Source organism: Hyla sarda, chromosome 4 (assembly GCF_029499605.1).
Source record: "Hyla sarda isolate aHylSar1 chromosome 4, aHylSar1.hap1, whole genome shotgun sequence".
Lineage (NCBI taxonomy): Eukaryota > Metazoa > Chordata > Amphibia > Anura > Hylidae > Hyla > Hyla sarda.
Window position 1 is genome coordinate 401,487,853 of NC_079192.1, and position 126,177 is coordinate 401,614,029.

Here is a 126,177-nt window from a genome sequence, read left to right on the forward strand (position 1 = left end):
ACCAGCTGTGCACAGGATTGTATACCATATAAATGATTATCTACAGGACCATATAGAGGTAGATACCAGCTGTACCTCAGATCTGCCGCTGCAAGCAGGTCAGGAGGCGGGAAGGTGGCAACAGGTGGAGGCACACTATGGGTCGGGTCACCGGCGGATCTGTAGCGTAAAATACGATATATAGTTATGGTCAATGCATCAGGCATTACCACAAGTGTATGGGATATCCTCAAATCATGACCTGTTGGTGGTACTTGAGAACAGTAGTTGACCTAGATCCGTGTCAGTGCTATTGAATGGGTCTATACACATGAAACACCATCAGAAAAAATCTGTTGTGTGATCAATCATATCCCAAATCTTCATCCGGGCCCCAGACAGATGACTACTCATTCCACTATCTTCATGATCTGCAAAAATAAGTCAAAGACCTCAGATCACCCTGTCCGCCCCTGCTTCTTGTCTTCTTCTTCCGCTGCAGTTTTTCCCTTATCACTTCAAAGTGCTTGACCATACAATGAGACATTGCTCCAGATCATCATCTGACTGCTCCCCCACCTTCCTCCAGGCTGAGAACTTACTACTCAGCTGCTTTATCTCTGAAGACATGTCGACGCAGTTTTTTGTAATTATAAATCAGTGTGAAGGAAACCTTTCTACTACAGTGTGAGTCACTAAAGTCGGCCATAGACAGTCTAATATCTGGTGTCTGGACTGGGGATGATGTCTCGCTGACAATACGTGAGAGACATCTGGGCATCTGTTCTATTGCGAAATGTAGAAAGCCCTATGACTAGCTGTCTAATGTGGTGTGAACATGGATGTATACCCAACAGGTATAAGGGGAGTACTAATAAGACTAACTTTTATTAGTCATATATTAAAATCATATATAAAAAATTACACCAAAATTTAAACCCAATATAAAATAATGACCAATTCTACGTGACTATAGTGCCAGTTAGTCAGCTGTAGATAAAGATATAGTACAATATTACCAAAACAGTTATGGATATATGGAAGTCTTATCCCAACGCGTTTCTATTGCGTCTAGCAATGTCCTCAGGGGCTAAACAAAGCAAGCACAACTATAGTAGGACCAGGAAAAGTCCAACATGTCTCACACCACAGGTTGGACTTTCCTGGTCCAGCTATAGTTGTGCTTGCTTTGTTAATCCCCTTGGGACGTTGCCACACGCAACACAAATACATTGGGTTAATATTTCCATATATGCATAACTGTTTGTACTATCTCTTTATCTACGGCTGACTAACTGGCACTATAGTCACGTAGAAGTGGTTATTGTTTTATATCGGGTTCAAATTTTGGTGAGATTTTAATATATGAGTAATAAAAGTTATGTCTTATAAGCACTCGCCTTTATACCTGCTGGGTATACATCCTTGTTTCACTTTGCTGGGGTATCCCTGTATGCGAAACGCAGCCTCCTGTGGGGCATCTATACAGTACCACAGTGAATTTTAATGTGGTGTGAACCCCATTTTGATGGTAGTGCACAGTTTACGGAAGGGTTTCCCAAGCAGGGTGACTCCAGCTATTGCAAAACTACAACTTCCAGCATGCCCTAAAGGGTCGTTCACATGGGCGGATTTTATTTGAATGGGAGCGGGCTCTCTGCGGCAAATTTTCTGCAGCGGAATTTCCACTGCGAAAAATCCTCCCCAGACCCCACTGGCTTCAGCAGGGTCTAAGGGCGGATTTTCTGCAGCGGAAATTCTGAGTATGTTCACACGTGCCATATATTGCTGTGTATTTTCTCCAGTTGATTTTCCTATGGGAAGCAAAATCAGCATCAAAAGCAGCATAGGCATTAAAGGGGTACTCCGGCTCTTAGACATCTTATACGGCCCCGTGATCGACAGTAATCAGACCCGGAGCGAACACGCTCCGGGGACTGATTATAAACGGGGTGCGGCGTGCAAGATCACGGGGGATAAGATGTCTAAGCGCCGGAGTACCCCTTTAATAAACAGCAAAATATGCATGAGATAATGTATGTGTGAACATATCCTAAAGCACTTGTGAGGGATATTAAAGGCTTAAAATAGAGATCTATATGAAAGTATTCCAGCCTCATTATGTTAGACACAACCATTATGATATGGGATATTGTACGATTCAAATGTACCTCAGACATGAACAAACCACTTAGGGCACTTACCGTAATATGTGCAAAAAATGCTCTAAAAACAGCACCTCAAAATCAGCTTGGCATTTGCAGTGTGCTTTTAGCATGGCTTTTCAGGCATTTTACAGCCTCAATTGATAGCTAGCCCTGTCCTTAAAGGGGAACTCCGGTGGAAAACTTTTTATTTTAAATCAACTGGTGCCAGAAAGTTAAACAGATTTGTAAATTACTTCTATTAAAAAATCTTAATCCTTCCAGTACTTTTTAGGGGCTGTATACTAAAGAGGAAATGCTTTTTCTTTTGGGATTATTTTTCTGTCACGAGCACAGTGCTCTCTGCTGACCTCTGCTGTCCATTTTAGGAACTGTCCAGAGCAGCATATGTTTGCTATGGGGATTTTCTACTGCTCTGGGCAGTTCCTAAAATGGTCACCAGAGGTCAGCAGAGAGCACTGTGGTCGTGACAGAAGAGAAATCCAAAAAGAAAAGCATTTCCTCTGTAGTATACAGCCGCTAATAAGTCCTGGAAGGATTAAGATTTTTTAATAGAAGTAATTTACAAATCTGTTTAACTTTCTGGCACCAGTTGATTTAAAAAATTAAAAAAAAATAAAGGTTTCCACCTGAATACACCTTTAACTTAGAGTGCACTCAAGGCTGGTGCAAGGATTCTGCCTACACAAGCGAAGCTCCATTTTGGCGCCCCCCCCCCCCCCTGCCTCAAGTCACCTGCCCGCTAGATGTTGCAATAACAACTCCCAGCATGTCCTCAGTGTAAGGGCATGCTGGGAGTTGTAGTCTTGCAACAGCTAGCTAATAATTTTTTTTTACAATAACAGGCTGGTGTAGACCCAAACTTTACCTTTACATAAAGGGTAAAAGGAAAAAAAAGCCTCCCAAAGTTTGTAACACTTTCTCCCGAGTATGGAAAAAACCCCATATGTGGCCCTAAACTGTTGCCTTGAAATATGACAGGGCTCTAAAGTGAGAGAGAGAGAGCGCCATGTGCATTTGAGGCCTAAATTAGGGATTTGCATAGGGACGGACCCAGATACAAGCATGGCGCTTGCCTCCTCCACCAAAATTACCCTAAGGCAGTGTTCCCCAAACATAGTGCTTCCAGCTGTTGCAAAACTCCCAGCATGCCTTGACAGTCAATGGCTGTCCCGCAATACTGGGAGTTGTTGTTTTTCTACAGCTGGAGGCTCCGTTTTGGAAACACTGCCGTACGCAACATTTTTTATTTTTATTAGGGGGTGGGGGGGGTGGGGTGTAACTCTGTAAGGATGTGTGTATACGTAGTGTTTTTAGGGTACATTCACATGGGCGGGTTTACAGTGACTTTCCCGCTGGGAGTTTGAGCTGCAGCAAAACATTTGCCATGCAGCTCAACTTGCAGTGGGAAACTCACTGAAAACCCCTGCCCGTGTGAATGTACCCTGTACATCACATGGGGGGCAACAGCCGAAGGCACCAGTACAACTCCCAGCATGCCATTTGGCTGTCTGTACATGCTGGGAGTTGTAGTTATGCAACAGCTGGAGGCACACTTTTTCATAGAAAAAATTTGGAATTGAAATGACACAGGGCCCCTGTGTCATTTCAACTAATCCCCCCCCCCCCCCCGATCCTCCTGCGCCATTTTAATTGACATCCCCCAACCCCCTTCTGCCATTTTAATTGTCCCCTGATCCCCCTCCTGTGCCCTGATTCAGAGGGGGAGGGGGGGTTCAATTAAATAGCACAGGGGGATCAGGGGGGTTCAATTTAAATCCCTCTGGGGAATTTTTAATTGATTTAAACCCTACCACCAGAACATCATCAACCTCACCATTAATAGACATATACAGACATTTCCTTCCCCTCGCTACCTCCCTTCATTTCCCCACTACCTCCCTTCATATCCCCGCTAGTGCCACAGAAAGCTGCCTGTATCTCCTATGGGCAGCCTGCAGGCAGCTTCTCAACAATCTGTTGGTGCCGGTGGGCTTTCTGGGGAGGGCGGCTCCTTCAGTGACGTTTGATGTCCTCCTGGACGGCTCTTTGGTGCAGGAGGACGTAACTTGTCACTGCCGCAAGCCGCAGCTCATTTAAAGTGACAGCGGTGCACGCAGGGGAATCTCGGCCGTGGCAACAAAAACACAGAGAGCAGAGCGAGCGGCGGCAGCAGTGACTTCTGTGCTGTGCGGCGGGGTCTTTAATTTTTCCACCCCCTCTGCTGCGGAGTCTGTGTGCCCTAAAGCGAATGCTTGGCCCGCATGAATAGGGGAACCCCCCCCGCATTCTCTGGTGCGGCACCCCGTAATCCGATGCACAGAGCGAACTCTGCTCCGTGCCAGATGACGGGCGACCACCGCCGTCACGCCCCCTACATTCATGTCTATGGGTGGGGGCATACTAGTAATGCCACGCCCCCTACCATAGACATGAATGGAGGGGGCGTGGTGTGACATCACAAACACAGATATGGGATAATATGTTTTGGGGCGGAGAACTCCTTTAAGTGCATTTACAACACAGCGCATGTAGTGCTGCCCCTTCTTATGAATGCAACTGCTTAGAGAGGACATTATCAGTGGTCAAACTATGTAAACACTGTTAGGCTAGGTTACAACACAGTTTTTTTTTTTTTTCCGTTTTTTCGAAAACTGCCACAGCTATTTTTGTGTCAAAGTCAGAAGTGGATCCAGCAGGAAGTATAAGTCCTTTCTTTATATTGTCATTGCTTTTGAGACCATTTCTGGCTTTGCCTAAAAAACTGCAGTGGCAGTTTTCCAAATTACGCAAGAAATATAAACCTGTGTGGAAACCTAGTGTAAGAACCCAAAGGGTTAAACATCCCTGAGAGAGTTTGTTATTTTGGTTGCTGGGCTATGCCTAGCTTTCTGGTTGGTAGCTGCCTATATCATGGTATCAGACCTCACCTGCGAAAGAGGTTACTCCAGGAGCTAGCATTTATATCCTGTATTCCCGATCTTCTGGTAGTTGCTAGCTGCCTATATAAACCTTCATGGTATCAGACCTCGCCTGCGAAAGAGGTTACTCCAGGAGCTAGCGTTTATATCTTGTATTCCCGATCTTCTGGTAGTTGCTAGCTGCCTATATAAACCTTCATGGTATCAGACCTCGCCTGCGAAAGAGGTTACTCCAGTAGTAAGCGTTTATATCTTGTATTCCCGATCTTCTGGTATTCCTGACTTTTTGGCTTGCCTTTCTGACCTTTCTCTTGTATTTGTGATTTGGCACCATTGACATATCCTGGTAAAGACTCGGCTAGCTGACTTTGACTTTTGTGTGTGTTTGTTTTATATTTCTGTTAGTTTGAGTGCCTCCTGACTGAATCCCGACCTGTGTCTGTTTTTGCAGTTTATTTTATTGACAGTGACTTTCGTCACTTATTTAGGAAGGGACCGTCACCGTGGTTGTCGATCCGCCGTTTAGGGCAGATGGGCAAGTAGGCAGAGTCAGAGGGAGTGGGTGAGATCAGGGCTGCACTCCTTCCCTTCCCATATGTGTCACCTAGCCATAGTGTGGTATTCCATCTTTAGAAAACAAGGAACACACAGACACAGGAATTTGGTAATAATAAAATACAACCCGTCACATCACAAGTTCAAATTGTTATTATAATAATAATTATCGTAACAGTAAAATTATTTATTTGATTTATTTTACTCTTATGTTTCCACTTACCCTTTTACCGGTGTGATATTTTGGCATTGTGTGTTCATCTCCCAAATAACAGTGCCAGCTTCTGGAATCCTGGGTGATGTGGTGTTAGTACCAGGCGATGCCACAGAGCTGCCCAGGGAAGATGTATTATTACATAACAACTAATATGGCCAACCATGTCATAAATGAATGGAGAAAGCCCTATATGCCTTAAATGTTCACCATCTTAATGCGATCTACACAGTATGTGATCTTATTTAGGTGAAAGAAAAAAATGTGTCCTAGGCAGGAATAGAGGTTGTTGGAAAGCAAATTGTAGAGGATATCCAAAGTAACCTGAGTACACAAGAGGGCACGGTAGAGTAGGAGGTGGTGGTATCAAGTCAGGTGGCCTATTCTGCACTATGGGATAATGTAGATCATCAGGCAGGCAAGGTGTTTCCAGAGGTTCACACAACTGTTCTGACGACTGGACGGAACTGGGGTGATATGCTTCCAGGAATTGCTTTGTATCCATTTCCATCTCTGAAGGTATGCTGGGCGGCTTTGGTGGGGTGGATGCAGTATTGCTGGCAGAAGTAGGCAATTTAACAGCTTCACCTTAAAAGATAAAAAAAAAATCATTCACATATAAGAAATGTACTAAAAAGCGGTAATAGTCCTTAAAGGGGTACTCCATCCCTAGACATCTTATCCTCTATTGAAAGGATAGGGGATAAGATGTCTGATCGTGGGGGTCCCGCCGCTGGGGACCCCATATAGAAGTAGTTTACAGATCTGTTTAAAGGGGTACTCCAGCGCTAAGACATCTTATCCCCTTATCAGGCCCCCTCCCATAGGCTTGCATTGAGGGGGCAGAGCGTGACGTCACACGGGGACAGAGCCGTGATTTCACTATGCTCCGTCCCCGTGATTGCCAGTAATCAGACCCAGAGCGAACACGCTCCGGGGACTGATTCTAACGGGGTGCTGCGTGCAAGATGACGGGGGGTCCCCAGCGATCAGGCATCTTATCCCCTATCCTTTGGATAGGGGATAAGATGTCTTAGCGCCGGAGTACCCCTTTAACTTTCTGGAGCCAGTTGATATGAAAAAAAAATTTTTTCACTGCAATATCCCTTTAATATGTAATGCCAGGGGGTGGTTAAGACTGGCATCATGCTACTCACTGCTGCCATCATCAGTCCCACAATGCCCTCTCTTCTGCCTTAAAAATAAATCAGTAGTGCTCCAAAGTGTGAATCAATCTCAATAATGGTGTCCTTTGAAAATCAATAATGCACGCTTACCAAAGCAGGTTGTACAATCCATACACAACAGTGGGTAAAGGTGTGAACAGGTGTTAAATCCCTCAGCAGCCCTCCTGCCAGAACGAACAGATCCAAATGTGAACAGCTTCAAAGAAGGAATCGGTTCCTTCCAGTGCCGCCACTCCGCCTCATCTTCTTTGAAGCTATTCACCTTTGTATGGCTAAGTTTCCACTTGGTTTTTTTCTGGCAGTTTTTGGAGATCTGTCACTGCAGTTTTTGAGCCAAAGCCAGAAGTGTATTCAAAATGAATAGAAAAGTAGGTAAAAAAGAAGAGGTGCGCTCCTAGTGAAATACTGTGGGTCAGAAGTGCAGGTGTGCAATTAGTTACACCTTACCGTGTGGTGTTCTACTTAGAGTACAACACCTTGGATGGCATGTAGACTCGCTCGTATAGCGATGCAGGAGAAGTGGCTGCCTCGGCGTCCTTGTCCGTGACCACAGGTTACGGTTGGAAATGGAAGGGATAAAACCAAAAATTAGGACGATCCGGATGGCTCATCAGGGGTACAGAAGAGAGGGGTGGTGGGGGGACACGTGGTGGTGACCGAGCTCTAGTTTCGCACACTTGGTGTGCTTCGTCCGGCCATGATGGACATATAAAGGAAGGACTTACACTTCTCCTCCCTTATGGATCCACTTCTGACTTTGGCTCAAAAGCTGAAGTGACAGATCTCCAAAAACTGCCAGAAAAAAACCCAAGTGGAAACTTAGCCTTTCTCTCTTCTGCCTTGGCTGCTGAGGTAGCCCTCACCAGTATGTTCTTCCTTCTCGACAGTCTTTTCTCCATGCCCTTTCTTCTTTTTATTTTATTTTTGATGCCATGTAGCAATAGAAAATTGATCGCTGCGGTATACGTAAACTTTAAGCTGACCAAACATATTTGACCACTTTAATTTAAAGGCAACCTGCCATCAGCTGCATGGACAGGGCACCGATATTACAATAATGCATGTTTAAAGGGGTACTCCGCTGCTAGACATCTTATCCCCAATAAAAACGATAGGGGATAAGATGTCTGATCGTGGGGGCCCCTCCACTGGGACCCCTGGGATCTCCTAGCAGTACTCAGCGTTCTGATAAAATGCCGGGTTCTGTCGGCAGTGGTCGTGACGTCATGCCATGCCCCCTTGTGATGTCACGACACACCCCTCCATTCATTTCTATGGATGGGGGCATGACGACCCGAGTAAAGGGTCTGAATACTTATATCAGTGGAAGATTTTAGTTTTTCCTTTTAAATAAATTAGTAAAGATTTGTAACATTCTGCTTTTGCATTCTCAATATGGGGTATTAAGTGCAGAATAATTGGGAACTTCTTTTTAGTTTAGCACAAGGTTGCCAACCAACAAAATGAGAATAAAATGAAAGGCCCAGATTTATCAAACTGTGTGAGAGAAAGTATAGAGTGATTTTCCCCCAGCAACCAATCACAGCTCAGGTAACTAGTTGAGGTAAAGTGAAAGCTGAGCTGTGATTGGTTCATGTGGGAAAATCTCTCTATTTTTTCTCTCACACAGCTTGATAAATCTGGGCCAAAGTGTCTAAAAACATTCCAAATGCATTGTATATTATATACTAAGGAATAAGGTTGATGATATAGTGTCATAGCATCGCTCCTGCTCCCTATGGCAGTAGACACTTTGGGGATAATTCCATTAAGCAGGTACCTGGGAACATTTCAAGTTGTTTCGCTTTCAGTTTCTGGGCCTCGTCGTAATACGGTCTCTTCTGTTCCTCAGTTAATTTTCTCCATACCCAACCTAAATAGAGGGTGATGCTGGCATTACTGGCTGTAGGGTTGGCTTTTGCCAGTGCTGAACGGTGAATTCGTGCCCATATCATGTAAGCATTCATTGGCCTTTTTGGGTTACCACTTTTGTTATATCCACATGGGTCGTAGGGTTTTCCTGCAAAGAAATAGCATGTGTCTAGCTTATTAAAACACCAAAAATTAAAGGGATCCTACACTTTACATATGCCAAGTGGGTCATGACAGACAAGACATGCAAAACGTATGGAAGCCCTTTGAGGACCACCTAAATCCAAAGTCTGAGAATACAGATAAGATTGAAGCTTTTTCCGATATTGTAGTACGACACATTAAACAAGCAGAAATATATGAAGCCATTTGATGGGCACCAAAAACTGAAAAGCTTCTTTAGTTTCTGTATCTAGAACATGGCACCCGTGAGGAGAAGGTAGGCACCCGTGATTTTCTCTTAAAATGTGAATGTGAGATACAGAAATACTCCATATCTGTTTCCATATATCCTACTTGTGAACACGGAGCCTGTATGGCAGTGCATGGAGACCCTACAGCTTTTAAGTATACAGGATATACAGTATATATCATTTATTTGCAGATATATTTTCCCTAGAATCAACGCACACATGTGGCTTTTTAACCACTACAGATCCAGGGCATGAAATGATGGGGTACTTCTTAAAGTGATCTAACCATGTGGACTGTGAACACCTGGACAAATGATATTCCAAAATCTTGAAAACTCATCTGAAATCTTGGAAGATCATCTTCATTGGTACTTCATTTGTCTTTTAAATAGGTTGTATGTAAATTTGAAACTTCTTAAAAGGGTACTCCTCCAGCATTTTGTTCAGAACGCTCGGAACCAGAGGCTGTGATCGTGATGTCATGGCCACGCCCCCTTGTGATGTGGTGCCACGCCCCTTCCATTCATGTCTATGGGAGGGGGCGCGCCCCCTCCCATAGACATTAATGGAGGGGACGTGGCTGCGACCCCACGACCACTGCTGCAGGAACCCGGCATTTGTTAAAAACAAAGATCAAGGGGGGCCCCTTTGTATAGGAAATAAGGTGTCTAGCAGCGGAGTACCCCTTTAAGACCTTCAGGACGGCTTCATGTATGCCCATTGACCAGGACTTGAGCTGGTGTCCCTACCCGACTCTGATGGAGGTAGTGTAAAGGAGACTTCTTCTGTATTGAGCTTCACAAGCGGCATCCTTCCAAAAGATGGTAAATACTGTAAGTAAGCTGGGTCCTGCTGTTCCGGAACCGGTGTGCTCCCAAAAGAAGGTAAATACTGTAAGTAAGCTGGGTCCTGCTGTTCCGGAACCGGTGTGCTCCCAAAAGAAGGTAAATACTGTAAGTAAGCTGGGTCCTGCTGTTCTGGAACCGGTGTGCTCCCAAAAGATGGTAAATACTGTAAGTAAGCTGGGTCCTGCTGTTCTGGAACCGGTGTGCTCCCAAAAGATGGTAAATACTGAAACTGAGTTGGTTCCTGCTCTATTTGAGCCGGTGTCCTCCCATAAGATGAAAGATACTGGTGAGTTTGGTCCTGTTCTATTTGAGCTGGTGTCCTCCCATAAGATGAAAAATACTGGTGAGTTTGGTCCGGTTCTATCTGAGCCGGTGTCCTCCCATAAGATGAAAAATACTGGTGAGTTTGGTCCGGTTCTATCTGAGCTGGTGTCCTTCTATAAGATGGAAAATACTGGTGAGTTTGGTCCTGTTCTATTTGAGCCGGTGTCCTCCCATAAGATGGAAAATACTGGTGAGTTTGGTCCGGTTCTATCTGAGCTGGTGTCCTCCCATAAGATGGAAAATACTGGTGAGTTTGGTCCGGCTCTATTTGAGCCGGTGTCCTCCCATAAGATGGAAAATACTGGTGAGTTTGGTCCTGTTCTATTTGAGCCGGTGTACTCCCATAAGATGGAAAATATTGGTGAGTTTGGTCCTGTTCTATTTGAGCCGGTGTCCTACCATAAGATGGAAAATACTGGTGAGTTTGGTCCGGTTCTATTTGAGCTGGTGTATAAGATGGTAAATACTGAAGGGGAATTGGTTCCTGCTTTATCGGCACCAGTGTCCTCCCATAAGATGGAAAATACTGAGGAGGCGTTTGGATCTCAGTAGGAAGAGTGAAGAACGTCTCGGGAAGCTTCAAGTCTTCAGAAAGGGCCAAGGAAAGATCAAGGGCTTGTGTTTGAGGGATCCCGCCCTCATTTTGTAGGCCACATAACTCCATTGCTTTTTGGAGGATGTCTTCACTATATCTAGGTTCCTCGTCTTCTTCCTCCATAGTAGGAAAGGGAACGTTTTTCCTTTGGGTTTGCTCTTCCTCTTTTGCCTTCAGGTTTTCACTGAATTTTTCTCTATTTTTGTTAGGATTTGGTGCAGATCCTCTGTATGTATCAGTATTATCTGCTGTAGGACTTTGGGCTCCTGAGGCCCCTTTTACAGAACAGATCATCCTTGTATTGCTTCCATCGGGACTGGACATTGGGTCATTGGTTTCCCCCAAAACTCCACTGGTACTGTCCTTATAGTCAAAAGACTTCTCCTCTACCTGAATGGAAGGGTCCTCATTTGGATGGTTAGCCCCATCTGACATCCTCACTTTAATCCTATCCCCACGCCTGTCCTTACGGCGCCTCTTCGCCATTACTGCCCGTTATACTCATCTCCTAAGTAAAGCTCACGCTTACTCACCAAACACGCGCTCCGGACACGCCCCCTCGCAACCGAGTATAGCTATTGGCTCTTGAACAAGACCATCACCGCAGCCATCCAATAGTTTCAGGGATATGTCAGATGCGCGTGCTGGCCACGCCCCCTACTCCAGTAGACGCGACCCGCTCGCAACCCAGCAGGTAAACGCTCGCGCTTCATTGGCTGCTGCACGGGAAATGGGCGGAGCTAAAGTTGCTTCAGTACGGAAGGTGCTCCGCGCTCTCTCTAACTGCGTTACCATGGAGACCCAAGTGCGGAGTCATGTTATACTATGTTATAGTTCTTTTACTATGTTATTACCTTGTTATTGAACTGTTGGTTTCTCCTTGTGTGTCCTTTATGATATAGTGGCTATTATATATCTATCTATCTATCTATATATATAGGCACTAATGTGATTCAGGCATATTGTTACAGTTTTCAATGTGAGATCAATGAACTTGTTGCATTTTGCAGCAGGCTGTAAATTAATGAAATACAGTGGTCCCTCAACATACGATGGTAATCCGTTCCAAATGGACCATCGTTTGTTGAAACCATCGTATGTTGAGGGATCCGTGCAATGGAAAGAATAGGACAGTGGTCTACAACCTGCGGACCTCCAGATGTTGCAAAACTACAACACCCAGCATGCCCGGACAGCCAACGGCTGTCCGGGCATGCTGGGAGTTGTAGTTTTGTAACATCTGGAGGTCCGCAGGTTGAAGACCACTGGTATTGGAGGTTATACTCACGTGTCCCCGCCGCTCCGGACCGTCAACGCTCGTCACCGCTGCCCTGGATGTCGCCTTCCATCGCTGTCACCGCGTCCCCGGGGTGTCCCCGACGCTCCGGCAAGGCCTCTGCTTCCCCGGCATCCTCGCTCTCCGTCGCCGCCATCACGTTGCTACGTACGCCGCTCCTATTGGATGACAGGACGGCGTGCGCAGCGACGTGATGACAACGATGGAGAGCGCCGACGATGCAGGGGATCCCGAAGAGGACGGGCCGGAGCCCCGAGGACAGGTAAGTGATCGTCAGCGGACCACACGGGGCACCGTAAGCCGCTATCCGGTGTCAGCTGAAGCAGTCTGCGCTGCCGGATAGCCGTTTATGCGATGGCCCAAACATATGTTGATGCTGCCTTCAACACGCAATGGCCTCTGAGAGACCATCGTATGTTGAAATGATCGTATGTCGGGACAATTGTAGGTCGGGGGGTCACTGTATATGTATTTATGTAAATAAGGAAAAAATAATAAAATAAAAGGAACAATAATAATTTTATATATATATATATATATATATATATATATACAGTAACCCGCCCCCCCCGACCTACGATGACCCCGACATATGATAAAATCGACATACGATACTTTTATATGTCGGGGCCATCGCATTAACTGCTATCCGACAGCGCAAAATGCTTAAGCTGCTGTCGGATAGCAGTTTAAGCATCCCGGACAGGTTCGCTTACCTATGCCCGCTGCTCTGGGTCCACTTCGCGATCATCCGGTGTCTTGCGCATCTTCTCCAGGGTCCGGGCCTCGCTTTCCGGCGTCGTTATTACGTCACTACGCATGCCGCGCCGGCGCAGCAGCGTAATAACGTCACCAGAAAGCGAGGCCCGGACCCTGCAGAAGATGCGGAAGACACCGGAGGATCACGAAGAAGACACCGGAGCAGCGGGACAGCATCGGGAGCCCCTGGAACAGCAGCGGGAGCGGTGAGGGGACAGGTGAGTACAGCTTCCTATACTTTACATTGCACGGATCCCTCAACATATGATGGATTCGACAAACGATGGGTCGTTTGGAACGAATTACCATCGTATGTTGAGGGACCACTGTATAATTATTATTATTGTTCCTTTTATTATTATTTTTCCCTTATTTACATAATTACATAAATACATATATTTCATTAATTTACAGCCTGCTGCAAAATGCAACAAGTTCATCGATCTCACATTGATATGCCTGAATCACATTAGTGCCTGTGGTAAATGTTAAAGGGGTACTCCAGTGGAAAGCTTTTATTTTTTTAAATCAACAGGTGCCAGAAAGTTAAACAGATTTGTAAATGACTTCTATTGAAAAATCTTAATCCTTCCAGTACTTATTAGCTGCTGAATACTACAGAAGAAATTATTTTCTTTTTGGAACACAGAGCTCCCTGCTGACATCACGAGCACAGTGCTCTCTGCTGACATCTCTGTCCATTTTAAGAACTGTAAAGAGTAGGAGAAAATCCCCATAGCAAACATATGCTGCTCTGGACAGTTCCTAAAATGGACAGAGATGTCAGCAGAGAGCACTGTGCTCGTGATGTCAGCAGAGCTCTGTGTTCCAAATAGAAAAGGATCTCCTCTGTAGGATTCAGCAGCTAATAAGTACTGAAAGGATTAAGATTTTTTAATAGAAGTAATTTACAAATCTGTTTAACTTTATGGCACCAGTAGATTTAAAAAAAAAAAAAAAATAATAATAATAATAATAGTTTTCCACCGGAGTACCCCTTTAAAGTACCAATAATTATGTGACTTTGTTCACACAGTATTTTAAGCAGTTTTTTGTATCGTTTGCAGCTGCAAAAAAAGACCAAGTGTTTAAAAAAAAAAAAAAAAAAGCTGCATGTGAACATAAAGACTGCTGAAAATAAGTGTAAAGCCGTATAAGGCAGTGTTTTCCAAACAGGGTGCCTCCAGCTGTTGCAAAACTAAAACTCCCAGCATGCCCGGACAGCTGAAGGATGTTGGTGAGTAAACTAGACAACAGCGCCACCTGCTGTCATGGAAGTGTTTTTTTTTTTTTTTTTTTTTTAATACATCTCAACAATACAATGCAATGCAATACATTCTGTAGTACAAATCTTTCTTAGGCTGCATGTACACCGCGCTTTTGTTATACAGTTCCCGTATACAGTTTCAAGTTAAAAACCGTATGGAACTGTTTAGAAAACTGTATGCATTGACTTAACATTGTAAACCGTATGTCAAACGCATCATCTGGTTTAGGCTGCATTCACACCACATTTTGTACATACGGGTGCCGAATCCGGCGGGGGGAGGGGCAAACCGGGCGCTCCCGTACCCCGGCCGGATCAGCCCATGATTCCATTTACTTTAATGATCCGACTGGAGTCAAATGGTGACTCCGGTCGGCTCAGTTTTGACCTGTATGCTTTTTCCTGACCGGACCTAAAACCGTAGTATACTACGGTTTTAGGTCCGGTCCAAAACCGCATACGGGTCAAAACTGAGCCGACCGGAGTCACCGTTTGACTCCGGTCGGATCATTAAAGTAAATGGAGTCATGGGCTGATCCGGCCGGGGTACGGGAGCGCCCGGCTTGCCCCTCCCCCCCGCCGGATCCGGCACCCGTATGTACAAAACGTGGTGTGAATGCAGCCTTAGTCCGTTTTGCATCTCATATGGTTTTGTCCAGTTTTTTTCCCGTACCCAAAACTGTTGTCTACCACGTTTTTGGTCCGGGTGAAAAACTGTATTAAACCGTATACGTTTTTTTTTTTTTTTTTAACATGGGAGTCAATGGGATCCGTACAGAACTGTATGTGCGTACGGTTCCATCAGGTTTGCACCATACGGTTTTTGACTTTGCACACTTTTTTTTCTTGGAATTTCAATCAAACAAGTGAAACTTTATTTAAAATGGAGTGAAAAGTTAAAAACGTATAAAGTTTTCTCTTAGAAAAAGGATGCAACCGGAAATCATTTTTCATACCGTATATGGGTTAAAATTTGTACACACGTTTTGATACAGTTTAGTCAGGTTTTGAGGAATCCGTTTTTCGTCAAAAACCTGATGCGGGAACTGTATTGCAAAAACGTGGTGTGCATGCAGCCTTAGTTGTGGCCATTAAAATATAAACTTAACCCATTAATAGCCTAGCTACTCCTCTGGTAGAGGAGAGCAATGGGCTTTGCGGCCCATAACAACTGTTTCCCGCGCAGACTTCATATTTCCAGCACAGGATAAGAAATGGAACCTAAGAGCAGATTGGTTGCTATGAGCAACGCGGAAGGGTTTTCTTATAAGTCCATTTTAACTCATAAACTACAGAAGAAAGTTTGTCAGGCTTAAGCTCTGTTCACATCTCCGTTGTGACCACTATTCATAGTGACAGCAGTGTCCAAGCATTGCCCACTTTCCTTTCACCCCCAGAGATCAAAGCTTCCATCTTTTTTCCTAAAATGACAATATTTACAGTTTATGACTCTTTGTATTCCCCATAGGGCACGCGGAGAGAAGAAGGAAATCTTCAGTTCAACATCAACTACAACATTGAGCCCGAAATGTAAGAATTTGGAGTAATGAAGTAAGAATGTGGCATATAGTATCACACATAAGTGAGACCACCCCTAAAATTATATATAGTATCTCCCATAAGTGAGTCCACCCCTCACATTATATATACAGTATCTCCCATAAGTGAGTCCACCCCTCACATTATATATACAGTATCTCCCATAAGTGAGTACACCCCTTACATTATATATACAGTATCTCCCATAAGTGACTCCACCCCTCACATTATATATACAGTATATCCCATAAGTGAGTCCACCCCTCACATTATATATACAATATATTCCATAAGTGAGTACACCCCTCACATTATATATACAGTATATACCATAAGTGACTCCACCCCTCACATTATATATACAGTATATCCCATAAGTGACTCCACCCCTCACATTATATATACAGTATCTCCCATAAGTGACTCCACCCCTCACATTATATATACAGTATATCCCATAAGTGAGTCCACCCCTCACATTATATACAGTATATACCATAAGTGAGTCCACCCCTCACATTATATACAGTATCTCCCATAAGTGAGTCCACCCCTCACATTATATACAGTATCTCCCATAAGTGAGTCCATCCCTCACATTATATATACAGTATATCCCATAAGTGAGTCCACCCCTCACATTATATATACAGTATCTCCCATAAGTGAGTCCACCCCTCACATTATATACAGGATCTTCCATAAGTGAGTCCACCCCTCACATTATATATACAGTATCTCCAATAAGTGACTCCACCCCTCACATTATATATACGGTATCTCCCATAAGTGAGTCCACCCCTCACATTATATATACAGTATATCCCATAAGTGAGTCCACCCCTCACATTATATACAGTATATCCCATAAGTGACTCCACCCCTCACATTATATATACAGTATATCCCATAAGTGAGTCCACCCCTCACATTATATATATAGTATATCCCATAAGTGAGTCCACCCCTCACATTATATATACAGTATATCCCATAAGTGACTCCACCCCTCACATTATATACAGTATCTCCCATAAGTGACTCCACCCCTCACATTATATACAGTATATCCCATAAGTGACTCCACCCCTCACATTATATATACAGTATATCCCATAAGTGAGTCCACCCCTCACATTATATATACAGTATATCCCATAAGTGAGTCCACCCTTCACATTATATATACAGTATATCCCATAAGTGACTCCACCCCTCACATTATATACAGTATCTCCCATAAGTGAGTCCACCCCTCACATTATATACAGTATCTCCCATAAGTGACTCCACCCCTCACATTATATATACAGTATCTCCCATAAGTGTGTCCACCCCTCACATTATATACAGTATATCCCATAAGAGAGTCCACCCCTCACATTATATATACAGTATATCCCATAAGTGAGTCCACCCCTCACATTATATATACAGTATCTCCCATAAGTGACTCCACCCCTCACATTATATATACAGTATCTCCCATAAGTGAGTCCACCCCTCACATTATATATACAGTATATCCCATAAGTGAGTCCACCTTTCACATTATATATACAGTATCTCCCATAAGTGAGTCCACCCCTCACATTATATATACAGTATATCCCATAAGTGAGTCCACTCCTCACATTATATACAGTATCTCCCATAAGTGAGTCCACCCCTCACATTATATATACAGTATCTCCCATAAGTGACTCCATCCCTCACATTATATACAGTATATCCCATAAGTGAGTCCACCCCTCACATTATATATACAGTATCTCCCATAAGTGAGTCCACCCCTCACATTATATATACAGTATATCCCATAAGTGAGTCCACCCCTCACATTATATACAGTATCTCCCATAAGTGAGTCCACCCCTCACATTATATACAGTATATCCCATAAGTGAGTCCACCCCTCACATTATATATACAGTATCTCCCATAAGTGAGTCCACCCCTCACATTATATATACAGTATCTCCCATAAGTGAGTACACCCCTTACATTATATATACAGTATCTCCCATAAGTGACTCCACCCCTCACATTATATACAGTATATCCCATAAGAGAGTCCACCCCTCACATTATATATACAGTATATCCCATAAGTGAGTCCACCCCTCACATTATATATACAGTATCTCCCATAAGTGAGTCCACCCCTCACATTATATATACAGTATCTCCCATAAGTGAGTCCACCCCTCACATTATATATACAGTATATCCCATAAGTGAGTCCACCTTTCACATTATATATACAGTATCTCCCATAAGTGAGTCCACCCCTCACATTATATATACAGTATATCCCATAAGTGAGTCCACTCCTCACATTATATACAGTATCTCCCATAAGTGAGTCCACCCCTCACATTATATATACAGTATCTCCCATAAGTGACTCCATCCCTCACATTATATACAGTATATCCCATAAGTGAGTCCACCCCTCACATTATATATACAGTATCTCCCATAAGTGAGTCCACCCCTCACATTATATATACAGTATATCCCATAAGTGAGTCCACCCCTCACATTATATACAGTATCTCCCATAAGTGAGTCCACCCCTCACATTATATACAGTATATCCCATAAGTGAGTCCACCCCTCACATTATATATACAGTATCTCCCATAAGTGAGTCCACCCCTCACATTATATATACAGTATCTCCCATAAGTGAGTACACCCCTTACATTATATATACAGTATCTCCCATAAGTGACTCCACCCCTCACATTATATATACAGTATATCCCATAAGTGAGTCCACCCCTCACATTATATATACAATATATTCCATAAGTGAGTACACCCCTCACATTATATATACAGTATATACCATAAGTGACTCCACCCCTCACATTATATATACAGTATATCCCATAAGTGACTCCACCCCTCACATTATATATACAGTATCTCCCATAAGTGACTCCACCCCTCACATTATATATACAGTATATCCCATAAGTGAGTCCACCCCTCACATTATATACAGTATATACCATAAGTGAGTCCACCCCTCACATTATATACAGTATCTCCCATAAGTGAGTCCACCCCTCACATTATATACAGTATCTCCCATAAGTGAGTCCATCCCTCACATTATATATACAGTATATCCCATAAGTGAGTCCACCCCTCACATTATATATACAGTATCTCCCATAAGTGAGTCCACCCCTCACATTATATACAGGATCTTCCATAAGTGAGTCCACCCCTCACATTATATATACAGTATCTCCAATAAGTGACTCCACCCCTCACATTATATATACGGTATCTCCCATAAGTGAGTCCACCCCTCACATTATATATACAGTATATCCCATAAGTGAGTCCACCCCTCACATTATATACAGTATATCCCATAAGTGACTCCACCCCTCACATTATATATACAGTATATCCCATAAGTGAGTCCACCCCTCACATTATATATATAGTATATCCCATAAGTGAGTCCACCCCTCACATTATATATACAGTATATCCCATAAGTGACTCCACCCCTCACATTATATACAGTATCTCCCATAAGTGACTCCACCCCTCACATTATATACAGTATATCCCATAAGTGACTCCACCCCTCACATTATATATACAGTATATCCCATAAGTGAGTCCACCCCTCACATTATATATACAGTATATCCCATAAGTGAGTCCACCCTTCACATTATATATACAGTATATCCCATAAGTGACTCCACCCCTCACATTATATACAGTATCTCCCATAAGTGAGTCCACCCCTCACATTATATACAGTATCTCCCATAAGTGACTCCACCCCTCACATTATATATACAGTATCTCCCATAAGTGTGTCCACCCCTCACATTATATACAGTATATCCCATAAGAGAGTCCACCCCTCACATTATATATACAGTATATCCCATAAGTGAGTCCACCCCTCACATTATATATACAGTATCTCCCATAAGTGAGTCCACCCCTCACATTATATATACAGTATCTCCCATAAGTGAGTCCACCCCTCACATTATATATACAGTATATCCCATAAGTGAGTCCACCTTTCACATTATATATACAGTATCTCCCATAAGTGAGTCCACCCCTCACATTATATATACAGTATATCCCATAAGTGAGTCCACTCCTCACATTATATACAGTATCTCCCATAAGTGAGTCCACCCCTCACATTATATATACAGTATCTCCCATAAGTGACTCCATCCCTCACATTATATACAGTATATCCCATAAGTGAGTCCACCCCTCACATTATATATACAGTATATCCCATAAGTGACTCCACCCCTCACATTATATATACAGTATCTCCCATAAGTGAGTCCACCCCTCACATTATATATACAGTATATACCATAAGTGAGTCCACCCCTCATATTATATATAAAGTATATAGCATAAGTGAGTCCACCCCTCACATTATATATACAGTATCTCCCATAAGTGAGTCCACCCCTCACATTATATATACAGTATATCCCATAAGTGAGTCCACCCCTCACATTATATATACAGTATCTCCCATAAGTGACTCCACCCCTCACATTATATATACAGTATATCCCATAAGTGAGTCCACCCCTCACATTATATATACAGTATATCCCATAAGTGAGTCCACCCCTCACATTATATATACAGTATCTCCCATAAGTGACTCCATCCCTCACATTATATACAGTATATCCCATAAGTGAGTCCACCCCTCATATTATATATAAAGTATATAGCATAAGTGAGTCCACCCCTCACATTATATATACAGTATCTCCCATAAGTGAGTCCACCCCTCACATTATATATACAGTATATACCATAAGTGAGTCCACCCCTCACATTATATATACAGGATCTCCCATAAGTGAGTCCACCCCTCACATTATATACAATATTTCCCATAAGTGAGTCCACCCCTCACATTATATATACAGTATCTCCAATAAGTGAGTCCACCCCTCACATTATATATACAGTATATACCATAAGTGAGTCCACCCCTCACATTATTTATATAGTATCTCCCATAAGTGAGTCCACCCCTCACATTATATATACAGTATCTCCCATAAGCGAGTCCACCCCTCACATTATATACAGTATATCCCATAAGTGAGTCCACCCCTCACATTATATATAGTATCTCCCATAAGTGACTCCACCCCTCACATTATATATACAGTATCTCCCATAAGTGAGTCCACCCCTCACATTATATATACAGTATATCCCATAAGTGAGTCCACCCCTCACATTATATACAGTATCTCCCATAAGTGAGTCCACCCCTCACATTATATATACAGTATCTCCCATAAGTGAGTCCACCCCTCACTTTATATATACAGTATCTCCCATAAGTGAGTCCACCCCTCACATTATATATACAGTATATCCCATAAGTGAGTCCACCCCTCACTTTATATATACAGTATCTCCCATAAGTGAGTCCACCCCTCACATTATATATACAGTATCTCCCATAAGTGACTCCACCCCTCACATTATATACAGTATCTCCCATAAGTGAGTCCACCCCTCACATTATATATACAGTATATCCCATAAGTGAGTCCACCCCTCACATTATATACAGTATCTCCCATAAGTGAGTCCACCCCTCACATTATATATACAGTATCTCCCATAAGTGAGTCCACCCCTCACTTTATATATACAGTATCTCCCATAAGTGAGTCCACCCCTCACATTATATATACAGTATCTCCCATAAGTGAGTCCACCCCTCACATTATATACAGTATATCCCATAAATGAGTCCACCCCTCACATTATATATACAGTATCTCCCATAAGTGAGTCCACCCCTCACATTATATATACAGTATCTCCCATAAGTGACTCCACCCCTCACATTATATATACAGTATCTCCCATAAGTAAGTCCACCCCTCACATTATATATACAGTATATCCCATAAGTGAGTCCACCCCTCACATTATATATACAGTATATCTCATAAGTGAGTCCACCCCTCACATTATATATAAATAGTATCTCCCATAAGTGAGCCCACCCCTCACATTATATATACAGTATCTCCCATAAGCGAGTCCACCCCTCACATTATATACAGTATCTCCCATAAGTGAGTCCACCTCTCACATTATATATACAGTATCTCCCATAAGTGACTCCACCCCTCACATTATATATACAGTATATCCCATAAGTGAGTCCACCCCTCACATTATATATAAATAGTATCTCCCATAAGTGAGCCCACCCCTCACATTATATATACAGTATCTCCCATAAGCGAGTCCACCCCTCACATTATATACAGTATCTCCCATAAGTGAGTCCACCCCTCACATTATATATATAGTATATCCCATAAGTGAGTCCACCCCTCACATTATATATAAATAGTATCTCCCATAAGTGAGCCCACCCCTCACATTATATATACAGTATCTCCCATAAGTGAGTCCACCCCTCACATTATATATAAATAGTATCTCCCATAAGTGAGTCCACCCCTCACATTATATATACAGTATATCCCATAAGTGACTCCACCCCTCACATTATATACAGTATCTCCCATAAGTGAGTCCACCCCTCACATTATATATACAGTATATCCCATAAGTGAGTCCACCCCTCACATTATATACAGTATCTCCCATAAGTGAGTCCACCCCTCACATTATATATACAGTATATCCCATAAGTGAGTCCACCCCTCACATTATATATACAGTATCTCCCATAAGTGAGTCCACCCCTCACATTATATATACAGTATATCCTATAAGTGAGTCCACCCCTCACATTATATATACAGTATATCCCATAAGTGAGTCCACCCCTCACATTATATATACAGTATATCCCATAAGTGAGTCCACCCCTCACATTATATATACAGTATCTCCCATAAGTGAGTCCACCCCTCACATTATCTATACAGTATATCCCATAAGTGAGTCCACCCCTCACATTATATATACAGTATATCCCATAAGTGAGTCCACCCCTCACATTATATATACAGTATATCCCATAAGTGAGTCCACCCCTCACATTATATACAGTATATCCCATAAGTGAGTCCACCCCTCACATTATATATACAGTATCTCCCATAAGTGAGTCCACCCCTCACATTATATATACAGTATCTCCCATAAGTGAGTCCACCCCTCACATTATATATACAGTATCTCCCATAAGTGAGTCCACCCCTCACATTATATACAGTATCTCCCATAAGTGAGTCCACCCCTCACATTATATATACAGTATCTCCCATAAGCGAGTCCACCCCTCACATTATATACAGTATCTCCCATAAGCGAGTCCACCCCTCACATTATATACAGTATCTCCCTTAAGTGAGTCCACCCCTCACATTATATACAGTATCTCCCATAAGTGACTCCACCCCTCACATTATATACAGTATATCCCATAAGTGAGTCCACCCCTCACATTATATATACAGTATCTCCCATAAGCGAGTCCACCCCTCACATTATATATACAGTATCTCCCATAAGTGAGTCCACCCCTCACATTATATACAGTATCTCCCATAAGCGAGTCCACCCCTCACATTATATACAGTATCTCCCTTAAGTGAGTCCACCCCTCACATTATATATACAGTATATTTCATAAGTGAGTCCACTCCTCACATTATATATACAGTATCTCCCATAAGTGAGTCCACCCCTCACATTATATATACAGTATCTCCCATAAGTGAGTCCACCCCTCACATTATATATACAGTATATCCCATAAGTGACTCCACCCCTCACATTATATACAGTATCTCCCATAAGTGAGTCCACCCCTCACATTATATATACAGTATCTCCCATAAGTGAGTCCACCCCTCACATTATATATACAGTATATCCCATAAGTGAGTCCACCCCTCACATTATATACAGTATATATCCCGTAAGTGAGTCCACCCCTCACATTATATATACAGTATATATCCCATAAGTGAGTCCACCCCTCACATTATATATACAGTATATCCCATAAGTGAGTCCACCCCTCACATTATATATACAGTATCTCCCATAAGTTAGTCCACCCCTCACATTATATATACAGTATCTCCCATAAGTGAGTCCACCCCTCACATTATATACAGTATCTCCCATAAGTGACTCCACCCCTCAAATTATATATACAGTATCTCCCATAAGTGACTCCACCCCTCACATTATATATACAGTATCTCCCATAAATGAGTCCACCCCTCACATTATATATACAGTATCTACCATAAGTGAGTCCACCCCTCACATTATATATACAGTATCTCCCATAAGTGAGTCCACCCCTCACATTATATATACAGTATCTCCCATAAGTGAGTCCACCCCTCACATTATATACAGTATATCCCATAAGTGATTCCACCCCTCACATTATTTATACAGTATCTCCCATAAGTGAGTCCACCCCTCACATTATATATACAGTATATCCCATAAGTGAGTCCACCCCTCACATTATATATACAGTATATCCCATAAGTGAGTCCACCCCTCACATTATATATACAGTATCTCCCATAAGTGAGTCCACCCCTCACATTATCTATACAGTATATCCCATAAGTGAGTCCACCCCTCACATTATATATACAGTATATCCCATAAGTGAGTCCACCCCTCACATTATATATACAGTATATCCCATAAGTGAGTCCACCCCTCACATTATATACAGTATATCCCATAAGTGAGTCCACCCCTCACATTATATATACAGTATCTCCCATAAGTGAGTCCACCCCTCACATTATATATACAGTATCTCCCATAAGTGAGTCCACCCCTCACATTATATATACAGTATCTCCCATAAGTGAGTCCACCCCTCACATTATATACAGTATCTCCCATAAGTGAGTCCACCCCTCACATTATATATACAGTATCTCCCATAAGCGAGTCCACCCCTCACATTATATACAGTATCTCCCATAAGCGAGTCCACCCCTCACATTATATACAGTATCTCCCTTAAGTGAGTCCACCCCTCACATTATATACAGTATCTCCCATAAGTGACTCCACCCCTCACATTATATACAGTATATCCCATAAGTGAGTCCACCCCTCACATTATATATACAGTATCTCCCATAAGCGAGTCCACCCCTCACATTATATACAGTATCTCCCATAAGCGAGTCCACCCCTCACATTATATACAGTATCTCCCTTAAGTGAGTCCACCCCTCACATTATATATACAGTATATTTCATAAGTGAGTCCACTCCTCACATTATATATACAGTATCTCCCATAAGTGAGTCCACCCCTCACATTATATATACAGTATCTCCCATAAGTGAGTCCACCCCTCACATTATATATACAGTATATCCCATAAGTGACTCCACCCCTCACATTATATACAGTATCTCCCATAAGTGAGTCCACCCCTCACATTATATATACAGTATCTCCCATAAGTGAGTCCACCCCTCACATTATATATACAGTATATCCCATAAGTGAGTCCACCCCTCACATTATATACAGTATATATCCCGTAAGTGAGTCCACCCCTCACATTATATATACAGTATATATCCCATAAGTGAGTCCACCCCTCACATTATATATACAGTATATCTCATAAGTGAGTCCACCCCTCACATTATATATACAGTATATCCCATAAGTGAGTCCACCCCTCACATTATATATACAGTATCTCCCATAAGTGAGTCCACCCCTCACATTATATATACAGTATCTCCCATAAGTGAGTCCACCCCTCACATTATATACAGTATCTCCCATAAGTGACTCCACCCCTCAAATTATATATACAGTATCTCCCATAAGTGACTCCACCCCTCACATTATATATACAGTATCTCCCATAAATGAGTCCACCCCTCACATTATATATACAGTATCTACCATAAGTGAGTCCACCCCTCACATTATATATACAGTATCTCCCATAAGTGAGTCCACCCCTCTCATTATATATACAGTATCTCCCATAAGTGAGTCCACCCCTCACATTATATACAGTATATCCCATAAGTGATTCCACCCCTCACATTATTTATACAGTATCTCCCATAAGTGAGTCCACCCCTCACATTATATATACAGTATATCCCATAAGTGAGTCCACCCCTCACATTATATACAGTATATCCCATAAGTGAGTCCACCCCTCACATTATATATACAGTATATCCCATAAGTGACTCCACCCCTCACATTATATATACAGTATATCCCATAAGTGAGTCCACCCCTCACATTATATATACAGTATCTCCCATAAGTGAGTCCACCCCTCACATTATATATACAGTATATCCCATAAGTGAGTACACCCCCTCACATTATATATACAGTATATCCCATAAGTGAGTCCACCCCTCACATTATATATACAGTATCTCCCATAAGTGACTCCACCCCTCACATTATATATACAGTATCTCCCATAAGTGAGTCCACCCCTCACATTATATACAGTATCTCCCATAAGTGAGTCCACCCCTCACATTATATATACAGTATCTCCCATAAGTGAGTCCACCCCTCACATTATATATATATATACAGTATATCCCATAAGTGAGTCCACCCCTCACATTATATATACAGTATCTCCCATAAGTGAGTCCACCCCTCACATTATCTATACAGTATATCCCATAAGTGACTCCACCCCTCACATTATATACAGTATATCCCATAAGTGACTCCACCCCTCACATTATATACAGTATCTCCCTTAAGTGAGTCCACCCCTCACATTATATATACAGTATCTCCCATAAGTGAGTACACCCCTCACATTATATATACAGTATCTCCCTTAAGTGAGTCCACTCCTCACATTATATTTACAGTATATCTCATAAGTGAGTCCACCCCTCACATTATATATACAGTATCTCCCATAAGTGAGTACACCCCTCACATTATATATACAGTATCTCCCATAAGTGAGTCCACCCCTCACATTATATATACAGTATCCCCCATAAGTGAGTCCACTCCTCACATTATATATACAGTATCTCCCATAAGTGAGTCCACTCCTCACATTATATATACAGTATCTCCCATAAGTGAGTCCACCCCTCACATTATATATACAGGATCTCCCATAAGTGAGTACACCCCTCACATTATATATACAGTATCCCCCATAAGTGAGTCCACTCCTCACAATATATATACAGTATCTCCCATAAGTGAGTCCACCCCTCACATTATATATATACAGTATCCCCCATAAGTGACTCCACCCCTCACATTATATATATACAGTATCTCCCATAAGTGAGTCCACTCCTCACATTATATATACAGTATATCCCATAAGTGAGTCCACCCCTCACATTATATACAGTATATCCCATAAGTGAGTCCACCCCTCACATTATATATACAGTATCTCCCATAAGTGAGTCCACCCCTCACATTATATACAGTATATCCCATAAGTGAGTCCACCCCTCACATTATATATACAGTATATCCCATAAGTGAGTCCACCCCTCACATTATATATACAGTATTTCCCATAAGTGAGTCCATCCCTCACATTATATACAGTATCTCCCATAAGTTAGTCCACCCCTCACATTATATACAGTATCTCCCTTAAGTGAGTCCACCCCTCACATTATATTTACAGTATATCTCATAAGTGAGTACACCCCTCACATTATATATACAGTATCTCCCATAAGTGAGTACACCCCTCACATTATATATACAGTATATCCCATAAGTGAGTCCACCCCTCACATTATATATACAGTATCTTCCATAAGTGACTCCACCCCTCACATTATATATACGGTATCTCCCATAAGTGAGTCCACCCCTCACATTATATATACAGTATCTCCCATAAGTGAGTCCACCCCTCACATTATATATATACAGTATCTCCCATAAGTGAGTCCACCCCTCACATTATATATACAGTATCTCCCATAAGTGAGTACACCCCTCACATTATATATACAGTATCCCCCATAAGTGAGTCCACCCCTCACATTATATATACAGTATATCCCATAAGTGAGTCCACCCCTCACATTATATATACAGTATCTCCCATAAGTGAGTCCACCCCTCACATTATATACAGTATCTCCCATAAGTGAGTCCACCTCTCACATTATATATACAGTATCTCCCATAAGTGAGTCCACCCCTCACATTATATACAATATATACCATAAGAGAGTCCACCCCTCACATTATATATACAGTATCTCCCATAAGTGAGTCCACCCCTCACATTATACATACAGTATCTCCCATAAGTGAGTCCACCCCTCACATTATATACAGTATATCCCATAAGTGAGTCCACCCCTCACATTATATATACAGTATATCCCATAAGTGAGTCCACCCCTCACATTATATATACAGTATATCCCATAAGTGAGTCCACCCCTCACATTATATACACAGTATCTCCCATAAGTGAGTCCACCCCTCACATTATATACAGTATCTCCCATAAGTGACTCCACCCCTCACATTATATATACAGTATATCCCATAAGTGAGTCCACCCCTCACATTATATATACAGTATATCCCATAAGTGAGTCCACCCCTCACATTATATATACAGTATCTCCCATAAGTGAGTCCACCCCTCACATTATATACACAGTATCTCCCATAAGTGAGTCCACCCCTCACATTATATACAGTATCTCCCATAAGTGACTCCAGCCCTCACATTATATATACAGTATATCCCATAAGTGAGTCCACCCCTCACATTATATATACAGTATATCCCATAAGTGAGTCCACCCCTCACATTATATATACAGTATATCCCATAAGTGAGTCCACCCCTCACATTATATATACAGTATCTCCCATAAGTGAGTCCACCCCTCACATTATATATACAGTATCTCCCATAAGTGAGTCCACCGCCTCACATTATATACACAGTATCTCACTTATGGGAGATACGTTACATTCATTCACTTTGTTAGAAATTAACTTTTTTATATGAGCCACTAGATGTCACCAGAGTATTTGATATGAAATACGATTTTATTTTATCAGAAACAGAGGGGTTATCCAGGATTGAACTTTTTATTTTTATTTATTTTTTTAATCCTGCTCAGTTGCCGGCATTTAAAAAAACAAAAACTGGACTTACCCCGGCATTACCAGTCCCTCCAGTCTTCTTCCTGGTTTTTGTGGTCAATTCATCAGACTGCAACTCAGCTAATCGACATTCTGCCTTGGCTAATGATTGGCTAAGCGGCAGTAGGACATAAGTTCTAACCTGAATAAACCCTTTAGTTGCAGGATGAATATTTAGGGGACGACCAGGCTTTGTAGACCCTACTATGTTGTAACGTCACTGTATTTTTATGACATAACAGAGGTTGTGAGGTTATTTACACTGAACATTAGCAATGTGCCTCTTTCTGTGCAAAGCCTTCTGACGGCATCCTTGGCGATGAACAGTGGTGTCGCTAGGGGAGGCTATGGGGGCTGAAGCCCCGGGTGTGGCCCCCATAACTCTTGGTCTGGCCCACACTCGCTGGCTAATGGGAATCTAGGACACTGTCCTGGATCCTCAGTTGAGTGAGCGCAGCTTTCACCTGTATATGCTCGGGCACATACTAGTGAAAGCAGCCTGTCAGTGTTAAAGGGGTACTCCGCTGTAAACATCTTATCCCCTATCCAAAGTGGTGGGACCCCCACGAACTCTGCTGCTGCACCATTTTCATTTGGTGCACGGAGCGTTCTTCGCTCTGTGCCCGATGACTGGCGATGCCGGCCGGCTGCCACGCCCCCTCCATTCACATCTATGGGAGGAGGCGTGACAGCTATGTACTTGCCTTTACGTCCCCTCCCATAGACATGCCTGGATCCTGAGAACCGACGCTGTGGGACAAGCTGGACTTAATGATAAGAACGATATGAGTGTTTTCCTCTAATTATTCTTCTAGTTATTTAATCCTATCCCCGTAGTGCATGATTATGCTTATTTATATTATCTTACTGTCTAGAATTTATGTTTATATTATCTGTCATATTTGTATCGTGTTTTTCACTTACCTGTTATGTCCTGGCGCCAGTAAGCGTTCTGCGCATGCGCCGATAGAACTACTCGGCATCTGCGCAAGTACGCATGCGCCGAAGACATTGTGTACTGGTTGCCGTGGCACCAGCGGCTGTTAGCGTGTATAAGACGCGCCGGTCCCACGTCATACCAGTGAGCCAGAAGAAGCACTTGGCGAAACGTTGCTCTGTTTATACGCACCTGTATGCACCTCATCCCGTGGAATAAAGCTGTCTATTTGCAAGTGAGTTGCCATCTCATTCCTTCTACTTGGATGTTCTATTGGATTGTTAACTATGAGGATGCAGCACCGCTCACAGCAAAACCCGGGCTTGCATATTTTTAAGCAGATACTTGCGGCAGCACGTGACCCTAAGAGACTTGCTTGAACAGGAGTAGTGTCAGCAACTCTCATTGTCTAGATGTGACCTTTGCCCTTACGCAGTACCTGCACTTTGGAGGGGAAAGGACATGGTCCTGCTGGTACCTGTTGCCTGATCACTGAGATGTATAGAAGGTATATGGTTCTGTTTTGTTTTTTACTTTTTTTTTTAACCTGGCACAATAGCGGGGAGGGGGGGGGGGGGGCTACATACTTATCTGGATACCTGGCTACCTAACTTCCTACCTACCTATCCTCATACCTGGCTACCTAACTGAATGCCTGGCTGCATCTGGCTACCTAACTTCCTACCTACATACCTGGCTACCGACCTACATACCTAGCTACCTAACTACATAGCTAGCTAGCCACATACCTGGCTACCTACCTAACTATCCAGCTAGCAACCCACCTACTTTCCTGGCTACTTAGCTATAAAACTACATAGCTACCTAACTACTTACTTGCATACCTGGAAACCAAACTATATGCCTGACTACATCTGGCTGCCTTACTACCTACCTACATATCTGGCTACCTAACTACATGCCTGGCTACATCTTGCTACCTAACTACCTACCTACATACCTAGCTACCTAACTACCTACATGGCTACCTAGCTACATACCTGGCTACCTACATACTAGCTGCCTGGCTACATTTCTGGCTACCTAGCAAACAAACTACCTGGCTATCTAAGGTAGGGGTGTGGCTTGGGCTATGGGCTCTAGCCCCTGGTCTTTTGGAGACCTATTAACACTCCTGGCAGATAATCATGTTGAAGAAACAGTTTCTTAGGCTCTTAATGTACAGTTGAAGGCCGAGGCTGTAGTCGAACAGCCAATAGTGCATTAGAATGTGAGCGGTTTAGGTGACCGCCCTAGACCTTATGTCCACCCAACGGGCCCATATTATAATCTTCTACTAAAGTTCAGAGGAGAAAGGAACCAATACATAAGGTTGGGCTAATATTGCTTTTGTTTCAGTTTAACATATACCATATACCACTCAACAGAAAAAAAGGGATATGTTAACATATACTATAGTATGCCACACAGCAGAATCCATTTCCCATTATAAAAAAAAGTGTCATGTATTTTTTTTTTTTTTTTAGCATACACTATAACAGTTTACTGGGTTTTTTCATACAGCAAAGTTAACCATACTGTAGCAGTAACAATGAGACAAAAATGCAGTGTAAACCCACTCTTATCAGCTTCAGCCATGCTCCCTCCCTTCCCCATCCTTTAAAGGGGTACTGCGGCCCTACGACATGTTATCCCCTATCCAAAGGATAGGGGATGAGCTGTCTGACCGCGGGGGTTCCACCGCTGGGGACCCCCGAAATCTTGCATTCGGCACCCACCTGTTCGAGCTGCATGCTGCGATGTCAGCTCACAAACTGCCGGGTGCCGACCACGGGGGCGGAGTCGTGACGTCACGATACTCCGGCCCCATGGTCGGCACCCGGCAGTTTGTGAGCTGGCAGTGCCTCGTGCAGCTCAAACAGGTGGGCGCCGAATGCAAGATTGAGGGGGTCCCCAGCTGCGGGACCCCCATGGTCAGACAGCTTATCCCCTATCCTTTGGAAAGGGGATAAGATGTCTTAGGGCCGGAGTACCTCTTTAATCCCTTTTCTTTTGCTTCTTGGCTCCAGCTCCATTCCTGACCCAACAAGCAGAGTGCTTTCTTCTGTCAACTGCAGAACAGTGTTGGCTCTATGACGTATGGCCTTCAACCAATACCATGGAAATCAACACTCTTCTGCCGCTCAGAAGCCTCCAACAATTCCAGTCCTGTCACGGTGAACTCTGTAGTCAGGGCCTGAATGGGAATGTCAGCAGTAATAGGGTATTCTAAAAAGCACAGAGGGAGGAGGACTAGCCATTTTTTCTCCAAGGTGTCGTGAGATTAATTAGTGTTACAAGGTCTCAAGTGTGAATGGGAAAGAGGTGCCTTAAATCTGGTGTTATCGCTCTCTCACTCTCTAATACTGATCACTGGAAGTCCAACATGGCAACTCAAGGCAAAGAACTCTGAAAAAAGAATTGTAGCTCTACATAAAGGTGGTCAAGGCTATAAAAAGATTGCCAAGACCCTGAAACTTAGCTGCAGCACAGTGGGCAAGACCATACAGTGGTTTCACAGGACAGGTTCTACTCAAAACAGGCCTCTCTAAGGTCGACCAAAGGAGTCGAGTGCATGCGCTCAGCGTCATATCCAGAGGTTGTCTTTGGGAAATAGACACATAAATGCTGCCAGTATTGCTGCTGATGTTGAAGGGGTGGAGGAGGGGGACCAGCCTGTCAGTTTTTAGACCATATGCCGCACACTGCATTAAATTGGTCTGCATGGCTGTCGTCCCAGAAGGAAACCTCTTTTAAAGATGAAACACAAGAAAACCTGCAAACAGTTTGCTGAAGACAAGTAGACTAAGGACATGGATTACTGGAACCATGACCTGTGGTCCAATGAGACCAAGATAAACTTATTTGGTTTAGATGATATCAACATGACCCTAAACGCTTCTCCAAGACCATCACAGTAACTAATAACTACACTAGAAGGGTTTAACATGTTAGACACTATTCCTTATGCTGACTTATGGTTGGTTTACATAATGCCAATATATTGTGATCAAATTGTCAGGGCATTTTAAGCCACACCCCTTTACTTACGGCCACACACCTTTTCTATATACGGTACTGCAAAAAAAAAAAAAGTGTCTAAAAACATTGGCAAAAGACACGTACAACATTTTTACGAAAATTGAGCAAGAATTTGGGGGACTTTTAGCTTGTTAAACTTTCTCCTTTGTATTAATAGGTTGTCAGAGTATAGTTATAGTGTGAAGTCTGCGTAAATGATGAAGAAAAACTTTAGGTTATAGTGAGGACACAAGAAAACATAAAATTATGCCTGAAAGTATTTCTGTCAATATACTGTATACATCAGTTCAGAAGGAAGAGTATATAACATTTATGAGACAGACTGAAGCAGCAACTGAATCGAAACAAGGATGTGGTTATAGTTTGAGGTCACATATTTCAAGTTTAACACCTTTGCTGCACTCGGAGATCTTCAGATAAGACTTCATGGGCTCCACCTCCTCTCGGTATGTCTCTTTCATACCCCCGTTCTCTCGAACATATAATTTTCTCCCAGAGCTCATGGTGTCCAGGTGTTTTTGTGCCATCCACATGTCCATTCTTGGATTTATTTGTTCATCCTCGTAAGTGGGTGTGAAGGATTATGTATATATAGACATCTCAGGGTCTCCCTGTGACTCTGGGAACAGTGGTTGATGTTCCAGATGAATAGTTCAGTCATATTACAACAGCCACTTATAAAGAGGTCTCAACAGAAAAGAAGAACGTCTCCGGCCAACTTCAAGTCTAGGGTCTTCATCCTTACTCGCACCTCACTCAACTATTATGAGCATCGCAATGGGGTAAGTTCATGGGGTAGAATAATAGTGGCGGTCTGTTAAGATATTTTTTCAACCCAAAATAAGACCAACATCCATCCCATTGTTAGTTTAAGGTCACTTGAGTTTTCCATTTTCTAGAGCTGAGTAATTTTTTGTACGAAAGTCCAAAAATGCTCAAAAAAATAATGAAAAATGTTCTAAATTTGCTGTTCTTTTGCCACATTATCTTTTATCTTTAATTTGGTAATATTACAGGTCATGAATTAGATGACTATTGTTGACGAGGTTTGTACTATGTTTTATAATGACATCTTGGAATGCAAATACAAGCTATGGGCCAATTGCCACCTCTTACATGTTGTGCTGAAATTCCTTCCTCAAAACTAAAGATCGTGTGACTAGTTTGCATGGAAACAGGGAACTCTTTTGTCCAAGAGGTTTTATATAATGAAAACAGTTTGATTTGGAAGGCAAAAATACATGGTGAACTCTATAGACACATTTCCCTATGAGTAGTCATGGAGCTATCTGTACCAACCCATACTACCCAATGTTTCTTTCTTTAGTTTTCACCAAATAAAGTGTTTTAGTGGTGCCTGGCATCCACTTATTTATCTTTTAACATGCAATTAACATGCCGGTGACCCAAGATCAATAGCAATGTATATGAGGAACTTGGAGAACTTGAACTTAGAGAACCTAAGAACTGTCTTTTCTTTGCCATCAGTTGTTTGAAGAGATCGGCCAATTTTGCTTTGTGGTCAAGACTCATTTTTCCACTCTCTTCAAATTATTTATAGTTTCCCTTGTTTAATACCTAAATGTTAGAGACACCACTGTTGTATCTGTTGGGGATTTCAGGGAAAGGAAGTAAAAAATCTGATGTAACTACTGCTGTTGGTGGAAAATGCTTAACTTGCCAAACCCAAATGAGTCTTAGGTAACGCATCTTGAGTCCTGCATTGATGTACACATAGATCAACATTCAACTACGGTACAAGGACCAAGTGTAGCTTTACATATGATACTCTTCCTTTGGTTTTATTTGTTCAATATATGGGCTTCTTAACAGCTTAACGACACAGGGGGTATATGTAGGCCTTGGTCGCGGTCCAAGTGTATAAAGTGCACTCACAAGCTGAGTAAGCTTGATACCTGGTAAGTACCAACTGCTATCAGCGGCCCGGACCTACCACTTGGGCATGTTCCCATTGCTGTTGTGCTTTGCCCGTTCTGGACCCTCAAAACAATTCAGAGTACAACTGACTCCACCAGGTCACTCCACCGTTAACTTGAATGGGGTCTGTTGAGCATCTGATAGTTTACCAGAGCTTAGTGAGAAAAAAAAGTAGTGCATGCACTTTTTTTTTTCTCCTCTAAACTCCCGTCGTTTTGACGGAATTGCAGATGGAGCTCCATAGAGGCCTAATGCTGGACATTAGCAATAATTAACCCAAACCAACAAACACTTCTACAAATTATTATCAAACAAATATGTCTTTATTGAGAAGTCGAATAAATGATTTAAAAAAAATAATTCATATATTAAAATGCCACCATAAGTAATCCCTTCAGTGGCACATACCATCGGAAGGCAGGGAAGACATAAATAAGTAACAACCGTATATCAGACACCATCTAAGGACATACATATAGAGATAGCATATGTAAAGGGCATAATGCAAATAATAATATAACTGTGCCAAAGATTTAAAAAAAAACAAATATCAAGAATCCCGATATCTATCATGTAAACAAGCCTTACCAAGGTATGTGCAGACACCAACATATGTTTCGCTCTACTGAGCTTCCTCAGGGGGCGTCATGCTCAGTAAAGCAAAACATATGTTGGGGTCCGCACATATGTTATTTGACTTCTCAATAAAGATATATTTGTTCAATAATAATTTGCAGTAGTGTTTGTTGGTTTGGGTTCATTTATTTAATTTGACACTACACAGAGGGGCATTGGTTTAACAGCGGTTTTGCTACCCTGTTTCTTTTGGATTAAAGAAGTTTTGGGTTAAAGAAGTTTATCCATCAGCAAAAGCAATGATAAGGTATGCCATCACTTTCCAATGGTGGAGATCCACACCAGCCCTGAGAATGAATGGCTGAAGAGTTTTGGAACTGTTTTAGAACAGTGTGGGTCATGGCAGTCGGACCCCCACCAATCATAAATTGGTTTCCTAACCTAGCTATATTCCATCACTTTTTAAGATGGGATAATACATTTAAATTGTCTTTTTTTTTTTGTATTTTCTTTTTTATAAAAGTACACTTGACATTAAGAGGGTCCCTTCGACAGATATCATTAAAGTCAGACTGTATTAGAAGTGACCACCATTTACTAGTAACTATGACATATATTGTCCACCATCTTGAAAAAAAAAAAAACACAATTTTTTATTTATCTTAACAAAAAAATGATATTAATACTTTTTTCTGTAGGTTATTTAATAGGTTTCTTATTATAGGATCCACCAATGCCTGAAATAAATCCAAATATTTCAAGGATTAAGGCACTTGATTTACTCGTTCAGTCTGGTTGCACAAAATTCGGCGGTTGGGAATTGCTGAATTTCCTGTTTAAAGGGGTACTCCGTTGAAAACCTTTTTTCTTTTAAATCAACTGGTGGCAGAAAGTTAAACATATTTGTAAATTACTTCTAGTAAAAAAATCTTAATCCTTCCTGTACTTATTAGCTGCTGAATACTACAGAGGAAATTCTTTTCTTTTTGGAATGCTCTCTGATGACATCACGAGCACAATTCTCTCTGCTGACGTTATTATAATAATAATGCTTTATTTATTGTTGTCCTTAGTGGGATTTGAACCCATGTCCCCAGCACTGCAAGGCAGCAGTGCTAACCACTGAGCCACCATGCTGCCCTTAGCAAACATCTGCTATACATGGTTCCTAAAATGGACAGAGATGTCAGCAGAGAGCACTGTGCTCGGGATGTCATCAGTGTTCCAAAAAGAAAGAAAATGCCTCTGTAGCATTCAGCAGCTAATAAGTACTGGAAGGATTAACATTTTTTAATAGAAGTAATTTACAAATATGTTTAACTTTCTGCCACCAGTTGATTTAAAAGAAAAAAGGTTTTCACCGGAAATCTAAACAATTTTTATAGAATATGTAGACTTGTTGTACCTGTAGGGATTTGAACCTGTCTCCAAGGAAAGAGTACTTGCCACTGAGCCACTGTGCTGCCATGGACATTTAGGAAAGAATGTTCTTAGCATATGCTCCGAATGGTCCCAGAACATCCTCAGGAAGATCAGATTCAAACTGGGTATACAGTGGTCCCTCAACATACGATGGTAATCCATTCCAAATGGACCATCGTTTGTTGAAACCATCGTATGTTGAGGGATCCGTGCAGTGTAAAGTATAGGACAGTGGTCTACAACCTGCGGACCTCCAGATGTTGCAAAACTACAACACCCAGCATGCCCGGACAGCCAACGGCTGTCCGTGCATGCTGGGTGTTGTAGTTTTGCAACATCTGGAGGTCCACAGTTTGAAGACCACTGTTAGAGGAAGTTGTACTCACCTGTCCCCGCCGCTCCGGACCGTCACCACTGCCCTGGATGTTGCCGCCCATCGCTGTCGCCGCGTCCCCGGGATGTCCCCAAAGCTCCGGCAAGGCCTCTGCTTCCCCGGCATCCTCGCTCTCCCGTCGCCGCCATCACGTCGCTATGCACGTCGCTCCTATTGGATGACGGGACGGCGTGCGCAGTGACGTGATGACGACGATGGAGAGCGCCGACCATGCAGGGGATCCCGAAGAGGATGCGCCGGAGCCCCGAGGACAGGTAAGTGACCATCACCGGACCACACGGGGCACCATAAACGGCTATCCGGGGGCAGCTGAAGCAGTCTGCGCTGCCGGATAGCCGTTTATGCGATGGCCCCGACATACAAAAGCATCGTATGTTGATGCTGCCTTCAACATGTGATGGCCTCTGAGAGTGATCGTATGTTGAAATGATCGTATGTCGGGGCCATCGTAGGTCGGGGGGGGGGGGGGGGGTCACTGTACATGACCTATGACACTGTCATAGGTCATGTATACCCAGTGTAAACAACTGTAATAGCCGATATGGACAAAAAATGTGTATGACTGTCTGCCAAATGATTGTTCTGTATGCAATCATTCAGTCATTCAAAATAAAGGACTTTTTTCAGTGTTCATTACATCTGTAATATTTTTGAGGCTATTGGTCCCTTAGCAGGTCCTAATGTTTCTCCTGATTTTACAGCTACAGATAGAGATGAGCGAACTTACAGTAAATTCGATTTGTCACGAACTTCTCGGCTCGGCAGTTGATGACTTTTCCTGCATAAATTAGTTCAGCTTTCCGGTGCTCCGGTGGGCTGGAAAAGGTGGATACAGTCCTAGGAGACTCTTTCCTAGGACTGTATCCACCTTTTCCAGCCCACCGGAGCAACGGAAAGCTGAACTAATTTATGCAGGATAAGTCATCAACTGCCGAGCCGAGAAGTTCGTGACGAATCGAATTTACTGTAAGTTCGCTCATCTCTAGCTACAGAGTAAAAGCCGTGCCTTGCAATCCTTATGATTCTTTATGGTTTTTCAATTTGTCCATAAAAAACATTGATTGCCCATGATTTTTAAATAAGTCGTCCAGAAAAATGAAAAATTTAAGTGAGAAACCCGATGGCCAGCTGAACAGCAGGGACACCAATCAATACCAATCAGATAGGAGGCCTTGATTTGTGCCATGATCAGTGTTGAGAGCATTTCTGTGTACAGAGATATGCACTGAAGTATGCTAACAGATTATTAGTTTAAAATAACAAGTTAAAGTCCTAGAAAAATGGAAATAGAAAATATATTTACTGTAAACACTTTATTTAACCCCTTAAGGACACAGCCCGTTTTGGCCTTGAGGACACAGGAAATTTTCACTTTTGCATTTTTGTTTTTTCCCTTTTAATTAAGAGCTATGACTCTTTAATTTTCCATCCACAGAGCCTTATGACCAATTGTACTTTGTAATGACACCTTTCATTTTACCATTAAATATATGGATCAACCCAAAAATATTAATTTTAGGTGAAAATCGTAAAGAAATTAACATTTTTGCAACTTTTGGAGGGTCTGCGTTTTACGCAGTGCTTTTTACGGTCAATCTGACATGTTATCTTTATTCTGTTGCTCAATACGATTACAATATTGCCCATGGTTACATGATTAATATTATTGTACTGCTTTTAACCCCTTATTGACAATGGACGTAAATGTACGTCATGGTGACGTGGTACTTAACGCACCATGACGTACATTTACGCGCCGCCATGATCGCGAGCACCAGGGACCCGCCGGTAATGGCGGACATCTGCAATCGCACGGATGTCCGCCATTAACCCCTCAGATGCCGTACTTTGAATGGATGATTGGATCGCCCGCAGCACTGCCGCGGGGATCCGATCATCCAGCATGGCGGCCGGAGGTCCCCTCACCTGGCTCCGGACGTCTCCCGGGGTCTTCTGCTCTGTTCTGAGATCTAGCAGACCAGAGCAGAAGATCACCGATAATACTGATCAGTGCTGTGTCCTATACATAGCACTGAACAGTATTAGCAATCAACTAATTGCTATGAATAGTCCCCTATGGGGACATAAAAAGTGTAAAAAAAAAAAGTAAAAAAAATGTAAAATAAAAAAGTACAAAAATGTGAAAAATCCCCTCCCCCAATAAAAAGTAAAATGTCCGTTTTCCCATTTTACCCCCAAAAAAGCGTAAAAAAATGAATACACATACTTGGCATCGCCGCGTGCGTAAAAGTCTGAACAATTAAAATATATTGCAAAAAAAATTTATAAAAAATGTATGAAAAGCAAAACCTAAGCAAAAGTGATACTGATAAAAAAACTATAGATCAAGGCGCAAAAAATGAGCCCTCATATCGCCCCATATTCGGAAAAATTAGAAAGTTATAGGTGGTCAAAATAAGGCAATTTCAAACATACTAATTTTGTTAAAATGGTTTGAGATTTTTTTTAAGCGATACAATTATAGAAAAGCATATAACATGGGGATCATTTTAATCGTATTGACCCACAGAATAAAGAAAACATGTCATTTTTACAGGGTCATTTTTTGCTCTATGATCTGTGGTCTTTTTTGGCACCACATTTGCATATATGTAAATTATTTCTCACTTTTTATTCCTTTTTGGGGGAGGGGGGATGTGATGTGACCAAAAATCAGCAACTTTGGACATTGGTATTTTTTTATTTTTTTTTACCTTTACACTTTTCATCATACGGGTTCAATACCATTATATTTTAATAGTTTGGACATTTCCACATTCAACGATACCATATTTATTTTTAAATGTGATATTTTGTTAAATGCTTTTTTATTAATTTTTTTGACATTTTTAAAGTCCCCATAGGAGACTCTTTCTAACAATTTTTTTTATTGCGAAGACTGTTCAGTGCTAGGCATAGGCATAGCACTGATCAGTGTTATCTGCGATCTACTACTATGGTCTGTCAGAAAGCAGACCATAGAAGAGGATCGCTGTAGCCAACGTGGAGCGGGTAAGTTGTGCTCCGAGTGCCATCTTAGCACATCAATTAAGAACTTAGTATTACACCTTAGAGGCCTGCCGTATAGGCCACTGCATGCTCCGCACCGACATGTGGTGTTTATGTCCATCAGAGAAGGTGGGTGGAGGTTAGTGCTTGGCAATTTATGGATATCCTTGCATTGAGGGGGCGGGTCGTGACGTCACGATACTCCGGCCCCGTGGTCGTGAGTCTTCAGACACGGAGCGATCATCGCTCCATGCAGCTGAGATAGGTGGGTGGTGCATGAGAGATTGCGGGGGGTCCCCAGCGGTGGAACCCCCGTGATCAGATATCTTATCCCCCATCCATTGGATAGGGGATAAGATGTCTTAGGGCCGGAGTACCCCTTTAAAGCATTACTGTCATTAAAATCAACTTTTAATATGTCGCACCGAAAAGATTGGTCAGGGTCTTGGTGCTAAGACCCTCCCCAACTGGTAGTTATAGCCGGATTAAAGCATGTGCTAGGGCTCAATGCAGGAGACGAAATCCATATACAGTAACATAATGAAGTCTTTCTCTTGTAATTGGCCGAATTGTGTGCCAAGCCAGGGAATGAAGCACGCTGTCAGGTGAATTTTACGAGTGGAGGGTATTGGTCCTGAGACCTCGATCAATCTTAAAGGAGTAGTCCAGTGGTGACCCAGTGGTGAACAACTTATCCCCTATCCTAAGGATAGGGGATAAGTTTGAGATCGCGGGGGGTCCGACCGCTGGGGCCCCCTGCGATCTCTCTGTACGGGGGCCAGGCTCTCCGGCCAGATAGCGGGTGTTGACCTCCGCACGAAGCGGCGGCCGACACGCCCCCTCAATACATCTCAATGGCAGAGTCGGAGATTGCCGAAGGCAGTGCTTCGGCTCCGCCATAGAGATATATTGAGGGGGCGTGTCGGCCGCCGCTTCGTGCGGGGGTCGACACCCGCTATCTGGCCGGAGAGCCGGGGCCCCGTACAGAGAGATCGCAGGGGGCCCCAGCGGTCGGACCCCCCCCCCCCCCCCGCGATCTCAAACTTATCCCCTATCCTGAGGATAGGGGATACGTTTTCCACCACTGGACTACCCCTTTAACCCCTTAGGCTGCTTTCATCCGTTTTGAAGACCCGTAAAAAAATTCCATACGGCCGTTACAAAATCCCATTATAGTCTATGGGATTTTTACATTCTCCGTTTTAACCCATCATAGCCCGTCATTAATAACGGACATTATTTTGTGACGGGAGAAAGAACGGGAGAAATTTCTTCCGTTCTTTCTCCCGTCACAAAACAAGGTTTCGTTTTCACGCTGTACAATTTTCATGCTGTGCAATTTACATTAAAAATGACGTTTTCTTTATTTTGTGGGTCAATATGATTAAAATGATACCCATGATTACATACTTTTCTATTATTCTACCGCTTTTAAAAAAATCTCAAACTTTTTAACCATATGAGTAGGTTTAAAATCCTTCTATTTTGACAACCTATAACTTTTTCATTTTTCCGTATAAGCAGCGGAATGAGGGCTCCGTGATATGTACTTTTTATTGATACCACATCTGCATATATAAAACTTTTAATACATTTTTTATACATTTTTTTTTAGAATATGATGTGACAAAAAAGGAATTTTATGATGGACTTTTTAACGTTTACGCCATTCACCATATGGATAATTAACATTATATTTTGATAGTTTGGACAATTACGCACGTGGCAATACCAAATATGTTTCTTCATTTTTTTTTTTTTTACGCTTTTTGGGGGTAAAATGGGTATAACATTTTTATTGGTGGAGGTTTTTTTTTTTCCAAACTTTCTTACTTTTTCCTTTTTCTTTTTACATTTTCTTTTTACTTTTTATTTATTTATTTTTTTTACACTTTTTATGTCCCCATAGGGGACCATTTATTTCAATCAGTTGATTGCTAATACTGTTCAGTTCTATGCATAGGGCATAGCACTGATCAGTGTTATCGGCGATCTACTCTTTCGCTGCGGATAATCCGATCATCTATTTTAAGTGCCGCACTGCCGCAGATGCTGTGATCTGTATTTGTCACTGCATCTGAGGGGTTAATGGCCGACATTGGCGAGATCACTGATGTCCGCCATTACCGGCGGGTCCCTGGCTGCTGACAGCAGCCGGGACCTGCCGTGCATGACATGAGCACCGGTCCGATGCTCGCGGTCATGTTCATGACGTAAATGTATGTCATGGTGTCTATTGTTCATTTACGTCTATTGTCGTTGAGGGGTTGAAGGGGTATTCCGGTGAAAAACTTTTTTTTTCATATCAACTGACTGAAAGTTATACAGATTTGTAAATTACTTCTATTAAAATATCTTAATCCTACCAGCTGCTGAAGTTGAGTTGTTCTTTTCTGTCTGACCACAGTGCTCTCTGCTGACACCTCTGTCTGTCTCAGGAACTGTTCCGAGTAGGAACAAATCCCCATAGCAAACCTCTCCTGCTCTGGACAGTTCTTTAAAAACAGACAGAGGCGTCAGCAGAGAGCACTGTGGTCAGACAGAAAAGAACTGAACTTCAGCAGCTGATAAGTACTGGTAGGATTAAGATTTTATAATAGAAGTAATTTACAAATCTGTTTAACTTTCTGAAGCCAGTTGATATGAAAAACATTGTTTTTCACCGGAATACCCCTTTAGCTTTTAACATATATATGTGTGACATGTCAAAAGTTAGTTTAAATAATGGTAACGCTTTGAGATGACTCCTAAAGGCTTTAGTGTTCAAATACTGGATTTTGCAAGTAGAGACACAATATAAACACTATATATATATATATATATATATATATATATATATATATATATATATATATACATATACACAGTGATCCCTCAACTTACAATGGCCTCAACATACAATAGTTTCAACATACAATGGTCTTTTCTGGACCATTGTAAGTTGAAACCAGACTCAACATACAATGCTACTGACCGTCCAGATCTGTGAAACTTATCAATGGCTGAAAGAACTGACCAATCAGAATGGGCAATTTACTGGTAAATAGTGTTGCTCGCGAATATTCGTAATGCGAATTTTATTCGCGAATTCGCGAATATTCGCGAATATAGCGCTATATATTCGTAATGACGAATATTTTTTTTTTTTTTTTTTTTTACAGTACACATCACAGTGATCATCCTTCTCTGCTTCCAGCTTGTGTGGTGTAAAGAAGGCTGTAATACTACTGTGTGAGACTGGTGAGCGAACTTTCGCATATGCAAAATGTTCGCATATGCAAATTTACGCATATGCAAATGTTCGCATACACGAAATTCTTTTGCTTGTGTAATGCCAATGTTCGTATACACAAATTTTTGTTTACGTAGGTTTTCACACACGCGAATTTTCGCGGGAGTTAATGTTCGCATATGCGCATTTTAAAGCATGTTAGTGCATGTATATTTTCGCATATGTAAATTGTCGCGTATACGAATTTCCGTTTAGTGTTAATGTTCGCATGCGCTAAATTGCGAATCAGTTAATTTTCACATACGCGAATTTTCACTTATGCCAGTGTTCGTGTATGCAGATTTTCGCATATAAGAATTTTTACTTAATGTAATCTTAATATTCGCATATGCGCTTTTTGTACCTAGCTTGGTTATCGCATACGAAATTTTCGCGTGTATTAATGTTCGCATATGCGCATTTGTTAGTATATTAATGTTCACATATGTTAATTTTCGCATCTGCGAAAGTGAGGGTGAGAATTTTACGAATATGCGAATATATGACAACTATTCGTCCATATATTCGCAAATTCGAATATGGCCTATGCCGCTCAACACTACTTGGTAAAACACCTGTATTACTGAAGCGCATACACTGACTGATGTCTGGTAATCACCCCCTACAGTACAGGGAGGTATTACATGTTCTGTACTCTTTACCTGTATTACTGAAGTGTATGCACTGACTGGTGTCTGGTAGCGCCCCCTACAGTACAGGGAGGTATTACATGTTCTGTACTCTTTACCTGTATTACTGAAGTGTATGCACTGACTGGTGTCTGGTAGCGCCCCCTACAGTACAGGGAGGTATTACATGTTCTGTACTCTTTACCTGTATTACTGAAGTGTATGCACTGACTGGTGTCTGGTAGCGCCCCCTACAGTACAGGGTGGTATTACATGTTCTGTACTCTTTACCTGTACCAGGGTTACCTGCTCCTCTGGACACCAGGTGCGGGCGGCTCCATGTTACTTTTTAGGACACTGTGTGTACTGTACAGGACCCTGAAGAAGCTCCTGTCCTCTACGTAGACCAGTGTTTCCCAAGCAGGGTGCCCCCAGCTGTTGCAAAACTGCAACTCCCAGCATGCCCGGACAGCCTTTGGCTGTCCGGGCATGCTGGGAGTTGTAGTTTTGCAACAGCTGGAGGCTCCATGCTTGGGAAACACTGACATAGACAGTGATTACAGCTCCCAGCAGCTCTTTCTTACTTTTATATATAAGGATTTGCTTTATCTATATTCGTTATCTACTTATTTTTCTTTAATCCTCACTTTTTCCTATTTTTGGATGACATTTTTGGGGCTTCAGAACCAATTAACAGGTTTCCATAGAGTTCTGGTCTCAACATACAATGGTTTCAACATACAATGGTCGTCCTGGAACCAATTAATAGTGTAACTTGAGGGACCACTGTGTATATATGTATATATATATATATATATATATTTGTTAGGTGTAGTTAAAGTTGGTAACAAATTGTGTTACATTTTTTTTAAAGGAATTATAATAAACAGAGGGCAGACAACAAGGCACTCCAACAGTATACACCGGTGGTCTTCAACCTGCGGACCTCCAGATGCTGCAAAACTACAACTCCCAGCATGCCCGGACAGCTGTTGGCTGTCAAAAAAAGTAACAGTTCCTTCATATATTCAAAGGGAAAGAAGAAGTGGGAAAAACACATGAAAACTTCGTTAGGCAGAAATGAGAGTATAGAAGAAAGGTGGATGACCCCGGAGGGGAGGATGTCACACTTCCTTATGAGGAGTACTTTAAATTTGGGAGATTCTTACTTAACTTCCCAATATCGTTTAAAGGGGTACTCCCGTGGAAAACTTTTTTTTTTTTTTTAATCACCTGGTGCCAGAAAGTTAAACAGATTTGTAAATCACTTCTATTAAAAAAATCTTAATCCTTCCAGTACTTTTTAGGGGCTGTATACTAAAGAGAAATCCAAAAAAGAAATGCATTTCCTCTGATGTCATGACCACAGTGCTCTCTGCTGACTTCTGCTGTCCCTTTAAGGAACTGTCCAGAGCAGGATAAAATCCCCAAAGCAAACATATGCTGCTCAGGACAGTTCCTAAAATGGACAGCAGAGGTCAGCAGAGAGCACTGTGGTCATGACATCAGAGGAAATGCATTTTTTTTGGGATTTCTCTTTAGTATACAGTCCCTAAAAAGTACTGGAAGGATTAAAATATTTTAATAGAAGTGATTTACAAATCTGTTTAACTTTCTGGCACCAGTTGATTTAAAAAAAAAAAAAAAAAAAAGTTTTCCATGGGAGTACCCCTTTAAGTATTGCCCCAGTCCCTAAACAAACGCTAGGTCTCCTAATGTTATTGCTGCACAGATATAGGGCTGGTACCATATGACAGCCTTTTATCTGTGATGGCCAGTTGTTAAATTATTCATACATTTCCAAGAGGAGTAATAGAGGAACGATACAATGCAGTGTTCTTAATAAAAGGGGAATACCGTAAGTATTTACAATAACAGATATGTCAGGGGAGAAGACAGGTCCTCTTTATCCAGAGTCATGTATTATTTAAAGCGGTACTCCGCCCCTAGACATTTTATCCCCTATCCAAAGGATAGGGGATAAGATGTCAGATCACCGCGGTCCCGCTGCTGGGGACCCCGGGGATCGCTGCTGCGGCACCCCGCTATCATTACTGCACAGAGTGAGTTCGCTCTGTACGTAATGACGGGCAGTACAGGGGCCGGAGCATCGTTACGTCACAGCTCCGCCCCTCGTGACGTCACGGCCCGCCCCTTTCAATACATGTCTATGGGAGGGGGCGTGGCGGTCGTCACACCCCCTCCCATAGACTTGCATTAAGGGGACACGGGCCGTGATGTCACGAGGGGCGGAGCCATGACGTCACTCTGCTCCGTCCCCCGTATCGCCCGTCATTACGCACAGAGCGAACTCGTTCTGTGCTGTAATGAGAGTGGGGTGCCGCAGCAGCGATCCCCGGGGTCCCCAGTAACGGGACCGCGGCAATCTAACATCTTATCCCCTATCCTTTGGATAGGGGATAAGATGTCTAGGGGCGGAGTACCCCTTTAAATGACTGGGCAAATTATTATGTTCTCATATAAAGTGGGTCTCAAACATTGTAGGAATATGTTCATTTACCTACAGCACCCCCACAGGAAGAATAAAGCATTACACAGTGCCCATTCAGATTAATTATTTGATAATAGTATTGATTTTTTTATCATTTAAATTAAAATCAGATATATGCTCCTGAATTGACATACTGTACAGTTATAAGTTTTTTTTGTCTGCAGTGGAGCCCGTTTTTAAAAACAAACAAACAAAAAGGATATATAAATAAATACATATTAGGGGTGTCTAAATAAAAATAAAAAAATACCGTATTTTTCGCCCTATAGGACGCACTGGCGTATAAGATGCACCCAATTTATAGGTGCAAAATCTAAAAAAATAAAGATTTTGAACCCAATAGTGGTCTTCAACCTGCGGACCTCCAGATGTTGCAAAACTACAACTCCCAGCATGCCCGGACAGCCGTTGGCTGTCCGGGCATGCTGGGAGTTGTAGTTTTGCAACATCTGGAGGTCTTCAGATTGAAGACCACAGCATAGGAGGTAATACTCACGTGTCCCCGCCGCTCCGGACCCGTCACCGCTGCCCTGGATGTCGCTCCATCGCTGTCGCCGTCGCTCCGGAACGTCTCTGCTGCCGGCCGGGTATCCTCGCTCTCCATCGCCGTCATCACGTCGTTACGCACGCCAACGCATGTACGCGACAACGTGATGACGAGGAAGGAGAGCGCCGGCCATACAGGGGATCCCTGAACGGAGAAGACACCGAGGAGGCAGGTAAGGTCCCTCCCGGTGTCCTGTAAGCACTAACCCGGCTATTCAGTCGGGCTGTTCGGGACCGCCGCCGTGAAATCGCGGCGGTCCCGAACAGCCCGACTGAACAGCCAGGTTAGTGTCACTTTACTAACAGATGCGGCGGTCAGCTTTGATCACCGCGTCTGAAGGGTTAATACAGGGCATCACCACGATCGGTGATGTCCTGTATTAGCTGCGGGTCCCGACCGTTGATGGCCGCAGGGACCGCCGCGATAGGGGTGTATTCGCCGTATAAGACGCACCGACTTTTTCCCCCAGTTTTGGGGAAGAAAAAGTGCGTCTTATACGGCGAAAAATACGGTACTTGTCCAAGGGACTAAAACGGAACACAATCTACTTGTCCCTCATGAAAATCCACTTGTCCTGGTATTATTTCGGCCAAAATAGTACGAAAATAATGGGGGATATTTCTCAAAGTTGTCTATGTCCCGCATCAATATAGACCAAACTACAGAGCGTTAGTCCGGTCTATTGTGCGCCTAATTTATCAAAAGTCACATGGCTCTTGATAAATTTTGCGCACGGGCTTCAGGATCTATGGTATTTAAACCTGCTCCAACATTTCGTCGTACTTTCAGCCAATGCGTCTTGTCGCTGAAAAGTCGCTTTTGATAAATTCAGCACCAATGCATTTCTAGTCTAACTCTTCCTCCTTTATCTCTTCTTGTTATTAAACTTAAAGGAGTAGTCCAGTGGTGACCCAGTGGTGAACAACTTATCCCCTATCCTAAGGATAGGGGATAAGTTTGAGATCGAGGGGGGTCCGACCGCTTGGGCCCCCTGCGATCTCCTGTACAGAGCCCCGACAGCCCGCGGGAAGAGGGCGTGTCGACCTCCGCACGAAGCGGCAGCCGACACGCCCCCTCAATACAACTCTATGGCAGAGCCGAAGCGCTGCCTTCGGCAATCTCCGGCTCTGCCATAGAGATGTATTGAGGGGGGCGTGTCAGCCCCCGCTTCGTGCCGAGGTCGACACCCGCTATCTGGCCGGAGAGCCTGGCCCCGTACAGAGAGATCGCAGGGGGCCCCAGCGGTCGGACCCCCCCGCGATCTCAAACTTATCCCCTATCCTTAGGATAGGGGATACGTTTTTCACCACTGGACCACCCCTTTAATAATGAATATTCGTATCTTATAAGACTATGTTATTGGTAGCTGCGTCTCCCGCTGTTTTGAGCTGTTCTTATGGAAAATAATAAAAACAAATTTGATAAAAAATAAAATAGACTAGAATGCATCATGTTCTAAAAATACTCTAGAGCAAAAGTCGCAGAAAAGTCGCACATATTTAGACTGCGACTTTCTGTGCGACAAATTTAGACAGGAAAAAACAGTCTAAATCCTTTGATAAATCTAGTAGTGACCACCCTCCAGCACCGGGGCTGACTTAGGCTAAACTGAAACCTGGACTGGCCAGAAACGGAATGAGAAGCCCCACTACCAAACCTGCATGTCCGTAAACAAACCTTCCAGGAATTCCCTTAGCAGTTTTGCCTTTATAGGGATATCAAGCTACCCCTGAACTTCTCATATCTTACTCCAGGAGGAGATATGCAGTTCCTAAAACCTGGTGGACGTGTAAAACAGAAACATTGGGAAAATGTAGCGATCACCGACCACCATTCCCGTCATTGTCTCACACGCCAAAGAAACCGCCATGATTCCCTCCCACATTTCAAATTGATCTACACAGGGTCGAGTTATCAGACAACATGAGCCTATTCGTGTACCTTTTTTTTATCTATATAGACTACATTATTCGATGTAGATGTATAAAGTAAAAAAATCATGAAAAATTTATTTTTTCAGGCTAAGTCATGTGACCCTGTGAACCATAGATAGGTCATTATCAGACAGCTGACACATTTCCTCATCTGGAAACATACACAAGCACGGTGTGAGAGCTGGCGTTCCATTTTTGACTTATTTTGGATGACTTCTTCTCGTAACGCGGGAAATCATCGTACATCCTGATTAGAGATGAGCGAACTTACAGTAAATTCGATTCGTCACGAACTTCTCGGCTCGGCAGTTGATGACTTTTCCTGCATAAATTAGTTCAGCTTTCCGGTGCTCCGGTGGGCTGGAAAAGGTGGACACAGTCCTAGGAGACTCTTTCCTAGGACTGTATCCACCTTTTCCAGCCCACCGGAGCACCTGAAGGCTGAACTAATTTACGTAGGAAAAGTCATCAACTGCCGAGCAGAGAAGTTTGTGACGAATCGAATTTACTGTAAGTTCGCTCATCTCTAATCCTGATCATGGTCATCCTAGTGAATGTATAATACACAACTATGATCAGTATCTAGACATAGAATAATAACAACTAGACACCGAGTCGCGGCCGTCTTCTCTGCGTAGGCAGGAGCTGATCATTCATAAAGATAGCCGCCGCTTGATGTCATCCCATGTTTCTCAGAACCTGCTGACTGATTCTACCAGCGTCTGTGCCAGATACATCTTCATAACAAAGGGACTATCCAGGATTAGAAAAGCCCAGCTGCTCCAGAAACAGCGCCACTCTTGTCCACAGTTAGTGTGTGGTATTGCAGCTCAGTATGCCACACACAACCTGAGGGCAGGTGTGGTGTTGTTTTTTGGAAGAAAGCAGCCATGTTTAAAAAAAAAAAAAAAAAAAAAATTTTATCCTGGATACTCTCTTTAAAGGGGTGCTCCAGTGTAAAACTTTTTTTTATTTATTTATTTATTTTATTATTATTATTTTTTTTTATCAACTAGTGCCAGAAAGTTAAACAGATTTGTAAATTACTTCTATTAAAAAAAATCTTAATCCTTCCAGTACTAATTAGCTGTTGAATACTACAGAGGAAATTATTTTCTTTTGGGAACACAGAGCTCTCTGCTGACATCACGAGCACAGTGCTCTCTGCTGACATCTCTGTCCATTTTAAGAACTGTCCAGAGTAGGAGAAAATCCCCATAGCAAACATATGCTGCTCTGGACAGTTCCTAAAATGGACAGCAGAGGTCAGCAAAGAGCACTGTGGTCATGATGTCAGCAGAGAGCTCTGTGTTCCAAAAAGAAAATCATTTCCTTTGTAGTATTCAGAAGCTGATAAGTACTGGAAGGATTAAGATTTTTTAATAGAAGTAATTTACAAATCTGTTTAAGTTTCTGGCACCAGTTGATTTAAAAAATATATATATATATATATTTATATATAAAAGTTTCTCACCGGAGTGCCCCTTTAATATTAGTGGGATACATTTGAGAAGAATATAGACAATTTGGTGAATAAAAAAAAAACAATAAAAAAAAAACAACAATTGTACTGTAAATATATACAGTGGGTGAAATAAGTATTGAACGCGTCACCATTTTTCTCACTAAATACAGTTCTGTTTTTGGAGACAACGGTACCTGATAATTCCAGATCTTTTTGAAGCTATTCACAAGTGTCCTTGGCTCTGGGACAACTCTTCTGAATATTATTTTCGAATAATTAAAGTTTATAGAAATCTCGCGAGGAGCAGCTGATCGAGGCGAGAAAAGATGTGTCTTGTGTGACACCTGGGCAATGAGACCATTTTGTAGGACATCATTTGGGGCTAGACCAGCTGATATTAGTTTGCACTGACAAGGGGCTGGATTGCTTTTTAATTACTGATAGATTTCAGCTGTTGTCTTGTCTTTCCATGCCTTTTTGCACCACCCTTTTTTTTCATGTGTTATACTTTTTCCCTGTGTCATTTTACATTATTACACAAAACTTAATTTCTGAGCTCAGTTGTTATGGTTTGTATGTATGGATGCATTACTGCATTAAAAATCGAGACATATTCAATGCTTAGTGAAACACATAGGAATCTTCTAGCACCACTCTCCCTTATAGAGGTACTCCGCTGGAAACAATTTTTTCATATCAACTGGCTCTAGAAAGTTAAAGGGGTACTCTGCTGCTCGGCATTTGGAATAAACTGTTCCGAACGCTGGAGCCGGTGCTGAGAGCTTGTGACATCATAGCCCCGCCCCCTCATGACATCCTGCCCCCTCAATGCAAGTCTATGGGAGGGGGCGTGACGGCACTTTCTCTTACCTGCCAATGAGCCCCCGGAGCTCCGGTACACTCCGGTACAGGTGTTCGGTCCCAGGGCTGTATTCTTCTTACTTCCTGTTAGCGATGCCGCAGCGATGTCCCGCCTCGTCTGGTGATAGGCTGAAGCTCCGTGTGACATGCCGGGCTAACAGGAAGTAAGAAGAATACAGCCCGGGGACCGAACACCTGTACCGGAGTGTACCGGAGCTCCGGGGGCTCGTTGGCAGGTAAGAGAAGTTTATTTTCTTTTATTTTGCAGCCCGGACCGGATAAAAATAGAAAAGTGCGCGCCGGAGTACTCCTTTAAAGGAGTAGTCCAGTGGTGACTCAGTGGTGAACAACTTATCCCCTATCCTAAGGATAGGGGATAAGTTGCAGATTGCGGGGGGTCTGACCGCTTGGGCCCCCTGCGATCTCCTGTACGGAGCCCCGATAGCCCGCGGGAAGGGGGCGTGTTGACCTCCGCACGAAGCGGCGGCCGACACGCCCCCTCAATACAACTCTATGGCAGAGCCGAAGCGCTGCCTTCGGCAATTTCCGGATCTGCCATAGAGATGTATTGAGGGGGCGTGTCGGCCGCCGCTCCGTGCGGGGGTCGACACCCGCTATCTGGCCGGAGAGCCAGGGCCCCGTACAGAGAGATCGCAGGGGGCCCCAGCGGTCAGACCCCCCGCGATCTCAAACTTATCCCCTATCCTAATGATAGGGGATAAGTTTGAGACTACCCCTTTAAAGAAGAAGAAAGCTTTATTTCATGTGTGGGGAAGCAACAACAAGTATTCTTACATGTAAGCTTTCAGTGACAGACATGAGTAGTGTAACAGCGTTCACACCGGTGCTTCTTCCAACTTCCGTACGGAAATCTGCATGAATATTAGGTACAGACATTCCACAGCAGCAGAGTCCCATTGATTTCAATGGGATTCTGCTGCACTATTCATACATGATCTCTTTTCAATGTTTTTGTGGATTCCGCAAGGAAATGCATTGCCGTCTATGACACGGCGCATTTATGAGTGATCCTAGCGCCGGCATGTTTTGCCAGCGCTCCGTGTGAACATAGTCTTAGGTTATCCTGGGGCTGGTCTGCCATCCTGTAGCATAGCAGATATTAATACTGGCTCTATTACAGCCCTATGAAACCAGACCACAGGTGATCTCTATACTATTTTAAAGGGGTACCATGGTGGAAATGTATTTTTTTTAATCAACTGGTGCTAGAACGTTAAACAGATTTGTAAATTGCTTCCATTTAAAAATCTTAATTCTTCCAGTACTTATCAGCTGCTGTATGCTCCAGAGGAAGTTCTTTTCTTTTTGAATTTCTTTTCAGTCTGACCACAGTGCTCTTTGCTGACACCTCTGTCTGTCTCAGGAACTGTCAAGAGCAGGATAGGTTTTCTATGGGGAGTTGCTCCTGCTCTTGACAGTTCCTGAGACAGACAGAGGTGTCAGCAGAGAGCACTGTGGTCAGACTGAAAAGAAATTCAAAAACAAAATGAAACATCTGATAAATACTGGAAGGATTAAGATTTTTAAATAGAGGTAATTTACAAATCTGTTTAGCGTTCTGGCACCAGTTGATTTAAAAAATATATATTTTCATCGGAGTACCCCTTTAATGACTGTTTTGTCATAAAACTTTATCGCCACATGGATGCAATTGCTACTAACATTTACTTTTGAAATATCTACTTTTTAGAAAGTGCGAAGTCTTCGAGGATTTGTGGAAGTGCCTCGTATTAAATGTGTAGAAATAGTGACCACAGATATCACAATTGCCTGCAGGAACAAATACGCCTTTCAGGTAAGACATTAAAGGGGTTCTCCACCATAAGGTGATTTTAGTACGTACCTGGCAGACAGTAATGGACATGCTTAGGAAGGATCTGTGCTTGTCTTGTGGACAAATGGCTATGTTGTGAGATTACCATAACACTGTGGCTAGCTTTTTGTGAACTTGTATTTCTTGTTTGACTTTTCTTTTTTGACTACAAATCCCACAATTCCATTTTCCTCCCTCCCACACATCAGCCACCCCACCCACTGAAACATAAATTAGCTGCATCCATTCAAATCAGTGTGGTTTTCAATCAGGGTGCCTACAGCTGTTGCATTAGTGGCAGATTCATCCCTTCACTCAGGGGACACTGCAGGGAGGCTGCCTGACAGGGCAGTAAGGGTACAGGGTAACAACTCCCGTACTGGGCCACCACAATAGGTTTCAATGTTGGAATAACCTCTTTAACGTAACCATATTGCAAAGCATATATATATATATATATATATATATATATATATATATATATATATATATATTTATTTTTCTTTTTTTTAAAGTTTGAACCCAAACTGCATGAATTGTTTGGCTTAAAGGGGTATTCCAGGCAAAACCATTTTTATATATATCAACTGGCTCTGGAAAGTTAAACAGATTTGTAAATTACTTCTATTAAAAAATCTTAATCCTTCCAATAGTTATTAGCTTCTGAAGTTTTCTGTCTGACTGCTCAATGATGATGTCACGTCCCAGGAGCTGTGCATGATGGGAGAATATCCCCGTAGGAACTGCACAGCTCCCGGGACGTAAGTCATCAGAGAGCAGTTAGGCAGAAAACAACAACTCAACTTCAGAAGCTAATAACTATTGGAAGGATTAAGATTTTTTAATAGAAGTAATTTACAAATCTGTTTAACTTTCCGGAGCCAGTTGATATATAAAAAAAAGTTTTGGCCTGGAGTACCCCTTTAAATAGTATTTTCCCATGTTAGCTTATGACAGCAGCACATGAACAATGCTGTGATATAATAGATTTTTTTTTAAATATTTTTGGACTAACCCTCTATCAGGAAGGTTGGAAGTTTTATCAAACTTAGGCTGGGTTTACATATGTCTGGCATAGCTGAACTCATCCACGATCTGGACGCAACTGATGCCCCAACTGATGAAAAGTTGTCATCAGTTGTATGGCATCCGGCGTCCATTGTTTCTGGACAAGCTGCATTCCCCTATTCGGTGCCCTCCGGCGTGTCCAACCATCCGCCATAAAAATTGAGCTGCTGGATGATGGTGAACTGTCCCATTCAAATGAATGAGATCAGTTCTAGCATCAGTTTCCCTCCGGTGTTCGCCAGAGGGAAATTGTGCCGGACAACTGATATATGTGAACCCAGCCTTAGAGAGTAACCGTTAGACTTAGAGAGCACTGCATTGGTGGCCATGGATAATAATGTTTTAATATTTTACTTAAACTGAATTCTTTCCTTCAGGTTGTCCATGATAATTATTTTCTATACATCTTCGCCCCTGACAAAGATAGCCGGCAACAGTGGGTCCAGAATCTAAAAGAAGGTATGTGAAAAGTGCAAAATGTTGGTGGGGACCAAGGAAACGGAATGCTTTGTTGTTGTTTTTTATTTTTTTTGTTAAGTTTGTTGTTTGTTTTTTATTAAAGGGGTATTCCAGGGAAAAAACTTTTTTTTATATCAACTGGCTCCAGAAAGTTAAACAAATTTGTAAATTACTCTATTAAAAAATCTTAATCCTTTCAGTACTTATGAGCTTTTGAAGTTGAGTTGTTCTTTTCTGTCTAAGGCTGGGTTCACACCACGTTTTGTACTTACGGTTCCCGTATACGGCTGGGAGAGGGGGCAGGGCTTAATCGCAGCGCCCGCACTCAGCCGTATAGGGGAACCGTATTTAATGCACGTCTATGAGCCGACCGGAGTGAACTGCAGCCTCCGGTCGGCTGTGTTTTCGGTCGACCACGTTTTTGCCTGCGGTCGGGAAACCGCATAAGGCCGAAAACGCAGCCGACCGGAGGCTGCGGTTCACTCCGGTCGGCTCATAGACATGCATTAAATACGGTTCCCCTATACGGCTGAGTGCGGGCGCTGCGATTAAGCCCCGCCCCCTCCTCCCAGCCGTAAGTACAAAACGTGGTGTGAACCCAGCCTAAGCGATCTCTGATGACACCTGTCTCGGGAACTGTCCAGAGTAGAAGCAAATCCCCATAGTAATCCTCTTCTACTCTGTGCAGTTCCCGAGACAAGCAGAGATGTCAGCAGAGAGCACTGTTGCCCGACAGAAAACAACAACTCAACTTCAGCAGCTGATCATTTTTGGAAGGATTAAGATTTTTTAATAGAAGTAATTTACAAATCTGTTTAACTTTCTGGAGCCAGTTGAAATAAAACAAAAGTTTTTTCCTGGAATACCCCTTTAACTTATGAAGGGGAAGCATCAAGCGAACCTCACGGCACGCCCCTTTAAATAAAAGTCCCTTTTACACAGGGAGATTATTGGGCAAATGAGGGTACATAGAAATGCTTGTTCCCAATAATTGGGGTTGGCCACAGGTGGGGATTTTGTGGGGTGTGCCATAGTTCCTCTTTAATTTACTGATGGATTAGTAATCTGTATTTTAAAGCCATCCTGTTCTCGCTGTAATATAAATCAGCTCTTACTTCCAGGTAAACAAGGGATGGGCTTGTGCAAATATTCCGCAGCCAGTCAGAGAAGGCAGAGCTGTATGGGGCAGGAGAGAGCAACAGCCTGAAACAATGAGAAGACAATGGGCCTCATTAACTAAGAGTTTCGGGTTTTTACTAGTGGAAAAAATTGTTTCAGACATGCAGGATTCCTCTCTATTTACTATTGGGAAAAGTCGGGAACATTTTCTGTCCAGCTTTTTCCAGGTGGATATTTCCAGCCATTTATCCACAGGATTTTCTGTGAATTCAATAGTAAATCGGTCGGGTTGTGAAACCACGCCCCTTCTCGGACCGACCACACCCCCTTTGTGACAGACCACGCCCCCCTTTTGGCTTTTCACAGTGCAGTTTCGGGTTTGTTGGATTTTTCAGGCGCACACTGTCGCAAACTGGCGCAGACTGGCGCAGACATGTCTCAGACACTCTGCGCCAAAATAACCAGACAAAAAACTGTCGGTTTCAGCTTAGTAAATGAGGCCCAGTGTTTCTCAGACCACCTTAGACCCCCTGTAGGTACCGTAGCTAAGGTGTAGTCACAGATCACAGCTCTGTAAAGAGTAGCCAACGAGCAAGATCTGAGGAAAATGAATGTAAGGGAAGCATCCCCTCAAGGTAGCTGACCAGAGGGTCACTTTAAATAAAATAAAAATTAAATTAAAAAAAAGCCCCAATTTAAAATGTTTAAAATGGCCCACTGTTGGAAAGTAAAAAAAAAGTAACAGTAGTAAGAATTGTTTAGGGCAATCTCTAAAAGTTAAAGGGCATGAAGGAATTTTGGCAGCATCTAATGGCTCCATGTCCAGTGACATGTACATTTAATAGTGCAGCTATACAGTACATGGGGGAGTCAAGAGTGATAGCTCTAATGTCTAAATCTAGCTGACCATAGCTCCTGTCCAACAGTATGTGGAGACACAAGCCATAGCACGGTTCCTAGCAAAGGTGATAAAACCATTATAACCCCAAAACTAAAGTTTTCATCTGTTTGAACGTTCTACAAAATTAGAATCTATGTGCACTAGAAACAAAAACATTTTGAGAACATTTTGTCAGATCTGCACTGCTCAAAAAAAAAATAAAGGGAACACTAAGATAACACATCCTAGATCTGAATGAACTAATCGTATGAAATACTTTCGTCTTTACATAGTTGAATGCGCTGACAACAAAATGACAAAAATTATCAATGGAAATCAAATTTATCAACCCATGGAGGTCTGGATATGGAGTCACACTCAAAATCACAGTGGAAAAACCGCACTACAGGCTGATCCAACTTTATGTAATGTCCTTAATACAAGTCACAATGAGGCTCAGTAGTGTGTGTGGCCTCCACGTGTCCGTATGACCTCCCTACAACGCCTGGGCATGCTCCTGATGAGGTGGGGGATGGTCTCCTGAGGGATGTCCTCCCAGACCTGGACTAAAGCATCCGCCAACTCCTGGACAGTCTGTGGTGGAGGGAGCGAGACATGATGTCCCAGATGTGCTCAATCGGATTCAGGTCTGGGGAATGGGCGGCCAGTCCATAGCATCAAGGCCTTCCTCTTGCAGGAACTGCTGACACACTCCAGCCACATGAGGTCTAGCATTGTCTTGAATTAGGAGGAACCCAGGCCAACCGCACTAGCATATGGTCTCACAAGGGGTCTGAGGATCTCATCTCGGGACCTAATGACATTCAGGCTACCTCTGGCAAGCACATGGAGGGCTGTGCGGTGCTCCAAAGAAATGCCACCCCACACTATTACTGATCCACCGCCAAACTGTTCATGATGGAGGATGTTGCAGGCAGCAGAACGTTCTCCACGGCGTCTCCAGACTCACGTCTGTCACATGTGCTCAGTGTGAACCTGCTTTCATCTGTGAAGAGCACAGGGCACCAGTGGCAAATTTGCCAATCTTGGTGTTCTCTGGCAAATGCCAAACGTCCTGCATGGTGTTGGGCTGTAAGCACAACCCCCCACCTGTGGACGTCGGGCCCTCATACCACCCTCCTGGAGTCTGTTTCTGACCGTTTGAGTGGAGACATGCACATTTGTGGCCTGCTGGAGGTCATTTTGCAGGGCTCTGGCAGTGCTCCTCCTGCTCCTCCTTGCACAATGGCAGAGGTAGTGGTCCTGCTGCTGGGTTGTTGCCCTCCTACGGCCTCCTCCACTTCTCCTGATGTACTGGCCTGTCTCCTGGTAGGGCCTCCATGCTCTGGACACTACGCTGACAGACACAATAAACCTTCTTGCCACAGCTCGCATTGATGTGCCATCCTGGATGAGCTGCACTACCTGAGCCACTTGTGTGGGTTGTGGACTCCATCTCATGCTACCACTAGAGTGAAAGCACCGCCAGCATTCAAAAGGGAACAAATCATCATCCAGGAAGCATAGGAACTGAGAAGTGGTCTGTGGTCACCACCTGCAGAACCACTCCTTTATTGGACTGTCTTGCTAATTGCCTATAATTTCCACCTGTTGTCTGTTCCATTTGTACAACAGCATGTGAAATTGATTGTCAGTCAGTGTTCTTCCTGAGTGGACAGTGTGATTTCACAGAAGTGTCATTGACTTGGAGTTACATTGTGTTGTTTAAGTGTTCCCTTTATTTTTTGAGCAATGTATATTACACAAATTGTATAAGATTAGAAAAAACTTGTCTTTTTTGCAGAATTAGCATACTAGTGCTGCGTCTAGTACCAAAGTTAACTCCTGTTCAGTTAAATGGGGCTGAGCTGCAATATCAGACAAAGCCAGGGGACAAGAGTGGTGCTGTTTATGTGAAAAATATATATATTTTTTCTAATTTCGGGCAACCTCTTTTTAAGAGCTTTAAATATGTTGATTTTTACATACTGTATATTATTGTTTGTTTTGAGTTTATAAAGTTGCAGTAAGTATCAGACTACAATCGTCACGCCTTCATTCACTTGTGGGCCTGTTCAGTTATTAGACTTTTATTTTATTTTATGGGAAGTCTGTGTGTCCAGTATGGTGTTGCCGTCACTACATCTCGGACAGCTGAAATACACTCATGATGAGGAAGGGTATATTACTCTTTATCTACTGTATAACCTGTGTGATCTGCTCCACCTGAAAACTTGGATGCTTCTCTTTTCTACTAAGGCTGGGTTCACACTACGTTTTGTCCCATACGGGAGCGCATACGGCAGGAGGGAGCTAAAACCTCGCGCTCCCGTATGTGACCGTATGCGCTCCCGTATGCCATTCACTTCAATGAGCCGACCGGAGTGAAACGTTCGGTCCGGTCGGCTCATTTTTGCGCCGTATGCGCTTTTACAACCGGACCTAAAACCGTGGTCAACCACGGTTTTAGGTCCGGTTGTAAAAGCGCATACGGCGCAAAAATGAGCCGACCGGACCGAACGTTTCACTCCGGTCGGCTCATTGAAGTGAATGGCATACGGGAGCGCATACGGTTACATACGGGAGCGCGAGGTTTTAGCTCCCTCCTGCCGTATGCGCTCCCGTATGGGACAAAACGTAGTGTGAACCCAGCCTAACTCTGTTTTGCCATGTACAACCTCCAGCAAAATTGTAAGAAGGTTTGAATAAAAACTATTTTTAAAACTGCTTAAAGGGGTATTCCAGGAAAAAACTTTTTTTTATATATCAACTGGCTCCAGAAAGTTATACAGATTTGTAAGTTACTTATTACTTAGTAAAAAATCTTAATCCTTTCAGTTCTTATGAGCTTCTGAAGTTAAGGTTGTTCTTTTCTGTCTAAGTGCTCTCTGATGACACCTGTCTCGGGAAACGCCTAGTTTAGAAGAGGTTTTCTATGGGGATTTCCTTCTAAACTGGGCTTTTCCCAAGCCAGGTGTCATCAGAGAGGACATAGACAGAAAAGAACAACCTTAACTTCAGAAGCTCACAAGTACTGAAAGGATTAAGATTTTTTTACTAAGTAATAAGTAATTTACAAATCTGTATAACTTTCTGGAGCCAGTTGATATATATAAAAAAAAGTTTTTTTCCTGGATAACCCCTTTAACTTTCTCCCTGAATATTAATGGTTGGTGAAGACTTTTGAACGGTGCTGCCTTCACTACATTGTGTACAGCTGATATTTACTAAGTGTGTTGCTCTCTGTTTCCACTGCAGAGTTTACTGTGGTTACTTTGTGATCTCTCCCTCCTCTACTGCAAACTACCTTAAAGGGGTACTCCGGTGGAAAACTTTTTATTTTTTTTATCAACTGGTGCCAGAAAGTTAAACAGATTTGTAAATTACTTCTATTAAAAAGTCTTAATCCTTCCAGTACTTATTAGCTGCTGAATACTACAGAGGAAATTCTTTTCTTTTTGGAACACAGAGCTCTCTGCTGACATCATGACCACAGTGCTCTCTGTTGACATATCTGTCCATTTTAAGAACTGTCCAGAGTAGGAGAAAATCCCCATAGAAAACATATGCTGCTCTGGACAGTTCCTAAAATGGACAGAGATGTCAGCAGAGAGCACTGTGGACAGAGATGTCAGCAGAGAGCTCTGTGTTCCAAAAAGAAAAGAATTTCCTCTGTAGTATTCAGCAGCTAATAAGTACTGGAAGGAGTAAGATTTTTTTTTATAGAAATCATTTACAAATCTGTTTAACTTTCTGGCACCAGTTGAAAAGTTTTCCAGCGGAGTAGCCCTTTAAATGTACTTTACTCTTTATCTACACTTCAACCTGTGTGATCTGCCCTACCTGATTTGCCATTATGTACAACCTCCAGCAAAATTGTAGGAAAATATAAATATTTAAATGAAAACTCTTTATAACTCTGCCTATGTTGCCTTTATAGGATATTATGCAATGGTGTCCATATTCCACTAGTTAAAGGGGTTATCCAGGAAAAACTTGTTCTTATATATCAACTGGCTCCAGAAAGTTAAACAGATTTGTAAATTACTTCTATTAAAAAATCTTAATCCTTTCAGTATTTATGAGCTTCTGAAGTTAAGGTTGTTCTTTTCTGTCTAAGTGCTCTCTGATGACACGTGTCTCGGGAACCGCCCAGTTTAGAAGCAAATCCCCATAGCAAGCCTCTTCTAAACTGGGCGTTTCCCGAGACACGTGTCATCAGAGTTCACTTAGACAGAAAAGAACAACCTTAACTTCAGAAGCTCATAAGTACTGAAAGGATTAAGATTTTTTAATAGAAGTAATTTACAAATCTGTTTAACTTTCTGGAGCCAATTGAGATATATATATATATATATATATATATATATATATATATATATGGGAATATGCAAATCAGCTCATTACATCACCTTTTCAGGCGATGTTCCCTGGTATCAGCTTAGCTCCAGTTACGGAATATAAAAAGCTAATCGGGATTAATGCCAAGCCAGAACTCTCTCTCCAGAAGGAAAGAGTACCCATCTGCAGACAGCTGTTTCGGGGTACTTGCCCCTCGTCAGTACAGAGCAGGGTGATCTGGCTTGGCTGAGATGAGGGGCCTGAGATGATAAGGCCCCTCATCTCAGCCAAGCCAAATCACCATGCTCTGTACTGACGAGGGGCAAGTACCCCGAAACAGCTGTCTGCAGATGGGTGCTCTTTCCTTCTGGAGAGAGAGTTCTGGCTTGGCATTAATCCCGATTAGCTTTTTATATTCCGTAACTGGAGCTAAGCTGATACCAGGGAATATCGCCTGAAAAGGTGATGTAATGATCTGATTTGCATATTCCCCTACCCAGAATGCCTGCGGAGTGCTTAGTGACCCTTAAAAGCTCCGTCACACCAGGAGTGTTGAACTCTCCCTGAGTTAAATACTCATCCCGTATATATATATATATATATATATATATATATATATATATATATAAGTTTTTTCAGGATAGCTCCTTTAATCAGAGAAAATCAAGTCATTTGTGATATATGTGTTTTGAGTGGTCGCTTGTGGCTGAAGTTTTCACTCTTCTTCCAGTGACAAAGAGCAATGAATGTCTGGTTCCCAAGTATCATCCCAACTTCTGGGTTGAAGGACGGTGGAGATGCTGCTGGCAGACGGAAAAGATGGCTGCAGGATGTACTGAATATGACCGAAGTGTTGGCTGTAAGTAGAACCTCATGTTTCCGTTCCTAATTTATAAAGGTCGGTCATAAATGTCTATATTGTTATTACAAAAGCGTTCTTTTATATTATACAAAGGGAACCAGAGTGAACATTATACAGATATTAGGCTAAGTTTCCACTTGTTTTTTTTTTTTCTGGCAGTTTTTGAGCCAAAGTCAGAAGTGGATCCATAAGGGAGGAGAAGTGTAAGTCCATCTTTATATGTCCTATTCCTTTTGAATACAGTGGTCCCTCAACATACGATGGTAATCCGTTCCAAATGGACCATCGTTTGTTGAAACCATCGTATGTTGAGGGATCCGTGCAATGTAAAGTATAGGACAGTGGTCTACAACCTGCGGACCTCCAGATGTTGCAAAACTACAACACCCAGCATGCTAGATCAGCAATTGCATTGAGCATCGATTTGCTGGTCTGAAGGGAACTGACCACCCCCGACAAGTGCAAGCAACTCTCACAGTTTCCTTATTCACCGACCTACGATGGCCCCGACATACGATCATTTCAACATACAATCACTCTCAGAGGCCATCGCATGTTGAAGGCAGCATCAACATACGATGCTTTTGTATGTCGGGGCCATCGCATAAACGGCTATCCGGCAGCGCAGACTGCTTCAGCTGTCCCCGGATAGCCGTTTACGGTGCCCCTTGTGGTCCGCTGACGATCACTTACCTGTCCTCTGGGCTCCGGCGCGTCCTTTACGGGATCTCCTGCATCGTCCTGCACCTGAAAGCTGAACTAATTTATGCAGGGAAAGACATCAACTGCCGAGCCGAGAAGTTTGTGACGAATCGAATTTACTGTAAGTTTGCTCATCTCTAATAGTTACGTTAAAATATTAATAGTACAAATCATATTACAGCACAAAACCAGTTAGGTCATTAATTCTTGGGTCTTCTTCGGGATCCCCTGCATGGTCGGCGCTCTCCATCGTCGTCATCACGTCGCTGCGCACGCCGTCCCGTCATCCAATAGGAGCGCCGTGCCTAGCGACGTGATGGCGGCGACGGAGAGCGAGGATGCCGGGGAAGCAGAGGCGTTGCCGGAGCGTCGGGGACACCCCAGGGACGCGGCGACAGCGATGGAAGGCGACATCCAGGGCAGCGGTGACGAGCGGTGACGGTCCGGAGCGGCGGGGACAGGTGAGTACAACTTCCTCCACCAGTGGTCTTCAATCTGCGGACCTCCAGATGTTGCAAAACTACAACACCCAGCATGCCCGTACAGCCAACGGCTGTCCGGGCATGCTGGGAGTTGTAGTTTTGCAACATCTGGAGGTCCGCAGGTTGAAGACCACTGGTATTGGAGATTATACTCACGTGTCCCCGCCGCTCCGGACCATCACCGCTCGTCACCGCTGCCCTGGATGTCGCCTTCCATCACTGTCGCCGCGTCCCCGGGGTGTCCCCGACGCTCCGGTAAGTCCTCTGCTTCCCCGGCATCCTTGCTCTCCGTTGCCGCCATCACGTCGCTAGGCACGCCGCTCCTATTGGATGACGGGACGGCGTGCGCAGCGACGTGATGACGACGATGGAAAGCGCCGACGATGCAGGGGATCCCGAAGAGGAGGCGCCGGAGCCCCGAGGACAGGTAAGTGATCGTCAGCGGACCACACGGGGCACCGTAAACGGCTATCCGGTGGCAGCTGAAGCAGTCTGCGCTGCCGGATAGCCGTTTATGCAATGGCGGCGACATACAAAAGCATCGTATCTTGATGCTGCCTCTGAGAGACCATTGTATGGGGAAATGATCGTATGCCGGGGCCATCGTAGGTCGGGGGGTCACTGTACACTTCTGGCTTTGGCTCAAAAACTGCAGCAGCAGATTTCCAAAAACTGCCAGAAAAAACTTAGCCATACTGCGTTATACTCATATGAGTCATTTTTTCTCATCAGGAAGAAAAAAACCAGCAGAGTTATTCGAAACTAGGTGGTAATTTAATGCATGACTTTTTCTTTTATATGAGTATTTCTACACTTTTACAACCAGAATTTCACACTCAATTTCACTCGTTCCCAAAAAATAACACCCCAAAAATAAGTTGTTGGAATTGAATATTAATACTTGATATGTGTATGTAATGATGACCAATGTGTAAGTGATTACCAATATGTTTATGAACAAAATCATGCAGTGGAAAGGAGGCACTAGTACTTTGTTTGGCACCTATAGTCTAGATACAAGATGAGATACGGTTGGGCATGGAGGCTACAGGTTCTATGTGGCATCCTGCGGCACATTTACCTGCTGATGTTGTAGCTGGGCCTGTAGAGGTTGTGACAGCTGGCTTGCCATAAATGCCTAATTGGTGATAAATCTGGCGACTCGGCAGGCCAAGGAAGTGTTGTAATCTGGTGGAGACATTCCTGGGACACCCTCGCAGTGTGTGGAGAGCATTATCCTGCTGAAAAGGTGGTCAGGCGTGAGAGGCCACAAGATGTCCTGCACATGGAGGCCACACTGAGCTGTTAAAGGAGTAGTCCAATGGTGACCCAGTGGTGAACAACTTATCCCCTATCCAAAGGATAGGAGATAAGTTTGAGATCGAGGGGGGGTCCGACCGCTGGGGCCCCCTGCGATCTCCTCTATGGAGTCCCGACAGCCCGCGGGAAGGGGACGTGTCGACCTCCGCACGAAGCGGCGGCCGACACGCCCCCTCAATACAACTCTATGGCAGAGCCGAAACGCTGCCTTCGGCAATCTCCGGCTCTGCCATAGAGATGTGTTGAGGGGGCGTGTCGTCCGCCGCTTCGTGCGGAGGTTGACACCCGCTATCTGGCCGGAGAGCCTGGCCCCCGTACAGAGAGATCGCAGGGGGCCCCAGCGGTCGGCCCCCCGCGATCTCAAACTTATCCCCTATCCTTAGGATAGGGGATACGTTTTTCACCACTGGACTACCCCTTTAACCCCTTAAGGACCCAGGACGTACTAGAACGTCCTGGCACCCTGGGCTTTAAGGACCCAGGACGTACTAGTACGTCCTGGTGTTTCTCCGGTCTCTGCCGCGCCCCGGGCAGAGATCGGAAGCGGATGCCTGCTGAAATGCTTCAGCAGGCATCCAGGGCAAACGCCGAGGGGGGCCATGTAGGCCCCCCATGTCGGCAATCGCCGCAAATCGCAAGGGAAATCGCCCTTGCGATCTGCGGCGATACCGGGCTGATCGGGTCTCTGGGACCCGACCGCCCGGTAATTTCGCATGATCCCGGCTGTCACAGACATCCAGGACCATGCTAATGTATAGGAGCGAGGTGGCAAACCTGCCACCTCCTCCTATACCCTGCGATCTGTCGGTTAACTAACCGACCAATCGCAGGAGGGGGGTGGTTACTTCCTCCCGTCCTGCCCGGCCCCTGAAAGTCCGGAGAGGACGGGAGGAAGACCGGAGGACGCGGCAGGGGACGGGGGAGTGCTGGGGACCGGCCCCGGTACTTACCTCGTCCCTGAAGACCCGGATCCCGGCGAGGAAGATGGCGACGGCGGCGACAGGTGAGAAGATCTTCAGCCGCGGTCGGGCCCTTTACAGCAATGCATGTCGCCGTAAAGCGACATGCATTGCTGTAATGGGACCCTGTAAACTACAACTCCCAGCATGCCCAGACAGCCCTTGGCGTCTGGGCATGCTGGGAGTTGCAGTTTTGCAACATCTGGAGGTCCACAGTTTGGAGACCACTGTGCCCTTCCAGATGTTGCAAAACTACACATCCTCAGCATGCCCTTACTGTCCAGGCATGCTGGGAGTTGTAGTTCTGTAACATCTGGCCCTTCAGATGTAGCAGAACTACAACTCCCAGCATGCCTGGACAGTTTTGGCATACTGGGAGTTGTAGTTTTGCAACATCTGGAGGGCTGCAGCTTGGACACCACTACACAGTGGTCCCCAAACTGTTCTCCTCCAGCTGTTACGTAACCACTACTCCCAATATGCCCTTCGGCTGCCTGGGCATGCTGGGAGTTGTGGTTTTGCAACAACTGGAGGCACACTGGTTGGGAAACATTGTCTGTTTCCTAACTCAGTGTTTCCCAACCCGTGTGCCTCCAGCTGTTGCAAAACTATAACTGCCAGCATGCACTGATAGACTGTGCATGCTGAGAGTTGTAGTTTTGCACCAGCTGGAGGTCCCCCCCCCCCTGTGAATGTACAGGGTACATTCACATGGGCAGGGGCTTACAGTGAGTATCAGGCTGCAAGTTTGCGATGCAGCAAATTTTGCGCGGCAGCTCAAACTCGTAGCGGGAAACTCGCTGTAACCCCCCGCCCGCGTGACTGTCCCCTAAAAACACTACACTACACTAACACAAAATAAAATAAAAAGTAAAAAACACTACATATACACATACCCCTACACAGCCCCCCTCCCCTCCCCAATAAAAATGAAAAACGTCTGGTACGCCACTGTTTCCAAAATGGAGCCTCCAGCTGTTGCAAAACAACAACTCCCAGTATTGCCGGACAGCCGTTGACTGTCCAAGCATGCTGGGAGTTTTGCAACAGCTGGAGGCACCCTGTTTGGGAATCACTGGCGTAGAATACCCCTATGTCCACCCCTATGCAAATCCCTAATTCAGGCCTCAAATGCGCATGGCGCTCTCACTTCGGAGCCCTGTCGTATTTCAAGGAAACAGTTTAGGGTCACATATGGGGTATCGCCGTACTCGGGAGAAATTGCCTAACAAATTTTGGGGGGCTTTTTCTCCTTTCACCCCTTATGAAAAGGGGAAGTTGGGGTCTACACCAGCATGTTGGTGTAAAAAAAAAAATTTTTTTACACTAACATGCTGGTGTTGCCCTATACTTTTCATTTTGACAAGAGGTAAAGGGGAAAAAAGCCCCCCAAAATTTGTAATGCAGTTTCTCCTGACTACGGAGATACCACATATGTGGGCGCAAAGTGCTCTGGGGGCGCACAACAAGGCTCAGAAGGGAGAGTGCGCCATGTACATTTGAGGTGATTTGCACAGGGGTGGCTGATTGTTACAGCGGTTTTGACAAACGCAAAAAAGAAAAAAAAACACATGTGACCCCATTTCGGAAACTACACCCCTCACGGAATGTAATGAGGGGTGCAGTGAGAATTTACACCCCACAGGTGTCTGACGGATCTTTGGAACAATGGGCTGTGCAAATAAAAAATTTTGTACAGCCCACTGTTCCAAAGATCTGACAGACACCAGTGGGGGGTAAATGCTCACTGTACCCCTTGTTACATTCCTCAAGGGGTCTAGTTTCCAAAATGGTATGCCATGTGGGGGTTATTTTGCTGTCCTGGCACCATAGGGGCTTCCTAAATGCGACATGCCCCCGAGCAAAATTTGCTCTCAAAAAGCCAAATATGACTCCTTCTCTTCTGAGCATTGTAGTTCGCCCGTAATGCACTTCATGCCAACTTATGGGGTACCTCCATACTCAGAAGAGATGGGGTTACAAATTTTGGGGGCTATTTTCTGTTATTAACCCTTGCAAAAATGTGAAATTTGGGGGGAAACACACATTTTTGTGAAAATTTATTTTTATTTTTTTACATATGCAAAAGTCGTGAAACACCTGTGGGGTATTAAGGCTCACTTAATTCCTTGTTACGTTCCTCATGGGGTCTAGTTTCCAAAATGGTATGGCATGTGTTTTTTTTTTTTGCTGTTCTGGCACCATAGGGGCTTCCTAAATGCAACATGCCCCCCAAAAACCATTTCAGAAAAACGTACTCTCCAAAATCCCCTTGTCGCTCCTTCGCTTCTGAGCCCTCTACTGCGCCCGCCGAACACTTTTCATGGACATATGAGGTATGTGCTTACTCGAGAGAAATTGGGCTACAAATACAAGTATAAATTTTCTCCTTTTACCCCTTGTAAAAATTCAAAAATTGGGTCTACAAGAAAATGCAAGTGTAAAAAATGAAGATTGTGAATTTTCTCCTTCACTTTGCTGCTATTCCTGTGAAACACCTAAAGGGTTAAAACGCTGACTGAATGTCATTTTGAATACTTTGGGGGGTGCGGTTTTTATAATGGGGTCATTTGTGGGGTATTTCTAATATGAAGACCCTTCAAATCCACTTCAAACCTGAACTGGTCCCTGAAAAATAGTGAGTTTAAAAATTTTGTGAAAAATTGGAAAATTGCTGCTGAACTTTGAAGCCCTCTGGTGTCTTCCAAAAGTAAAAACACGTCAATTTTATGATGCAAACATAAAGTAGACATATTGTATATGTGAATAAAATAAAATAAATATTTGGAATATCCATTTTCCTTACAAGCAGAGAGCTTCAAAGTTAGAAAAATGCTAAATTTTCAAATTTTTCATCAAATTTTGGGATTTTTCACCAAGAAAGGATGCAAGTTACCACAAAATTTTACCACTATGTTAAAGTAGAATATGTCACGAAAAAACAATCTCGGAATCAGATTGATAAGTAAAAGCATTCCAGAGTTATTAATGTTTAAAGTGACAGTGGTCAGATGTTCAAAAAATGGCCGGGTCCTAAGGTGTAAAATGGCTGGGTCCTTAAGGGGTTAAAGGGGTACTCCGGTGAAAAACTTTTTTTTTTTTTTTTTAAATCAACTGATGCCAGAAAGTTAAACAGATTTGTAAATTAGTTCTATTAAAAAATCTTAATCCTTCCTGTACTTATTACCTGCTGAATACTACAGAGGAAATTATTTTCTTTTTGGAACACAGTGCTCTCTGCTGACATCATGAGCACACTGCTCTCTGCTGACATCATGAACACAGTGCTCTCTACTGACATCATGAGCACAGTGCTCTCTGCTGACCTCTGCTGTCCATTTTAGGAACTGTCCAGAGCAGCATATGTTTGCTATGGGGATTTTCTTCTACTCTGGACAGTTCCTAAAATGGATGTCAGCAGAGAGCACTGTGCTCACGATGTCAGCAGAGAGCTCTGTTTCAAACGGAAAAGAATTTCCACTGCAGTATTCAGCAGCTAATAAGTACAGGAAGGATTAAGATTTTCTTTTTTAATAGAAGTAATGTAGAAATCTGTTTAACTTTCTGGCACCAGTTGATTAAAAAAAAAAATTAAAAAAAAAGTTTTTCACCGGAGTACCCCTTTAATGTATCACTACTAGGGGTGACCGACTGTCACATGCAATGGCTCCCCAGATGATTACACCAGCAGTTGGGCAGTGTGTATGGCTTCACAGTATAGGCTGGATTGATCAGCTCACCAAGAGATCTTCGTACTGGAAACCAAACATTGGATTCCAAAAAGAACCTGGATTCATTACTAAAGACTATACAGATCCAATCCGTAACAGTCTCGGTTTCTCGCTCACGACTTCTCGCTCCTGTCCCTTGTCTAAGGTCCCCGCAGCTAGAGTCCCTCCAAGTCTATAGGGCTCTCCTGTAGGGCTTACCCCTAGTCGTCTTAAGTAGAGTGTGTACATATTAATTTAATGTATAGGAAATAGATGTATAGGACCTTAGTGGTCACGTGATACACAGTCGTAATGTATAAAATGCTTAAGGACCTTTGAAGGTCATGTGACGTACCCAGAGTTCACTGGGTTCATAACTTACACGTTTGCTGACCAATGAGCTTAGTCCAGCCCCTTATTATATAAAGGGCGGCAGTCAATCAATTCTCTCTCTTGGTCTCTTATCTCCCGGACACTAAAGAAGCACAAACATCTCATCATCTCATCAATTCATCTAGGCCCCAAACCACAAAACGTGAGTTACTGAAAGCTCAAGCTACTGAATCCTGTGTGACTACTATCAGCTCAGATATTCTAAAATAGTGGCACAGTGGCTAGCATCAAAAGCTCATTGCTTCCATGTCCCAACAAACCTGTGAGGAACCTGTATCCCGGTTCACTCTTGAAAAGACTGTTATGTTCAATACCGTTGCATAAAATCTGCAAGTTAAAGTTTCTTCAGTTTACTTCATAAAATCTGCTGTGGACATTCCGTTATTTCTCCCTGCCGTTTGTGGGACGGTTGGCGGTAGGAACATTACTATTGAGGAAACCTCACCCTGGCGTCACGACATTCAAGGGTTAATACCACCAGACCGTACACTACCACTGTAACACCCCAGTCACTGTTACTCTCCCAGCACCACAATGTCATTAAAAGTGATACAGTGGTCCCTCAACATACGATGGTAATCAGTTCCAAACGGACCATCATTTGTTGAAACCATCGTATGTTGAGGGATCCGTGCAATGTAAAGTATAGGACAGTGGTCTACAACCTGCGGACCTCCAAATGTTGCAAAACTACAACACCCAGCATGCCCGGACAGCCAACGGCTGTCCGAGCATGCTGGGAGTTGTAGTTTTGCAACATCTGGAGGTCCGCAGATTGAAGACCACTGGTAGAGGAAGTTGTACTCACCTGTCCCCGCCGCTCCGGACCGTCACCGCTGCCCTGGATGTCGCCTTCCATCGCTGTTGCCGCATCCCCGGGGTGTCCCCGACCCTCCGGCAAGGCCTCTGCCTCCCCGGCATCCTCGCTCTCCGTCGCCGCCATCACGTCGCTACGCACGCCGCTCCTATTGGATGACGGGACGGCGTGCGCAGCGACGTGATGACGACGATGGAGAGCGCCGACCATGCAGGGGATCCCGAAGAAGACCCAAGAATTAATGACCTAACTGGTTTTGTGCTGTAATATGATTTGTACTATTAATATTTTAACGGAACTATTAGAGATGAGCAAACTTACAGTAAATTCGATTCGTCACGAATTTCTCGGCTCGGCAGTTGATGACTTATCCTGCATAAATTAATTCAGCTTTCCGGTGCTCTGGTGGGCTGGAAGAGGTGGATACAGTCCTAGGAAACAGTCTCCTAGGACTGTATCCACCTTTTCCAGCCCACCTGAGCACCGGAAAGCTGAACTAATTTATGCAGGATAAGTCATCAACTGCCGAGCCGAGAAGTTCGTGAGGAATCGAATTTACTGTAAGTTCGCTCCTCTCTAGTAACTATGTAAGAATCTGGAGGGGTGTGAGGACTTCTTCATATGGTAAAGAGAAGAAAGAAAACATGGGGTTTTTACACATCAGCCCTTAGTTTTTGCAGCATACCAGTCCTGACCACAATGAATTTCCTTTTTCTGCAGTGGGTAATGAGCCTCACAACCTTCACCAACAGATTGCAGCAGTGAGCAATGGTAAAGCACCTTATACGTCACATAATGTCATCGGAGGAAAGGTTACCTCACTCTACTGTCTCTTATACACTGACAAGCAACTTTATTGGGTACACCTTGCTAGTACCGGGTTGGACCCCTTTTGCCTTTATTCTTCATGGCATACTTTCTACAAGATGCTGGAAACAGTCCTCAGAGATTTTGGTCCATATGGACATGATGACATCACACAGTTCCTCCATATAGACACGATGACATCACACAGTTCCTCCATATGGACATGATGACATCACACAGTTCCTCCCTATGGACATGATTAGTGTTGAGCGGCATAGGCCATATTCGAATTCGCGAATATTCGCGAATATAAGGACGAATATTCGTCATATATTCGCGAATATTCGCATATTCGTTATACCCGTTTTATTTTCGCATATGCGAACATTCGCGTATGCGAAAATTAACATATGTGGAAAATTAGCATACACGACAATTCGCGTATGCGAAAAGTAACATCTGTGAAAATTAACATACACGTAAATTCGCATATGCGTAAATTCGCATATGCGTATTTTCGCATATACGGATCTTCACACGCCAGTCTCACACAGTAGTATTAGACCCTTCTTTACACCACACAAGCTGGAAGCAGAGAGGGATGATCACTGTGATGTGTACTGTGAAGAAAAAAACAAACAAAAAAAACGAATATTCGTAATTACGAATATATAGCGCTATATTCGAGAAATTCGTGAATTCGCGAATATGCGATATTCGCGAATAATATTCGAATTGTGAATATTCGCGAGCAACACTAGACATGATGACATCACACAGTTGCTCCATATGGACATGATGACATCACACAGTTCCTCCATATGGACATGATGACATCACACAGTTCCTCCATATGGACATGATGACATCACACAGTTCCTCCATATGGACATGATGACATCACACAGTTCCTCCATATGGACATGATGACATCACACAGTTCCTCCATATGGACATGATGACATCACACAGTTCCTCCATATAGACATGAGGACATCACACAGTTCCTCCATATGGACATGATGACATCACACAGTTCCTCCATATGGACATGATGACATCACACAGTTCCTCCATATGGACATGATGACATCACACAGTTCCTCCATATGGACATGATGACATCACACAGTTCCTCCATATGGACATGATGACATCACACAGTTCCTCCATATGGACATGATGACATCACACAGTTCCTCCATATGGACATGATGACATCACACAGTTCCTCCATATGGACATGATGACATCACACAGTTCCTCCATATGGACATGATGACATCACACAGTTCCTCCATATGGACATGATGACATCACACAGTTCCTCCATATAGACATGAGGACATCACACAGTTCCTCCATATGGACATGATGACATCACACAGTTCCTCCATATGGACATGATGACATCACACAGTTCCTCCATATGGACATGATGACATCACACAGTTCCTCCATATGGACATGATGACATCACACAGTTCCTCCATATGGACATGATGACATCACACAGTTCCTCCATATGGACATGATGACATCACACAGTTCCTCCATATGGACATGATGACATCACACAGTTCCTCCATATAGACATGAGGACATCACACAGTTCCTCCATATGGACATGATGACATCACACAGTTCCTCCATATGGACATGATGACATCACACAGTTCCTCCATATGGACATGATGACATCACACAGTTCCTATATATGGACATGATGACATCACACAGTTCCTCCATATAGACATGATGACATCACACAGTTCCTCTATATAGACATGATGACATCACACAGTTCCTCCATATAGACTTTATGACATCACACAGTTCCTCCATATGGACATGATGACATCACACAGTTCCTCCATATGGACATGATGACATCACACAGTTCCTCCATATGGACATGATGACATCACACAGTTCCTCCATATGGACATGATGACATCACACAGTTCCTCCATATGGACATGATGACATCACACAGTTCCTCCATATGGACATGATGACATCACACAGTTCCTCCATATGGACATGATGACATCACACAGTTCCTCCATATGGACATGATGACATCACACAGTTCCTCCATATGGACATGATGACATCACACAGTTCCTCCATATGGACATGAAGTCTGGACCGCTATCATATACTATTCGGACAGGGCAGAAGAACGACTATCCACTACTATATGTGTCTGCAGGTGCTAAGCTCAGTAGACCAATAGTACAATCCATAATATACTGTAGGTATAAGGAGAAAAATAGAACTAGCACTCACCGCCTTATGACACATCAGATCTTTCGTTCCATCAGACAAAACTGCGGGGAGGCAAAAACAGATGTTGTGGAGTGCGCAAATACGACAACCAGCCGTTCATTCTCATAGTTAAAGGGGTACTCCACTGGAAAACATTTTTTAAATCAACTGGTGCCAGAAAGTTAAACAGATTTGTAAATTACTTTTATTCAAAAAATCTTAATCCTTCCAGTACTTATCAGCTGCTGTATGCTCCACAGTAAGTTCTTTTCCTTTTTGATTTATTTTCTGACTGACCACAGTGCTCTCTGCTGACACCTCTGTCCATTTTAGGAACTGTCCATAGCAGGAGCAAATCCCCATAGCAAACCTCTCCTGCTCTGGACAGTTCCTGACACGGACAGAGGTGTCAGCAGAGAGCACTGTGGTCAGGCAGAAAGGAAATTCAAAAAGAAAAGAACTTCCTCTGGAGCATACAGCAGCTGATAAGTACTGGAAGGATTAAGATTTTTTTCTTATAGAAGTCATTTACAAATCCGGTCCACGGAAGGCTGGATCACAGCATTGGTGCAGGTAGATGGGCTCTCGGCTGTTTCACACGTGTATGCGTGCTTCTTCCGGCCTTGAGGCCGGAAGAAGCACGCATACACGTGGGAAACAGCCGGCGTAGCCTCTGAGCGCCCATCTACCTGCACCGATGCTGTGATCCAGCCTTCCGTGGACCGGATTTGTAAATTACTTCTATAAAAAAAAAAATCTTAATCCTTCCAGTACTTATCAGCTGCTGTATGCTCCAGAGGAAGTTCTTTTCTTTTTGAATTTCCTTTCTGTAATTTACAAATCTGTTTAACTTTCTGGCACCAGTTGGTTAAAAAAAATGTCTTCCAGCGGTGTACCCCTTTAAAGGAGTTCTCCAACTGAAATCTTTTATCCCCCCCCCCCCCCGCTGTGCCGTGCTGTAAAACTATACATAATAACCTTTCACTTACCTGCCTACGATCCCCCGTTATTCCGATATCGCCGTCCCATGCTCCGGTCCCTGTCAGCTTCCTCTTCCTGCGGGTTGGTGACTTCTCTGCGCTCAGCCTATCAGCGGCCGCAACGCGACATTGCTGCGGCCGCTGATAGGCTGAGTGAAGTCACCGACCCGCAGGAAGTGGAAGAGACCGGGACCGGAGAACGGGACGGCGATATCGGAACAACGGGGGATCGTAGGCAGGTAAGTGAAAGTTTATTATGTATAGTTTTACAGCCCGGGCACAGCGGGGGTTAAAAGTTTTAGCTTAGAGAACTCCTTTAATGTACAGTATGTCCTTCTTGCACTAGACAAATTCAGAAAACAAAGAAAAAAAACTCCAAAATTGGCGCTGTTCCAATGAGGGCAAAGTTCAGTTCTTATTCAAGTAAAACCATATTTATTAGTCAAAGACAGTTTTACAGGCACATCAGAGACAAGACGCGTTTCGGGTTACTGCGTACCCTTTCTCAATTGCAGATGTAATTTTGATTGATCATCTCAAAGTGGTTTCAGTGTATTTGTATCACTTTGACTAATGGGGTCTCTCTAATCCCCATGAACATAAATGGGCGACTCCACTCACTGTTATAAGAGAGCATAAACAAAATGTCTTAGAGGGACCATATTTCTAACTACGTTTGGTCTTATACCATAGCAGGGAGCCTTTCATGAGACCCATGAGTAGAAAGGGAGAGGCTCCATCTAACACTTAAGAAACCAAGTCTTTGAAGGGGGTTAGGGGGATTGCAATATACCTTTTTAAAGGGGTATTCCAGGAAAAATCTTTTATATATATATATATATATATATATATATATATATCAACTGGCTCCAGAAAGTTAAACAGATTTGTAAATTACTTCTATTAAAAAATCTTAATCCTTCCAGTACTTATGAGCTTCTGAAGTTAAGGTTGTTCTTTTCTGTCTAAGTGCTCTCTGATGACACGTGTCTCGGGAACCGCCCAGTTTAGAAGCAAATCCCCATTGCAAACCTCTTCTAAACTGGGCGGTTCCCGAGACAGGTGTCATCAGAGAGCACTTAGACAGAAAAGAACAACCTTAATGAGTAGCTATTATCAACTAAACTTTCCCTAATCCCCCTCCCCATCTGTCCCTGTCTCTAAATCTATCTATCCTAGCGTTCATTTTAATTCTAAACCCCATAAAAATAACTTTTTATATTCATCTTCGGTAGCTCAGATAGGAGCGTCTGAGAAGGGAGGAAGTGGGCGGGGCCCGGCAGGCGCGACGTCATCTGAAGCCTTGCCAGGCCGCTTCCGCCCTTCTTCCTGTATCCAGGCGGAGTGCAGGGCAGGGACGGTGTGAGGTGGAATTTTGCACGTTTGCATGGGTCGCAAAATTCCACCTCACACCGGCTCTCCTTGTCAGCAGGAGGAGCCTGACGACAACTCTGGCCGGCAGAGTCAGGAGCGCGCCTGGTATCAGATTTCGGACTCAGCCGCCAGGCCGGCGTGAGTCCGAAATCACCAAAAAAGGGACTCCTAGGGAGACCCCTAGTGGTCAAAACTTTAAACACCAAAAACACATAGAAGAATATTTTTTTTTTTAATAGAACCCTATTAGAAAAGTGTTTAATATATTATAAATAGAGATGAGCGAACTTACAGTAAATTCAATTCGTCACAAACTTCTCGGCTCGGCAGTTGATGACTTTTCCTGCATAAATTAGTTCAGCTTTCCGGTGCTCCGGTGGGCTGGAAAAGGTGGATACAGTCCTAGGAGACTCTTTCCTAGGACTGTATCCACCTTTTCCAGCCCACCGGAGCACCTGAAAGCTGAACTAATTTATGCAGGAAAAGTCATCAACTGCCGAGCCGAGAAGTTCGTGACGAATGGAATTTACTGTAAGTTCGCTCATCTCTAATTATAAACTATAAAAAAAAAATTTTGATGAGAGGTACTCTTTAACTTTAGCAGCTCATAAGTACTGAAAGGATTAAGATTTTTTAATAGAAGTAATTTACAAATCTGTTTAACGTTCTGGAGCCAGTTGATATATATATATAAAAAAAAGTTTTTTCCTGGAATACCCCTTTAATACTCATGATAATTTTTTTGTTGGAATACAGCTTTTGATTGGAGCCCTACCAAGGCAAAGGTCATGTATTGCATATGTGGTGAACCAGCAGAGTTGTGGTGTCTGGGGTGTTGCGGTGATGTAGGTGCAGAGTCTGGTGTTATTAACCCTTAGATGTCGTGACGCCAGGGTGAGGTTTGCTTAGTGTTAATGGTCCTACCGCCAACCGGCCCAGAAACGGTAGGGAAAATAACGGACTGTCCACAGCAGACTTTAGGAATAAACTGAAGAACTTTACTTGAAGATTTTATGCAACAGTCTTTGTACATAACAGTCTCTTAAGAGTGAACTGGAATTCAGGTTCCTCACAGGTTTTGCTGGGACTTTGAAGCAATGAGCTTTGATGCAGGCCACTGTGCCACTAATTATAATATTTAGCTGGTAGTAGTCACACAGGATTTGGTAGATTGAGCTTGGTAACTCACGGTTTAGTGGCTGCAGGTTCTTAGGCTTTGGCCTAGTTGAATTGAGATTTCTGCTGAGATGTTTGTGCTTCTGTAGTGCAGGAACAAGAGCAGGAACTAAGAGAGAGAATTTAATGGCTACAGCCCTTTATATAATAAGGGGCTGGACAAAGCTCATTGGTCAGCAAACCTGTAAGTCCTGAACCCAGTGAACTCTGGGTACATCACATGACCCCGGATGGTCCTTAAGCAATAGTACATTACAACTGTACATCGAAATGTCCTATACATATATATCCTATACATTTATACTATCTATATATATTAACCAATATACAATTTATATGAGGCGACCAGGGGTAAACCCTATGGGAATGAAGGGAATCTGGCTGAGGGGACTTTAGACAGGGACAGGACCAGGTCCTGTACCGGGACACCACACATAAAACAATACACGATTCAATTGACCTGATTGACCAAAACCTATCGTCCATAAAATATTTTCTGTTCTCAGATCGTCTGAAAAAAAGGAAATGGCCAGAAAGCTACAAAGATATTCCATCAAACCTCTTAACATGAAGCTTTTATGAATATTACTAGCACGGATACGATTCTCTATCTCAAAGTTTACCAACTCTGTGTGGCTCAAGGGCTGACTGCTAGGCCGGAAAATGTTAGGGGTCTCACAGATACTGTAGTGCAGGGGCTGATGTGAGAGGAAGCACGAAACACTGCGGTTCCCTCCTCTTTCTCCAGTTTAAAAACTTTAACCCCTGTGGTTAGGAGGTTGCACTAAAGATGCCCTACTCCCTGGGCCATGATCATTGCCATAGGCTGCTTGGTATGTACATTAGAGATGAGCGAATTTACAGTGATTCGATTCGTCACAAACTACTCGGCTCGGCAGTTGATGTCTTTAGCCTGAATAAATTAGTTCATCTTTCAGGTGCTCCGGTGACTGGAGACTCTACTAGGACTGTATCCACCTTTTCCAGCCACCGGAGCACCTGAAAGCTGAACTAAAGTTATGCAGGCTAAAGTGAGCAACCGCCGAGCCGAGAAGTTCGTGACGAATCGAATCACTGTAAATTCGCTCATCTCGAATGTACATCATTAATCAGCATGGGTTCTTATCTCTGCCCCAAACCACGAGCCAATGGCGTCTGACTTCTGTATTTAAAGGGGTACTCCGCCCCTAGACATCTTATCCCCTATCCAAAGGATAGGGGATAAGATGCCAGGGGCGGAGTACCCCTTTAAGCAAGACTATTCACATAAGACTTATACAACTGCAATCTGAGGATGGGAAAGATTTCCCATCATTGCCTATGTTTTTATTGTTTTTATTAGTTTATTCTTGTTAATAAAGACATCAATGTTTTAAAGCGGTACTCCGCTGCTCAGCGTTTAGAACAAACTGTTCCTTAGCCAGCGCCGGGAGCTCGTGACATCATAGCCCCGCCCCCTCATGACATTATGCCCCACGCCCTCAATGCAAGCCTATGGGAGGGGGCGTGACAGCTGTCACGCCCCCTCCCATAGACTTGCATTGAGGGGGCGGGTGTGACGTCATGATGGGGTGGGGCTATGATGTCACGAGCTCCCGGCACCAGCTCCAACATTAGGAACAGTTTGTTCCAAATGCTGAGCAGCGGAGTACCCCTTTTAAACATTATCCACCACTTCTGAACATTTATTCTAAAGCAGCGCCGATTCCAGTGTACAATTTTTCCTCTTTTATCTCAAATTCCCATAGGTTTGGGCACTAAGTGTGAGACATGGGGTGCAAGCCCCAGGTGCCCAGGTGATCGGGGCCAGTGGTGCCCTCTTTGGTAATGACTGTAATAACAGGTCGCACACCCCTAGGCCCCTTCCTTTGCCCGCAGGAATTCTGGGTGGAGATTCCGATGCAGCAGCCACACATTGGGGGAGATTTATGAAAACCTGTCAAGAGGAAAAGTTGCCCGGTTGCCCATAGCAACCAATCAGATCGCTGCTTTCAGTTTTAACAAGGCCTATGCAAAATGAAAGAAGCGATCTGATTGGTTGCTATGGGCAACTGGGCAACTTTTCCTTTGGACAGGTTTTGATAAATCTCCCCCATTGTCTTCAATGGGATTCTGCTACACTGCAAATTGCAAATATAAATTAAAATTTTTAAAAAAATGTACTTGTTTATTCTTTCAGCAGAAACCACCGAAGTACCAATTCATTTGGCGGCGCCGACACATGGAACGTCTACCCAGAACTTCTCTGGGTCGATATTCCGTAGTGTCCAAGGGGCCTAAGGTTGGCACCAACTATAAGGCTATGTTTTGCTATTGCACTCAAATTCCCTTCTGCAAACCTTGCTGCAGAATTTATGTAGTTTTGCGGAATTTGGGTGGAATTCAATGGGATTCCACCTGGAATTCTGCAAAATTTTTAGACATGTTAAATGTATTTGCAGAATCCAGAAATTCTGTCGTGTGAATGGGACAGCAGAATTCCCATTCATCTTAATGTGCAGTAAATTTCGTGAAATTTCCAAACTGACTTTTCCAGCGGAATTCCACTGTGTGAACATGGCCTAACACTACACCTAATAGTTTACACTACGCCTGACACTACACTAAACCTAATAGTTTACTTGGCTGGCCTATTCCTGCACAGATCTTCTTTGCCTTGTTTGCTATGAGATACATGGACAGAAATGATATTATTATGTTTTTTTTATGTCTCTCAGGGAAACCGCTGCCGCCCATACCAGTTGACAACATGGTAAGCGGATAAGTATAATGGCAGATATGTAAGAAAACGTCAATGATCATCACATAAAAAAAACACAATTTGCAGGGTGGATTCTTTTCTGAAAAATGTATGTGATGAAATTTTGTTTTCAAGGAATACTAAAAATACATCTTTTTTTTATTTAATAAAAGCCAGTAATTTCCTTCCAAATGTCCTCTTCTTTGATCTTACGGTATAGACTCCATGCAATTCAATCCTCTATATTAGGGATCGACCGATATTGACTTTTTAGGGGCGATACCGATAATCTGTGGCCTTTCAGGCTGATAGCTGATAACTTATACCGATATTCTGGTATAAGTTATCGGCTATTTCTCCACCCCCCCCCCCACCCCCCCGCCCCGAAGAAGCAGCTGCAGATCATTGATTTAAAGCGGGCGCTTTCAATCAATGAACTGCAGCGGCTTTTGCGGGGCCAGAGACCGCCGCCGCCACCCGCTTCTCTCCCCCTGCCGGTCCTTAGTCCAACCACCGCCGCCGCCCCATTGCCTCCCCCATCCCTGGTTTTATAATTACCTGTTCCCGGGGACAACTTCTGGCTCCGGTGGCGTCCTGGGCTGTCACTGTGCACACTGACGGTGACGTCGCGTTGAGGACGTCACTCGTCATTGCGCAGCGCACAGGATGCTGCAGGACGTCGCCGGAGCCAGAAGTAGCGCGGACCCCAGGCCCCAGGAACAGTTAATTATAAAACCGGGGATGGGGGAGGCAATGGGGCAGCGGCGGTCTCTGGCCGGTGCCGTGGGGTGGGGGGTGCGGTGCGGGGCATTATCGGATTATCGGCAAGGTAATTGCCAATATGGATAACGTCCAAAATCGTGAATATCGGCCGTTAATATCGGCCAAACCGATAATCGGTCAATCCCTACTCTATATGTGTTTCAGGAGATCAAGCATCCTCTTCACAATCCTGTATATTTCTGTAAGGCAACTAGATGCTGCAGGAGCCCTCCCCCACTGCTCTGTCTCCAATAGGAGACAAAGCATGCTAAGCACCTCCCCTTTGATTAAGCCCCACCCTTTCATTCATCTGTCAGAACCAAAGGAGACTGGAAGGTAATGAACCCCTGCATTTTTTGCTCCCTTTTTTTGCAATTCCTACAGACAGTTCTACAAATGGAGAAGCAGTGTGGAGAAATGTATCTCCTCTTTACTTGCATGATTTATTTCTAGGTTTAATGTTCCTGCAGTATCGGGGCAACGTCTTCTCATCCTCCTTTTTTTTTTTCTTCCAGAGAACCGGCTGGGCAGTGGCAATATATGATTATACGACCAAAAATACCCAAGAGCTTGCACTCCGTAGAGGGGAAGAATATCTACCACTGGACACCTCAGAACGGCATTGGTGGAACGTACAGGATAAAAATGGGTAGGTGGTACCGAAATGGTATGTTCAGGTTAATAGAAAGCTGGCCAAAACTAGGCAACAACTTCAGTCATGTGATTCCAGGTACTGATCGGGTCTAAATATATCAATTTTAGAAACCCCACTGCTGCAATCCTGTTATTATAACACAAGGTTTTTTGTATTTGACATACCTACCTTTGCTCACAATTTTAATACATATTCACATATGGAGAGTAAGGGGCCATTTAATCAAGGCCCTTATTGGTCTATGTTTTTGCGCAGTGTTCGGCACATTTATGATGCAAGTTTTTTTGGGTAGGGTTTGGTCGTGGTTTCCTAAGCGCAAAGTTTTGAACTGATTTATGACTTTTTGCAAGTCACACAGTTTTGCGCAGCGCCCACTCTAGCTGTGACCAGGCTCAGGCAGCCTGATGCACTTGGAGTTCACTTGTCTGCAGAGCTGACAGACAAGTGCACTCCATGTTAGCTCCATAAACTTTAGCTAGCATTTATCAAAAGGCGTAGGCATCTTGATAAATGTCGATCAGCTGCAGCCAATCATTGCCAATCATTTAATTAAATAGTCAGATTGCCAGGGGAGGGCTGGCAAATTTTAGCCTGGGAGCAGGCACCCAGCACTGGCCCACCTGTTTAACTTTGCCCTTCTCTGTGCCCCCATGCAGAAGTTAGTCACACCTCTGTGCCCCATATAGTAGTTAAGCCCACCTCTTTGTTTCTATATAGTATGAGGCTCCTCTGTGCCCACATATAGTAGTTAGGCCCTCCTCTGTGTTTCTATATAATATGAGGCCCCTCTGTGCCCACATATAGTAGTTAGGCCCTCCTCTGTGTTTCTATATAGTATAAGGCCCCTCTGTGCCCACATATAGTAGTTAGGCCCTCCTCTGTGTTTCTATATAGTATAAGGCCCCTCTGTGCCCACATATAGTAGTTAGGCCCTCCTCTGTGTTTCTATATAGTATAAGGCCCCTCTGTGCCCTATATAGTAGTTAGGCCCTCCTCTGTGTTTCTATATAGTATAAGGCCCCTCTGTGCCCACATATAGTAGTTAGGCCCTCCTCTGTGTTTCTATATAGTATAAGGCCCCTCTGGGCCCCATATAGTAGTTAGGCCCACCTCTGTGTTTCTATAAGGCCCCTCTGTGCCCACATATAGTAGTTAGGCCCACCTCTGTGTTTCTATATAGTAAAAGGCCCCTCTTTGGTGCCCACATATAGTAGTTAGGCCCACCTCTTTGTTTCTATATAGTATGAGGCTCCTCTGTGCCCACATATAGTAGTTAGGCCCTCCTCTGTGCCCCATATAGTAGTTAGGCCCTCCTCTGTGTTTCTATATAGTATAAGGCCCCTCTGTGCCCACATATAGTAGTTAGGCCCTCCTCTGTGTTTCTATATAGTATAAGGCCCCTCTGTGCCCTATATAGTAGTTAGGCCCTCCTCTGTGTTTCTATATAGTATAAGGCCCCTCTGTGCCCTATATAGTAGTTAGGCCCTCCTCTGTGTTTCTATATAGTATAAGGCCCCTCTGTGCCCCATATAGTAATTAGGCCCACCTCTGTCTTTCTATAAGGCCCCTCTGTGCCCACATATAGTAGTTAGGCCCACCTCTGTGTTTCTATATAGTAAAAGGCCCCTCTTTGGTGCCCACATATAGTAGTTAGGCCCTCCTCTGTGTTTCTATATGGTATAAGGCCCCTTTGTGCCCACATATAGTAGTTAGGTCCTCTTCTGGGCCCCATATAGTAGTTAGGTCCACTTCTGTGCTTCCATGCCCCATATAGTATTAGGCCCCCCCTATGTGTTCCTTTATAAAATAAGGCCCCTCTGTCCCCCCCCCCCCCCATATACTATAAGGCCTCTCTAAATCCCTATATAGTAGTAAGGCCCGTATATAGCTTAATGCTCCTCTGTGCCCGAATACAGCAGTGAGGCCCCAATGGGGAAAAAAGCCCTCAAAACTCAACTTCTGGCCCATGCACTCCTATCCTCCCGGACGAGTCACTGTGGCCAGGGGCGTGATGATCTCAGTCACAGATGGTGCAACCGAGATTATCGCGTCCATGGTGGCTGATTCCCTAATATCTAGCTGGACCTAATTTCAGGTAGGGGCCTGGAGCTGCAGCTCAATCAGCCCTTACCTGTATCTGGCCCTACCTCTTCCAGATAAGAAAATACTATTATTATTGACATATGGTATGTAGGGCCCTGGAAATTCCTCAAAACCTGTCCAGAGGAAAAGATGCTGAGTTTCCCATAGCAACCAATCAGATCGCTGCTTTCATTTTTTCAGAGGCCTTTTAAAAACATAAAAGAAGGAATCTGATTGGTTGCTATGGGCAACTCAGCAACTTTTCCTCTGTACAGGTTTTGATAAATCTCCCCCAATGTGATTATATATGAGTGTACTGTAAACTTTTGTAAAAAAATGATTTATTTATAGAGAAATGTGGTATTATAGAAACTGTAGTGGAATGATTGAAATATTTTAATGTTCTCTTTTTCAGACATGTTGGTTATGTCCCAAGCAGCTATCTAGCCACACAGAGTGAAGACAGCCTGCTTACCTATGAGTAAGTGCACCATGGAACTTGAATAGTGTTGAGCGGTAGTGTTGCTCGCGAATATTCGCAATGCGCATTTTATTTGCGGATTCGCGGATATTCGCGGATATTCGCGAATATAGCACTATATATTCGTAATTACGAATATTCGTTTTTTTTTTTTTTACAGTACACATCACAGTGATCATCCCTCTCTGCTTCCAGCTTGTGTGGTGTAAAGAAGGCTCTAATACTACTGTGTGAGACTGGTATGCGAATTTCCGATTATGCGAAAATTTGTGTATGCGAATTTTCGTGTATACAAATATGCGAATCTTCGTACATACGAATTTTGTATATGCTAATTTTCGCATATGTGAATTTACGCATATGCGACAATAAATTTTATTGCGAATATGCGATTATTCGCGAATATATTGCGAATATTTGTCCATATATTCGCGAATATTCGAACTCGCGAATATATGGACGTATATTCGTAATATTTCCGTTTTATTTTCGCATATGTGAAAATCGCGTATGCGAATATAAGTGTGAGCTAAAATTCGAATATGCGAAAAGTAGCATATGTAAATTTTTACATACGCGAAAATTCGCACACCAGTCTTACACAGTAGTATTAGAGTCTTCTTTACACCACACAAGCTGGAAGCAGAGAGGGGTGATCACTGTGATGTGTACTGTGGAAAAAAAAGAAAAAAAATAGAATATTTGTAATTACGAATATATAGTGCTATATTCGCGAATTCGCGAATAAAATTCGCATTGCGAATATTCAAGAGCAACACTAAACTTGAATAAGAGTTCTGCCATATAATGAATATGATAGGGTATAATGTTTGGGAATTGTAGTTCATAATTCACAGGTAGTGTTGCTCGCGAATATTTGCAATTCGAATTTTAATCGCATATTCGTGAATTCGCAAATATTGTGAATATAGCACTATATACGCGCAATTAGGAATATTCGCTTTTTTTTCCCCAGTACACCTCACAGTGATCACTGCATCCCTCTCTGCTCTCAGCATATGCGCATATTCGCGAATATTGAGCCCTCCCTTCTTTAATGGTATAGGGAACTAATGGGCTAGTGCAGTGGTCTCCAACCTGCGGACCTCCAGATGTTGCAAAACTACAACTCCCAGCATGCCCGGACAGCCAACGTTTGACCTCTGTCATTGCCAACAAAGGACATATAACAAAGTATTGAGATTTTCTCATTCTGTCTCTCATAGTTGAGGTTATAACCTATGATGAAAATTACAGGCGCCTCTCTCCTCTTTTTAAGTGGGAGAACTTGCACAATTAGGGGCTGACTAAATACTTTTTTTGTGAAATTTTAGTTTTTTCATTTTAATAAGTATGCACATATGTTTCCACATTCTTATTATGGGATATTGATTACAGATTGATTACGGAAGAAATTGTTAACTTTTTATTGTAGCACAAGACTGCAACATAACAAAATGTGAAAAAAAAGTGCAAGGGTCTGAAGACGTGTAGAATGCATTGTATATACATTGAGTCACGCCACTGAATGGAGATGCTCCTGAAGAAGGAGGAAATGGGACTCTTTTCAGTTTCTATGAACTTTTACTACATAACCGAAAGTTTTTGTGAATAAATAAGGAACATTAAAAATAATTCCTGTATTCATAACGTTAAAGGGGTACTCCACCCCTAGACATCTTATCCCCTATCCAAAGGAGAGGGGATAAGATTTTTGATCGCGGGCATCCCACCGCAATATAGCATGCGGCACCCACCTGTTTCTTGTCCGGAAGCGCTGGAGGGTCTGGGTCACGACCGTGGGAACGGAAGTCCGTGACGTCATGACTCCGCCCCCGTGTGACGTCACGCCCCGTCCCCTCAATGCAAGTCTATGGGAGGGGGCGTGACGGCCGTCACGCCCCCCTCCCATAGACTTGCATTGAGGGGACGGGGCGTGACGTCACACGGGGGCTGAATCATGACATCACGGACTTTCGTTCCCGTGGTCGCAACCCAGACCCTCCAGCTCTTCCGGACAAGAAACAGGTGGGTGCCGCATGCTATATTGCAGGGGTCCCCAGCGGCGGGACCCCCGCGATCAAAAATCGACAGAATGAGAAAATCTCAATACTTTGTTATATGTCCTTTGTTGGCAATGACAGAGGTCAAACGTTGGCTGTCCGGGCATGCTGGGAGTTGTAGTTTTGCAAAATCTGGAGGTCCGCAGGTTGGAGACCACTGCACTAGCCCATTAGTTCCCTATACCATTAAAGAAGACTTGCATTGAGGGGACGGGGCGTGACGTCACACAGGGGCTGAATCATGACATCATGGACTTTCGTTCCCGTGGTCGCAACCCAAACCCTCCAGCTCTTCCGGACAAGAAACAGGTGGGTGCCGCATGCTATATTGCGGTGGGACCCCCGCGATCAAAAATCTTATCCCCTATCCTTTGGATAGGGGATAAGATGTCTAGGGGTGGAGTACCCCTTTAAGGGGTTGTGTGGGTTAGAGAACCCATTACGAGTACCCTGTTAGCATGAACCAAGCAGTGTCGACCTCCACACTGAGCGGTGGCCTACTTGCCCCTTATATGCATCTCTATGGGAGAGAAGGGAGCCTGTTGACCACCGGTTCATACAAGGGTCAACAGTCCCCTTGCATGAAGCAGACATCACTCCGTGCACGAGGAGAAAAGGGCGCGGGGAAGGAAACCCCTGGGGGTCACAATCAGACACTTATGCCCTGCAATTTGGATAGGGACTGCTTAGCACCACCTGAGTAATTGCCCCACGGGCCCCCTGTGCATACCATTATAATGCCTCATGTGCCTCCTTATAGTAATAGTACCTCTTGTTCGCCCCCATATAGTAATAATGATTTTGGCAAAAACTAAAGAAAAAAATTCTCACCTAGTCCTAGTTCCCACAATGAATAAACGATTTCATGTCTCTCCTGTCATGCAGCTTGGGAGCCACAGGGCACCGGACCCCTGACCAGGCATAAAAGATGTCACATTATCTTCAGGAATCGGGACCCAGCAACTCATAGGACGCAGATCTGAAGTGTCTGCAGCCTGTTACAGTGAAAGGTCGAGCTGACAGCTCCTGCTCCGCCCATAAACACCACTGCATCTGCGCTTGGAGGATACAGATGCAGTTGAGGAGGTGAATGCCCGTAGATATGGGGCACTAGGATAAAAATACTTGTTCTTTAGATTCCTAGTGCCGGCAACACCCCAGAGTTTGGCAACCACCATCGGCTCCAGTTTTCCCTGATAGCTTTCTAATGGGGTCTGCAGCTCTGTGCAGTAAATAGGGCTGACAGATTCTCTTTAAGGTGGACCGCAACAAGTTTTAGGTTATAAAGTAAGGGCATGGCGGTCTCGGTTTTGACCCAGAATCCATACACACAACCCATTAGATATTTGAAACAACTACAACCGCTCTGTGTCCTACTTTGTATTATCTTACATTTTTTGGGTTATTATTCATACATTGTACTTTTCTTAAGGTGGTACAACAGAAACATTAACAGGAACCAGGCTGAAAAGCTTCTCATTGATATGGTATGTACTTATATCTTAAAGGTCTCTACAGAATGGAAATGGCCATTTTATTGTCTGACAATGCATGATAAAAACTCAGAATGAGGACCATGTAAAAACTCCTAGATCTTAAAGGGGTTATTCAGGAAAAAACTTATATATATATATATCAACTGGCTCCAGAAAGTTAAACAGATTTGTAAATTACTTCTATTAAAAAATCTTAATCCTTTCAGTACTTATGAGCTTCTGAAGTTGAGTTGTTCGTTTCTGTCTAAGTGCTCTCTGATGACACGTGCCTCGAGAACCGCCCAGTTTAGAAGAGGTTTGCTATGGGGATTTTCTTCTAAACTGGGTGGTTCCCGAGACACGTGTCATCAGAGAGCACTTAGACAGAAAAGAACAACTTAACTTCAGAAGCTCATAAGTACTAAAAGGATTAAGATTTTTTTAATAGAAGTAATTTACAAATCTGTTTAACTTTCTGGAGCCAGTTGATATATAAAAAAATTATTTTTCCTGGATAACCCCTTTAATCCTGAAAATAGACCTTAAAGGAGTACTCCAGTGCAATAAAACGTATCCCCTATCCAAAGCATAGGGGATGAGTTTCAGATTGCGGGGGGTCCGACTACTGGGACCCCTCGTTTTCTCCCATAGAGATATATAGAGGGGGCATGTTGGCCACAACTTTCTACGGGGGTCAACTTTCCCCTTTCCTGAGGACTGCCAGGGTGCCATGCAGGAGATCGAGGGGGTCCCAGCAGTAGGGATAGGGATAGGGGATAAGTTTTAGTGCACCGGAGTAACCCTTTAATGTATGATTAATAGGCTTAGATCTTGACTGGTTAGTGCTCAGATCGATGTGTGGCAACAGATGGTACTGCAGCTCTTCCCTGCCTTCTTGAATAGGCTGAGCTGCCTTACTACCCTCATATTAACTGTGCAGGGTAGTGCAGTGGGCACTGCCGCCCTTCTCTTCTAGTAATTTGTAGGGTTCACAAGATGTGGGGCCCCATTTATATATTGATGACCTATATAAAGTTTTAGCTATTAATGTAATATCCCAAAAAAATTAAACTTAAAGCCTTACTATCATTTCCAAAAACTTTTGAAATATCAACAGAACCTGTGATCATTTGAGGTCTGGTGTTTCGCAGAGTGCTTCTTATTCTATTCTAGTGATTGGTGGAGGTCTGAAAACCCAGACCCTGATTGATCAATACTTTTGAAAAGTTTTTGTAGCAGGTGTTTCACGGCAGTTTTGGATGCAGTTTTTAGAGAGGATACTTTGTTCTTTCTTTTTGCTCCACTCATGGCCTCGGGTCATAGAACTGCACCCAAAGCTGCCAGAAAAACTGCAAAAACTGGTGGTCTTAATTTTCTTCCGCAGTATTCGGTTAACCAATAAAACGACTAACACGCACCCCTCCTACGTTTACCCAGCTCCACTTTATTCACACTGTATTTGCAGTGTATATTAGGCTGTATACAGTGTGGAATCCTCCTCATGTATATGTAAATGTATCCACAAGGCGACATATGCCAAATGATACCTTACTTGCCAACAGCACCGATTTTAGCAGCATAATCCAGAAAACGGGTGCGGTTTTCACATCACGCCCCGGAAGTGGGTGGATATGGCGCTTTCCTATGGGCGGGGTTTAAATGTTGCAATATTGGCAAATCACCTTTATTAATTCTCAGACAAAGGAGATTGATCACCAGTGATTTTAGAGGGTGGACCAATCTACTGCATATCACTGGCGGAGTCCAGGCCAAAATATATAGTGTTGCTACTGTGGTGACCCAGTACAGGATGGTGTGTCCCCGTACCTGTCTCATGTCCTGTCAGGCAGAGTCCCTCCATGTCCCCAGGGCCCCCTTACAGCATAATCCCTATTGTGTACATAATTGTATTATAAACTGTACTGTTACTTTAATTGTTAAGCCACATGATTGTTACCCAGGAGGTACTAGTGACCAGGTGACCTCCCAAGTGACCTATGGGCTCCTTGCACAGCCCCCTATATAAGGCCTCAAGCCTAAAGTCTGCAGCCACCTGTCAATTGCAAGTAAGCCGAAGTCATCTAATTGTCAGTCAGCCAAGTCAAGACCACCTTATACTCACCGTGGTCTTCACTAAAGTCAGTCTAACTACTGCAAGTCCCAGCAATCCTGCGAGGTCCCCCTGTGCCACTGGTCACCTCCTTGGGATATTTGCTGTACTGCATAGACTGTGTCATCTGTCTACCCTCAGTAAAGCTACCGTTGTCTGTAACTTGGCATTGGTGTCTTCATTGCCCCCCCCCCCCCCCTGTGCCTAGCCCAGGATCAGCGGTATTACCTTCGGGTGGTTAAAGGGGTATTCCAGGAAAAAAACTTTTTTATATATATCAACTGGCTCCAGAAAGTTAAACAGATTTGTAAATCACTTCTATTAAAAAAATCTTAATCCTTTCAGTACTTATGAGCTTCTGAAGTTAAGGTTGTTCTTTTTTCTGTCTAAGTGCTCTCTGATGATGTCTCGGGAAATGCCCAGTTTAGAAGAGGTTTGCTATGGGGATTTGCTTCTAAACTGGGCGTTTCCCGAGACAGGTGTCATTAGAGAGCACTTAGACAACCTCAACTTCAGAAGCTCATAAGTACTGAAAGGATTAAGATTTTTTAATAGAAGTCATTTACAAATCTGTTTAACTTTCTGGAGCCAGTTGAGATATATAAAAAAGTTTTTTCCTGGATAACCCCTTTAAGGGTAAACCATGCCCTGGCGTCACGACAAGAAGGGGTTAATAACATCTGCCCCTAGGATTACAACATCTGCCCTACATTGCACCCCGCTATACCACACTACTACACTTTTGTATTATGGCAGCATTATGTGAGAAAACAATAAGTGAAATCATTCCGCTTCCTTTATGCATTCTCATTTTATATGCTAATTTGATTTTGTTTGCCGTTCAATCATATCTATTGTATTGTATTTGGCGCAGGACTATATTCTCGCTGCTGATCTGACTACACAGATGTATTTTAACAAACATATTTTTAGCATGAATTATAATAGAAAATTAGATTATATTTCTTTCCTAATTTTAAAGGGGTACTCCGGTGAAAACCTTTTTTCTTTTAAATCAACTGGTGGCAGAAAGTTAAACATATTTGTAAATTACTTCTATTAAAAAATCTTAATCCTTCCAGTACTTATTAGCTGCTGAATGCTACGGAGGAAATTCCTTTCTTTTTGGAACACTGATGACATCACGAGCACAGTGCTCTCTGCTGACATCTCTGTCTATTTTAGCAACCGTGCATAGCAGATGTATGCTAAGGGCAGCATGGTGGCTCAGTGGTTAGCACTGCTGCCTTGCAGTGCTGGGGACTTGGGTTCAAATCCCACTAAGGACAACAATAAATAAAGTGTTATTATTATTATAATAACGTCAGCAGAGAGAACTGTGCTCGTGATGTCATCAGAGAGCATTCCAAAAAGAAAAGAATTTCCTCTGTAGTATTCAGCAGCTAATAAGTACAGGAAGTAATTTACAAATATGTTTAACTTTCTGCCACCAGTTGATTTAAAAGAAAAAAGGTTTTCACCGGAGTACCCCTTTAAGCCCAGTCAGCCGCGCCTTATGCTTGACTCTAGAGATATATAGTAAGTGCGGTTTGTATTCACATTCAGAATCCTTCTCATTCTGTCCCTTTCATTCCTTTCAACACAGGGCAAGGAAGGGGCATTCATGGTTCGGGATTCCAGACAGCCTGGGATGTACACCGTCTCCATCTTCACCAAATCATTAGGGTAAAACCCCTAGACTGCTCAAGCTGTTACATAAGTAAATCTATGTGAGAAACCTAACCTGAAAAAGGGTTAAAGAGATTGTTTAGGATTAGAAAAATATGACAAAAAAAAACAGTGCCACACCTATGATCAGGTTGCATGCAGTACTGCAGCCCAATCACATAACCTTAAAGGGGTACTCCGCTGCTCAGAACAAACTGTTCCAAACGCTGGAGCCAGTGCGGGGAGCTTGTGACGTCATAGCCCCGCCCCTTGTGACATCACACCCCGCCCCCTCAATGCAAGTCTGTGGGAGGGGGCGTGACACGCCCCCTCCTATAGACTTGCATTGAGGGGGCGGGAATTGATGTCATGAGGGGCGTGGCTATGACGTCACCAGCTCCCGGCTCCAGCGTTTGGAACAGTTTGTTCCAAACACTGAGCAGCGGAGTACCCCTTTAAGGCTCACTGTACCCCTTGTTACGTTCCTTAAGGGGTGTAGTTTCCAAAATAGTATGCCATGTGGGTATTTTTTGCTGTCCTGGCACCATGGGGGCTTCCTAAATGCGACATGCCCCCCAAAAACCATTTCAGCAAAATTTGCTTTCCAAAAGCCAAATGTGACTCCTTCTCTTCTGAGCATTGTAGTTCGCCCGCAGAGCATTTTACGTCCTAACATGGGGTATTTCCATACTCAGAAGAGATGGGGTTACAAAATTTGGGGGGCATTTTCTCCCATTACCCTTTGTAAAAATGGTAAATTTGCACTTTGCACTTTAGTGAAAATTTTTTTTTTTTCATTTACACATCCGATTTTAACGAAAAGTCGTCAAACACCTGTGGGGTGTTAAGGCTAACTGGACCTCTTGTTACGTGCCTTGAGGGGTGTAGTTTCCAAAATGGTATGCCATGGTGGAGTTTTCTGCTGTTCTGGCACCATAGGGGCTTCCTAAATGTGACATGCCCCCCAAAAACCATTTCAGCAAAATTCACTCTCCAAAATCCCATTGTCGCTCCTTCCCTTCTGTGCTCTCTACTGCGCCCGCCGAATATTTGACATACACATATGAGGTATTTCCTTACTCGAGAGAAATTGGTTTACAAATTTTGGGGGGATTTTTCTCCTATTACCCCTTGTAAAAATTAAAAAACTGCGTCTACAAGAACATGCGAGAGTAAAAAATTAAGATTTTGAATTTTCTCCTTCACTTTGCTGCTGTTCCTGTGAAACACCTAAAGGGTTAACACACTTACTGAATGTCATTTTGGATACTTTGAGGGGTGCAGTTTTTATAATGTGGTCATTTGTGGGGTATTTCTAATATGAAGGCCCTTCAAATCCACTTCAAAACTGAACTGGTCCCTGAGAAATTCCGATTTAGAAATTTTTTGTAAAAATTGGAAAATTGAACTTTGAAGCCCTCTGGTGTCTTCCAAAAGTAAAAACATGTCAACTTTATGATGCAAATATAAAGTAGACATGTTGTATATGTGAATCAACATATAATTTATTTGGAATATTCATTTTCCTTATAAGCAGAGAGCTTTAAAGTTAAAAAAAATTACATTTTTTCATCAAATTTTTGAATTTTTCACCATGAAATGATGCAAGTAACAAAATTTCAGCACTAACATAAAGTAGAAAATGTCACGAAAAAACAATCTCGGAATCAGAATGAAAAGTAAAAGCATCACAGAGTTATTAATGTTTAAAGTGACAGTGGTCAGATGTGCAAAAAATGGCCGGGTCCTTAAGGTATAAATGGGCTGCGTCCTTAAAGGGGTACTCCACCCCTGGCATCTTATCCCCTATCCAAAGGATAGGGGATAAGATGTCAGATCGCCGCGGTCCCGCTGCTGGGGACCCCGGGGATCGCCGCTTCGGCACCCCGCCGTCATTACTGCACAGAGCGAGTTCGCTCTGTGCGTAATGACGGGCGATACAGGGGCCGGAGCATCTTTACGTCACGGCTCCGCCCCTCGTGACATCACGGCCCGTCCCCTTAATGCAAGTCTATGACCGCCACGCCCCCTTCCCATAGACTTGTATTGACGGGGGCGGGCCGTGACGTCACGAGGGGGCGGAGCCGTGACGTAACGATGCTCCGGTCCCTGTATTGCCCGTCATTACGTGCAGAGCGATCTCGCTCTGCGCAGTAATGATAGCGGGGTGCTGCAGCAGCGATCCCCGGGGTCCCCAGCAGCGGGACCTCCGCGATCTGACATCTTATCCCCTATCCTTTGGATAGGGGATAAGATGTCTAGGGGCGGAGTACCCCTTTAAGGGGTTAAAAGGTGTATCCAATGCCATTGTGGCCATATACATTCAGGCTATGTTCACACAGCGGATTCAGGGCATAATGTAAAATTTCTGGCAGACATTCCATAGAGATGCAGGCATTAGGGCGCATGCAAATTCAATGTCTCCATAGATGGCAATGCGTTTCCAAGCAGACTCAGCAGAAAGAATTGACATGAGGAGACCAGAATTGGAGAATTTCGCTTGGAAAATTTTGCTGTGTGCACGGTACAGCAGAATCAGATTGCAAACAGTGGGACCCTGCAGCAACGGAATTTCTGAACATAATTTTCCCACCAGATTCCGCTTAGAAATTCCGCCGTGTGAACATAGCCTGAATATGGGGGGGGGGTTGCTCTTTAAGAACAATTTCCTAAGTGAACTCATCAAGAGACAAGTAAATTGTCTCCAGAACACGATCCTCCATGTAAGGCTGGGTTCACATCACGTTTTTGCCATACTGTTTTCAATCCGTTTTTCTTAAGAAAACCGTATGGCAAAAAAACGGATGGAGCAGTATGGGAAAAAGTAAACCGTATGCGTTTTTAAACAGTATACTGTTTTTAAAAGTGCATACTGTTCCGTCAGTTTTTATTATAAAAAACCATACGTTTTTTAAAATTTTGTCCATTTTTAATGGGAGGGGTCTTGGGTGGGGACTTTAGTATTCAAATGCACATGTGCAAAGTAAAAACGTATACGTTTCTCCCGTATGGAACCGTATACATGTGCGTTTCCCATTGACGTCCATGTTAAAAAAAAACGGTTGCAGTACGGTTTTTAAACCGAAGTCAAAACCGTGGTTGACCACGATTTTGTCTACGGTTTAAAAACCGTACTACAACCGCATACGTTTTTTTAACATGGACGTCAATGGGAAACGCACATGTATACGGTTCCATACGGGAAAGCTTATACAGTTTTTACTTTGCACATGCGCATTTGCATCCTAAAGTCCCCACCCAAGACCCCTCCCATTAAAAATGGACAACATTGTCAAAAACTTATGTTTTTTTTTTCTATAAAAACTGACGGAACTGTATGCACTTTTAAAAACAGTATACTGTTTAAAAATGCATACGGTTTACTTTTTTCCATACTGTTCCGTCCGTTTTTTTGGCAATACGGTTTTCTTTAGAAAAACGGATTGAAAACAGTATGGCAAAAACGTAGTGTGAACCCAGCCTAACATGGGCCCAGTCGAGGATCCTCAAAGAGAGAAGGTTAGAGAAGGAAAGAGGTTGTTTAAAGGAGTACTCCGGAGCTAACCTTTAATGGGGGAATTGGAGCATGAGGCAAAGTTATATAACATTCTAATATACTCACATTTTCCATATGGTCTTCTTCCCGGTCTTCTCCTCGCTTTTCTCTCCGGCCGGAAGCTGGGTCTTTTGATGACGCTCGACCTGTATTTCTTCTTGATCCGCCGCCATCTTCGCCCGGTGACTCATCGCTCCCATGAGTCACTGCGGGCTGCGCCGGCCTCCCCGCCCGGAGTCGGCTACTCCCCCAAAGTTAATTTATTCTGCGCATGCGCAGTACTACGCAAATAGCGTAGGGCTAATGCTAGGCTCCTATCGCTGCCTACGTTAGCCCTACGCTATTTGCGTAGTGCTGCGGCATTCTTGTGACACCGCTAGTGCAGTGTTTCCCAATCAGGGTGCCTCCAGCTGTTGCGAAACTACAACTCCCAGCATGCCCGGACAGCCGAAGGCTGTCCGGGCATGCTGGGAGTTGTAGTTTTGCAACAGCTGGAGGCACCCTGGTTGGGAAACACTGCGCTAGTGGGCACATGGATCAGTGGGCCAGTGGGCACATGGATGGGTGGATCAGTGGGCTAGTGGGCACATGGATCAGTGGGCTAGTGGGCACATGGATGGGTGGATCAGTGGGCTACTGGGCACATTGATCAGTGGGCTAGTGGGCACATGGATGAGTGGATCAGTGGGCTAGTGGGCCCATGGATGGGTGAATCAGTGGGCTAGTGGGCACATTGATCAGTGGGCAAGTGGGCACATGGATGTGTGGATCAGTGGGCTAGTGGGCCCATGGATGGGTGAATCAGTGGGCTAGTGGGCACATTGATCAGTGGGCTAGTGGGCACATGGATGGGTGGATCAGTGGGCTAGTGGGCACATGGATGGGTGGATCAGTGGGCTAGTGGGCACATGGATGGGTGGATCAGTGGGCTAGTGGGCACATGGAAAGGCTGATGAGCTGGGAGGGGGAGGATGGGAGGAGATAACTACAAGGGAAGGAGCTGTGGGCGTCACTTTATTATAATTTATTATAATTTCCTGGGGGGGGGGGGGGAGAGGAGGGGGAGAGAGCAGCAGCTAACAGGAAGCTGGCGCAAGGAGTCATGGGAAATGTAGTCTTTATGACATGGCTGCTTACTGCTACAGGGGGCAATTACAAGAGAATGGCTGGGCCAAATTTGACAAATGAGGTATCGTTGGAAAGGTCTTTGAAAGAGCTATCAGATGAGGTAAACTTTTTTTTAAGTACCAGCGCTCCGGAGTACTCCTTTAAGGATCAAAAGAATCATTTCCACTCTTGTCCTCAGTCTGTGTTTGTTATTGCAACTAAACTCCATTCGAGCAAGTCTAATGGGATTTGTTATGCAGGGACGGTGTTCAGAGAGTAAAACATTATCATATTCGACAAACCAATGATACCCCTCCACGCTATTACTTGGCTGAGAAGATTGTGTTCTCCAACATCCCCCAGCTTATTAACTATCACCAACACAATGGTGGGGGTAAGTGTCCTATGGAAAGGTTTATTTCCTTAAAAAAACGTATCTATGGCTGGAAAGGTTGTGAACCGGTGGCCTAAAATGGATAATCCTATCGGCTGTGTCATTCATTCAGGTCTGGTGACAAGGTTGAGGCATCCGGTGTGTTGCTGGAAGGAGACGACCCCCGTAACAGCAGGACTGAGCTACGGTGAGACTAATAGTGCGTTGTCTGCGTTAGGTTCCCTTTAGGGCCCATTCAAATGGCAGAATATCCACCTGGAAAAGTTCTGGGCGGACATTCCTTGTGCAACAGGCAATAGTTATAGTCCCAGTGGAGTGGCCGCTATCTCCACTGACGGCAATGCCTGTCCGAGCTGAGAATGAACATGTGTATTCTTTCAGTTGGACTTCCGTGGCCGAATTTTCCGCCACAGAAATTCTTCAGTGTGCACGGTGCAGCGGAATCCCTTTGAAAATAATAGGAGGCTGTTACATTGGAATTTTTATCTTTGCTGGATTCTGCTCAGAAATTGTGCAGTGGGTATGGGCCCTTATAGTCTGAGGAAGGCATAGTGCTAACTGCTATAGGTATTCCCATCTGGATGTTTGGATATGTCATAAAGGTCTGATAGGTAAAAGTCCCACAGGAAAGACCCACAACAATCTCGAGATCAAGGGCCCTGGCTTGCTTGAAGAAGAACAAGCTTTTTTACATGACTCCCATAAAGGTCAAAAAGGTACTCCGTCTAGAGACATATTATCCTTTGGATAGGGGATAAGATGCCTGATCGCGGGGGTCCCGTCACTGGGAGACCCCCCCCCTCCTCCCCCGTGCGCGATCTCCGTAACCGGCATTCGAAAAAATATGTTAAGAATGCTGGGTTTGGGTGGCCGGAGACGTGACGTCACGCCATGCCTCCTCCATCCATGTCTATGGGAAGGGGCATGGTGGGACATCACAATGGGGCTTGGCGTGACATCACGTCACCAGCTGCCCAAACGCAGCAATTTGAACATATTATTTAGAATGCTGGGTGCTGCACAGAGATCGCGGGGGGGTCCCAGCGGCAGGACCCCTGCGATCAGACATCTTATGCTCTATCCTTTGGATAGGGGATATGATGTCTCTGGGCGGAGTACCCCTTTAATAGGAATTGTGTAAACTGCAGTGATGACATGTCCTACGTGTGGTGGAGAAAACACATGTAACAACACAAACTCTGTATATCGGCCTTTAAAATTCAGTGCCGTTTACACGCAGTGAGTGACCCAGGTGGGTTGGTATGTGTGGATGACACATGAAGTTAAAGGGGACCCTAGTGGGATACAAGACTGAATTTTAAAAGTATCGAATATACTATAAATATATAAATCAGAAAACCCCATTAATTAGCAAAAGAGGGAATAAAGATGGGAAAAAAGTTTCGAAATACAGCAAAAAAAATTCTAAAATCCTGTATTTTGCTTCTTTCTTAGGAAAATGGGAAATTGACCCCACGCATTTGACTTTTGTTCAAGAGATCGGCAGTGGCCAATTTGGTGTAGTCCAACTGGCTACTTGGCAAGGCACGAGAAAAGTGGCGGTAAAGACGGTTCGGGAAGGAATGATGTCGGAGGATGACTTTGTGGAGGAAGCCCAAGTGTTAATGTAAGCCATTTATGGTGGGAGGTACAAGTTGCATACATGCATTCCTCCCAAATTCGGCCCTTTTGGAAAGATAGGGGGAGATTTATCAAAACATGTGTAGAGGAAAAGTGGTGCAGTTGCCCACAGCAACCAATCAGATCGCTTCTTTCATTTTTAAAAAGCCCTCTGAAAACTCATAGATACTCTTCCTCTGTGCAGGTTTTGAAATATTCTCCCCAATAGTCCCTACTTTTTAACCCAAGTTGCTATTAGCATTATAAATGTCTCTTTTTCCATTTGGGGAATAAATTAGCATCCTTAGGCTATGTGCACACGACATGGAAATTTCTGCTAGGAAATTCTGTTGCAGCAGAGTCCCATTGTTTCCAATGGGATTCTGCTGCACCGTGCAAACAGGGAAATTTCCACAGAGGAAACATCTGTCGCAGAATTTCCTATTCTGGTCTCCAAAGAAAGAATAGTCATGTCAATTCTTTCTGTGAAATCTTCTTGGAAATGTATTGCTGGCTTTGGAGACGGCAAATTTTCGAGCGGCCCTAGCGCCGGTATATTCTGCCGACAACCGCTTTCTGCAGAATGTCCACCCCGAAAATTATTCCTATCCACCATCCAAGTTTTGCAGACATTTAGATCCCTGACAACCTTGTTTTTAAAGGGGTACTCCGCCCCTAGACATCTTATCCCCTATCCAAAGGATAGGGGATAAGATGTCAGATCGCCGCGGTCCCGCTGCTGGGGACCCCTGGGATCCCCCCTGCGGCACCGCGCTCTCATTACTGCACAGAGCGAGTTCGCTCTGCACGTAATGACGGGCAGTACAGGGGCCGGAGCATCGTTACGTCACGGCTCCGCCCCTTGTGACGTCACGGCCCGCCCCTTTCAATACAAGTCTATGGGAGGGGACATGGCGGTCGTCACGCCCCCTCCCATAGACTTGCATTAAGGGGACGGGACGTGATGTCACGAGGGGCGGAGCCATGACGTCACGCTGCTCCGTCCCCCGTATCGCCCGTCATTACGCGCAGAGCGAACTCGCTCTGGGCTGTAATGAGAGCGCGGTGCCGCAGCTGGGATCCCGGGGGTCCCCAGCAGCGGGACCGCGGCGATCTGACATCTTATCCCCTATCCTTTGGATAGGGGATAAGATATCTAGGGGCGGAATACCCCTTTTACCCCTTTAACACTGGTTCGTAAAAATCCTTATGCACATTAGTCAAAAGTTGGTTGAACCTCTGTGTATGAGGCCTTCAATGCTCCGTGACAGGTGATGTGGAGGGAGAGAGGGATCGCCATGTTGGATTTCTACTGCCCAAAGAAAAGGCACTACCAGGGGTGCCTGGCAGCGGCTTATACCTCTTCTATACATTGAGAACACTTGAACGTTTGGCCAAGCCGGACATTCATGAGTACGTAGGAAACAGTAGAGATAGTGGCTGTATAAGTGTTTGTCTGGCAGAACGGGTGTGGGCACCTTGTCTGCTTTCTGTGCGATGACTTCCTGTAGGATTGTGACTATACACAGTTGCTAATGTGAACAGGCAGAGCTGTGGTATAAAGCATGGGGGAGACAAAGATAGAGCGGAACTATCTCCTGACAGTTTCAGATACACTGACCCCCCCCCCGACCTACGATGGCCCCGACATACGATCATTTCCCCATACGATGGTCTCTCAGAGGCCATCGCATGTTGAAGGCAGCATCAACATACGATGCTTTTGTATGTCGGGGCCATCGCATAAACGGCTATCCGGCAGCGCAGACTGCTTCAGCTGCCACCGGATAGCCGTTTACGGTGCCCCGTTTGGTCCGCTGACGATCACTTACCTGTCCTCGGGGCTCTGGCACGTCCTCTTCGGGATCCCCTGCATGGTCGGCGCTCTCCATCGTCGTCATCACGTCGCTGCGCACGCCGTCCCGTCATCCAATAGCAGCGGCGTGCGTAGCGACGTGATGGCGGCGACGGAGAGCGAGGATGCCGGGGAAGCAGAGGCCTTGCCGGAGCGTCGGGGACACCCCGGGGACACGGCTACAGTGATGAAAGGCGACATCCCGGGCAGCGGTGACGGTCCGGAGCAGCGGGGACACGTGAGCGGGGACAGGCGAGTACAACCTCCAATACCAGTGGTCTTCAACCTGCGGACCTCCAGATGTTACAAAACTACAACTCCCAGCATGCCCGGACAGCCGTTGGCTGTCCGGGCATGCTGGGTGTTGTAGTTTTGCAACATCTGGAGGTCCGCAGGTTGTAGACCACTGTCCTATACTTTACATTACAACATTACATTGTGAATTTGGGTAGAAGAAACAGACATGTTGCACATCTACAATCTTGTATAATGATCTGATTGCTTCTCAGCATAATATCAAAAACTAACAGGTTGTTAGTATACATTTTTGATCAAAAAGTACAAGCCCACTCGCCACGTCAAGGCCACCTATTTAGAGTGGGTCCCTAACGTCCCTAGCATAAAATGGCGAAGCACCGGGCGGCGACCACCACCGCCGCGACACCAGTGCCCACGGGGGGGGGGGGAAACGACCCACCGGCAGAGCGGCCCCAATGCCACTCAAACCAGTCCATGGGTCGCACCTCCCCACAGAGAGAGCATGGTAAGTGAGCTGTAGCACCCTGTTCACACTGGTGTGGTGCTGTGCGGCGTCCGTTGCTGCCGTGGCGCCGTGTCTGCGGGGAGGTGCGGCCCATGGACTGGTTTGAGTGGCATTGGGGCCGCTCTGCCAGTGGGTCTTTTCCCCCCGTGGGCACTGGTGTTGCGGCGGTGGTGGTCGCCTCCCAGTGCTGCGCCATTTTATGCTAGGGACGTTAGGGACCCACTCTAAATAGGTGGCCTTGACGTGGCGAGTGGGCTTGTACTTTTTGATCAAAAATGTATATACTAACAACCTGTTAGTTTTTGATATTATGCTGAGAAGCAATCAGATCATTATACAAGATTGTAGATGTGCAACCATGTCTGTTTCTTCTACCCGAATTCACATTACAACATTACATCCCTCAACATACGATGGTTTCAAACAAACGATGGTCCATTTGGAACGGATTACCGTCGTATGTTGAGGGACCACTGTACTCTCTAAATACCTTATTCCATTGTCTTGTGTGTTCTTTCTGTTCTTTAGGAAGCTTTCCCATTCTAAGCTGGTGCAGTTACTGGGAGTTTGTACCCAACAAGCGCCCATATTCCTTGTCTTTGAGTTTATGGAACATGGCAGCCTGAATGACTTCCTGCGCAGGAATCGTGGCACGCTGACACGGAATACAGCTCTGGGGATGTGTCAGGATGTCTGCGAAGGGATGGAGTATCTGGAGACCTCTAACTTCATTCACAGAGACCTGGTATGTAGCACATCTCAGTGACAATAATGTGAATTGATAGAAGGTTCCGGAAGTATGTCCTTATCAATATGAACAGTCTTCCCTTGTGTCTCTGGAGGACCCATCCCATCCTGCGTTACACAGAAAGCCCATTGATTTGAATGGACACTGTGTAATGCTTCATTTCCCCTGTGGGGGCACTGTAGGGAAATTGAACACTTTTATGCCTTATGGATTTGTACCATTGAGCAGAGATTGTACAAAAATGTTTCAAATAAAATATGTCTAAAACCCTTAGTTAAAGGGGTACTCCCATGAAAAACTTATTTTTTTATTCTTTTTTTAAATCAACTGGTGCCAGAAAGTTAAACAGATTTGTAAATTACTTCTATTAAAAAATCTTAATCCTTCCAGTACTTTTTAGGGGCTGTATACTACAGAGGAAATGGTTTTCTTTTTGGATTTCTCTGATGTCATGACCACAGTGCTCTCTGCTGACATCTCTGTCCATTTTAGGGACTGTCCAGAGCAGCATATGTTTGCTATGGGGATTTTCTCCTGCTCTGGACAGTTCCAAAAATGGACAGCAGAGGTCAGCAGAGAGCACTGTTGTCATGACAGCAGAGAAATCCAAAAAGAAAAGCATTTCTTTTGTAGTATATAGCACCTAAAAAGTACTGGAAGGATTAAGATTTTTTAATAGAAGTAATTTACAAATCTGTTTCACTTTCTGCCACCAGTTGATTTAAGAAAAAAAGTTTTCCACAGGAGTACCCCTTTAAGCCATGTCTCCAATATCTGCCAGAAAGCAAAACTGTCGAGCAAGGCCGAAATTTGATAAAGATGCATAATACATATGCCAAAGGCAAGATGGCTATAAAAATTTTTGGGAAAATTTGGTCAAAATATAGCCACAAATGCAGTGATAATCCCCCCCACCCCCCCCCCCCCCCCCTCCCAGTAGTCTGAAATCGAATTTTTCATTCAGGAAGTTATGGGTCAGAAGTTAACATAGTTTTGCCACAAATGTAACAAAAACAATAGGAGAAAATGTAGAACTGAAAGTGTCACTTTTAAGGTCTTGCAGGGCGTTGACTTTTTGCTCTGTATTTTGTAGTTTTTTAGATGCTTAACTTAAAGGGGTACTCCGGTGGAAAACGTATTTTTTTTTTTTTTTAAATCAACTGTTGCCAGAAAGTTAACAGATTTGTAAATTATTTCTATTAAAAAATCTTTACCCTTCCAGTACTTTTTAGTAGCTGTATGCTACAGAGTAAATTCTTTTATTTTTGAATTTCTTTTTTGTCTTGTCCACAGTGCTCTCTGCTGACACCTGATGCCTGTATCAGGAACTGTGCAGATTATCAATATTTCTACTTTTGTAATGAAACTAGGTGCCACTACTTTGTTGATACATTTCATCTTGTATTTTATTCTTTGTATGACATGTTCATTCACATTGTGATGTTTTAAACATGTGTTACACAAATGTCTTGAGTGTAAGGGGTTAAGTGTTTCATTGCCGGTGGGTTCCTCCCCCTGCTTTGAACCACTTCCTCTGATATATTAGGTGAGTTTACCTTACTTTGTTCATACGATTAAGGGCGGTACACGCCTGAAACGCGTTATGTTTTCCCGTTCCTGTGTTTCTGATTTTATCCAATAAAGGGATCATCTGCATCTGACAATCTGTTCTCTATAATGAAACTTGTTACACATTTTACTTATTTTGTCAACTGAAAATATAGTAGAGTTAAATCAACCCAATCCCTCCCCCTTTAGGCAAGGGTGGGGGTGCTAGTCTGAAGTTCCAGGCAAGTCTATGAGCCTTCCGATACATCTCCTGATATTAAGGCTGCAGAGAATACCTGGTGCCAGCAGGCAGGCGCAAAGAGTAGTTTGTGCCAGGACAAGATATGAAGATGGTATAGTTGGTTGGGACATAAAGACAGGATATAAGGACGGGATACGAGGATGGGATATGAGGACAAGATATGAGTTTGGGATGTGAGGACGGGATGTGAGGACAGGATATTAGGAAGGGATTTGAGGAAAGGATATATGGTTGGGATATGAGGTTGGGATATAAGAATGGGATATGAGGACGGGATATGAGGACAGGATATGTGGTTGGGATATGAGGACGGGATATGAGGACAGGGTATGTGGTTGGGATATGAGGACAGGATATTAGGAAGGGATTTGAGGACTGGATATTAGGACAGGATATATGGTTGGGATATGAGTTTGGGATATAAGAATGTGATATGAGGACGAGATATGAGGACAGGATATGTGGTTGGGATTAGTGTTGAGCAGCATAGGCCATATTCGAATTCGCGAATATTCGCGAATATATGGACGAATATTCGTCATATATTCGCGGATATTCGCATATTCGTAAAAATTATTGTTTGTTTTCGCATATGTGAAAATTCGCGTATGTAAAAATTTGTGGATACGAAAATTAGCACAAACAATCGCATATGCGAATAATTAGGATATGTTAATTGTTCGCATATGCGAAAATTAACACGCCAGTCTCACACAGTAGTATTACAGCCTTCTTTACACCAAGCAGAGAGGGATGATCACTGTGATGTGTACTGTGAAAAAAAAAAAAAACGAATATTTTTTAGACGATATTCGCGAATTCGCAAATAAAATTCGCATTGCGAATATTAGCGAGCAACACTACTAATTAGTGTTGCTCGCGAATATTCGCAATGCGAATTTTATTCGCGAATAACGCATATTCGCGAATATAGAGCTATATATTCGTAATTACGAATATTCGTTTTGTTTGTCAATTTTCGCATATGCTAATTTCCGCATATGCGAAAATAAAACGCGAATATTACGAATGTGCGTATTTAGCGAATATATGACGAATATTCGTCCATATATTCGCGAAATATCGCGAATTCGAAAATGACCTATGCCGCTCAACACTAGTCCTAATATCCCGTCCTAATATCCCGTACTAATATCCTGTCCTCATATTCCGTCCTAATATCCTGTCCTCATATTCCATCCTCATATCTCGTCCTCATATCCTGACCTCATATCCGGATCGCATATCTTATCCTCCTATCTCGTCCTCATATCACATTCTTATATCCCAACCATATATCCAGTCCTCATATCCCGTGCTCATATCCCAACTAGTGTTGCTCGCGAATATTCGCAATGCGAATTTTATTCGCGAATATCGCATATTCACTATTAGTGTTGCTCGCGAATATTCGCAATTCGAATATTATTCGCGAATATCGCATATTCGCGAATTCGCGAATTTCGCGAATATAGCGCTATATATTCGTAATTACGAATATTCGTTTTTTTTTGTTTTTTTTCTTCACAGTACACATCACAGTGATCACCCCTCTCTGCTTCCAGCTTGTGTGGTGTAAAGAAGGCTGTAATACTACTGTGTGAGACTGCCGTGCAAAAATTCACATATGCGAAAATTAGCATATGCTACTTTTCGCATATGCGAATTCTCGCATATGTTAATTTTTATATGCGCGTATTTACGCATATGCGAAAATAAAACGAGGATATAGCGAATATGCGAATATTCGCGAATATATGACGAATATTCGTCCATATATTCGCGAATATTCGCGAATTCGAATATGGCCTATGCCGCTCAACACTATTCACTATATATTCACTATATATCGAATATAGCACTATATATTTGTAATTACGAATATTCGTTTTTGTTTTTTTCCACAGTACACATCACAGTGATCACCCCTCTCTGCTTCCAGCTTGTGTGGTGTACAGAAGGCTCTAATGGCTCTGGTGTGCGAATTTTCGCATATGAAAAGTGTCGCATATGCGAATTTCTGATTGTGTAATTTTTTGTATATTAGAAGTTTTTTTTTACTTATGCTATGTTAATGTTCGCATATGCAAATCTTTTTACTTACCTTGATTTTCACATGCGCGAATTTTCGCTTCCGTTAATGTTCGCATATGCACATTTTTAAGTATGTTCATGCATGTATATTTTCGCATATGAAGTCTCATATGCGAATCTCTGTTTGTGCGAATGTTCGCATACGGTAAATTGTTTTCGCATACGCAAAATTTCACTTGCTGTAATGTTCGCATATGCACATTTTCGCATGAAAATTAGCATATGCGAACATTGTCGCAAATGGAAATTCGCATATGCGACAATTTGTATATGCGAAAATATACAAGCATGAGCATACTTAAAAATGTGCATATGCGAACATTAACGGAAGCGAAAATTAGCACATGCGAACATTAACATTAAACAAGGTAAAAAATATTCTTGCATGCGAACATTTGCATATGCGAACATTAGTGTACCTGAAAATTTGCACATGCGAACAATTACCGTATGCGAAAACATGTGTGCGAACATTAATTCTCACCAGTCTCACACAGTAGTATTAGAGCCTTCTTTACACCATTCGTCCATATATTCGCGAAATATCGCGAATTCGAATATGGCCAATGCCGCTCAACACTAGTCCTAATTAGTGTTGAGCGGCATAGGCCATATTCGAATTCGCGAATACGCGCATGCGAAAATTAGCATATGAGGAAATTCGCATATACGAAATTTAGCATATGCTAATTTTCGCATATGCTAATTTTCGCATGCCAGTCTCACACAGTAGTATTACAGCCTTCTTTACACCACACAAGCTGGAAGCAGAGAGGGATGATCACTGTGATGTGTACTGTGAAGAAAAAAAAAAAAAAAAAAAAGAATATTCGTAATTACGAATATATAGCGCTATATTCGCGAAATTTGCGAATTCGCGAATATGCGATATTCGCGAATAATATTCGAATTGCGAATATTCGCGAGCAACACTAGTCCTAATATCCCGTCCTCATATCCCGTCCTAATATCCCTTCCTAATATCCTGTCCTCATATTCCATACATACGCTAATTTTCGCATATGTTAATTTTTGCATACATTACATAAATAAATAATTATATGCGACAATTTGCATATGCGAAAATATACGTGCATTAACATACTTAAAAATTTGCATATGAAATGTGCACATGCGAACATTAACGTAAGCAAAAATTCACATGTGAAAATCAAAGTAAGTAAAACATTCGCATATGCGAACATTAACATTACATAAGTAAAAACAGAAATTCGCATATGCGACACTTTTCATATGCGGAAATTCGCACACCAGAGCCATTAGAGCCTTCTTTACACCACACAAGCTGGAAGCAGAGAGGTGATCACTGTGATGTGTACTGTGGAAAAAAAAAAAAAAAAAAAAACGAATATTCGTAATTACGAATATATAGTGCTATGTTCGCGAATTCGCGAATATGCGATATTCGCGAATAAAATTCGCATTGCGAATATTCGCGAGCAACACTAGTCGGGATATGAGGATAAGATATGAGGACGGGATATGAGAATGGGAGATGAGGTCGGGATATGAGGTCGGGATTAGTGTTGCTCACGAATATTCGCAATGCGAATTGTATTCGCGGATCCGCGAATATTAGCGAATATAGCGCTATATATTCGTAATTACGAATATTCTTTTTTTTTTTTTTTTTTTTTTTTTCACAGTACACATCACAGTGATCATCCCTCTCTGCTTCCAGCTTATGTGGTGTAAAGAAGGCTCTAATACTACTGTGAGACTGGGGCGTGAATATTCGCATATGCGAACATTTGTGTATGCTAATTTTCACATATGCGAATATGTTTCGTGTTAAGTTTCGCAACGCGCGAATCGCATATGCGAAAATAAAAAGGAAATATTGCGAATATGCGAATATTCGCAGATATATGACGAATGTTCGTCCATATATTCGCGAATATTCGCGAATTAGAATATGGCCTATGCCGCTCAACACTAGTCGGGATATGAGGACGGGAGATGAGGACAGGATATGAGGACGGGATATGAGGTCGGGATATGAGGATAGAGGACTGGATATGAGGTCAGGATGTGGAGACGGAATATGAAATCAGGTTATGAGGATGGATATGAGGACGGGATATGAGGACGGGATATGAGGACGGGACATGAGGACGGGATATGTGGTCGGGATATGTGGTCGGGATATAAGAATGGGAGATGAGGTCGGGATATGAGGATAAGATATTAGGACGGGATATGAGGTCAGGATGTGGAGACGGAATATGAAATCAGGTTATGAGTAGTGTTGCTCGCGAATATTCGCAATTCGAATATTATTCGCGAATATCGCATATTCGCGAATTTTGCGCTATATATTCGTAATTACGAATATTCGTTTTTTTTTTTTTTTGTTTTGTTTTTTCTTCACAGTACACATCACAGTGATCACCCCTCTCTGCTTCCAGCTTGTGTGGTGTAAAGAAGGCTCTAATACTACTGTGTGAGACTGGCGCGCGAAAATGCGCATATGCGAAAATTAGTATATGCTAATTTTTGCATATGCGCATTTTCGCCAATACTAAATTTTTTTATATGATAATATCCACATATGTTAAGTTTCGCATACGCGAATTTGGGCATATGCGAAAATAAAACGAGAATATAACGCATACGCGAATATTCGCGAATATATGACGAATATTCGTCCATATATTCGCGAATATTCGCAAATTCGAATATGGCCTATGCCGCTCAACACTAGTCATGAGGACGGGATATGAGGACGGGATATGAGGACGGGATATGAGGACGGGATATGAGGACGGGATATGTGGTCGGGATATGAGAACGGGATATGAGGATGATAGCATAATTTTTGCTTTTCTCACAAGGTTTCGGAACGAAGACTGGACAACAATTGATACTAGTTTGTGACTAATGCAGGCAAAGTTTGCTTTAGGAGAGATTCGGGGCCCAAATTGTGCTGTAAGTGGTTGTTATGAGCCACATATACAATAGATACGTTATACAATATGAGGAATAATCTGTCTAATCCATTTCTTGAATCTCAGAACTGTCTCATCTGGTCTCCACAGGCTGCTCGAAACTGTCTGGTCGGAGAATCATTGGTTGTTAAAGTGTCAGATTTTGGCATGACCAGGTAAGGAAGAAAAGTATTCAGAGAATGTATAATAAAAAATATTGTTTTCAGACGCCTCAAAATAATCTGTTACCAAAAGTATAATTGCAGTGTAAAAAAAATTAAGTATTGCAAGGTGCCCAGTGATCCCAAATGGTTAATATGGGTGTCTATAACAGTTGGATATCAGGGCTTACTGGGAGTTGTGGTTTTGCCACAGCTAGAGGCCCACTGGTGTTTGATTTCCCTGCAGTGCCCCCACAGGGCAAATACAGCATTACATAATGTCCATTGAAACCAGTTTGCTGTCTATGTAATGCATTAAAGGGGTACTCCGGTGGAAAACTTTTATTTTTAATGAACTGGTGCCAGAAAGTTAAACAGATTTGTAAATTACTTCTATTAAAAATCTTTACCCGTCCAGTACTTTTTAGCAGCTGTATGCTACAGAGGAAATTCTTTTCTTTTTGAATTTTTTTTTGTCTTGTCCACAGTGCTCTCTGCTGACACCTGATGCCCGTCTCAGGAACTGTCCAGAGCAGGAGAAAATCCCATAGCAAACCTATGCTGCTCTGGACAGTTCCTGACACGGACAGAGGTGTCAGCAGAGAGCACTGTGGACAAGACAAAAAAAGAAATTCAAAAAGAACAGAATTTCCTCGGTAGCATACATCCGCTAATACGTACTGGAAGGGCAAAGATTTTTTTTACAAAATGTTGTAAAGTTGCATCCTATGTTCTGTTGATAAGAAAGCCATGACAGCTATACTGAATCTGATATCTTAGTGAGTTGTAATATGCTGATCAGATAGCCAGGCTTCCCTGTTGCATGGACCCATCGACTTCTTGAGTGGTTTTCTGTCACAGAAAAAAATGCTTCTATATATTTACTTACTAGATCATGCAGATGCTTTACATGTCTTTTTACGTGTCTAGCTTTTATGTGTCTGTGTTTGGCTTACAAATCCATCTGTTTTGCTGCTCACTCATTTTGACATCCACTGCTCAGGAATTGGAATGTCCTAGGCAAGCACTGAGCCCGCCCGCACTCACCATGCATTCACTTCCTTCTTGAGTCTGCTGTGCTGGGTCTCTTCATCCAATCACTGCAGGCTGCTCTGTAACCCCCTCCTCTCTGTTTTCATGCTGCAGTCTGATAGGACAGGAGTGAGTACAGAGAAGTACTAGTCCCGCCCTCACTTACTGGGACTTACTGTGCTTCTGCTGGGACAAAGATGAGGCTGCAGCCAGGCAAAATTAGGTTCCGGATGGTACGGGGACCCATGGCCGCCATCAGGAATTTTGGAGCCCCATACAGCTGAAGTTCACGCCCACCCCTCCCCCCCAACTAAAACTCTTCCCTCCGCCACATTAGTAACATCCGGATCTTAACATTATCGAGCCACTATTACTCAGGATCAGTACAGGATAACCAATGTAATATATGTACACAGTGACCTCACCAGCAGAATAGTGAGTAAAGCTCTGCAGTATAATACAGGATATATCTCAGGATCAGTACAGGATAAGTAATGTAATGTATGTACACAGTGACCTCACCAGCAGAATAGTGAGAACAGCTCTGCAGTATAATACAGGATATAACTCAGGATCAGTACAGGATAAGTAATGTAATGTATGTACACAGTGACCTCACCAGCAGAATAGTGAGTACAGCTCTGCAGTATAATACAGGATATAACTCAGGATCAGTACAGGATAAGTAATGTAATGTATATACACAGTGACCCCACCAGCAGAATAGTGAGTACAGCTCTGGAGTATAATGCAGGATATAACTCAGGATCAGTACAGGATAAGTAATGTAATGTATGTACACAGTGACCTCACCAGCAGAATAGTGAGTACAGCTCAGGAGTATAATGCAGGATATAACTCAGGATCAGTACAGGATAAGTAATGTAATGTATGTACACAGTGACCTCACCAGCAGAATAGTGAGTGTAGCTCTGGAGTATAATGCAGGATATAACTCAGGATCAGTACAGAATAAGTGATGTAATGTTTGTACACAGTGACCTCACCAGCAGAATAGTGAGTACAGCTCTGGAGTATAATGCAGGATATAACTCAGGATCAGTACAGGATAAGTAATGTAATGTTTGTACACAGTGACCTCCCCAGCAGAATAGTGAGTACAGCTCTGGAGTATAATACAGGATATAACTCAGGATCAGTACAGGATAAGTAATGTAATGTATGTACACAGTGACCCCACCAGCAGAATAGTGAGTGCAGCTCTAGAGTATAATACAGGATATAACATGTGGTGAGTTATTTTTCTGTGTATTGTATGAACAGTCTGTTATACATAGGACATGGTAGGAATGATTATTAAAAAGGCCCATAGCACTGTGTGAGCTTATGAGGTAAAACCTGGGGACAGTTTTTAAATATAGATCATATACACATATATACATATACACATATATACAAATACACATATATACATATACACATACATGCATGCTTCATATGTTTTGGTTCTGACAGTACATAAGTACTATCTGCCTATATGGCTAAAATTCCCAAGCCACATATATTGCTGTTAGTAATTCTATTACCTCCCTTAGGTTTGTCCTTGATGACCAATACTCAAGCTCAACAGGCACTAAATTTCCTGTGAAATGGTCGGCTCCAGAGGTTTTTCGATATGGACGCTATAGCAGCAAGTCCGATGTGTGGTCTTATGGTAGGTGACGCTTATGCTTGCTGCATGACCAGTGGTACAGTACAGTCGAAAAGTGGAGCAGTTGTTGCCTTAAACCGTTAAGCAGTTGTTGCCCCCCCCCCCCAATTTATTCCTCTATTACCTATATTTGTTATAAAAATCCCTCTTTTCATTAGTTCACACTGTTAGTTATCCTCTCAGGGGAAGGGGGCATTTCCCCCCCTTGTGGTGGTGGGAGGTGATTGGTGTTTGGGGGGAGGGGGTGTGTCCCTCCTTATGGTGGTGGGAGGTGATTGGTGTGTGGGGGGAGGGGGTGTGTCCCTCCCTTGTGGTGGTGGAAGGTGATTGGTGTGTCCAGGGGTCAAGTCCTGGGAAAAAAAAGTGTGGGAACTCACCCTAGATTTCCACTTAAAGGGGTACTAGACATCTTATCCCCTATCCAAAGGATAGGGGATAAGATGTCTGATCCCGGGGGTCCCGCCGCTGGGGACTCCCACGTTCTCCCTGCTGCTCCCGGCATTTGTTTAGAGCGTTGGGTGCAGCGCCAGAGGCTAGTGACATCACGGCCCCTCAATGCAAGTCTATGGAGGGGGCATTACTGTGACGTCATGAGCCTCTTCCTTGCATCATCAGTCATCCGGCACGGAGCGAAGTTCGCTACATGCACCGGATGTCTCGGGTGCCACAGCCGAGATCCCGGGGGTCCCCAGCAGCGGGACCCCGTGATGACATCTTATCCCCTATCCTTTGAATAGGGGATAACATATCTAGGGGCGGAGTACCCCTTTAAGGGCTGGTCCTGCAGGACTCCTGCTAATGGGAACTGCGTTCCTGCTGTGCAAAAAGTTCAGGAACTCCATTCCTCTGAGTTCCTCCAGGATTTGAGCCCTGGGTGTGTCCCTCCTTGTGGTGGTGGAAGGTGATTGGTGTGTGGGGGGAGGGGGTGTGTCCCTCCTTGTGGTGGTGGTGGGAGGTGATTGGTGTGGGGGGGGAGGGGGGTGTCCCTCCTTGTGGTGGTTGGAGGTGATTGGTGTGTGGGGGGAGGGGGTGTGTCCCTCCTTGTGGTGGTTGGAGGTGATTGGTGTGTGGGGGGAGGGGGTGTGTCCCTCCCTTGTGGTGGTGGGAGGTGATTGGTGTGTGGGGGGGAGGGGGTGTGTCCCTCCTTGTGGTGGTGGGAGGTGATTGGTGTTTGGGGGGGATGGGGTGTGTCCCTCCCTTGTGGTGGTGGGAGGTGATTGGTGTGGTGGGGGGGAGGGGGTGTGTCCCTCCTTGTGGTGGTGGGAGGTGATTGGTGTGTGGGGGGGAGGGGGGGTGTCCCTCCTTGTGGTGGTTGGAGGTGATTGGTGTGTGGGGGGAGGGGGGTGTCCCTCCCTTGTGGTGGTGGGAGGTGATTGGTGTGTGGGGGGGAGGGGGTGTGTCCCTCCCTTGTGGTGGTAGAAGGTGATTGGTGTGTGGGGGCAGGGGGTGTGTCCCTCCCTTGTGGTGGTGGGAGGTGATTGGTGTGTGGGGGGGAGGGGGGGTGTCCCTCCGGGGGGGTGTCCCTCCCTTGTGGTGGTAGAAGGTGATTGGTGTGTGGGGGCAGGGGGTGTGTCCCTCCCTTATGGTGGTGGGAGGTGATTGGTGTGTGGGGGCAGGGGTTGTATCCCTACCTTGTGGTGGTGGGAAATGATTGGTGTGTGGGGTCAAGGGTTGTGTCCCTCCTTGTGGTGGTGGGAGGTGATTGGTGTGTGTGGGGGAGGGGCAGTGTCCCTCCTTGTGGTGGTGGAAGGTGATTGGTGTGTGGAGTCAAGGGTTGTGTCCCTCCTTGTGGTGGTGGGAGGTGATTGGTGTGTGGTGGGAGGGGGTGTGTCCCTCCTTGTGGTGGTGGGAGGTGATTAGTGTGTCTGCTCATGCAGCCTTGTCCATGAGTCATCTTTTGTCCATGACTCATAGACAAGCCTGATGCTGCTGCAGGACTGGTTAGTGTCCCAGTAGGTATGGGGACCCCTAGTGGTGGGATTTTCAGGAGATTTTTTCTTTATTAAATAATTAAAAAAAAATTTAAACCACATAAAAAAAGGTTTTTGGATCTGACAGTGCCCATTTATGGAGTCCGATTCAGTGATGTTGGCAGTGGCACCAGTTGTCCCCTGCACCAGTTTTGATAAATCTGTCAAGGAAGATAGCCATGGAAAGTCCTGACTATATGGTGTATACTCTCTGCTTGGCAGGTGTCCTGGTTTGGGAGGTGTTCAGCGAGGGGAAGACTCCATTTGAACACCTTAGTAATTCGGACGCTGTCGAAGAAATCTCAAATGGCTTAAGGCTCTTCAGACCCAAACTGGCATCGGAGAAGGTGTACCAGTTTATGAACAGCTGCTGGCAGGAAGTAAGTAAATATATGGAAAGTATTTTATCACCTATTCATTTGTGCTTTATCCTAGACCAGTGGTTGCCAAGTCATTTTTGGGATCAACTGGGATCATTATTTTGGGATCATTATTGGGATCAACTGCTCGATCTCAGCGAGGTGACCAGTAGATCTTGATATTAGGCTAACAGGTTGTTCTTGTTCTGAGTTCAACACAGAAGTGGGAAACTGCCAGGGTCATAGTCTAGGGCAGTGGTCTTCAACCTGCGGACCTCCAGATGTTGCAAAACTACAACTCCCAGCATGCCCGGACAGCCAACGGCTGTCCGGGCATGCTGGGAGTTGTAGTTTTGCAACATCTGGAGGTCCGCAGGTTGAAGACCACTGGTCTAGGGTATAGTAAAATATAATCATGGTTTAATCATATATAGAATTAGGCTCTACATACACATTAGAGCCCCCAGAACATCATTGTTTAATGGAAAACATTTTATTAGGTCTTTTTAAAGGGGTATTCCAGGAAAAACTTTTTTTTATATATATATATCACCTGGCTCCAGAAAGTTAAACAGATTTGTAAATGACTTCTATTAAAAAATCTTAATCCTTTCAATAATGATCAGCTGCTGAAGTTGAGTTGTTGTTTTCTGTCTGGCAACAGTGCTCTCTGCTGACATCTCTGCTTGTCTCGGGAACTGCACAGAGTAGAAGAGGTTTGCTATGGGGATTTGCTTCTAAACTGGGCGGTTGCCGAGACACGTGTCATCAGAGAGCACTTAGACAGAAAAGAACAACTCAACTTCAGCAGCTCATAAGTACTGAAAGGATTGAGATTTTTTTTTAAATAGAAGTAATTTACAAATAGGCGTAACTTTCTGGAGCCAGTTGATATATATATATATATATATATATATATATATATATATATATATATATATATATATATATAAAGTTTTTTTTCCTGTATAACGCCTTTAAGTAAACTGGCTCCAGGAAGTTAAACAGATTTGTAAATTACTTCTATTAAAAAAAAAAATCCATTCAGGACTTATTAGCAGCTGTATACTATTCTTTTCTTTTTGGATTTTTTTTTCTGTCACGACCACAGTGCTCTCTGCTGACATGTTAGGAACTGTCCAGAGCATGAGAAAATCCCCATAGCAAACCTATGCTGCTCTGGACAGTTCCTGACATGGACAGAGGTGTCAGCAGAGAGCACTGTGGACAGACAGTAAAGAAATTCAAAAAGAAAATCATTTCCTTTGTAGTATACAGCTGCTAGTAAGACCTGGAAGGATTAAGATTTTTTCATAATTTAATAAGTGATTTACAAATCTGTTTAACTTTCTGGCACCAGTTCATAAAAAAAAAAAAAAAAAAAAAAAAAAATGTTTTCCACTGGAGTACCCCTATAACACATTGGGGATGATGGTACCCGACTCTTCACAATACCCCTGTGGCGGTGGGTGCTGAGTTAACAATAAGGGGTTAGCTTTAGTCATTTTATGGGCTAACGCTAAGCCTCAGATTAGTTGTGAATGCCATCTATCAGAAGGCTCGTTTACTCCACTACTACTGTAAAAAAAAATAATAATAATAAAATCCAATTTAAAGCGTACCTGTCAGATCACACACAAAAAAAACCCTGTAATATGTTACTCAGTACCTCATTACCGTATTGTTTTGTCTTTATCACCCATAATTCACTAGAAAATAGCATATTACAGCTGCTCAATGTCTTTTCCATCTTGTCAAATGGAGGGGGCGTGTCCTTCTCTTGCCTGCACTGTGAAGACTCCTCCCCCTCTCTCACTCTGCTGACTCACTGCTCTGGGGAGCGAACCTGGCAGCCCTGCTCTGTAACCCTTTCCTCTCTGGTTTCATGCTGTATACAAACACACACACACACACACACACAGAATGATTATTGGAGATTGCCTGTACTCTACCACCAAAGACAATATGGTGAGTGTATAACTTAGCTCTTCCTATGTCATTCATGTGTGTCCTCCTTTGCCAGTCCTGTAATGCTGGGACTAGTTGGAGGTACAGTGTTTGGTTAACTTATTTTTACAGCAGCTGTGTGCCTACAACTAGCAAAACTACAACTCCCAACATTCCCAGGCACCCTTTGACTGTCCAGGCATGCTTGGAGTTGCAGTTCTGCAACAACTGGAGGCACATGATTGGTAAAACTATGTGTTACAGCAGTGTTTCTGCAAACTGTGTTCCTCCTGCAGCCTTGTCAATCAGCCATCTCATGTCCATGACCCTTGGACACCCTCATGCTGCTGTGGGACTCATCAATGTCCCAGGAGGGATGGGGACCCCTAGTGGTGGTGTTTTCAAAGGCAGTTTTATTTAATAAAATGTGATTATTATTATTTTTTTTTTTAAAGAAGTATAATAGAAAAACTATTGTTCTGCCAAGATGTACAACATAAAAATTTTTTTTAAATCTGACAGTGCCTATTTAAATAGAAAATCTATTGTAAAAAAAAACACCTCCACAGCCCTTGTTGACCATTTTATTAAAAAATAATAATAAAAAAAAATAGAATAAAAAAAATGCTTTTATTGACTTATTTCAAGGAATACAAAGTAGTCCACTATATTCTGGAATCTGAAATGTTCTGCTTAGCTTTGTCCTGAAAGTCTGGTGGACTTAGAATGAATTCATATACCATTTTGTCTCAGCATATCCGTTTTTTTTTTTTTTTTTTTTTTAAAGTGATAGGCACCTTTGAAAGGGTAACTCTCATTAAAATAAATTTTTGCTATTGCACTCCTTATGGTAAATAAAAAATATTTCTTATATACTTTGTTTAAAAAAAATGACGTTTTCTATGTTTTATTTGTGCTTAAAAAAGCTCAAGAGCACATTTTCCCCCCTTCTTATACACAGACTTAGGACCGAGGTCCAAACACAGGAAGTGCAGCCTGGAGTGCTGAGGGGGGTGTGTCCAGCCTCATCCAATCATAGCTCCTCTCACACTTAACTGCCATATGCTGTTGGCACTCCAGGCTGCACTTCCTGTGTTTGGACTTTGGTCCTAAGTCTGTGTATAAGATGGGGAAAATGTGCTCTTGAGCTTTTTTAAAGGAGTTATCCAGGAAAAAAAACTTGTTTTTTTATATATCAACTGGCTCCAGAAAGTTAAACAGATTTGTAAATGACTTCTATTAAAAAAAATCTTAATCCTTTCAGTACTTATGAGCTTCTGAAGTTAAGGTTGTTCTTTTCTGTCTAAGTGCTCTCTGATGACACCTGTCTCGGGAACCGCCCAGTTAAGAAGCAAATCCCCATAGCAAACCTCTACTAAACTGGGCGTTTCCCAAGACAGGTGTCATCAGGGAGCACTTAGACAGAAAAAACAACTCAACTTCAGAAGCTCATAAGTACTGAAAGGATTAAGATTTTTTAATAGAAGTAATTTACAAATCTGTTTAACTTTCTGGAGCCAGTTGATATATATATATAAAAAAAAGTTTTTTCCTGGATAACCCCTTTAAGCACAAATAAAACATAGAAAAAATATTTTTTTTAAAACCAAAGTATATTAGAAATCTTTTTTATTTACCATAAGGAGTGCAATAGCAAAAATGTATTTTAAGGAGAGTGACCCTTTAAGATTCACTTACAGCTAACTCTTTTTTATTTCTTACTTTCTCGTCAGAACCCAGAGCATCGCCCGTCATTCTGCCGTCTGATGAAAGAGATCATGGATATTGCAGAGATAGAAGTGTGACCTGGATAAAGAGATCTGAAATCCGCTTTACGTTTATCTGTGCGTTTCCATCACTGCAACGTATAGCAGTGAAAATCCTGTGCATCACTGGGTATACAGTATTACATCGTAATGTATCATGAGTAGAGAGGAGCGAACTTACAGTAAATTCGATTCGTCACAAACTTCTCCGCTCGGCAGTTGATGACTTTTTTTGCATAAATTAATTCAGCTTTCCGATGCTCCGGTGGGCTGGAAAAGGTGGATACAGTCCTAGGAGACTCTTTCCTAGGACTGTATCCACCTTTTCCAGCCCACCGGAGCACCTGAAAGCTGAACTAATTTATGCAGGATAAGACATCAACTGCCGAGCCGAGAAGTTTGTGACGAATCAAATTTACTGTAAGTTCGCTCATCTCTAATCATGAGGTTACAAATCTTGGTACAAGAAATGGGCCTGATGGAGGCCTTGGTTTATATGGACAATGGATCGACATGGCGGTTAGTTTGCTATGGCCAAGAAAAATGTTGATGGTACAGAACAGTGGTCTCCGAACTTTGGTCCTCCAGATGTTGCAAAACTACAACTCCCAGCATGCCCGGACAGCCGTTGGCTGTCCGGGCATGCTGGGAGTTGTAGTTTTGCAACATCTCGAGGAGACCACTGTTATAGGAAGAAAAAAGAAAAAAAAAAAGAATAAAACTATTAGTCCCACCCATTATCATGCCCACCTAATGCACTTTTTAATGCCAGCGAATAGCATTCAAGTAATTGGGAAGTGTTCCCCAAAATGTGGCTCTCCGATGGAAAACATATATATATATATATATATATATATATATATATATATGTAATTTTTATTTTATTTATTTATTTTTTTAAATCAACTGGTGCCAGAAAGTTAAACAGATTTGTAAATGACTTCTACTAAAAAATCTTTACCCTTCCAGTACTTTTTAGCAGCTGTATGCTCTGTTCTTTTTGAATTTCTTTTTTGTCTTGTCCACAGTGCTCTCTGCTGACACCTCTGTCCGTGTCAGGAACTGTCCAGACCAGCCTAGGTTTGCAATGGGGATTTTCTCCTGCTCTGGACCAGTTCCTGATACGGGCATCAGGTGTCAGCAGAGAGCACTGTGGACAAGACAAAAAAAGAAATTCAGAAAGAATAGAATTTCCTCTGTAGCATACTGCTGCTAAAAAGTACAGGAAGGATTAAAGGGGTATTCCAGGCAAAACATTTTTTTATATATCAACTGGCTCCGGAAAGTTAAACAGATTTGTAAATTACTTCTATTAAAAAATCTTAATCCTTCCAATAGTTATTAGCTTCTGAAGTTGAGTTGTTGTTTTCTGTCTAACTGCTTTCTGATGACTCACGTCCCGTGAGCTGTCCAGTTCCTATGGGGATATTCTCCCATCATGCACAGCTCCCGGGACGTGACATCATCATTGAGCAGTTAGACAGAAAACTTCAGAATCTAATAACTATTGGAAGGATTAAGATTTTTTAATAGAAGTAATTTACAAATCTGTTTAACTTTCTGGCACCAGTTGATTTAAAAAAAAAAATGTTTTCTACTGGAGTTCCCCTTTAAAGCTACAACTCCCACCATGCCTCATGATGGGAGTTGTAGTTTTGCAACCGATGGAGCAGTGATTCCCAACTAGTGTGCCTCCAGGTGTTGCAGAACTACAACTCCCAGCATGCGCTGTTCGGATACACTGGGAGTTATAGTTTTGCAACAGCTGGAGGCACACTAGTTGGGAATCACTGTGCTGGAGATCGGCAGGTTGGGAAACATTGCTGCACACAGAAAATCGTTTACAGTACCATCTGCAGGCCAGAAGAAGTACTGCAAGTCGCTAGACGTCTGTTCCTCCTCTTCATTCATTGTATATGTAGTTCAGTATTTATCTTCTAGATTTTAAATGCCTTGTAAGAATCACGTGTTCCTATGTTATTTTTATGTCTTCCTTTTGTCTTTGTCTTCCGATGTTGTTGATGTATTTTTTCTTCTCAGCTTTTGGTACATCACCAGACTCAAGCAGTAAATCGCTGTGATGTCATGTGATTTGTTTCATAAATGGTGTCCGTCCATAACAGCGTAGTCAGTCATAGGGATTGGATTGTCTGGAGGCCCCATGGGCCACCCTATGATTGAGAAAAGAGGCGCAATGATGGCTCACATGGGTGATGTCACACTAACCCCCGAATATGTATATACACGACTGGGGCAAGGATTTTTGCCACCCTAGGCTCTGCCCTTTGACGCGTCCCACCTTATTACTGGGGCAACACACTGTAACAAACATCCTCCTCATGTAATCACCTTACTACTGGGGTGACACACTGTAACAAACCTCCTCCTCGTGTAATCTCTTTACTACTGGGGTGACACACTGTAACAAACCTCCTCCTCGTGTAATCTCTTTACTACTGGGGTGACACACTGTAACAAAACCCCCTCCTCATTAGTGTTGAGCGGCATAGGCCATATTCGAATTCGCGAAAATTCGCGAATATATGGACGAATATTCGTCATATTCGCGAATATTCGCATATTCGTAATGTTCTCGTTTTATTTTCGCGCAAACGAATATTCGCGTGTGCGAAGATTTACATATGCGAAAATTTGCATATACAAAAATTAACATAAGCTAAAATTCGCATATGCACATTTTCGCATACGCGAAAATTCGCACACCGGTCTCACACAGTAGTATTACAGCCTTCTTTACACCACACAAGCTGGAAGCAGAGAGGGATGATCACTGTGATGTGTACTGGGAAAAAAAAAAAAAAAAAAAAAAGAATATTCGTAATTACGAATATATAGCGCTATATTCGCGAATATTCGCGAATAAAATTCGAATTGCGAATATTCGCGAGCAACACTACTCCTCATGTAATTACCTTACTACTGAGGTGATACAATGTAACAAACCTCCTCCTTATGTAATCTACTGGGGTGACATACTGTAACAAACCTCCTCCTCATGTAATCCCCTTACTACTGAGGTGATACACTGTAACAAACCTCCTCCTCATGTAATCTCCCTACTACAGGGGGGACACACTGTAACAAACCCCCTCCTCACATGACGGTGGTTCTGGCTGGGCGGGTGCTTCAGATGCTGGCTGGTTACAAACTTTCTTGCAACGGGCAGAGTGGCGCCTCCATAAAGAGGGCGCTCTAGGCGGCTGCTTATTATGCCTATAGGCAGAGCCGACCCTGTGTATATACCATTCTGAAAGGGGCAATGTTAGAAAACTGAATTTTACAATAAAATATTGTTCCGTAAGGCTTCTTTGTACAGATCTGTAGTAGTGTTGAGCGGCATAGGCCATATTCGAATTCGCGAATATTCGCGAATATAGACGAATATTCGCGAATATTAGCATATTCGTTACATTCTCGTTTTATTTACGCATATGCGAACATTCGCGTGTACGAAAATTAACATGCGGAAATTAACATATACAAAATTCGCATATGTGAATATTCGCATATGCGAAAATTTGTGAATGTTAATATTCGCATATGCGAATTTCCGCGCGACACTCTCACGCAGTAGCATTAGAGCCTTCTTACACCACACAAGCTGGAAGCAGAGAGGGATGATCACTGTGATGTGTACTGTGAAAAAAAAAAAAAAAACGAATATTCGTAATTACGAATATATAGCGCTATATTCGCGAAATTCGCGAATTCGCGAATATGCGATATTCGCGAATAATCGAATTGCGAATATTCGTGAGCAACACTAATCTGTAGCAGTCGGACAAATTTGTTTCCAATTTTTTGTCATTTGATACTGTAAGTAGTGATAGTAAGTAGTGATGATTTTGGAATCTATTAACCAGAACGTTCTTTACACATCTAAGGGCCCATTCACGCTACAGAAATCCTGCTTGAAAATTCCGCTGCATGAAGATAATACTGGTGAGAATATGTGGATTCCGAATGTTCATTCTTTTGGTGGAATTTGGCGCGACTGCATCGCCATCAATGTCCTTGCGGTCCTAGCGCCAAAATATCTCCACGCCAAGATTCCATAGTGTGAATGGGCCTTTATTCTGCCTTCAGAGTTCTGAATTAAAAAGCTAAGAGCTGCCCGTGTCCAGGTGCTCAAGTCCTGCAGGAAGTCATGGGAACGGAGTTCCTGCACTTTTTCCACAGCAGGAATGCAGTTCCCATTAGCAGGAGTCCTGCAGCCCTTAAAGGGGTACTCCGCCCCCTAGACATCTTATCCCCTATCCAAAGGATAGGGGATAAGATGTCTAATCGCGGGGGGTCCCGCTGCTCGGGACCCCTGCAATCTCGGCTGTGGCACCTCAGACATCCGGTGCATGGAGTGAACTTCGCTTCATGCCAAATGACTGGCGAAGGGGGGGGCAGAGCCTCGTGACATCACGGCCATGCCCCCTCAATGCCAGTCTATGGGAGGGGGCATGACGGCCGTCATGCCCCCTCCCATACACTTGCATTGAGGGGCTGTGGCCGTGACGTCATGAGCCTCCGGCGCTGCACCCAAAGCTCTAAGCGAACGCTGGGGTCCCCAGTGGCAGGCCCCCTGCAATTAAACATCTTATCCCCTATCCTTTGGAGCGGAGTACCCCTTTAAGTGGAAATCTTGGTTGAGTTCCCACACTTTTTTTCCCAGGACTTGACCCCTGCCCGTGTCCATACATGCTAATAAGGCATTGTTTCTCAACCTGTGTGCCTCCAGCTGTTGCAAAACTACAACTCCCAGCATACCCGGACAGCCTTCGGCTGTCCGGGCATGTTGGGAGTTGTAGTTTTGCAACATCTCTTGGCATCTCCAGCTTTTTGCCGACAGTCTTCATAATTTTCACCCAAATTATGTGTCTCCAGCTGTTGCAAAACCACCACTCCTAGCATGCTCCCGGCATGCTGGAAGTTGCAGTTTTGCAGTAGCTGGAAGAGTCGATGAATGAACGGAGCACACTCTCTATGTGGCTTCCAGACATTGCCAAGCTCTGCTCCCGGCAATGTTTGGAAGTCCCATAGAGAATAAATGGAGTGCTAGCTGCACATGTGTAGTGTGTTTTGTTTATATAGAGCCATTATTTCATTGCGTTCTCAGGAATATTTGGGATCCCAATGGTCGGACCCCCCACCACCAATCCTTGCTGAAGTGAGAATACCTATTTAAAGGGGTACTCCGGTGAAAACCTTTTTTCTTTTAAATCAACTGGTGGCAGAAAGTTAAACATTTTTGTAAATTACTTCTATTAAAAAATCTTAATCCTTCCAGTACCTATTAGCTGCTGAATGCTACAGAGGAAATTCCTTTCTTTTTGGAACACTGATGACATCACGAGCACAGTGCTCTCTGCTGACATCTCTGTCCATTTTAGCAACCGTGCATAGTAGATGTATGCTAAGGGCAGCATGGTGGCTCAGGGGTCAGCACTGCTGCCTTGCAGTGATGGGGACTTGGGTTCAAATTCCACTAAGGACAACAATAAATAAAGCGTTATTATTATTATAATAACGTCAGCAGAGAGAACTGTGCTCGTGATGTCATCAGAGAGCATTGCAAAAAGAAAAGAATTTCCTCTGTAGTATTCAGCAGCTAATAAGTACAGGAAGGATTAAGATTTTTTAATAGAAGAAATTTACAAATATGTTTAACTTTCTGCCACCAGTTGATTTAAAAGAAAAAAGGTTTTCATCGGAGTACCCCTTTAATCAGTCTGGCACCACTGGTTGATGTTTCCTTTTCATTGTTCTTTTTTTTCCTTCTTATGTTGTTATTCTTGTGAAAATATATTGTTATTAAACATGACTGAAAATACTTGTTTTTAATCATTTGTTTTTCTTTGTTATTTTATTTTTTATAAAATTTTTTGTATCTCCGCAATATTGACAAGGGAAATGATAAGTTGTCAATATAACTAGTGTTGCTCGCGAATATTCGCAATTCGAATTTTATTCGCGAATATCGCATATTCGCGAATTCGCGAATATTCGCGAATATAGCGCTATATATTCGTAATTACGAATATTCGTTTTTTTAATATGCGAATATTCGTCCATATATTCGCGAATATTCGCGAATTCGAATATGGCCTATGCCGCTCAACAGTAAATATAACTAACAGTATATTTCCAGGAGGAATAACAGAGGAACAGCACAATGTAGAGTTCTAAGAAAAGATACTACAGAAGGGAATTAAACCCTTAGGCTGGGTTCACACTGCAGAATTTCTGCCAGAGATCGAGCCGGCGGCGCTAGGACCGAGCAGACTGCATTGCTGCCCCCATAGACTGCAATGCATTTCTGGGTGGATCTTTTGGGAGATCTGCTCAGAAATGCATTGCTATTAGAGATGAGCGAACTTACAGTAAATTCGATTCGTCACGAACTTCTCGGCTCGGCAGTTGATGACTTTTCCTGCATAAATTAGTTCAGCTTTCCGGTGCTCCGGTGGGCTGGAAAAGGTGGATACAGTCCTAAGAGACTCTTTCCTAGGAATGTATCCACCTTTTCCAGCCCACCGGAGCACCGGAAAGCTGAACTAATTTATGCAGGAAAAGTCATCAACTGCCGAGCCGAGAAGTTTGTGACAAATCGAATTTACTGTAAGTTCGCTCATCTCTAATTGCTATCTATGGGGAGGGCAATGTAGTCCGTGCGGTCCTAGTGCCGCCGGCTCGATCTCTGGCAGAAATTCTGCCCAGAAATTCCACAGTGTGAACCTAGCCTTTAAGACAGTGGTCTTCAACCTGCAGACCTCCAGATGTTGCAAAACTACAACTCCCAGCATGCCCGGACAGCCATCGGCTGTCCGGGCATGCTGGGAGTTGCAGTTTTGAAACATCTGGAGGTCCGCAGGTTGAAGACCACTGCTTTAAGAGGTACTCCGCTGCTCAGCGTTTGGAACAAACTGTTCCAAGCGCTGGAAACGGCGCCGGGAGATCGGGACTATACCGCCCCCTCATGATGTCATGCCCCCCCCCTCAATGAAAGTCTATGGGAGGGGGTGTGGCAGCTGTCACGCCCCCTCCCATAGGCTTCCATTGAGGGGCGGAGCGTGATGTCACACGGGGGCGGAGGCGTGACGTCACATGCCGCCTGCCCCGTGGTCGCCGTTAATCAGACCCGGAGCTAACATGCTTAGGGGACTGATTTTAACTGGGGTTCTGCGTGCAAGATCACGGGGGTCCCCAGCGGCGGGACCCCCGCGATCAGGCATCTTATCCCCTATCCTTTGGATAGGGGATAAGATGTCTAAGTGCCGGAGTACCCCTTTAAGGACCCTCAGATCGTCTATGCATGAGTGTTCTTTTTCTAAAAGGGTGCCTCCAGCTGTTTCCCAACTACAACTCCCAGCATGCCATGATTGCTATTAGCTGTTAGGCCATGCTGAGAATTGTAGTTGTGAAACAGCTGGAGGCACCCTATTAGATAAATAACACTCATGCCAGATGTATATAACATATATATTTATCATACTTACCCATCCGGAGGATCAGTGCAGCAATGAGTGCGCACGCTGCCTCCGGACAGGGTAACGGGGGCCGCGTGCGCGAGGCCAGTGGAGCTGGCCAATGCGCACAGCCCCAGCTATCAGCGTTCTCGCTCTCGCCTGTTTGATTGACAGGCGGGAGCGAGCACCGCAGTGACTGAATTTCGACTCATTGCCAGGCTTAAATGAGTTGAAATTCTGTAGTGACGTCACTGCCGAATGCATTCGGCCACTAGGAGGGCGACCCCTAGTGGCCGAATTTAAAAGTGATTTTAAACTGGTTTAAAATCACTTTTTTTATTTTAAAGTATATTACAGATATGTTGTAGTACTTAAAGGGAACCAATCATCAGATTTTACCCTATATAACGCTTGGCAAAGCGTTATATAGGGTAAAATCTTTATTTTCACCATTCCCGGGGGACGCTCCTGCCCCCAGGGATGGTGAAGATATAAAGTTATAAACTAGTCACCGCCGTAAGTAGTCACCTGGGCGGGGAGCTCTTCTCACCTACTCCCGTTCTTCGGCCGGGAGCGACGCCCCCTCCGCTTGATTGATGGGCCGCGTCATTGTTCCGCTCACTGAACAGACGGAGCAGAGTGATGACGCGGCCCATCAATCAAGCAGAGGGGGCGTCGCTGCCGGCCGAAGAACGGGAGTAGGGGAGAAGAGCTCCCCGCCCAGGTGACTACTTACGGCGGTGACTAGTTTATAACTTTATATCTTCACCATCCCTGGGGGCAGGAGCGTCCCCCGGGGATGGTGAGGACAACAATTTTACCCTATATAATGCTTTGCCAAGCATTATATAGGGTAAAATCTGATGATAGGTTCCCTTTAAGTACTACAAAATATAATTTTTTTGATATCATGACAGTGCCCATTTAAGTGGCCCAGACAGATACTTAACTTGAACCCAATGGAACATCTCAGGACCCACCTGAAAATGTCTGCCATTGACGGTCCCCATCCAACCTGACAGACCTTCAGGTAAGTGACAGCAGCCGGGATTCACAGTCAATGACCCCCATCTGCAATCACGTTGATATCGGTCAACTAACTACTGGGGGGAGCAGTGTTAGGTAAGTTAAGGTTTATTTTTATTTTTATTTATTTATGTTTTATTTGTGCCAGCCAAAGCATATAGGGATACAGTAAAAAAAAACAAAAAAAAAAAAACGGACAGAGTATCCCTTTAAGTGCTGCAATCAATAGCAAGTGCGAAATTTAAGAGCTTGAATCACAGTTGCCACGCCAACGTATTTTAGGGGCGACGATCAGTTACCAGGGCAACCTAGTGACTGACCACCCTCCCATAAAATAATGCAATTTAATCAAGTTATATGAACCCCCCAAAAAGTACAACATGTCCTGCAAAAAACAAGCAATGTCGCTCGGAAAATAAAAAAAAAGTTACAGAATGCGACGATTCAGATTGGTTCGGTCACTAAGGGGTTAAGGCAGTTTCTTTCTGTATTCTGTGATAGTTCCTATAAGAAGCCCCATAGACACCCTGAACCAGCTTATATCTGTATTGTTATTGGGGGAGATTTATCAAAACCTGTGCAGAGGAAAACTTGCTCAGTTGCCC

At 43.5% G+C, this 126,177-nt stretch overlaps 2 protein-coding genes across 3 annotated transcripts; one reads left to right on the forward strand and one right to left on the reverse strand.

Annotated features, from left to right (window-relative positions):
- Positions 1–5,776: 5,776 nt before the first annotated feature.
- LOC130267484 (protein piccolo-like) lies at positions 5,777–11,600 on the reverse strand. The gene is made up of 3 exons (XM_056517355.1): positions 10,056–11,600; positions 8,802–9,041; positions 5,777–6,422 (listed from the first exon to the last, which is right to left on the reverse strand). Exons 1-3 carry the CDS (start codon positions 11,557–11,559, stop codon positions 6,076–6,078), a joined length of 2,091 nt encoding a protein of 696 aa, XP_056373330.1. The 5' UTR covers positions 11,560–11,600; the 3' UTR covers positions 5,777–6,075.
- A 22,036-nt stretch (positions 11,601–33,636) lies between these two features.
- ITK (IL2 inducible T cell kinase) lies at positions 33,637–121,471 on the forward strand. 2 transcript variants are annotated; one of them, XR_008843206.1, is made up of 18 exons: positions 33,637–33,900; positions 53,388–53,492; positions 54,956–55,037; positions 62,108–62,236; positions 79,948–79,982; positions 81,248–81,381; positions 83,885–83,950; positions 87,446–87,500; positions 91,205–91,284; positions 96,190–96,323; positions 96,436–96,510; positions 97,779–97,950; positions 101,090–101,306; positions 108,273–108,337; positions 110,911–111,029; positions 113,219–113,376; positions 117,036–117,220; positions 120,974–121,471. XR_008843206.1 is itself a non-coding variant. In XM_056517357.1 (17 exons), the coding sequence occupies exons 1-17, from the start codon at positions 33,754–33,756 to the stop codon at positions 117,105–117,107; spliced, it is 1,845 nt and encodes a 614-aa protein (XP_056373332.1). In that variant the 5' UTR covers positions 33,637–33,753; the 3' UTR covers positions 117,108–117,246. The 2 variants fall into 2 exon arrangements, 1 of the variants encoding a protein (XP_056373332.1); XM_056517357.1 differs by lacking the exon at positions 120,974–121,471 and having other exon boundaries at positions 117,036–117,246.
- The last annotated feature ends 4,706 nt before the right edge of the window (positions 121,472–126,177 follow it).

Excerpts from the sequence above, each read along its gene's own strand:
- LOC130267484 (XM_056517355.1), bottom strand. The coding sequence starts at position 11,559 with ATGGCGAAGAGGCGCCGTAAGGACAGGCGTGGGGATAGGATTAAAGTG. Across the intron at positions 9,042-10,055 it reads ACTACCTCCATCAGAGTCGG|GAAAACCCTACGACCCATGT; the intron begins GTAGGGACACCA and ends ATTTCTTTGCAG. Across the intron at positions 6,423-8,801 it reads ACAACTTGAAATGTTCCCAG|GTGAAGCTGTTAAATTGCCT; the intron begins GTACCTGCTTAA and ends TTATCTTTTAAG.
- ITK (XM_056517357.1), top strand. The coding sequence starts at position 33,754 with ATGTTCCAGATGAATAGTTCAGTCATATTACAACAGCCACTTATAAAG. Across the intron at positions 33,901-53,387 it reads ATTATGAGCATCGCAATGGG|AAAGTGCGAAGTCTTCGAGG; the intron begins GTAAGTTCATGG and ends TCTACTTTTTAG. Across the intron at positions 111,030-113,218 it reads GTCCGATGTGTGGTCTTATG|GTGTCCTGGTTTGGGAGGTG; the intron begins GTAGGTGACGCT and ends TCTGCTTGGCAG.